The sequence below is a fragment of the Gigantopelta aegis genome, chromosome 15, assembly GCF_016097555.1.
Source record: "Gigantopelta aegis isolate Gae_Host chromosome 15, Gae_host_genome, whole genome shotgun sequence".
In the NCBI taxonomy this organism is placed as follows: Eukaryota; Metazoa; Mollusca; class Gastropoda; order Neomphalida; family Peltospiridae; genus Gigantopelta; species Gigantopelta aegis.
In genome coordinates, this window is record NC_054713.1 from 24247400 (window position 1) to 24363895 (window position 116496).

Sequence of the window (116496 nt, forward strand, 5' to 3'; positions counted from 1 at the left end):
AAGATTTCCCATTTCACGCCTATTTCCTGCAATTGTCGCACAACGTGCATTCAGTTTGTTTTAGGGTGCATTTGGGCATGCTGTCCCATTCCAAGAACATTAACAAACATGGTCATTCAGCAACAATGTACAAAAAAACTATATTTTTAAAAATCGAACACTTTTCTTCTTTCCCTATCACCTATGCATTTCTTTTTTGACAGAGTATATGTGATAAGCAGAAATACAAGTTTCCTCTGCTTTTTAATTCATGCATAATAATGATCCATTTTATTTATAACAAGTAAGATTTTACCCCAAAAAAGTACCAAGTATTTTCGATGAAAAAGGTAAAACAAAGTGTCTCATAGCTGTAACATTGCAAGTAATACATTCGGGAATATTGATATATTTAACTGTTTTTCTTCTTTATGCTGTAGATGTGTTTATGTGCTGCATAAAATAGGTTGACAGAGATCCCAGTCTATGTTAATCACGTCATCGACTTTCCTTCTTTTTTTTAAATTGTTAACACGATTGTAATTTTTTGTTACAAACTTTCACTTTCCTTTTAAATAAAGTGTTTCATAAGGTGTACCAAGAAACCTTTTATATAACTATTTAGATATCTTTAATCTGATAATAATATATACATGTTGAAATTTGACTTCAATTATTTGGTGAAAAACTGTGGCAATTGGCAATGCCGTGGAGAAAATTACAGGGGTTGCACTGTGTGGTGTGTGTGTGTGTGTGTGTGTGTGTGTGTGTGTGTGTGCATGCTTGTGTGCATGCTTGTGTGCATTTAAGTGTAAAAACATTGTATATACGAGGTGTGATCAAAAAGTTCAGAGACTGTTCCTGTTGTGAACGAATGGAGCGCGACACGGCCATGCACGTGCAACAGGAGCGAGCAGTGACTTTTGTTATTCAGTATGCCACGTGACATTGCATGTTCAACATCGGGATCTGTGTTACACACATTTTTGTGAACACGTGTATTTGCTTATTTACAATTTCACTATGGACCTGAAACTTGAGCAGAGAGCAAACATCAAAGTCTGTGTCAAACTTGGGAAATCAGCAACGGAGACCCTCGAAATGCTTAAGCAACCCTACAGCAACGAAGCAATGAGCCTGGTGAGGTGTTTTAAGCGGTGAAGAAAGTCACTGGAGGATGCCGAGATGTCAGGGCGACCCTCCATGAGCACAACCCCTGAAAATGTTGGACGAAATTGAACGAATTGTGCATCAGGATCATTGGATCACCATCAAGGAAGTTGCTGAGGCGTCTGAGGGAGGACATTCACAGAGCATTGAAAACACGCAAGTTTTTCACCCGGACCAATATTATCGTCGCATCTTACCCCCACCCCCCTACCCCCCCACCACGCTGGATTTGTCTCCCTGCGACTTCTTTCTCTTCCCCAAGATGAAGTTCAATCTGAAGGGTTGCCGTTTTGACACTGTGGAGGCGATCCAGTGTGAATCGCAGATGGTTCTTGACTCGCAAACGCAGGGAGTGGTATATCGCTACACAAAATGGCTACTCCAAAGGAGATGGCGGCCAAAATTAGATCCGGCATGGTTTTTGCTGTTTTAGTTTTGGAACTTTTTGATCGCAACATGTAGGCCTATGTATAGTCAGTCCCATCATTCTATAAAAATGTTTTTTTGTAAATAATTTCAGTTTAGTTTCACGTAAAAAGAAAAGTAAAAGGGTCGATTTCATATGTCTGGGTTTCGAAACACTGGGTTATATCAAAACCTAGGTTTAACACTGGTTTATGTAAAATGCTGAAAAACCTGACCAAGACATACACCCGTGGTGTATTTCACATGTGTGTGTTTTACCCGTGTTTAGAAAACCACGCTTTTTACATGGGTCACCCGCAGATTTGGAAAGGGACATAAGCAAGGAATAGCTTACACTTCATCACTTTGTAGTTGAAACTCGTTACCAGTATATTATTAGCATTCGTGTTCAAAATGGAGGATTAGCTACCTCCTCCACTCACCCCCCCCCCAAAAAAAAAAATGATGGACATATTTGGGAAAATGAGCTGGCCTTTTATACGTTTCACCATGTATTTCCATCATTTTACTCACAATATTAGTTATAATCCATGTCAAATGCTTACAGAACCCTACATAGCTGTTGGTAATAATGCAAAAATGCTTACAGAACCCTACATAGCTGTTGGTAATAATGCAAATATGAATAAATGTTTTATTAGCATTTCCCTTTAACATAATATTAAAAAACAAAAGATGGGACGCGTACTCCTGAGGGCACCAAGATAACGTAAGGTCAAATTTTTTATTAAGACGAGACAAACACGAAAGTATGTCATTATAAGACTGCAGTCTATGATAGACGTTTATTGCTTTGATACCGGTGGTAACCGATCAACTTTCATTACTAGTACTTACTGTTTTCGTGCAGTTCATACACCATGAAGAAAATGCTTATTTTTACTAATTTAATAAATAACTATATTTATTACCCCCAGTGAACACTCATAACAGGGAAAATATTTTCCGTATTTTCTCAATGAGAAATATTATGCAGTGTTGTGACATACAATATTACTGGATGATTTGACGCTTACAAACCAATGACTTTGTCGGTACTAAATATAACATCATCGCAATTTGGCAAACACACAAAATTACGTTATGTACTTCTAATGAGTTTGCGTTCGCGACTGTTTTAATATTAAATTTATAACAAAATGTCATTTTAACGCAAATCATTATTTATATTTTTAGCAGAATAACGATAACGTTTGTTTTTGAAAAGTATCTGTGAATGTGATTAAAATGCAAAGTTATAGCAATACCCAGAACAGTGTGTAAAGTGGTTTACATTGTTTCTATAGCCTACATGTACGTGCATGTGTGCCTAAAATAAAGGTGTTTAGAGAAAACATAGCTGGGGTAATAAATAGAATAGCAAACTCAGTACCAGTTATTATCAATGTATGTCCCGAGTGAAATACTTTTCATTTGTCACTCGCTAAAGCTCGCGACAACTAAAAATGATTTGATTCGAGACATAATTTTGATAATAACTGGTATCTTGTTTATTATACTCTATATATCTCAGGCGCTTTGTTGTTCATTCGCCACGGACATGGTGAAGGGGTGGATCTAATAATACAGTTGTGCTAAAAAAAACCCAGGCAAAATGGAATCTTGTCTAAAGGGGGGGGGGGGGGGGCAGGGGGCACCTGGCAGCCAAGTAAACAATGATATTGAATACGCCACTGATCACCCCTAATTTTGCCGGGATGGGGGGGGGGGGGGGGGCATTAACATTTATTTAATAATACTGAGCACTGTGCAAACATAACTGACAAAGCAATCCTAAAGAAAAAAACCCACAAAAACAAAACGAATCAAACATTGTTAAATTTTAACTTACACTTTTAACATGACAGGAAATTGCGTCATCCTTATTTAGCTTCGTATTGAATTCATTTTAGATATTTTATCATAATTGCACTTCATATCCCTTTTTTATAGGAACAGTTGTTTAAATTACTTCTGTTTTTTTCAAATATGCATGTGTAATCATCAAACTTAAATACAAAGAAACGATACAAAGGGAGATAATTTAATCATGAACTTTTACAAAAAAGTAAATACGATTTCTATATTTTCACTGTAGCTAAAATACAGTGAAAATATCACTTTTCACCGGATATCACTTTTATAGTTCCTGTAGATGTATATATTTTATTGCTATGTATATAATAAATAGTGGTTATTTCATGGTGTTTTTTTCAAAAACTATTTTTATGTAAACTCGTGATGTGTGAAAACCATATTTTCACGAATTGCTCTATTTATTACATCAATCTTTCCTAATTTTTGACAATATCTTTCGCTTTTTGTTAATATCTTTCGCTTATACTATCGAAAACACACAACGCTATGACATATTTCTTCCAATGAAACTTTTCCAGAAAATTTCCTTGACAATAGACTTTTTAAAAGAAATTTGAATAAAAATTATCTTTATTTAATTATTAAATTAACATTTATTTAATAATACTGCTGTGCAAACATACCTGACAAAGCGATCCTCCAAAACCCACAAAACCAAAACCAATAGAATAGTGTTAAATTTTAACTTAATTACACTCACTAACAGAATATTGTGTCATCATTATTTAGCTTCGTATTCAATGCGTTTTAGATATTTTATTGTAATTGCACTTCAAATCCCTTTTTTATAGGTACAGTTGTTTAAATTAAAAAAATTATTTTTAAAATACAATCAGATGCATTGGTAATCATTAAACTTAACTACAAACAAACGACACAAAGGGAGATAATTTAAATATCAGCTTTTACAAAAAAAGTAAATACAATTTCTATATTTTCAATGTAGCTAAAATACAGTGAAAATATGACTTTCACCAGATATTACTTTTATGGTTTCATTGCTATGTATATAATAAATAGAGGCTATTTCATGTGTTTTTTCAAAGACAATTTTTATGTAAATGTGTGATGTGTAAAAAACATATTTTCACGAATCGTTGACATAAAAATCGTATTCAGAAAACCCCCACCATAAAATGGTCAATTATATAAATCTTTCCTAATTTTTGACAATATATTTCTCTTTTTGTTAATACCTTTCACTTTTCCCATCAAAAACACGTAACGCCATAATATATTTCTTCCGATGGAACTTTTTCAGAAAATTTACTTGACCATAGACTTTTTAAAATAAATTTGAATAAAAATTATCTTTATTTAATTAAATTTTAAATTAACTTTATTTAATAATTCTGCTGTGCAAACACACCTGACAAAACGATCCTCAAAAGAAATCCCCACAAAAACAAAATGAATCAAACACCATCATTGTGTCATAATTATTTAGCTTCGCATTCAATTCGTTTTAGATATTTTATCGTAATTGCACTTCATATCCCTGTTTTATAGGTACAGTTGTTTAAATTACTTCTTCTTTTTTCCAAATATGATCAGATGCATTGGTAATCATCAAACTTAAATACGAAGAAACGAGACAAAGGGAGATAATTTAATCATGAACTTTTACAAAAAAGTAAATAAGATTTCTATATTTTCACTGAAGCTAACATACAGTGAAAATATGACTTTTCACTGGATATCACTTTTATGGTTTCCGTAGATCTATATATTTCATTGCTATGGATATAATAAATCTATATATTTCATTGCCATGTACACTGCTGGAACTAAAGTCTGCACACCTAAGCATTTGTGTGAATATTTTAGGAAAAATTTATCGATAAATATATATTTTTTTTTATCAGCAAATTTCAGCGGAACAATAAACATGCTAGTATTGATAAGTTAAAGTTGAATTAGTTATATCAAACTGTGGCAGTGAGGTCGATATTAGTGGCACCCCATTGTATTTACTGACTGGCATCATGTCACATAATTAGGAGATAACCATATGGAGTTTTTAGATTTGCGCGTGTTATTATCTATGTGATCTACATCTGTACAGCAGATAACAGCCATTTTGATCAGCTTTAGTGTCACTCGGAGGGAAATTAAAATTCTACTTGGATGTCTACTCTAATCAGTAACTTTTATTTCATTTATAAATCCATAAATTGCTGTAACAATGGAATGTATATAAAAGATTTTTTTAACTAAGCTTGTGTGAGTAGAAATTAGTAAGTGCTTACAGCTTGAATGATAGGTGGCCAGAAACGCTGTTTGATCGTGTTGACAAAACTATGTCCTTAAACAAATTAATTCAGTGATTATTCAATGAAATTGTTATTTTTCAAGTATAAATGTACGTTCACTGTCAGGATTTGATGATTTCACTAGTTGTTTTAAAAATAAAATAAAACGCTGTTTGTTTGTTTGTTTACAAACACCCAAACGCTTGTTTACGGAAATAACATGACGTAAAGATGCACAGACTTATATGCCGCACAGACTATATATATGCCGCGCAGACTAATGTAACATGACTGTATATAATAAAGTTTTATTTTAATATTTGCTATTGTCCGAACCAAATTGTTAACTACGAACAATTACTCTCCTACCTTGTACCACTGCTGAGGAAAGAAGCAAAGGCCGAGTGTTCGCATGAGGCAGGTTTTAGAAGGTATAATAAAAGTTGTCCTGGATACGCCAACTACTTAATCATACATTATGTAGCAATTACAAACAATACTACTTTAAATATTATACATAGGATCGAAACGGTTTGAGGCTGAAACGCCTGGGGTCGAACATGGGCCGAAACGACTCTACCATGACATTGGCATTGACATTGGCATTGATGTGATTGAAGTTAGCGCTAGCAGACGAAAAATTGGCATCTTCAAAATTGCCAAAAAAATATATGAATAAACTGTTATAAAAATAAATAAACAAAAATATTGTTAATAACTGAATATGAGGAAAATACATTACCTAGTGTAACATAAGTTTCAGAAAATAATGTTAACTTTACTAAAGTTGATACAGCGGTGGCGACTACGCTTAGCAGACTACCGACGGAAGAACACTCGAACACTCACCTTTGATTTAATGCTGTGATGCGCATGCTCGTAAACTTAATCGGAAATATTCAGGTGTTGGTGACTGTTCTTTCTTTTGTACTTCAATATTATTTTTTTATTGTGCATTATTGTTTATGATTTTTCAAAATCTTTTAAATTTTCGGTTACATATATTGGTATCTGAATATAAGGTTTTTTTTATATATAAGATTTATCACAGGTCCTAGTATTTAAATGTGTACTAATGCAGAACAGTTTCCGATGTAGACCCAACATCGTTTAGTGCACGGGGCACGTTATGTCATAGCCCGAGTACTCTGCAAGAGAGCTGGACGGACATTTGGACATAAATACGCTCTCATTACAGTCAGAGACCAAGCTATGTAATTTTTTGGAAATCGCCGACCACCAAAAAGTAGTAATTTTCGCTGTAGTAATACCACAACAATCCTATGTTTGAGTGACATCAAATACATTTAGGCCTACATCGAACATTTTTGAGTTCCTTGATTTAAAAAAAAATCAGATATTAATTACTAATACACACCGAAGCTTAGCTGAATGTGGGTGCTGTCGGGTTTCTTTCTGTAGTGTGTGTATTAGTGATTAATATCTGATTTTTTTAAATCAAGGAACTTTAAATGATCAATGTAAAATTATATGTATTTGACGTCAAACAGGATTGTTGTGGTATTAGAATGGAAATCTTTGGAAAGTGTACCGCCCGTTCCCCCCATTAGTTATCGATCTAAAGAGGGATTTTTTGATGGGGTATATATAGAAAAGTGGGGCATGGGGCCCTAACCCTAACTCTATCCCTAACCCTAACCCTAACCCTAACCCTAACCCTAACCCTAAACTATTATAAATGATGGGGGGAATGGGTGGAGCTCTTGCCAAATCGTTGACTACTTTTTAGTGGTCGGCTATTGCCAAAAAATTACCTAGCTTGGTCTCTGACTGTAATGAGAGCGTATTTATGTCAAAAGTTCCATCTAGCTCTTTTACAGTCGGAGTACTCGGGCTAGTTACGTCAATACTTTTCTTAAGAAAAGAACCACACATTCTACGTCCCTTCAGACTAAACATCATTATGATACTGGGCCCAATTTCACAAAACATTGTAAACCTAGTTCAACAAATATAGTGGCAATATAGTTAGAAGTACATATATTTAATTTTCTTTTCAACTTGTCTTTAAAATACTCCAGCTTCTGTAATCATGGTAATCAGGCATCAAAATAAGCATTTTGTCTGGTAACCCATTTACAGGTTACCACAAAATATAGCCTGGTAACCTATAGGTTACCACAACTATATGAAAGTTAGAATTTAATTCCTGTTACTACTACCGTACTTTTAGCGTGGACGTTCTGAAATTGTATCGGTGCGCGTGAACATCAGTACGAGAAATGAAATCCGGAAGTAAATGAAAACACGGATTGCCGAAATTGCTTTGCAATTGCACAAGTGCACACAAACATCAGTGCAATTTCGTATGAGAAAATGAAACGCGGAAGTAAATTCATCTAGTGGACGCTGCTTAAACTAGGAATGACTATAATTGCTTGCAACAACACAAGTGCGTGCGAACGTCAATGCAATTCCTTACGAGAAAATGAAACGCTGAAGTCCGGAATGCATTGGTTTATGTTAGGAAATGAAACTACAGTCAACTTTTTTTTTACATGTGGTAACCTCTCGGTAACCTGAACGACCGTTATCAATTTATTTCGATGCCTGGGTAATGGTGTAATTTTTTACGTGAAATTGATGCCAAACACGTGTAAACACATAACCAGAATAACTGCTAGTACTTAGCAGACGTAAAGTTACAATGTTTAGTGAAATGGGCCCTTCATTAGTCTGATATATCTCGGATATTATCAGCCGAGCAGATGTATCAGACTGAGGTATACACTGAGGTTGACTGTCCAGAGTACACGTCCATTCGAATACTAGACAGACATTTGGACTATTATAACCACTATGTACCGCAAGAGATAATGCCACATTTTTGCTAGCCAGAGTACTCTTGACTGTAAGAGAGCTAGACAGACATTTGGACAGTTATTAGCCCTTACAGTCGGAGACAAAGCTATATAATTTCTTTTTAACCAAACGGTAGTCAAAGATTCCCACCGATCATGTGACTCTACATAACAATATAGGTCAGCAAGCTTGTGAATACCTGCGTCAGAGTTGGCCGAAGCTTAGCAGAATGCGGGTGCTATCTTTCTGTAGTGTAGGTATTAGTGATTAAAATGTGGATTTTTTTAAATCGAGCAACTCTAAAATTATCGATGTAACGGTATTTGACGTCAGACAGGAGTATAGTGCCAGTCCAAATGAATAAAGTATTCGACAGTTTTTTCTATTCAAAATACTGGCACACGCCAACCTCCACAATTGTACTAGCCTACAATACGTTCTTATATTATTTTAGCAATCAATATATTTTATTTTTATCATTTCAGCTATCTCTGACTGAAAAAATGACTTATTTGGCATTCTGTCTTTTGTGTCCACTAACTCATGTCTGATATTTTAACCTCAATTGCAGATTTAATTGGTCGTAATTGGTCGCAATGTTGTCTCAGAAAAAACAGGTTCAGTTAAATGTTAACTTATGCTAGTAGTCCATGATTCCATTTATCATAAATTCTTGTTTATTGAAGTTTATTGACATAAACTGAAGAAGTTTATTTGCTGCAAAAGTCAGTTTAAAAAAAATGCCATCAGCATACCGTACTCAAAATTGCCGTCGGCAATTTGTTTTTTTAATTGTCTTGGGTGATAAATTCATACGTTCGAGCCCTGAGGGTACACATCTCAGCAATCTAGGCTGTCTGTCCAGGACAGTGGGTTAAGTTGTTAGCTGTTGGTGGTTAGTGACAGAGAAGAAGGTGTAGTGGTCTGTCACCTACCCATTGAGTCTTTAAAACTTACTCTCGGTGGGAGCCAGTAACAGGCTACAAACCCAGAGCCTACCAGCCTTATTATGGGCAGATGACCTAGTACTTGTATCAGAGTCAACAAGATCTACAAAAAGCGTTAGACGAACTCCACGCATATAGCCAACAATGGCACTTATCAGTCAACTTGATAAAGACAAATTCCATGGTTATCCAGAAAGGGAAACCAAAACATGTAGCATTTCAGTACGGGCATGGAGCAAATCGAACAGACACACACATATATCTATTTGGGCTGTACCATTAACACTAATGGAAACTTAATAAACTACAATAAACTACTAGACATTTTAGAATCGGAACTCGAAAAAGTACATATAAAATTTAGCAAATTCATCTTACAGGTAAGGAAGAAACACAACCAATATTGCATGTAAAAGTGAACTAGGCAGATATCCACTAATAAATGAAATAAAAAATAATAATTATAAACTACTGGGCACACCTACAAAATATACCTCAAGAAGCACACTTCTACTTGATGCAGCTCAATACAGCAAGCTACTCGATAACAATAAAAAAAACCCAGCTTTCACAACTAGACCGCAAACATGCTTAAGAAAAACTGCATCGACATAACAGCTATTAGCACTACACCAAAGAACAAGAAAACACTCAACACACTAGTAACTGAAAAACTACAACACAGCTACAGGCAATACTTTAACAAAAAATTAAAAGACTTAGAATATGTGCACACCGCCTCGAAATCGAAAGAGGCAGGTATCGCAATATTTTCAGAAAAGACCGACTCTGCAAGCTTTGCAAAGAGACCGTGGAAGACGAAACACATTTTCTCGTGGACCGCAAACAACTAGAAACGAACAGAAGAAAATATTTTATTACACTCTCACAAGAATTCCCAATATTCCAAACACTAAATAAATACAAAAAATGTTATTATATCATCAACTACCCTAAAACACAACTCATTACAGTCACACAACTCTGCTCAGATTTGGACACAGCACAAACTACTCTGCTAACTAGACCCCCTGCCACTTAATAATATTTATTTTAATTTACCGAAGATCAGACAAAAGACAATAGAATCTGTTACACTACATGTACTTTATTAGATAGAGTTGTAGTTTAGTTTTTTGATGTTCGCAATTAATATTTTATGTACTTTATTTTTGCTGGTCAACCAGACTATGTTTTTATTATTCATATATGAACATGGAAATAAAGTTATTGTATTGTATTGTCAATTGGTGTTGAGACTTTAGATCTGATCTGTTCTAATTTAATCCAAATCGCTTAAACTTAAAACAATACTAACAACAACAGTCAATTAACTGACCTTTCGAATAATCCCTGTAGTAATGGAACATTCCATTGTTATATTTATATGCGTGCATGCTCTAGTGTTAGTGTGAGTTAAAACTACAAGATAGATTTTGATTTGGTCCCAGAATAATATAAGCTAATTAAATATGATTCATTTTTACCATAACATTGAATAACAATTGTCCAAAAGTGGATTATCAAGTCCACTTCAATAAGCCGATGGCTTCAAGATATTAATGCCATATTTTGACATCCAATATCCGATGTATTTTTCATGTCGTTAAACATCTTTTCTATTCTATTCAAGATTTTAAAAAATTAATGCAGTGTCTGCAATGTGTTTTGAGCTTTATAATTTTTTTAGAAAGAACCGGCCCAATATCACAGAAGCTGAGTCTGGCGCTGTCAAAACATAAAACATGTTCTATGTCTTCTGCTGCCAGATCTGTAGTTTGTGTGTTTTGTCACATTCGAGTCAGTTTCAGTGAGTTTCTTTTTCAACTGGTACCACCATACTCGCCAGACCTTAGTATCGATGGTCGCCCAATGGACTATTTTTGTAAAATTCTTAGTAGCCCCTAGCCAATAACAGGCGACCGGGTGACTGCTAATTTTCGACCCTGGCATTGAATCGAATGTGACAAAACACACCCGTCTGTACTGACAAAACAACAGATCTGATATCAACTACAGATCTGGCAACAGACATAGAACATGCACTAGATTTTCACACTGCCCGACTGGCAGCTGCACACTGTCCGAACATTACTCATTCATTTTACTTAATAAACAACAGGAAAAGTACATGTGGATTTCTTATACTTTATGCTGATGTTTATAAAAGTAAATTTATGTAAAGTTTGAACACATTAATATATTGATAACACGTTACAGTTACAGACCTAGACGTCTGTGCCACACTCGCCAAACCCAGACCCAGTGTATTTGGGTCCTAAGGGTGCACTATATTCTGGTAGTTACCGCTTCTGACTGCTTGAATAGACCCCTTTCACATTCCACTGCGCATTGTGCCCGTTGCGGGGTAACTCGAGGACGCAAACCGCGAACTCGCAAAAATAGACCTGTGGACAAGTTGGGGGCATAGATAATGGGAGGCCACACAACAGGAATGTGAATATCTCCATGATTAATTATTCTATCAGTAGGTAACCAGAAAAGTCTGTTGACATCCAACAAGACTTACTGGAGACATTTATGAATTATTGCTTATCACAAAATAAAAAAATATTTTGTTGTTAACGCCCAACAAACCATCTGTTCGGATTCGTACGCAATAAATATCGGATATGGGCTGAAATAATATTAATGTGTGTGCACGTGTATGTATGCAGATATTTATGGTATTTAACATAATTTAAATATAAATACATTCAGGATTTTTGTCGGGATTAAAATTTTGTTCGGTATTTGGAATAAAATTAAATGATACATATGAAAGTTGAGCTATAGTATATAAAACATTAGAATCAGGCCCGTAGGAACGATATCTGGAGTTGGCACAATCTGTAGTGGAGGGACACAGTCTAGTTTGGGGGGGGGGGGGGGGGGGGGCAAAAGCCATATTTTAAACCGGGTTTATAAAAGGGGGGCTGACTTCTTGGTTGCTACCGACCTGAGAATGGTCAGAAATGTAACTATTGCATATACCTAAGAAAGGTGTAAGTTTTATTTATAACGGATTAGACTAGCCGACAGCTTGATAATATAGCTACAAATTCAGGATGGTCTCTTTATTATAAACTTATGAGGGTTTATTATGCGCAGTCATAAGGTACTTAATTTGAATGTTTGAAGCAAACATTAAGTACCATGTCAGGCCCGTAGCCAGTGGGGATCGGGATTGAGAGTTCCGCTCAAATGAAAACAAAATTTGGATTTTACATATAAAAGTCCTTGTCCCCAAATTATCTGGATAACGTAACGAGTGCGTCTGTCTGAGGTTCCATTTGCTGAAAGTTCGATCCTCCTCAGTGGGCCCGTTTGATTATTTTCTGTCCCAACCAGTGATCCATCAAAGGACGTCGTGTATGCTATCTGTTTGTGGGATGTGAGAAGTATGCCATGTATCATTTATTATAAATACATTGGTACGACTGAAAACAAACTGTTTCTTGTCGTGGCTCTGTGACCAGGGCATTTTACATGCATTCCACAACTTAATGCAACTTGTTACGTATATTTCACAACAAAAGTTTGTGTATTATTCTCAAGTGTAACCGGCATCATCTCATTGTTTGGCAAGGGGTTATATATATATATATATATATCTGGGGACACACACACACACACACCCTGTCTATGGCTCCGCTCCTTTGGCGCTCGCGTTTGATGAGTTCCATTTACATGAAATTTCGATTAAACCCCCCCCCTGCGAATCATGTACGGGCCAGAAATTATATACACTATCATAAGTTAGACCAAACATCAAATTAGGTTTGTATCGGGTTGCATGGATCTACCACTCTGGAAAGGTTGCTGCACTTTGTTATGTATAATCGTGTACGTTATAAAAACATGTGATACTTGCATACCATACCGATATATAGGACTTCTCCCTATACTTGTAAATGTGTATCAAAGTGCTGATGGTATCGCTAACGATCTTGACCAATGTTCTGATACAAAATACAAAATAGTAACCAAACACTATTGTACATACAAATATATCTTTACTTCAAACTGATCTTCATGTAAAGAAGAAGTTGTCATCTTCTAAATTCTTCAAAACAAACAACGCAAACAGCATGTCAGCTTTTACTTCCGTGTTTACATGTGATGTCAAACTTTGAGCCGCGTTTACTCGGTTTCTGACGACGTAGGTTTTCGCGTGTGACAGCTCATATATGTTTTAAAACTTCGTAAATATCATATTATTTCAAGTGAAGTTGTATTATCTGATATAAATGATAGTGAAAATAAAATAAAATAAAATAATAAATAAAATAAGATAAATAAATAAGTAAATAAATAAATACATAAATAAATAATTTGTGGTTAGACATGTAACATTGATTAGTAGTTGTACGACTGTCTTTTTAATGAAACGATAAGGGGAAAATAGAGCTGTGATAAAGGTCTATGTGAGTTAGGGGTTTTGTTGGGGGGTTTTTTAAGGGGAAGGGAAGGCATATTTTTTCTTAAATTTTAAATACTGATACATGTGGAGTATTAAACTTCACTGGAAATCCGTGTGAGTATTTAACTGTAATTCTAATTGTTAAAAGTAAAAAACACATTCCACTAAAGTTAATTTTATGTATGAATCTTTTAATTTTGCGTTGTTAAAATACCCTTGACAGGCGGCTCCAGAGACTTCATCTAAATTAATGTTTCACTGCTTTTGGTCTTAAACTATTCCAATGTAAACTTTAGTAGATCGTTTTTCGCAGCCATTTTAACATCTTATATAAAATATGTATGTTAGTCGCTAGAGATTCACAGCTCCTACGAAGCTACTCGCGACGCTCATGACAACTGTTGGTCAAGCCCCCCAATTTGTATATAGCCTCGATACCATCCAATTCGGCAAGAGACGGTACTCTTCGCGCACATGCGCAATGGGAATGTGAAAGAGGTCTATTGTCTGCCAACTTAATTGGCTACTATATTCAGCTCATTAATAACTCAATTTGTAGACCTGCAGGACCAAATTTTTGAAAGATATTTATCTCTTGGACTTTATGATAAAATAAATCATAGATTTTCATCCCCAAATACCTACCCCAAAAATAAATGGCCCCCCCCCCCCCCCCCCCCCCCTCTTCTTAAAAAATTGTCCTAGTAATTGATCCTGAATGTATTGTGTTAGGTTCATTTGGGCTTAGGTTCTGAGTCCTTGCAACATATATGAACACAATAAAAGAGGAAACATTTGTTGATAGTAACTTTTATAAAGTGCATCCACCATTACAGGCCTGGGGTGAGAACCCCCGAATGTACTCCGTATGACGTAAGCAAATAATGTTAGATACTCTCTAACCTTACAAAATTAATAGTATTTTCAACGTCATGAACATAAAATATAAAATTTCATAGCTGCCCACATTTTGAAAAACATAATTGCCTAAAAGTATAGGATTATAGCATTTGTTTTATTATGGCCTTAGTCCTATATAACTTTTAAACAGCTGTATTTGTAGTATATAGTGATTTACTGTAGGCAGATATGTCCAGCCACATGCACAGATCTTATTTTGTTAACTCTTTAATAAGAATAATTAAAAGAATTGTGCAGTGATCTATTTTCGTAAATTCAACTTGAAATATTTACCTTTTGATATTTGCCAAGTGTTTTTAATTTGTGTTCTATTTTTCAGATTTTGCCAGATGAAAGATGTGTGATGTGTTGTGGTGATGAGTTGAGTAGACTCCATAAACCAAACACAGGCCTCCAAAACGGTCACAATGGTGTCTTTGACATTTCCAAGCTATTTCGTAGCAAGATGGTAAATCTGAGCAAATGACATCCAGCAAAACTGTTAAGTCATAATATACATGTATCTGAGCACACATTTGTGGTGTTTCCTTTTTAACATTCACACTGTCCATGAAGGGACATTCTGTGATCGACCAAATGAAGACTAAAAACTTTTACATCATTCTGTTGTTCATCGCAGCAACCAGTGTTTCACTGTGGCTCTTTAGCTACCCATCGTCAAGTTTCCGTGTCATGGTAAGCAAGACACACAAACAGATCAACAACATCAAGTATCTGCCGTCGAACATTGAAGATGTACGGGAACTCACGGTTGATCCACTGTACCTACATGCTTTAGGTTTCACCAAGCAATTGACTGAGGAAAACACTGACAGCAGTGCTAACATGCCAGTAATTGCTACCGCTGTGGAGCCAGGAAAATTTGAGGAATCAGTACACTTGATGAGATCTGTCCAAAAACATCTTCCATCCAGTCACATGGTTATTTTTGATTTGGGCTTATCAAAGAGCCAAAAGATAATGGTGAGCTTAGTTTTGTAAAATATAGTTTTGTAATTAATGTGGGTATTAATGTGTTACAAATCGCTGAGGTGTACTGGTATTAATTTGATTCATGTACATGTGTATCTGTATTTACTTACATTGTACACAGAAGTGGGTTGAATTTTTTTCGAAAAGTATTAACCCCTTATTAGTCAAGAATAACTTTCTTAAAGGAATACTAAAGTAAGGCTTTTGGACTGGTTTGCATATTCAATGATATATAATGCACATTATTGCTTAATATCAACAAGTATAATCTTATAGTTAATTAATAAAACAGTTAAATATGATGGCTATTATATATTACGGGTGCAGCCATTTTGTACCATCCCAGTGAATATGCCCTCTGGCGAGCTGGTGGTTATGTAATACTTATAATGTGTCACGTCAGGAATTAGTCTCGGAACTGAAGAAACAAAACATACCTGATTTTTGCGGATGCGTCACAATGTTCTGTAATAATATCCATGCCAGTAAGCCAGCAATAAGTATATATTATTTTTCAATACAAAATAAACCACCACTGTCAAAGTGTCGAAATACCGGTGTTATGTTATATTTGTAAGACTGAGGTGACATCTCAAAAGTTAGCTTGATTTTAAATAGACCATAAATTTCATTATCTTTTTTTTTCTTTCAAAAACACCTGATGTCAATGGAATAGTTGTTAAAGTTTGGTTTGTTTAATGACACCACTGGAGTACATTACTTTATTAATCATCGGGGAATAGTTGTACTAACATGTCAGCATTCTTAGTCTAGGTATTTCCCGGTGCTGAAATCAACAGCAAATTACGAAATTGGTGGGGTGAGAAATTGATGGGTTACTTTATAATAATGATGATGATAATAATAATAAAGCAATTCAAACCAACAAAGAATGCTATTTTAAAGAAATAATGAGCTCTCTTTGGAAAAAGTATTAGCTCACAAATTTTTATTTGGAAAAACAAGGAAGAAGAAAGAAAAGTAAAAACAACACCATCCATTAACATCCACCCACCCCCATATGTTTGTTAGATTTAATGCCATAGGCCTTAGAAATAGAGATAGGTGTTTACAGGGGGCAGTGGCCTCCAATTTTGAAGATAGTGCATCCCCCCCCCCCCCCCCCCCCACACACACACCACTGAAAAATCAAAGTAATATATTAACTGCCCCTACCCCATTGCTGTCTTTGATTTTGATCAGGAAATATGGTTTTGTCCTTCAGATTTATTCCAGTTTGTACATAATTAGCTAAAAAAGATGCATTTTCATATTCAAATATAAATAATTTACTGTACTACGCAAAACAATTTTGGCTAAAACATTTTCATCATGGCTAATAAAAATCCCATTTGCCAATATTTTTTAGCTTCAGGTATTTTTGTTCCAGGGTGAGCCATGAATATAATATTCATAATTCGTTCTTATTTGTATAAATGTTTCCAATAATTTTTCACATGTCTGTTTGTAAACACAATTTTAAATTCACATAAATTACCAGTAACAGTTTGTTACATGGTAAACCCATACATAAAAAAGTTTGTAACCATTTCAAAAACAAATTCTAGACTGATCTTGGACACTTGAAAATACTCTATCATTTGTGAAATAAATAAATTTGTTTAAAATATCTTTGGATGTCAGTGTAGTATAGAACTGTAGTATGCAGTATAGAACTGTAGTATGTAGTATGGTTAGATTATTCACTAGTTACAACTTAGATATACAATGTACATATATATATACTGTAAATCCTTGAATATAGAGGCCAGGTTTCAGAGCATCTAAAAAAAACACCATGCAGAGGCCTGCATTGAATATTTGCCTGCCTTACATAAAGTCCTGTTTACGCTATTGTTAAGGACCACATTATACTCGTCACTTCCATTGCATTGTGAAATAAACAGGAAAGGAGAAGGATTTTTAATTTTTCGGTGTGAGGTAAGAGATTTCCATGTGTACAAAAATGTTGGATAGCCTAAATGGATTTGTGATATGTGTAATTCACACAACTGAACAGTTTTATGTGTAGGTAAAAATTATGCAATAAGACTTCTGGTCACCTTCAAGTATGATTTTGATTTATTGTCCAGGCATTGAATTTGTGGATTGTTTGTTTTAGGATCCCGACATTGCTAATTTGTTTTGTTTAACAACACTACTAGAGCACATTGTTTTATTCATCATCGGCTATTGGATGTCAAGCATTTGGTAATTCTGATTTGTAGTCATCAGAGGAAACCCGCTACACTTTTCCTAATGCAGCAAGGGATCTTTTATATGCACTTTCCCACACAGACAGGAAAACACATACCATGGCCTTTGACCAGTTGTAGTGCACTGGTTGGAAGGAGAAAAAACCCAATCAGGTGAATGGATCCATCCATAGAAGAGGTTTAATCCTGTGACACAAGCACTGCAAGCGAGCAATCAGCTGACTGAGCTAAATCCCGCCCTGTACAGATAATAGTGAAGTAGCTTAATTAATGGTCACTCACTTTGCATCACTTATGTATTTTCTTTCTCATTTGACAGCTAGGAAAACAGTGCAATAGCACATGGCACTGCTCAGTACGATTACTAAGGTTTGACAAGTTGCCATCTCATGTGCAATACCTGGAGAGTAAAAGCTATAGACCAATCTGCATTCAGGTAATTCCAGAATTTATCTATAGATTGGTGTCATCTTTTATTTTACATGTCGGTCTGTTCATGGCTACATGTACATGTATTTATGAATAATTGAAAATTGTAAAGTGCATGTAATGAAAAATACTCAAATTACATACATTTACATGTACAGCAAATATTTTGTAAATTTTCAAATTATGTGTCACAGCTTCAAGCCCCGGATTTTAAGTTTTAAATGGGAACACATTTTCATTTCCATTACCTGTGAACATCAGACCAATTTGGAAATCATGTTATTGGTGGATTATATTATATTATAACGGGTAATGGACATTTGATTCCTTGATTAAATGCTGACAACCTACTATGTTTTGAGGATTTAGTTTTATGGAGGGGGTGTGTAGGCATAGAGCATGCTATGACTGTCCACTTTTACTGATTTGCTGTTTATATTTATTTTCAAATGAAAAGACACCTGTTTTTCTTTTGTTGCAACTCTATAACATCTGGAATAATTCAGTATACTCATATAGTCAAAAATAGTGTGCCTTAAAAGTGTATTAACAAAGATATTGGACTTTGTGAAAAGGAAAAAAAAAGTTGCAGAGATTAAAAACAAATTTACATTTAAGAACATTTTATTTTAAAATATCCCATCTGCAACACGATGTTGAGGACGCTTTTAAAATAACATTTTCTTACCGTAAATGTAAATTAATTTTTAATCTCTTTTTGCTTCAGAAGCACCAGGATATCAAGGAAGAGAAGACAATATTTTTTTTCATATTTCATAACTTACGGATCAAAGTTATTAAAACCTTTTGGTGTTAACATGTAGATGGGGCAAGTCACTGATGAAACATTGAAAAAAAAAAGTAAATTTACTTTAAATCTTATAATGGTATTCTTATTTCTGTTATGATATGACTGAAATGTGTCTGCTAAGCAACTTCATTTTTATTTTTTTTCTTATAATGCAAATGTTGCCAGAAAGTGATTTTCCAAACCACAGCAATTGTTTCTTTTCTTTAATAATTTTTTAGTATAATAATAATTTTAGAAAATCTTGCACTGGACGACAAGAGCCACCATCTGTCAGGGCATTAGATAGCATCAAAGTCTGGGCAATAAACATTGTACCCAAAATACATAATCACACCCCCAAATTAAGTACAAACATGCTGACCTCAAAATATATTGCCTCAAAACCACTGAAATGTGTTAAACTTTGATTAGGTTAAAATAACTGGAAGTGCATTTTTGAAAATTGACAAGTTACTGTACAGCAGATGTTAATGTTATGACAGTACTGAACTAAACCGGCCTTCCTGCACTCAGAAAAGACAAAAGTCTCTGTTGTGCCCAAATTAGTTAAATCTAAAGCCTTGACTTTGTTTCTTTTGTCAATCATATCGTTTGTTGAATGTGTATGCAAAAAAACGTGATATCACTAGTTAATGCATGTGACACACTAAAGATCCCCCCTACAATAATTTTATTTCTACTAATAAATGGAATTATTTGGTTATAATTTTTATAGACATATAGCTGAAGGTATAACCTTTTATGTTTCAAACCAAAAATTAAAAAATATTTTTGACGTGAAGTACCTTTATTGCAACTTTGACATAGCACCTTTAACTTCCTATAAGTATTATAACATTGCTTATTAATGGTCTTCTTTTTCTGTTGTTTTTTTTCCTATAGAAAATTCTCAATGACTTTGGTGCAGTAATCTGGACAGATACTTCCCAATATTTTGCTAGTTCAGGTCTAAACCAGAGCCTCATTGACCAGGCTAAAAAAGTGGGACTTGTTGCTTGGACCATAGTAGACTCCACATCATCTCTCACTCATCCCAAGATGTTTCAGTATTTTAAAACAAAACAAGAGGAGTTTTATTTTCACAGAGCAATTGAAGCTAGTCATCTGATCATATACAACACCAAAAGCATCCATGAGAAACTGATGTTGCCGTGGGTGAAATGTGCATTGTTAGAAGATTGTATCAGTCCCACTGGGGCACAAAATGTTGGTTGCAATCATTTCCGAAAACCATTGTTTCGCTACTCGGGGTGTCATCATTATGACATGTCGGCGCTGAACATCATTCTGGGCATTGTATTTGACTTCCGAGTGGAAACGTACACCACTAAGCTTAAAGTGTTTGACACACTGAACAAGTACAAGAACAATTCAACCACACCTGGCTTGATGGCTGCACGGTTAGCTCACTAGCGGTTCGATGTTCTAAAATCATGGATCAAACACACCTCAATTTTGTAGGAATTGTTGTTTTAACAACACTAGAAAAATGATCCTGTCATTGTTTTTTAACAGACGCTCAAAATCCAGATGTTTTATTACTATATGTAGTAATTTTCTTATCCTGTTATGTGTTAAGCGTAGCTTAAGCACACTCAGTTTAATCTGATGATCTGTTATGGGGCTGTTAACAATCATGAGCATTTTCATAAAAGTACAAACTGTAAGCTGGTTTTAGTGAGGCATTAATGCCAGTGTATGCCTTTGAATGGAATAAAAAAAGATCCCTTGCAAAATCAATACTGTTGGGGAGAGGGATAATGAAAAGTAGTACTCTTCATACACTTGTAAAAATGATGACATTTGTAAATGGCCCCTTAGTAATAATGCTTAGTCTTTTTATAGAGCCGGCTCCGCAGGGCCTGTAACACAAATAACAGCAGACCTCCTTCCCAGGATATATATTTTGCAACCTCCTCGGGGACAGGAAAAATTACCTGGGGAAAATAAATGTACACATCACTGCGGGGCCTGTAGTATGTGCTACTAGGATAAACTGGTTTGTCTTTTTGTCTTAGTTTGTTAGGAGCCACAAAAACATGTAAACTAGAGTACCTTGATTAATTAAGTACGAATCATGCAGTGGTTTGTCCAGGACAAACACTAACAAAACTTTGATTTGTACTATTGCCTTCTGGGTCATTCCATTTCACATCAGCAAATGCCCCACACACTTTGATTTCAGACTTGCTTCAAATTTGTACCAAATATTCCCCAATTATCTACACGATTAAATCTGAAATATGGGCCCTGTATTCCAAGTAGTTAATGAGAAAATTATGCATAATTTCCCAAGAAGGACTTCTATATGGATAATGGAATTTGGTACACATAATAAACTACATACCATAAATTGAGACCATTTTCAGGATTTTTAAAGAATACCTACAGTACGGGTTTTTTCCCATTGAAATTGGCACCAAAACTACTTTTTTCCCCCTGATTTCAAAAGGATGTTCCATAATTAATCATCATATAGGTGTAATATTTAAGATTTATATAGCAACTAGGGTGGACTTGACCGGGAAAAAAAGTTTAATGTGTGTATGGTAATGAATGTAAAACCGTGTTTTAATATCTCGAAAATGGCGACTTGTAAAATAAAATGGCATTTTAAAATCATCTTCGTGCTCATAGAAAATTTCACGTCTGTGTACATTATTTCCTCATTTAATGGGACTTCAAATATAGCATAAAAATGATAATGGCCATTTTCGATCTCAATTTAACGCATACCACGGTTAGCAAAACAACCTTTTCTTAAAAACTACTTGGAATATAGAGCCCAAATTTCTAATTTATTCCTATGGATGACCGAGAATTATTTTATATAAATTTCAAGTGTGGACAACCTTAAGAAGTGGTTCATTTGAGATTGATTGACTCCTCTATCTCATTACATTTATTGAATGTTTGGCACAACATGTCACTGCAAACACTCATCCTTCTAAACATGCCTTTGATGTTTATACGTGAAATTGTGTCTACTGTTAGCATATTTTCATTTCAAAACAATGCACAGAAATTCTGTTGCAGGTAATTTTGTGTAATGACATTGGAAAAATAGATTTTCTAATACTGGGCATCTAGAATTTTTATAAAATCCACTAGCCATGGGATCAGTAATTTTAAAAATTTACTAGCCATGATTAAAAAATTCACTAGCCCTACTTTACTTTTAAGTTAATACAATTTTACTAAATAATAGTAATAATCAGATTAACATGGTGTAGAGTGACAAAATCGACTTAACTGCAACATTTGACTTTGTTTTCACTAGCCGTCGGGCATGACAATAGTAGTTATTTACTAGCCCAACATTGAATATAACAGCCATGGGAGTGGGGCTACCATAATCTAGAAGCCCTGCGGAGACTAATAATTTACCAGAACAGAAGATATGCTTATTGTAAATTTGTGTTTCCAAATAAGGTACACTTGCTTAAATTTGTATTTTATGTATTTTACAGATAAATGTTATAATTCAGTGCATATGTTTAAATTAAAATGTTGGTGTTTTGGTATCTAATCTTATTGTTTGTATTGGTTAAAAACAGTTTGATACGAAATGCTTTGTAAGAATAACATCAGGTTTTCTTACCACATGTAACAAAGACATGCTGGACTGAAGGCATTCACAGTACATGTAAATATAAAATTCAATAAATTTACAATCTGTATTATTGTTCAGCTTAGAAAAGTAACCAGGGTTATTAAATTCAACCTGTGATCTCTTATTTTACATAACCAGCACCTTGGAAGATAAATGATTAGTCTATAATACAACACATGATCACTCTTTAAATTTAATTTCTGCTGTAAAAATGTGAAACTTTTAACTATTGTTCCAATTGGAAGGAATAATTGTAAAGCGATGGTGAGTATGTTGTGTAATGTGATTGGTTAATTACATGGTTTAGCAGGCATAAAGGAGACAGAAACACCTGCAAATCTAGAGGTGTCATTAGAAAGTGGGACAGGCCAAGTTAACTGTTCACAGGTCTATGGTTAGATTTTAGCCAAATCTTTATTTATAAAATACCAGGTATTCAGTTGATAATAACTACGGTACATGTAGTTTTGTGGGAAAACACTACAATTTACAATGGACATAACCATATGGAATTATTAGATTTGTGGGTTATTGTCTGTTTGATGGCCGGAATTATGTCATGTTTTACCAAAAGCTAATGCTAATGCCTTCAGTCAGAAATGATATTTGTAGGCATCAAATAGGGAATAACATTAAATTTTGCAAATCTAAAAACGTATATAGTTATCTCCTAAATGTAGTTTTTATGGCGTATGATTTATTAAGCTATTTAAAAAAGGTTTATCGAGATCACTACATGAATAGTGGATTTGTCAAAAGTTACAAATATCATGTTTAGCTTGTAATATGCACTAGTTGACATTTTTTTGTTGTCCAAGAGAGGTGCATGTGTTGTGTGTATGCACACATACGTATTTGTACATGTATAACCTGATAATTTAAAAAATCGTAAAACCATTGTAGGCCATGACGTTACTACAATGATTTTAAGATATGGTAGCTCAGCATTTTATTTACAAGGTAAGCATGCCCATCTGTTGTAACTACCTATAGTACTAGAATAAACCCAAGTTGTATCTTTTCATTTTGAAGTATGTTAAATTTGAGCTGTACAATCTTTTTGAAATAAATTAACTTCATGTACAGATAAGTATTAACTATGTGTTATAATTGGATTGTCTTGTGTACGAAGTGACTGGTGGGTTGTATGTCATCCAGACCATAAGATTTTGAAGTGCAGCTGGCATTTTGCAAGCCTATAAAAAAATGAATGTAATGGTTTTAAGGGATATTAGGTTTAGAAAGGTTTGGTTCCTTACCATATTTAAAAAAGGAACCATGAAAAATGTCCAGTTTACCGAGGGTGTAGTTTAGGTGTTTCACTGTATTTTAATTTTAAAAAAACAGAGGTGAATATATTATACAAGGAGACCGTCACATTGATAAAAGGTTTTGAGAGGAAATTGCAATTTTCTGCAATGTCCTTATTTCTTGAAGAGCGACTGTCCTGGCAATGGATCTAAACTTGGGTGTGGCCTTTTACAGGGGTTATTAGTGGATTTTTTTCTTGCATTTTGGGGGGATTAAAAAAAGAGAAAAGTGGCATATTAATTTTTTTATTTGTTGGCATACTTGGTCTTAAAACTATATAGTATGCAGATTGGGAATAATTTCACATCCATAAAACATGTGGGTTTAAAAACCAATTGTTTCACACACTGTCTTCTATCTGACCTTAAAATACAGTAACAACAAAACTTCATTATTAGAAATGTTTATATTTATTTTTCAACAAAAACAAAACTATTTATTATGCTTAACAAACAGCACTTTGAAGTCTATATAATATTGATTATATGGCATGATTTTTCATTAGCAGTTCCGATACAAGTGGCTTAAACCCTAAACTATGCTAAAATACCGGTACATGAAGATCATATTTAACCATTCATCACGTTGTTAACAAGTTTATGTACAAAATTCAAATAGAAATAGATTTAGAGATTAAGATTGAATCATTAACATGACATGCAAAGTTTCTGTTGATCTCTCTCAAACTGATTTGGAAGTGTGGTTGAACCATTAATGAGAAATCAGGTCTGAAGTTACTGATTATCATGCTGATTATGGCAGTTTAAAAAAAACCTGCAAAGTTTCTGTTGATCTCTCTCAAACTGATTTGGAAGTGTGGTTGAACCATTAATGAGAAATCAGGTCTGAAGTTACTGATTATCATGCTGATTATGGCAGTTTAAAAAAAACCTGGATACTGTGTTATAATGGAACCGTGTGCAAATTTCACTGCATTCATTAAATATAACCAACTACTGAATCCGATGTATATGTCATCATATAGCTTCCCTATTAAATAGTAGCAATAAATATTTTCTATTCTTAAACACTAACTAAACATGTAGAATTACAGAAATGGTTAGTTAAATTTAGAGAAAATCATTGCTATTCAATAACCAATACAGCTGAACCATCTAACAACTATAAAAATAGCAAAGTCAATCAAACCCTAAAATGAGCTCCAGTCAAGTGATACAAATAAAACCATTTTGCCAACTTAAGTTGAAAAAGTTAAAGCATTCCTCATGCCAGCGGGTGAACCGACACAAAACTTCACCTTGATAAATTTGACTTGGCCCTTTCATTAACGTTAAGGCTATAGTGGTGTCGCCTTGTTAAAACAGTGACCACTTGCATTTTACAGTGTCACGGATGTTTGTCTAGTCCAGACCGCACCCGTGTCGACACTAAATGTAAATGTGCTGCTAACTGTTGAAACTTATATTAACTATTGTTTTTATTGTATACTAGTATACTGTTTTTAATTAAAATTAATTTGCTCAATCAAGTTATTTATAAGCCGGGGTTTTTTTTTTTACACTCAGTTATAATACTGTCTCTTGATTGTGATGAATACCGTTTTCATGACCCATAACTAACATGCTCGTGTACCATTTGAAATATCAAGTCGCAGCCAAAAGTTTATATTTTGATGAACCAGTCAGTGTACAAATAACTTGTTCAAAGCCTATGAAGTCTATTTTAATAACTATTTCAATTCTTGTTATGATACTATATTACATTTACACTATCTACAACTTTGTGCCTTCCTATTTCTCTCCATCTTTGGTGATACTACTGTTATGATATCGGCTTTGAACCAGAGATAATGTGGCCTCTCCTTAAAATTAGTTTTTCCTCCTCGAGTGAAGCAGAATTGGCAGGTAATAATTTCCATGTTGTTGCAGATAATTTTGTATTGTAACAAGAATTTTGAAATCGCTATTAAAATAGATTTTATAGTCTTTGAGCAAGTTATTTGTCCACCAACCAGTTCATCAAAAAACCCTACCCCCAAAATACACATATAGTAATTAAATGAACACTCTTTTGATCTGGATTTATACCTTTGTGTTTATTATTGGTAATAAATTATCTCAAACATTGCCTACATTCGAAATGAAATTGACCCACTGCAGTAAGAGTACTTTACTGTAGATTACAATAATATTTATATATGTACAAGTAACAAAGTACATTTCTAAATTATGGTAGAATGAAGTAATTCTAGGAAAGTATAAACGGCTTCCAGTGATTCATGAAAGTCTGTCCATTCTCTTTATATAAATAATTACTTGGGGTGTGAAACCATTTGATGTTTCCACATAATATTGTATTAATAGGTATTATTTTGAAATAATATATTGTTATTTCAATTTTAAAACAAATGCATGTAGCTTACAGTTTTGGGGTCCAACTCATTTTATATTGTGTACTTTTGAAAAAAGCAAGACAAAAAGCTAGTTTCTTATTACATGTGTACTACATTGTACTTTATGGAGGACTCCAGAGATTAAAACAAACACCCAAAGAGAGGAGATGCTTCACCCATTACCAACAGTGTACATTTGCCAGTGTGTTACAAAATAAAGCCAGTTTTGTATCTAAGGTCGATGACAGTCACGTTTCGTACACAATATAACATATCTCACCGTAATTTCACTTGAAATCCAAATACCCCCAAACAGAATCCCTAATACAAATACTGTAGTTACATATGATATAACGTTACTATAACATATCTGACGTTATTGTTTGGGGATACCTGTGATGCAGACAACGCTGTTTACAGGTCTGTATTTTTTATTTTCATAACAGAGTTTAAGTTTTAAAAGAAAGGAATAAAAAGTACCTTTTGTCAAATACATCATATCCAAAAATGTTGGATATATAGAGAATAATACATGAGTGGCCGTTAGATACCATTTATCTCACGAGCGAAAGCGAGTTTTGATACGTTTTTAAACAAGTTGTGAGATAAATGGTATCTAAACGAACACAAATGTATTATTCTATTTTTTACATATCGTCAAAAACCAGGTTTTAAACAAATGTTAACATCTTTATCGACAAAAAGATATTTACAGCCGTTGCACTTGTAGCTGACTTACATGTCACAGACACATGATTACCAGGTTAACTATATGTCACAGTGTAATTGATTTCCACTGTGCTGTTTTTTTATTGGATGTATGGCACTGGTTAACTGGACATCACCTAGAAGCAGCCAGTCATATGTCTTGAAATTGTTAACTGTGTTATCAGAAATAACACATGGTGTTCTCACCAACGGGTGTGTAAGACATTTTATTTATTGTGTACAAAGCCAAAACAAGCGTCCGAAACATGACTGTCGTCGACCTTAGGAAATAAACTTACTTGTAAATCCCGATGAAACGACAAGTTTGTTTAAAACAATTTGTTTTATTTCTTGAAAGTCTCAAAATTATTGATTTAAAATACAATGTACATGTATAAGCATTCCAATCTTTTAATTGTATCCAGTGGACTTTTCAGCATGGAACATTTCTTGCCTACTAGACTGAATTAGCCAGCTTTTGCACAGTGCAGGATAAATCTGTCTAGTACCCCGGTACTGGACAATTTCTACATACACCTGATGTCATAATTTATGACGTCATATGCCATGACGTCATAACTCATGGTAAACCTCGGCCCTCACAAAAAACATTTTGTCCCTCTGATTGGAATTGCCATATCTATATCTATACGGTGATAGATTCTATTAGTATGTCTGGACGGGTGACATGATCAAATGTAAAACAAATCCCAGAAAGTTTTGTGTTCATGTATATGGACTTTATGAGTCCACAATTACGTTTTTAATTAAATATAACCACACAACTAGTTTGCTTCCTTATTGAATGCTGGAAAATAATTTCAGTACATCCAGTAATTAACAACTTTATACTTCCTTCTAAACTACCGTTTGGGACTATGGACTAGTCTGAAGGAAAGAAGGAATGTTTGATTTTATGATACACTCGATGCATTTTCATTACGGCTATATTGCATCACACTATGATTAAGTGTTTATTTTATGCAGAATTTTGTTGTTGCTATAATTCTATTTTGCAGGTATTCATCTGTACTCTTATATAAATTTTATGCATCTGTAATGACAGAGGAAACCCAATGTCGTCACACAACAGGCTACTGACTAAAGAAAAATATTAAGCAATTTATAAAACATTCAATTATACTGCTTGTCTAATCTCACGTAACAAGCAAAATATTCAGAAGAAGATGGTACATTTTGATGAATAAAAAATATAACAGTACAGATGAATACCTGCAAAATAGAATTATAGCAACAACACAAATTCTGCATAAAATAAATACTTAAAATGTTCTCTCACCATAATAGAACTGAGTAACTAGGACTTGTTCTAATATATTCTGTTACATCTCACCCTCAAATCATTACACACACATTGTCTTTCTTTTTTTTAATGGAAAATACCTGGGAATTTTTAGTACAAAAAATGGTTTTCGGCAAGTATTTTCAGTGGTGAAACGTCGCAGTCATTTGAGGAATTGATAGCTGATTGTGACAGCTAAATTTATAATAAATTTGATAATTTTACCAACAAAAATCATCAAATATTGGGATATGAATCGGTTTGTTTCCCAAAATAATTTTGTTCAGAAAAACAGTTATTGGGAACAAATGCTCATAAGTAAACACAACTTTTTCAATATTTTGCCTAATTTTAATCAACATTAACTGATCTAAAATGTCATAAAAATGAGAAAACCCCACAAGATAATACTTACCAATTCAGATATTTATAAAAACATTTAATTTAATATATGTGAGTAATAAACTTAATAAAGTTATAAACTTGTACCTGCACAACATGGTTTTTGTCACAAATTAATCCAGTGGTCCGAAGTTAATGAGAATATATCATTCTGTAAATAGTGACACGCTGCCCTCAGTAAGTTCCTCCACTGCAAATTTAACTAATGAAATCATACAAGAGATAAAATTCCATCCAATTATTAAGTGGACAAAGTCACCATCTTTTAGTAAATGTTGCCATTTGTAAAATACTGAAAGATCTTAAAAGGCTTTGCCTGTTGATCAATTCCAAATGTACAAAAGAGTTTAAAAAACACAATACTAATTATTATCTGACAAGTAAATATTGAAAGACTATGGGTATAACTTGTTACTTAAAAAAAGAAGAAACATAGTTCACATAAAAATGGTGAACAGTCTAATACACAGCATATTACATCTGTTCCAAGTCCAGTTGAGTTATTTCAAACACATCTTTTACCTGAAAGTAAAGACAAAACACTTTTAATATCTATAACCCACTTCCTTAGAATACCTCAAAGAATTTAATTTTAACATATTTGCATGACAATCCTCTCAGGCAAATAACTTTGTTTTCTAAAACTAGATCAACTCGAAAACATTTTTCTTTACACTTCATCTTAACAATTAGTCTATTGATTATCACATCACAAGAGCCCCAACAAGGTACATGTTTTTTTCAGTATTGCATCTCAGTTTGCTACACAAACTTAAGAGATCACTACACAATTATTATTTTTCATTAAACTATAGTTGCTAATCAATTTTCAATTGACCAAAAACGTCGCTAATAAATTTTTTGAAAACAAAATGTTCTCTGCCAACTGATCCATTTTCAATTATAATTCATCATCAGAACACCACTACCATCCAGGCCCTAATCTAGCTGGTGAAATATCCCAAAGTTATTAGCAGAAGTCAAATAATCTATTTCAAAAACAAAACCACACAATTTCATAATAATTTGGAGAAAACTTGGGAGTGTTTTCCCTTTTATAGATACATTACCTGTCCTCACAAGTGCACCCCCCCCCCCCCCCCACACACACACACGCACGCGAATGGTCTGGTCCGAACATCCCAACAGCCAATGGGACGGTCATGTGACTTCAACTTCCTTCTTTTCCATGAGCGGAGAACAGAAAGCGGGGAGGCTCAGGCAGGAATAAATCCGTGAGGGCAGGTAATGTATTTATAAAAGAGAAAACACAGAAAACACTCCAAGTTTTCTCCATTTCTTTTCACATTACCTGTCCTCAAAGTGCAGCATTCAATAGATGGTGGTGCAGATGCACAAGTGCTCTCCCCAAGACCGGATGGAGTCTGACAAGTGGAAGAATTAGGCCAACCATGGTAAGCTCCCCTCCTAGGGATGCCCGTCACAAACCCATGTAGGTGATGTTAGCAATCACCACCAGAAAAGGCGGCATCCGTCAGTGGCATGTACGGCTCCCCCGAAACACGTGGAACAGGAACCGTGAAGCCACATCTCAAGTTGGTTCCGACAGGGTGGGAAGATGTACCACCAGAGATGCAGGTGTTAGGTAATCTCCCAACGTATTGGAGTGTTTTTAGTAAACAAACAAGCAACAACATAGTATGGGTGCGGGTGCATCTGTAAGAACACTGAACTAAACAAATCCCCGAAAGTTTTCTGGCTAGTACACCAAAAAAGTGTTAGTTCAGTTAGGAAACGTATGGCCAAGTACAGTGCAAGGGAAATGTTTTCCAGCACCAGTGCATGTTAAAGGTGCAAAGAACAGAAGTCTTAGCAAGTCCTCACTTGTTGAGTTGATAGACATGTTGGTGTGCAGTCTATAAGTCAACAGCAGCTCAGCGACGACAAGGACAGCTAGTATTCACCAAAGTCGGCGCAGCCACCACAGGTCCCAGATGATGGAAGCCCTCAACATCCTCGGTAGAGACATCTCGCAAGTAGTAGCTATCGAAGATGGAGTCCGTCGCCAAGAACAACCAGAAAGTAGGTGTTGAATGGGTGTGTTACAGTGCAGGGACATGGTGGCGGCCAGAGAAACTTTCCTTCTGGTCTGCAGACAGGATCGTAGACCGGATCCAAGAAGAGACCATATTCTTGGTAATGTCTTCCAGGTGACTTTGGTGACAGAAGAGGAACAACCTTGAACGGCGTTGATGGAACGAGCGAGTCCTCTCTATGGAATGATGCAAAGCTCTCACCAGACATAAAGATAAATCTTCCACATCGTCCGGACCCACAATGGATGACAAGGCTTGTACCACGTAGGACCGAGAAGCTTGATCAGGCAGCTGATTCTTGGCCATGAAGTTCATAAGGAGCCCCAAGGTAACAAAACTTTGGTCATGGTGAAACCGGATCAGGTCCACATCTAAGGCATGAATCTTGGAAACATGTGCAGCTGTATCTAAACCCAACAAGAAGACAGTCTTCCATGTTAATGCTTCCAGGGATGACTCTTCTATAGGGTTCATATCGTGCCAACGTCAAGGACCATAAGACCAGATTCAAGTCCCACTTCGGTGGACAAAAGCGATGGACTTGATCTTCCAGCTTAAATCCCTTGATCATCTTGTGTATCTCAGAGATGGTAGACAGCTTCATAGTAGTAGCTGGATCATGAACCGTAGCAATCACAGACACGTACCCTGCAATGGTCGACCCCTTGAGCTTCAAGACGTACGAAGATACATCATGAAGTCTGCAAGTCGAGGCACCGGAATAGATTGAGTTCGTAGTTTCTGCCAGATGTACCATCGGTGGAAGCACAGTCATCGAACATTATATGCAGCAGTAGTAGATGAGCAATGAGCCTTCAAAATTGCCGCAGAAGACTTAGAAGAAAACCCCTTCTTCAAGCCTTTGGTGATAATGTCCACGAGTGTAGTCAGAACAAGCGAGGCTGCGGATGGTGTAACCGTGATGTGGGATGCCACAGCAGCTGATCCCAATCTGGCAGAGGTAGAGGATGTGGGTTGGCGAGCCTGAAGAGGTCTGGAAACCACATTCTCGTTGGCCACATTGACGCGATCAAGAGAAGACGGCAATGGAACACTGGGCAATGGGTAGCGGAAAGGCGTACGCATCCATCTGATTCCAGCTGATGGCCAAGGCATCTAGATCTATGGCGTCTGTATCCGGGACTGGTGACACACAGACTCGAAGCTGATGGTTGAATCTTGTGGCAAACAAATCGATGTTTGGAATCCAATGTCAGTTGCAAACCCATCGAAAAGCCTCCGGATGTAGCATCCATCCGGTTGACTTCGGAGCTGACGGACGGGATAGGCCGTCTGCCAGGACATTGGATACCCCCGGAATGTGTCGAGCACGGATCTGCAGTGCAATGCTGTCCACCAGGTCGTACAGGCGAAACGTCATCTGCAGAAGACTGATGGAGTGTGTACCGCCTTGTCGACTGATGGAAGCCGCCACAGAAACACTGTCAGTGGCTACCATCAGGGAAGCCCCAAACAACCTCGGATGCCAGTGGATGATTGCGTTGTAAACAGAGAACATCTCCAGAAGATTGATGTGTAGATCGGCTTCTTCTGGAGAACACAGCACAGACAGTGTCTGGTCGCTGAGATGAGCTCCCCAACCTTCTAAAAACACATCTGCGAAGAGATGGTGAGTCGCTTGGAGGGGACGCAAAGAGAGACTGTCCAAGACGTTCGATTAGTGTTGCCACCAACGGAGAATATGGAGTGTTGTACCGAATGGAAGGAACACCTGGATTCGACGCAACTGGTCGACCTCTGAGCGTCAAGTCGTGTGCTGACATCAAGAGACCCAAAAGACTCTGCCACTCTTGGAAAGACATCTGAGATGCCAATGCTCTGATGATCAATAACTATCTTCGTCCAACGACTGACTGGAACCTGAACATGGCCGACATCTGGTTGCAGATGGGCTCCGAAGAACTGCAAGTCCTACGGTGGAGACATTTGGTAATTTTGACAGTCTTAGAGAGAAAACCCACATTTTTCCATTAGCACCAAGGGATCTTTTATATGCACTTTCCCACAGACAGGAAAGCACATACCGCAGCCTTTAATATACCAGTCGTGGTACTCTGGCTGGAACGAGAAATAGCCCAATGGGCCCACCAACAGGGATCAATCCCAAACCGACCATACATCTTTACCACTGGGCTATGTCCCCGTCCCGCCCCTGCATTTCTACCAAGGCTTAGGAATCTAACAAAATTTGAATGCACGTTTTCTACTAAAGTATAAACAAATAGACCAATATCTGCAAATAAAAATAACATTTATGATAATATTTTTCTACTTTTCAAGTGTACTTTTGACAAATCATATACAGAACTTGACATACGTTGTTTTTGCTTCCTATATATTGCACAAGTTTATATACCACAAGACAGGGTATCAGTTAAGTGGTATTTTCTTGTGCAAAATAAACGAGTGCGATAAATAGGAAGTGAAAACAACGTATGTGAAGGTCTGTACTTTATTACATACCTTCTTGTAATGTTTTACGAAAACCCATGATCAATACTCCTTTCATGGATTTACTTAACGTTAAGAATCGTACTCTGCGGCAGCCTTGTGTAATGTTTCAAATACGATGTGACATAATTTGTAAATCACATATGATGTCAGTAACAAAAATGTGCCAACTACAGTAAAAATAAAAAGGGTATTCCCCATTTAAAAGTTCCGGCCTAGAAGATAAATTCATCACATGGTTTGAAAATGTCTTTATCACTATAGTAGGATTGAATAGGTATGTAATAAATATTAAAAAACAATAAATAATATCAAGACTAATTTTACCTCCTTGATGTATGCTCAGTGAGTGACAACATCTTGTCAACAATTTCCCAAAGGCAGGACTCCTTGGGGAATTCGTTATCTACAAGATTGATAAGGTAATAATTCTTGTAGATGTCGTCTATTATCAGTCTTGATTTCGAGTCTGCTGGGTACAAATGTCCCCATGTCTCCACCCAAAGAGCAAAGGCCTCATCCTACAAACAAACAAAAATAATGCCTTATATAATAACCATTAACGGGGCAGTTTCATAGATCAATAATCACCAAAATATTGATTCTTTCTCCTGTGAAATGTTACATACACAGGGGTGCAGAAATTATAAATATTTCACTAGCCCGCCAGATCAGAACCAACTAAGATTTACTAGCCCGCCAGCCTATAGAAAAAATATTATTGTTTAGCAATAGTTAAATATCACTGGCATTGGAAGCGGGCGGCCTTTCTTGAGCCAGTAGCAGCATGTATGTGTGTGCATGTGCGCCCACCCCCCCCCCCCCCCCCCCCCCCCGGCCCATTACTACACCACTGTATGTATATGTATATATATATATATATATTTAATGACAAAAACATTAAAGGGACCTCCCCTCAGGCATTGTTTTGACTATTAGAGCCGTTTTTGATAACTGAAATCATACTTTATTTAGATTTTATTGTTTAGATTATCCACTTCTGTACATTCAGAGTGTTTTTGGTCATGCTGGTGATTTTAATATCACAAAAGGCATTTCTCATATTTTAAAAAATGCATGTGAATCTGAGAATTAAGAGTTATGGAGTCGAGTTTTAGTCTATTTTTAGAGGGTATTTCACCATTTCAAAGTCACAGACTCACGTTTCACTCAATTGTAACTTTATCCAAATGTGTTATATGTTTGTAGATTAACTAAATTAGTGTAATTTTCACGGGTTGACACTAGGGTTTGTCCCTTTAGGACACTTGGTAAGTTATCAACATCATGTGGCAAACGAACGAAATCCGACCCCAAACCTCGATTAACAAATCAATACACATTGAAATATTCTGATCAAGACTACGTTATTCACATTTCTTTCATATAGATTTACAAACTTCGCAAGTATTTAATAGAAGAATCTATTCAAAATGTACCGGCCTCGGTGGCGTCGTGGCATGGGATTTTTAATCCAGATACCGACTCCAAACCCTGAGTTAGTGCAAGGCAAGGCTCAATTGGTAGGTGTAAACCACTTGCACTGACCAGTGATCCATAACTGGTTCAACAAAGGCCATGGTTTGTGCTATCCTGCCTGTGGGAAGCGCAAATAAAAGATCCCTTGCTGCTAATCGGAAGAGCAGCCCATGTAGTGGCGACAGCGGGTTTCCTCTCAAAATCTGTGTGGTCCTTAACCATATGTGCGTCGTTAAATAAAACATTTTTTTCTTTCTATTCAAAACACACTGGCAACATACTTTCAACGTATGTTTTAGGAACTACTGACCTTTGACAGGCCCCGTTTCCTGGGAATTAGGCTAAATTGGAACCACTATCAAAACGGAACCATTTTTGTTGGCAAAAACGGAACTAATTTGGCTGTAATGGCACCTCAATGTAATGGTAAAAAACCATAATATTTTGTAGATATATAGATTGTGGGCTGCCGTTTCAATCAACACTAGGTACCAGACAAAGTTGCAAACAGTTCTTTATGAATTGTATATTAAAAGCAGTCTTGTATGCTGCTCCATCTATAGATGTATTGCTGTTTGGTTAAAAGTGGCCTGTCAAAATAACCATGTTAGATACAAATATTCCTGTCCTTTCCAACTTACCTTCCATGTGACAAATGCTATGGGGTCCACCACAGTTGGCTGCACAATCTCTTTGCCAGGGAACACCCCCCATGTGACAGCCACTGGCTCATACAGATGGCAGTTGGTATAATCCTCCTCACCCTCAAATAGTCATTAGTATACAATTAACATACATTAGTCATGACACAATTAACATATATCAGTCCAAATAAGCCACACCTTTTTTAGTATTAAAATGATAGAAAAGAACTATTATCAGCGTTAAAAGTAAAATTTTACTAGGTTGGGTGATGCAAAGATTAAGAACAATTAAGTTAACTTTCATATTGAAATTGGGAGATTCTGTAAACCTAAAAAATTTATTGAACAGAGGACTTGTTTTGTTTGTTTGTTTTCCAAGCTGTGGAAGATGAAAACATTTTATTTTAAACTGTCCTATTTATTATGTTGAAAGGCAACAATTATTGGACAATTTAAACTCCTATAATTTACCATTTTTATGCATAAATGACCTAACTTTACTATGGTTTCAATATAGAATCTAACATCAAATAATATCAACAAACCCTTTCTTTATAAAATAAAATATACTAATGGAAAAGGTTCCTGGGCACCAAATGAATGTATACAGAATTGCATTTACTTTATGTCTAGTGATGAAACTTTCAGAAAATGATTGTGTAACCATTCCCTTTAATTTTTTAAAGGTATTTTGTCAATTGCATGTGCACGACTGATCCACCATATTATTAACAGATAAATAATACATGCATTGCAAACAAAAGGTTTTTATTTATTTAAAAATATAATTATCACTGAGATTTTAGCGATGCACAGGAGCCTTTTTCCTTGAGTATATATAGAATCAAATATCTGAGTTTTGCCAAACACAGTCAGAAACATTGGAACATTTGTCTTAGTTATATGAAAAGAAATTTAACTGTGGTAACAGGACCACGGTGAACATAATTATATACAATTTGATAAACATACAATATTGTTTGGAATTTTAAACGGCAACAAAAGTATAATATTTGCTAATTGGCTCATTATTAATGTTAAATATTATATGCTGAAACAGAAACCTAACATAATTATATGCACTTCTAAACATTATAGAAGATAGAATACACATTGAAAAAATACACTTTACAAAAAATATGAAGAATATTGGACACCTTGGTTAATATTCCTGGAAACAAGACATAGCAATATATTGTTCAAAAGTAGTTATTACAAGACAAAATTTACTACTTTCTATTTGAAAGTCTTAACTTAACATTCATTCTTTCTTTCCTTCCTTTTTTCCCCCTTATACCTTTTTCTTTCTTTACTTCTAACTTCACTGTTAACCCCATATATTACTTTTTTTTTCTTTTTTTTTATGTATCCATGTTTAATTAATCCCCCCCCCCCCCCCCCCCCCCAAAAAAAAAACCCCCACAAAATCCCCAAGCATTTTCACCCAGTACAAATCATTTGTGGGGGCTGGAAAAAGATGTGAATGTCAATATCAAGATTTGCAAATTAGAATAAAATATTTAAAAATGAACTTACATTGTGATTTGTTATATGATAATTGACTAACGGATAGTCTGGCAAGATTTTCTTCAGTGCGTCCACATTCTCCTTGGATGTGAAAAACTCAAGGTATGCCTGAAAAAAAGTCAGACAAACATTTCATTTAAACATAAAGTCAACAGTTCAAAACCGATGGTTACTATATATGACTACAGGTAAATTAAATATAAGGCATCCTATTTGTTTCTTATATCTTGATGAAAGTTAAAGTTTGTTTTGTTTAACAACACCACTTGATTAATTATTCATCGGTTATTGCATGTCAAACATTGGCAATTCAAACTAGTAATCAGAGGAAACCCGCTACGTTTTTCAATTAGCAGCAAGGGATCTTTTATATGCACTTTCCCACAGACAGGAAACCACATACAACGGCCTTTGACAAGTTGGAACAAGAACAAACCAAATCAGTTGAATGGATACACCTAGGTGATTCGATCCTGCAACACATGAACCTCAGGCAAGCGCTCAACCAACTAAGCTAAATCCCGCCCCTTCTATGTTGATGAATGACATGTTTTTCATATCAGAATTTAGCATGCATCTATGAGATCCATATTTTATACACAGTTGGCAACTAAAAATCAAACGATTACAAACCTTCTGGAATATGTAACCATTTGGTGATCCCCAGCCAACTTTTGGGTCAGATGAGGACGCAGCATTGATGTTGGGCTGTGAGTTGATTGTCAGAACGCCTCGTTTGTTAATCTTTGCCAACTCAGAAGCAATCAATGTCGTTTCTGGACACAATTCCGAGTCATCCCAAGGTACTTTCGTTACCTAGTTTAAATTGGATTAAATAGGCATGGTAAATAACAAAATATATATTCTTTTCCAAATTTATTGACGGTTGCTGATCAATTTGAAGTTATTAGTGACTGATGTTTTAAGTAGGTGTACCAATCTCCAAAACTTGCATAAACCAGGCCTGCGCAAACATTTTTTTTTGCATAACCTGAAAAGGGGTAATGCCAAAAAAATTTGCATAACCTATTTTGGTTTGCATAACCTGATTTTTTTCTTTATAATTTACAAAATAATAATTTTGAAGTAAAAAGTATATGTATACAAATGTTTAAGAGATTTAAAAAAAAAAATAATGATTAGGACTATTGTAATAAATTACCAAAATATATTGAATGTCAAGGCTTGATCTATTATGTAAAACACATCATCATGTGTGCATAACTATGTGTGAATAAATAAGAATTCACTGCAAGGCAATCTCTTACCATTAATTTTATAATATTAGTCTTTTATGTGTATATAATGTCATGACATTCAGTCGTGAGTGGGAGACACTGTGCTATCCTCCTCATCTGAGGAACAGTGGATACTGATACTGTCTCTGTCATTATCATCGACACTGTCGTCGTCATCACTGTCCGATTCAGAATTACAGTTAATAATAGGGTCACTGTGACTCTGGTTTACCCTGGTTGCTGTTCCAGTTCAAGATTGTAATGACCATCACAATATCACCATTTTTGATTGGATAAATTCGGCTATAATGCCTTCTAACAACCAATGGGAATGTACCTATTTCACAAGATATTTTTACAAACTTGACTGGTTACTTTATGCGCTACGAAAAAGCACTGCATTGGGAATGTTTTGTACTCGCGATAAAAATATGTTGGTACGTTGCCGGGAGTAATCATTCAATAAATTTTACATGAACAGTAAATCGGTTACGCCAAATAAAATGGCATAACCGATGCACGAATGAAACGGACATTCGTGCACCTGATAAACTAAATATATCATTACAAATTTGTAATCTGCAGATGCTGTAACAATGAAAGCAGACCATTATTCACTCAAAAGTATAATGAATTGTATTCCTAATGAACAGAGGGTTAAAGTTTACAAGCATTGAAAAGGAGGAAGGAAATGTTTTATTTAACAATGCACTCAACACATTTTATTACGGTTATATGGCGTCAGACATATGGTTAAGGACTACACATATTGAGAGGAAACCTGCTGTCGCCACTTCATGGGCTACTCTTTTCGATTAGCAGCAAGGGATCTTTTATATGCACCATCCCACAGACAAGGTAGTACATAATACGGCCTTTGTTATGCCAAGAAAAAGCAGGAGGTGGTGTGTTGAAAAAGCAGATTTTGTCAAAAAACAGGAGATTTTTTAACTGCACACGATTTAACACAACTTTTTAAAAAGTACTACAATAAGTTATATGAACACTACATAATGTCATGTATACTTGTCAACCTTAGTTATTGGCATTAAAAAAAATAATAATAAAAATAAAAATTATATATATTAAATTTTGTTTTAATTATTCTTAAATATTATTATAATTTAATACATATTTTTAAAAATAACTCTTTTATCCAAAAATCTTAACACTAAAAAATTTCAACATTAATTAGTACATTTACGGTATTACACTTACAGGTTGCATCGTTATTTGTGTTTCGTGAAAAGTAGACCCAAGACAAATTTATATAGGCCTAAATCTTATAAATTAATATTAAGTTTTTACTACAATAAGGTACAGTGGTGTGGTACTTATTTAAAATCACCATAACCATGCAATAAACATTGTATTTCCACTAATCATTTCTACTAATCATACGTAAAAGCTCATTACTGACATCGTGTAAAATATACCGGAATTTTACCTATTTCCGTGAGTAACGTTATGTCAAACACAAGATTTATTAATTGTAAGAAAATAATCCCTTGAAGTGTACTCTTGTTAATAACATTTTACTGCACAAACCTACAAATCTAATTGATACAAGTATTGTTTATACAGCTAATTGGTCTTTCTGTCGTCTTCCTTTGATATGTGATTTTGACATTGTGTGTATTGATGCATGCGTTCGCCATCTACTCTAGCACTTCCATCCATAGAAGTTTGCATTATGTAATCCAGTGGGAAGACATTTTACGAGTAAGAGGTGTTATTAGGACTAAACTGGATAGTTTTATATATGGCAACACTGAATGTCAATACACAGCCACGGTAGCTTGAATTTTTTTTTATACTTAGAAAATAACGATTTCCTGGGAGAAATGTTTTTCCTGCGGGAGACTTGATCAAATACCGGGAGGGTTGACAGGTCTGATGCTGCACTGGCTGGAACGAGAAATAGCCCAATAGGCCCATCAACAGGGATCGATTCCAGACTGACCGCACATCGAGCGAGAGCTTTACTGGGCTACATCCCGCCTCAGCATGAAAAAGATTCATTCTTTTTTTGAAAATGTAAATGAATTGCTTTTGTCTTTTTGTTGGGCTTTTCTTTTCGATATTGTTTCATTTTATCATATACAAGATGTACATAAGCATCCATCTAATAATTTTCAAGACCTCTATATACCCATGCCTACAATTTATTTTTGCAAATTTATTTCAGTTAAAGTTTGTTTTATTTAACACCACTAGAGCACATTGATTAATTAACCATGGGCTATTGGATGTCAAACATTTGGTAATTCTGACTGGTAGTCATCAGAGAAAATCGGCTACATTTTTTCATTAGCAGCAAGGGATCTTTTATATGCACTTTTCCACAGACAAGAAAGCCCATACCATTGCCTTCGACCATTTGTGGTGCACTGGCTGAATAGTTAAATAGATCCACTGAAAATTTATTTCAGATGTGGAAAAATATATAGAGGATTCGTCACGAGTATTTTTTAATATGGGAAATATCAACCGAGGCTTCATTAATCTGTATTTGTCGAGCCTTTGGCGAGACAAATACAGATTAACAGGCCGAGGTTGATATTTACCATATTAAAAAATACTCGTGACGAATTCTATTTATCATATCACTGGCAATTTTGTTTATTTTTCACTTAAATGATTAATAAACAAAACCCCAACGCTCGGACGTAACAATTTGTTATGACGTATGAATACATGTACCGGTACATGTCAATCACTCAGCTGGTAATCGGTTTGTCAATACACCTTGAAGGTTATCTATGCTTTCTGAAACTAGGTTAAAAACGGACAGAACGATTGTAGCTATTTAAACAATTTAATACTAATTTAACAGTTTTATATATAAACAATGAAATTATAATAAAATAACTGACAATAGACAAATTTTTCAAAATAACTTTTCGCGGCCTTTTGCTGAATACTATGTCATTGTCAGACATAGGCGTATCTACGTCACTGACCTATTTAAGGGCTTCATCAAGTTCAGTCGCCGTCGGAATCTACCAAAATGATTCTTCGTTGTTTTATGGGGACAACAGGACTTTTAGGCTGAGCCAGATTTATTACAATGTTGCCCCCACTGACATTGCCTCCAAACAGTGTGTTCACACCGCCGGAAATATTGATGATCTGTGATTGTTTCGAATTTAAAAGTGTTGTCGGATTTCCAAACTTGAGGATTCACCAGATGTAGATATCGCGGACAGAATGTGCGACAGTTCTTTGTGTTGGTTGTGATTCATATGGCTGTATGCATTAACTAAATGAATATTTTTGTGTCCTGTTATCTGCATGTTTTAATGAGCAGGAACGTGATTGTCGTTCAGTTTTTGGACCAGATATTTGTGTGCAGAGTGGTTCGTCAATCGTTTAGTGGTACAAATATTACCACTCGAACACGTTTTTCATCAGTCCAGCAAGTTTATTTCTACCAATGCATTGCCTGAGGAACCACTGTTCTCCTGCTTTCGGCATACCGAGTGTGTGTGTGTATGTGCGTGTGTAGCAATGTAGAATGGGTCGTCAGCACAAAAGTTTCGCGGTCGTTTTGAAGAATAAAACTTGAAAACTTCAACGGGACATCGAAGGGGATTTTGTGTGTTTGCCCACATTTTTGGAATAACGTCTCTGCAATCGCGGGGATTTTCTCATACTTTGCATACTTGCAAAAGACAACTTCAAAAGACGCCATGTTTGTTCGTCAACAATTTTGACAGGTGAAAATAGTTCCACGTTTTGGTATATAATTTGAGTAATAATGTAATTTGCATACTTATGTTCTAAATATTTGCATACTTATGTCTCAAAATATGTGATTTATGTAACGGGCGTGCCCAATGCTATTCCTTAGTAGTGATATGATAAATATATATATGTCATGCAAATAAAGGATTTTACTATAATATACCTTGTATTCCTGAGAATTCCTTTCTCCGGTGATGTAGAAGAAGACAAAAATAAAGGATTTGACTATAACAGTTATTAACTGTATACCTTGTATCCCCGAGTTCTTTTCTGCAGTGATGTAGCAGAAAACTAAAATAAAGGATTTGACTATAACTGTATACCTTGTATCCCTGAGAGTTCTTTTCTCCAGTGATGTAGCAGAAGAAGACATCCCAGACGTCCTGCTCGCATGTCAGTTCCTCCCCCCACATGTGTAGCAGTTCCTCAAGGGTAGCACGGCTTTTCAAGTAAAACAGATGGTGACTCTTTAAATCTCCAAATGATGCTGCAGAGGAATTGCCCCATCGGCCATTTGGAAACTCATCCCAGTTTGAGGTGCGATGCACATAACTATTGGGTCTACACCGCCAGAATATTGGACGGATTTCCTCTTTGCATCTGGCATGGTTGGCAGTCAGTTTCCATGGTAATGGTTTTTGAACCTCCTCATTCCAAAAACCAAGTTGTCTTAAAATTTCAATTGTTGCAACTTCCCGATTCAGAGTATAGAAATGGAAGCCATCCACCTGGCCACTGTTCAAAAGTGCTTTTGACAGTTCAACAGCATGATGGATTCCAAATTTACGAATAGCCTCATCATTTTCTTTAATGGCAGTAATAGTGTCAATGATTTCCTGTGGAACTTCCAGTTTAGAGAGATTGACAATGTGTCTCAGTGACTGATAAGCCTATAATAATATTTAAAAAAAACATTCTGAGAGTTTTTCAACAAGTTATAGTTCTTCAACAATTTTGTATCTTTTAAATTCAAGGGCCATAACTCTAAAAAAAAGAAGGGTAATTCACCATGAAAGTAAACTTGGTCTGTAACAGTACATGATAAAACTATACACAAAGTTCCATCTCAATATCTTGACGTATTGCAATAAATAAATTCGGAAAACAATTTTTCATATGTACTAAGTTCAAGGGCCATAACTCTGATTAAAATGGGTAAATCGCCATGAAAGTCAAACTTGATCCATAATAGAACTTTATAAAGCTATACACAAAATTTCAACATAATATCTCAAGGCATTGTGAAAAAACCCATACAGAAGACTGTGGGACAGATGGACGGATAGACAGACAGACAGAAGAATAGAGATGAAACTTATAGGTTGGACCAGTAGGGGACTAAAAATATACACACTGAAATTACAGATTTGTTTTAAATAACAGGCATCAGAAAACAGTTTTTCAAAAACAAGTCATATAATTTATGACATGAATTTTCAACAAAACACATCCAAGGGAGGAAATAAAATGTTAATTTCTCTCTAACATAAATGGATGGAGATGAAACTTAATAGTTCCTTTAAGTTGGACCGGTAGGGACTGAAAAACAAAACTCCTCCAAAACAATCTTTTGTGCTTGTCGTAAAGCCCACCTGTATGGGTAACATGCCCGGAATGATGGGGCAGTTGATGCCCATAGCCCGACAGTCTCCGATGAACGTCAGGAAGGTCTCTGGTTTAAAGAAAAGCTGGGTGATGATGAAGTCTGCACCCGCCTCCACCTTCTCTTTGAGGTGTTGAAGATCATCTTGGTAACTGCTGCACTCGGGGTGACCGGAGGGGTATCCTGCAACACAAATACAACATTAAAAGTAACATTTATTATGACATCGCAACACATCCAAATCCTAAACTATGACAGTAATAATGGGGGGGGGGGGGGGGGGGGTAAGTATTTAAATTAGTTTGTATTGTTTAATGACATCACTAGAACACAGTGATTTATTAATCATCGGCTCTTGGATGTCAAGCATCTGGTCATTTTGACACATATATATGTAGTCTTAGAGAGGAAACCCACTACATTTTTCCATTAGTAACAAGGGATATTTTATACGCACCATCCCACAGACAGGATAGCATATACCACGGCCTTTGATATATCAGTCATGGTGCACTGGCTGAAGCGAGAAATAGCACAATGGGCCCACCGACTGGGATCGATCCCAGACCAACCACACATCAAGAAAGCACTTTAACACTGGGCTACGCATTTAAATGGATTGCCATGACACACAGTAACATGCATTTGGGTTGACAAACCTGATGATGATGGATGCCATAGTAACAGTAAAAGGATGAGATACTGATAGCCTATATATGGTAATATACCACTAACCTGCGACACAGATGACAAAATGATCTCTATACTCTTGTCTGATGAGTTGTACAAGATCAGATGCATAGTTCAGTCCTCCCTCAATGACCTTCCATTTCTCCTGGTCAGTGGGCAAATCTGAAATCATCACAAAGAAACCAGATGTAGAAGTTAACTGCACTTTCCAATAGTTTCATCAGAATGGTCCTTTTGAATGCAGTCCTTAAAACTTGTTCACTTCCCAGGACAAGTAAACTGAAAATCAAAATATATTGCGATAAAATTAAGATAATTTGTAAGTATTCAGACAGATGGTGAAAATAATTGATGTGTTCCGACAGATGAAGATAATTTGTAAGTGCTCCGACAGATGGTAAAGATAATTTATAAGAGTTCCAACAGATGGTAAAGATAATTTATAAGAGTTCCAACAGATGGTAAAGATAATTTATAAGTGTTCTGACAGACTGTAAAGAATTTACAAGTGTTCCGACAGATGGTGAAGATAATTTATAAGAGTTCCAACAGATGGTGAAGATAATTTATATGGTGAATCCCAGTTTTTGGAGTTTGCACAAACAAATAAAATATGTAAAACACACATTCTGAAAGAACTGCAAAAGGAATACATGTCCCCTACCAGGCCCAACAAATTTCTCCTAAATCAAGGACCATAACTCTGTAAAACATTGGTGAACATTGGTGAATTGCAGTTAAAGTGGAACTTGATCTGTAACAGAGCATGATAAAGCTGCACACAAATTTCAGCTCAATATCTCAATATCAGGCATTGCAAAAAAACCAGTCTCAAAAACAAATGTTTTTATCTCCTAAGTTCAAGGGCCATAACTGTCAAAAATGGGTACGGTAAATTGCAATGAAATTCAAACTTGATCTGTAACAATACATGATAAAGTTCTACAGAAAAGTTTAGCTCAATATCTTAAGGCTTTGGGGAAAAAAAAAAACACCTGAAAAATATACCGGATATGTGGGACAGACAGAAAGAACAAACAGAAAAACAGGATGGAGATGAAACTTATAGTTCACTCTGGTTCGACCGGTAAGGGACAGAAAATATTTATCGCCTACCTGTGAGAGATCACAGTGTAATAACATTTCCGTACGTCACATTGAGAACAATGGTTTCCAGTAACAAAGCTTTGTAGATAAGGGTTAACATGACTGGTCAACAAACTAGTTTAACGTAAATCGATGGGACTACTTTTCCATTCAAAACATCCCTGCACCAATCTGTATTTCTTGAAAACTAATTACTAAAAATATAAATTGTAATAACTGAATCCATATATAGTAAGATATTATCAAAACAGTTTTACCATCATTAATAAAACAATTATACAGAGTATTAACTGATTTTTAAAACGAGGTATTTTGAAATGAGCACCTGATCACATACATGCATAGGAACAAGCCCATTCCACGGCAATGTCGCCGACTTCAGCCGGCCTAAGCATGCAGAACACAGACTCAACAGTCTTATCAAACATCCAGTCTTCTGCAGTGGAAACCCCACCCCAGAACTGATCAATTCACCATTTTGCACCAATATATTATAGAGGCACTATAAACAGATTTTTATAATGCCGATAATAGTTTGGCCAACAAACATTCCAGTGTACATAACATTTCTATGCTTGAAAACACAACCTACTCATGATTGTTGTAGCAGTCAATTAACAAAAAAAACTTTACCGTGTTCCTTTTTGACATTGCTTATATTATAACTTTGTTTACATCAATTAATACATTTTTGATGTTTTCAAAATACTTTTAAATGCACTTTCATGGAAAAAAATATTTAGTTTTCAAGGGTTTTCTTACATTTAGAGCTATGATGGAATATTTGTAAGTTCACGGAAATAGACTTTCGATATGTTAAACAAATACAGAAGCCAATATATTCATATGTTGGTAAAATTTGGTCATGGTGCCGTAAGTGTTTAATATATATACATATTCACTAGATTTAAAAAATGTCATAGTAATTGTAGGTTGGTGATAAATAAGGATACTATATTCGTTACCATTTGATACCATTTCTTAAAACTTGTTGTTTAAAAATGTATGCAACTTGCTTTCGCTCATTAGATACGTTCTTAAACAACTCGTATGATAAATAGTATCAAGTCGTCACTCATTCAGTATCCCCTATAAACATAGTAGTTTGGTAACATGCATGCATCCATTCATACATAACCGCAAGGAATCATTTGTATGCAATTTTTCAAACATGACAATACATACCATGGCCTTTGATGTAACAGTAACACCTTAGAGAAGCTCTCTACTGTCGAGTTACTTGAAATCAGCCCCTGTATAGCCAATGGGCAATTACAATCAATTCAGTATACGCTCTCTCCTACATGTATTTTTAGTAGCAGTAAACACTAAAAGCATTAATAACCTCCTCGGAGGGCGAGAATGTTTCTGATGCCCATGTCCTTTGCTTTCTGAAGAATGCATTTGATGGATTCTTTAGTCTGGTTGCAACAGGTCAGGTGCAGCATGGTTTCTATGCCGACGAAGTTCAGCAGAGTGCCAGCAATACACATGGAGCTGGTTGGTTTTTCAGTGCTTTCTGGGTCACCTGCAGGATGCCAGGTGATGTCACAGAAGAGTGGCTTCCCTTGAGACATCCTCTCCATTCTGTAAACAATACACACAACTTTCCAAACCAAAACTTAATTAATAGTCAAACTGCATAAAACAGACCGAGATCAAAATCACATTGGACAGAAAATGCTGAAAACTTTACAGGGCAGGGACATACTTGGTGTTGGGGGTGTCGGGTTTTGATAAGCGATAGCCGACAACCCAGAAAATTATGAAAAAAGAGCCCTTTTTAGTTCAAGAAAACATCAGAAAACAAGACAGGTAGAGCTGATGCGCGATTATTAAATTTGGCTCAGTTTCAGTCTGGGACAAAATAATTGTTTTGGTTTTATTGTTGAGATTTTGATTAGGTCTGGAAATATACAAAAAGCTTACTTTTAAGAGGGTTTGTCTTATATATTGTACAGAGTTTCTGCCAAACAGTAAAATGGGTATGGTGCCATACCCAGATTTTTCTTTTTTTAAATTTAACCTTTTGTCAAAATTAACTATTACTCTTTACTCTTAATATTAAAATATTTTTTCTTAACCCTAAACTTAACCTATTTTCTTTCTGGGGAAGCCCCCCATACCCCCTGGTGACTGGTTGCATTCAATTCCATAGCACCAAACCCAAAAAATTATTTCTGGAAGAAACACTGATATTGGTGAATATTAACCTGGGTTAACTGCTAAATAATAATAATAATAATAATATTATAATAATGATAATATTATAATAATAATAATAATAATAATAATAAATTCTTTATTTAGTGAGGGTAACAGGTACAAACAATACAGAATTACAATGCATACATTTATGAACTAATAGAAAATATATACATGGCAATAAACACATGTACATATGATATTATTTTAGAAAATATTTCTTGAGTCTATATTTAAAAACAGCAGTATCTGGCGATGATCGGATAGCTTTAGGTAATTGATTCCAAAGTACTGGTCCAGAGTAACTGAAAGCATGTTTAAATAAAGACATTTTAGGTTTTGGAATTAATAGATTTCTATCCTGTAGATTTAGAAGGTTGTAGGGATTGTTTTCTCCAACATATATTAATAAGTTTTGAAAGATGGTTTGGGGCTTCATTGCATATACATTTATAAATTTGTAAACATTTGTGATAGTGGATTCGTGTTTCCATTGTCATCCATCTTAACTGTTTAAATAGTGGGGCAGATGGAGTAATAAGATTTACATCTAATATCATCATTGCAGCTCTCTTTTGCAGTTTTAGTAAACGTTCTAATCCATCCTGATTACAGTTTCCCTAAATTACACAGCAGTAATCATCATCCCAACAATGTTTCAGTTACATACCAAACATTGAAGAACTGCAGTAGGCCTATATATACTTAACTCCAAAAGAAACGCGAAAATTTTAAAATATTAAAAAACCCACATTTGAATAAACTATGTACAAATCGATTAAGTTGACCAATAGCCATCTTGTCAGCGTATCCAATTCCACATAACGCATGAAAAAAACGAGTACAGTGTGACGTCACGCACGTGCTGAAATTGACGACCAAAATCGATCTGGAATGCAAAACGGGTGGATCATGAAAGATGCGAATTGCACGTGAAACACTACCAGGCCTGGGTATAAAAGAAACGCCAGACAGCAATGTTCAACTCATTTTACGAGTAGCGATACAACGATGCCACGACTTAACGCTGATTCCAGACATAGAGCTTTGGGGAATTTGGAGGCCGGAATGGATGCCAGGCAGGTTGCACGTGCTTTCGGTGTCCATGTCTCGACAATCTACCGTCTCATAGACCGATTTCTACAGAACAACAACGTCGTCGACCGTCCACGTAGCGGCCGTCCCAGAGTGACGTCACAGCGCCAGGACCGTTACATCGTCCGAACTCACATGTGTGATCGGTTCGTACCAGCCACCACAACAGCCCGGCAGACAGTGGGAACCCACAACCGCCCCGTTTCCTACACCACGGTACGACGTCGTCTGATCGCCATCCATCTGAACTGTCGTCGACCGTACATTGGACAACGTCTCACACAGCGACACCGCCTTGCACGACACAACTGGGCTGTTCTGCATCGACAGTGGCGGAACCGACAGTGGCAGAACATCGTCTTCTCCGACGAAAGCCGCTACTGCTTAGATAGGGCCGACGGTCGTATGAGGGTGTGGAGGCGTCGAGGTGAGCGCTTCACAGATGCGTGTGTTATGGAGAGGGACCGTTGGGGAGGGCCTTCCGTCATGCTGTGGGGTGCCATATCCTGGGGACGTCGTGTACAACCTGTCATCTTCGACAACAACGGCCGAGGACGCGGCAGGGGCGTCACAGCACAGCGCTACATCGACGAAGTGCTCACGCCTGTGGTGGTGCCTTTTTTCGCAGGTCACCGTCAGATGGTTTACCAGCATGACAACGCCAGGCCACACACGGCACGGGCCACCCAGGCATTCCTGGCACAGCACAACATCATCACAATGGACTGGCCAGCTTTAAGCCCGGATCTGAACCCCATCGAGCACTTGTGGGACGAGGTTCAGCGCATGATGAACCAACGCCCTGCTCCTGTGGTGACACAGCAGCAGCTCCGCCAGGCCGTCGTGGACACCTACAACGTGCCCAGGGCCTTCATCAGGAACATCTTCCTCTCCATGGGTAGGAGGTGTGCGGCGGTCATGGCCAGCAATGGCGGACACACCCGCTATTAGTGGACATGTTTGAGTGGCATGTGACGCCATTGAAGAAGCGCCATGGCCTTGACATTTCAAATGACAATGCGACCTCGATTTTTAACATGTCAATAACATGAAATCTCATCTTTACGAATTGTTTAAGTTTTTCATAGAAACGATTATTTTAAGAACTTTGGGACGTATTTCAATGAGTGCACTCAAAACCTCCAATCTACGTATTCGCGTTTCTTTTGGAGTTAAGTATATAATAACTGTAAACTGGTGACATTTAGTAAATGACCAAACCACTGTGGTCCTCTGGCATTCAAATTTAATTTCATTCCTATAATGCTGCAGCGTTTCCATGTTGCTATAAATATCCCAGTGACTATCTTGAATGGCAACTTAACAAGATGTTATTATTTTTAAAGTATCAAATGTCATCAAGATAAATTTATCTGGGTGAGCATAAACACGTCTGTGACATGTCACTAACTGTGACGTCTCTTTCTGGAAACAGAATTTTTTCAAACTGAACCTGTCACACTCACTACATAAATAGGTTATTACCAGAGTGTGTTTCGGTATTGTCAATATCATATATTAGGACAAAAAAAGAGGCTCACATAATACATTAGTTTTATTCTTAATATATGATGATAATGATACCAAGACACATGAGGGTAATAACCTCTTTATCATATAATCTCTAGCTAAATAAAATGTGTTTTTGTAAACTGTATATGCAACTTTAATTCCATCCAGCCATTTCTCAATATTCAAATGACGTAAGAATATACATCTTTTTGAATGGAAATGACTCGAATGACATCATTTTGGATATTCTTACACAAAAATAAACTACTGCTTAACATTTTTTGTTTTCTGAATACTTGACAGCTTTCAGTGTAAAGTTGTTATTTAAAATATTTTTGTTTGATGACTGAATCCATATGTCAAATATGGAGTGTTACCCTAGTATATTTGCTCAATGATCTCAATTAATTAACATCTCATTTGCAAAGTTATCAAAGTCTGAAAATATATGATCTGAACAATATCACATATTTTGAATACACTGGATAAGCTAGCTATTATATGATAATTATTATTATCATAATAATTATTATAATACTCAGCTGATCTTCAAATGTAACAAATACATCAATCACCATCCCATAAGGAATGCCTTTTTATACTATGGAATTTACTACAAGTTATTTATTTCTGAGCCAACTGTTTTCTAAATTACACACAAAAATAGGTTTTTTTTGTTATTTCCAAAACACTTTTACTTTTCTTTTTACATCAAACCAAACTGAAATTATATTTACAAGAACCATTTTTGTAGGAGAATGGGACGGACTATAGGAACACACTGGGTGAGGATTCTGTGATCTACTGACATACCACTAACATTTTAACATTAAAAACAATAATCAATATACAAATGGTTTCTAAACAAATAATGTTATTAGGACAAAAAATATATATCACCTTGCTATTAAATTGACAGCACCATTTCCTGTCCTTGGTGGGAAGAACTCAAATGAGAAAAATTTGTCTCCAGATGCAGACCTGCGCTTGATACGGTCGATGAGGCGTTGGTAACGGGGGGTCCAATGGGAAGGTGTTACCTTGCGTTGTGGTGACGACGTCCCGTTTGACACTTCATTATCAAGCGTGTCAGTAGCCAGCTTTATTTCGGGCATATTCAATGTTATTATAAGTGAACTGAAAAAAAAAGAAAGGAATACTTAATGACACTACCATATTTTAAACTATGTTGTAGGGGAGGGCTAGAGAGGACTGTTCATAATATTTCGGCGATCATCAACAACCAAATGGTAGCCAACTGCTGAGTATAAAATACACATTTTTTCCTAAATCCGATGCCACAGAGCTTTAGTTTGATTATTCTAGATCACTGAGCTATATCCCACACCCGACCATTAAACTATATCCCACCCCTGACCACTGAGCTATATCCCACCCCTGACCACTGAGCTATATCCCACCCCTGACCACTGAGCTATATCCCACCCCTGACCACTGAGCTATATCCCACTCCTGACCACTGAGCTATATCCCACTCCTGACCACTGAGCTATATCCAACTCTTGACCACTGAGCTATATCCCACCCGACCACTGAGCTATATCCAACTCTTGACCACTGAGCTATATCCCACCCGACCACTGAGCTGTATCCCACCCCTAACCACTGAGCTGTATCCCACCCCTAACCACTGAGCTGTATCCCACCCCTAACCACTGAGTTGTATCCCACCCCTAACCACCGAGCTGTATCCCACCCCTAACCACCGAGCTGTATCCCACCTGACCACCGAGCTGTATCCCACCCCTGACCACTGAGCTGTATCCCACCCCGACCACTGAGCTATATCCAACTCTTGACCACTGAGCTATATCCCACCCGACCACTGAGCTGTATCCCACCCCTAACCACTGAGCTGTATCCCACCCCTAACCACTGAGCTGTATCCCACCCCTAACCACTGAGCTGTATCCCACCCCTAACCACTGAGTTGTATCCCACCCCTAACCACCGAGCTGTATCCCACCCCTAACCACCGAGCTGTATCCCACCTGACCACCGAGCTGTATCCCACCCCTGACCACTGAGCTGTATCCCACCCCGACCACTGAGCTATATCCAACTCTTGACCACTGAGCTATATCCCACCCGACCACTGAGCTGTATCCCACCCCTAACCACTGAGCTGTATCCCACCCCTAACCACTGAGCTGTATCCCACCCCTAACCACCGAGTTGTATCCCACCCCTAACCACCGAGTTGTATCCCACCCCTAACCACCGAGCTGTATCCCACCCCTAACCACCGAGCTGTATCCCACCTGACCACTGAGCTGTATCCCACCCCTGACCACTGAGCTGTATCCCACCCCGACCACTGAGCTGTATCCCACCCCTGACCACTGAGCTGTATCCCAACCCTAACCACTGAGCTATATCCCATCTGACCACTGAGCTATATCCCACCCCTTACCTATATCCTACTCCTGACCACTGAGCTATATCCAGTGTTCGAGATTAAAAGTTTTGGGCAGTATCCCAGATGGATACTAACAATTCAAAATCTGGTATCCCACCTGAGAATTTAGTATCCCACTTAAATGAAATTCATAAATAACATCATAACAAATTTGGACGACACCGTTCTCGTTCCCAATCTATTGCTACACCGCAATCAAAATCGCAGAATTCGTGAAATTCGCAATCAAACGGAATTGGCAAAAAGATTTGCTGCATCTATTTTTGCGTAATATTGACATAAATTAATATTTAGCAGTAATCAATAAGTGTTTCTGACATTACTAACGATAAACCTACCTGTATCAATTTTCTGCAGATCAATATCTCAAATAAAATTTGAAGGGAGGAAACATCCAACAAGAACAATAGTGATTTAGCGGTTCCCAGCATTAGACTTAGTACGAGTTGGGGGAGATATTGTTACAGCATATCATTAGACTGAGTAAGAGCTAAAAAATACTGTTACTTAACTTCACCAGTAAATGACGACTTTCACTGTTTCAGCAAAAAAAAAAAATGCAGGATTAAAAAACCCAAAAACCGTATATGGTATCCCGGTGGGATACTGGGTTCTTGAAGTCTGGTATCCAAAATTAAATTCTGGTATCCCCGGGATACTGGGATACTGTTAATCTCGAACACTGATATCACACCCCTAACCACAGATATATCCCACCCGACACCTAAGCTATATCCAACTCATGACCACCGAGCTATATCACACCCCTTACCTATATCCCACTCCTGACCCATGAGCTATATCCCACCCGACCACTAAGCTATATCCCACCCCTGACCACTAAGCTATATCTCACCCCTGACCACTAAGCTATATCCAACTCATGACCACCAAGCTATATCCCACTCCTGACCACTAAGCTATATCCCACTCCTGACCACTGAGCTATATCCCACTCCTGACCACTGAGCTATATCCCACTCCTGACCACTGAGCTATATCCCACCCCTTACCTATATCCCACTCCTGACCACTGAGCTATATCACACCCCTAACCACTGATATATCCCACTCCTGACCACTAAGCTATATCCCGCTCCTGACCACTGAGCTATATCACACCCCTAACCACTGAGATATATCCCACCCCTGACCACTAAGCTATATCCCACCTGACCACTGAGCTATATCCAACTCATGACCACCGAGCTATATCCCACCCCTTACCTATATCCCACTCCTGACCACTGAGCTACATCACACCCCTAACCACTGAGATATATCCCACCCCTGACCACTAAGCTATATCCCACCTGACCACTAAGCTATATCCAACTCATGACCACCGAGCTATATCCCACCCCTTACCTATATCCCACTCCTGACTACTGAGCTATATCACATCCCTAACCACTGATATATCCCACCCGACCACTAAGCTATATCCAACTGATGACCACCGAGCTATATCACACCCCTTACCTATATCCCACTCATGACCACCGAGCTATATCCAACTCCTGACCACCGAGCTATATCCCGACCCTGACCACTGAGTAACTCCCCCTACACAACCCCGACAACTTGGCTATATCCTGATTCAGATTCGGAAAAGGGGTCTAAACCGACAGCTCCAAAAATTATGTTTTATTTAAAGACACCTCTAGAGCACATTGATTAGTTTACTTGTTTGTTTTGTTTGACGACACAACTAGAGCACACTAATTAATTAATTACTGGATGTCAAACATTTAGTAATTCTGACTCGTTATCAGAGGAAACCTGTTACAATTTTCATAATGCAACAATGGATATTTTATATGCACTTTCCCACAGACAGGAAAGCACATACCACTGCCTTTGTTATACCAATCATGGTGTGCTGGCTGGAATGAGAAATAGCTCAATAGGTCCGACGTGGATTGATGCCAAACCGACCGTGCATAAGGCAAGCTCTTTACCACTGGGCTACGTCCCGCCTCCAACATTGATTAATTAATCATCGGCTATTGGATGTCAAACATGTGGCAATTCTGACTCGTTATCAGAGGAAACCTGTTACAATTTTCCTAATGCAACAATGGATATTTTATATGCACTTTCCCACAGACAGGAAAGCACATACCACAGCCTTTGACCAGTTGTGGTGCGCTGGCTGGAACGAGAATACCGGTAAACCCAATCAGTTCAATGGATCCACCGACGTGGTTCGACCGGGAGCTTGCAGGTCAATAAGATTCAGCTCCAATATGCCAAGTTATTGGTAGGCGACACCAGGGACACCTCACGACGCTGGTTACACCCAACTCCCGGACAAAGCAGGCAAATTTGCAATCCATCACATAACTTCAGCAAGTGGGAAGTCCGAAATTGTAGTGACTCATCGCCAAGCTTGGAGTCCTGTTGCCAGAAATGGATAGCCATACAATCTTCAGCAAGTCTTACAACACAAGTCTACAAGATACACTGCCAAGACTAGAGCTGGGTGGTATACTGTATATACCGTTCAGTATCGGAAACAAATCAATACCGATTTACCGTACCGAGCAAATTTCAAAATACAGAAATATTGGTATTGAAAAATATTTTATGCCAATTTAGTAAAGCACTAACAATATATCGACAGACACAAAATAGCTGAAAAGAAGAGAGAGTTGTGTGTATGGAATTTAATTTTATTTAGATGAAATTAGCGGGCAAGCCACAATTCAGGCATAAATTCAGAGTAAACCGAAAATACCGCTCAATATCGATATCGGTATCGGCAATGTATCAATACCGAATACCATACCGATACTGTGGTAAATCACCCCCAAAATACTGATACCGAACCTGAAATTTCAATACCACCCAACTCTAGCCAAGACTGTTATAAGAAGATCATTCCAAACTCAGACATCAGATGAACTGTTCATTTACAATGTCAATCAGGTAAAGATCTTAATACTAATTTGTGAAATGTCATTGACACAGACATGTACAAATAAAGTTTGTTTTATTTAATGACAACACTAGAGCACATCGATTTATTAAATCACGGCTACTGGATGTCAAATATTTGGTAATTTTGACATATAGTCTTCAGTGAGGAAACCCAAAACATTTTTCCATTAATTAGTAGCAAGGGATATTTTATATGCACCATCCTACAGACAGAATAGTGCATACCATGGCCTTTGATAGACCAGTTGTGGTGCACTGGTTGGAACTAGAAATAACCCAATGGGCCGCCAATGGGGATCGATCCCAGACAGACCATGCATTAGGCAAGCATTTTACCACTGGGTTATGTCCCACCCCACATGTACAAATAACCACAGCAATACTATAAACAGCTAATACTAATGAAATGTTTAAATTGTTTCTACTGTAATTATAATAAAGCAAACAAAAACAAAATTAACATTTCATTAGTAAAATTAAAAAAGAAAAAAAAGAAAGAAAAGAAAAAAAAAGCCCCACCCCACCTGTTTCTTTGGGTGACCTAATTGTAAATGTAAAATCCAACGATATACACATCATTAATAATTTTGATACTGGATTGTACACATAAAATGATAAAGAATAAAGGGTCACACTTTCAAGTTAATCAAACTGTATTAATTATTATTTTTGTAAAGTTGACAAGCTTAGCTCATGAAAGATATACACTAGGATTGGTTAATTTTTGTAAACAAAATAGTTCTTAAAATTGGTACAGTAACATGGATATAATTTGCTCCTCTTTTTTTTTAATACTTTATATTAATTTTCTTTTAAAATGAAGTGTGTGGCTTTCAAAGTTGTACAATGAATGCAATTCGGCTAACCCCATATAAGTAGTGCTGTTATTTGTAGGGGATATCTTTCACATGTGTGTTAGTTATATTAAAATATTTATTAATTTAAATGTGCTTATTAAATAAATTGTATTTATTTATTATTTATAATACGACCTGCATTGCTGCATTTATCTTTGCAACAGCCGATCCATAATTTTCTTTAGTATTAAAAATGATTTATTTATGCATAAATAGTCTAATTTATTGTACTTGTACAATTGTTTTCTGCTGAATGGTTCTTGGAATCAAGACACCAGTTGATTTCTGTCAGAAAGTCACCCCGATGGCAAGACAAACAACCAACCGACCTTGTTCAACGACTAACTAGAGAGACTGAATCCTGCTGGTTTTCCAGAATAAATACCGTGATCCAACCAATCAAAATACACATGCTAATTACTCCTAGTGGTCGGGAAGGAAACTAAGGGGTGGTAATTTAGATTATACCACAAATTAAAAAAAAAAAAAAAAAAAAAAAGAAGAAGAAAAAAACAGTCTGTTTTGTATGTATCCTGTATGATCCGTAAATGATCGAAGCATTCCAAAAATGAATACATTTTCACGATCGCTTTACCTCGCCGCCCTCGGTAATTTCCGTATTTTGCGGTATCGTCGAGGTCATTATAGGATACCCAATGGAAATTTCCCTTCACGAGGCTAATAATTTGCTACATACTTTAACCACGACATTAATGCATGCACATAAACACATAATGCGATACAGTCTTTTGTCTTATTTTTAATACCTGCGTGTTACTTTTAGGATACAGTTTAAAGTGACATTATTTAAAAAATGAAGACTTGTTTTGCTAAGTTTTGACATTTCCAAGAGCATGCACAATCACGAAAAACAACAAGCCAATATAATGCTTAAATAACACAACATAATCGTGAGCTTATATAATTAAACGTAACCGGCTAACGTAAAACCGGCTTCTGAAGTGTACTGTACAGCGGTTAACTTAATGGAAAGGAAAGGAAATGTTTTATTTAACGACGCACTCAACACATTTTATGTTAACTTAATGGATTTAATTATTAAGGCAAGTACGTAGGTACTTAGACCGAATATTTCTGTCTATGTAAAGCTTTATTTAATGTATTATAATTTTTTTTTAAACGATTTGTCTATTTTATATTTATATCATATGTCCAATGGCTTTTAGAACATTGATATAAATATAAAATAGACAAACCATTAAAAAATAAATTTTAAAAAATGAAATAAAGGTTTACAGAGAAAGAAATTTTCGGTCTAGTAGGTACTGGGTACACATCTCTTCTTTTTTTTCAGTATATATATATATATATATATATATATATATATATATATATATATATATTCCGGTGGACGGTGACCCCCCCCCCCCCCCCCCATAAACTTCGCTCGTGTGCACTTTTAGATGCACTTCCCACAGACAGGACATATATCACGACATTTGATATATTAATGGTTGTACATGTGCACTGGCTGGGGCGGGAGATTGGGTCCACTGATGTGGTTCGAATATGTTAGTTTTAACTGCTCAGTGGGACGGTGTAGGACTATGACACTGACTTGTCATTCACTAACCACTAGCAAGGAATATAGTTATATAACTAACCGACTGACCTGGACACACAGCTCATACAGCTGAGTTGTGTTATCTGAAGAGCGTGTTTGATGAAATAAAAGTTAAAAGTTTATTTTATTTAACGACACCACTAGGGCACATTGATTTATTAATCATCGGCTATCGAATGTCGTTGTGACACATTTATAGAAGAAATCCGCTATATTTTTTCCATTAGCAGGAAAGGATCGATCTTTTATATGCACTTTCATTCTCAGACAGGACAGCACATACCAAGGACTTTGATATACCAGTCGTGGGGCATTCATTTGATTCTTCTCAGGCGATAGGGATAGAGTATATGAAAATGTGATAGGGATAGATTATATGAAAATATGTGATAGGGACAGATTATATGAAAATAAGTTACAGGGACGGATTATATGAAAATATGTGATAGGGACAGATTATATGAAAATATGTGATAGGGACGGATTATGTGAAATTATGTGATAGGGACAGGTTATATGAAAATATGTGATAGGGATAGATTATATGACAATATGTAATATGGACAAATTATATGAAAATATGGATAGGGACGGATTATATGAAAATATATGATAGGGATAGATTATATGAAAATATGTCATAGAGACAGATAATATGAAAATATGTGATAGGGGCAGATTAGATGAAAATATGTGATATAAGGATAGATTATATGAAAATATGTGATAGGGATATATAGATTATATGAACGTTATTATGTGACAAGAATATATAGGTTATATGAAAATGCAAACTTCGATAACTCCACCTTCGATCTCTCAACAATTTCAATCTCTCGCTGAATAGAACGGTAGGTTTGACCTTGTTTACATGACGTCAAGTATGGCAACTCGACAGTGACGTTATAATTGTTGTTGTATTTGCGTATTTCTATATGTTTACGGATATTCAAATATCTTCGTTATCGTTAGTAGTACGAACTTATACTTTTAGTATGTTATTAATATACACATGTACTATATATTTCAGTTGAAAATGTTTGTGTTGCAATTTGTTTAAGGTAAAAGTCTACTTTGACTGGACTGATAAACTTGATCTCTCGACCTAATTCTTTGGTCCCGCTATAAAGATTTAATAGATTATACACATCTACACATCTAATACACATCTACACATCTAAAACTCGATGCGTGTGGATTGATGAAAGTGTCGTTGCCGATAGTATTTTAAAGACGAATTAATTGTCAGTCAGGTCAATCAGACGAAGCGCGTCTGTCTCGGGTTGTCCGGGATGTTGAGGATTTAGGTGATAATTACAGAATAATTTATCGCCCACTGTGTCTGGTTGTCGGTGTGCGTACTTGGCGGAGAGTCTCGCTACGTAATACATAATTACAGACACGGTTTTCACCCTGGCCAAGACGTTGAAAAGATTCATTTACAATTTTGTAAAAAGTTACTGGGTGTACGGAAAGGGACATGTAATGATTTTGTATATAGTGAATTAGGAAGATTTCCATTGTATATTATTAGAAAACTAAGACTTTTTAAATACTGGATCAAACTACGTAATACTAATAACTGCATATTAATGGCTATATATGAGGAAATGGATCAGCTTGATAACAATTGGTTAATGGATGTTAAACAGGAACTAAATGCACTTGGTTTAAATTATATATGGAGTCTAACGGAAGTTGATAATAATACTTACAGTGTAATTAAGCAAAGATTGTGTGATGTGTTCAAGCAACAATCTTACAATAGAATAACAGCAACGTCAAAAGGTAATTTGTATAAATATTTATTAACTGAATTTAAATTGCAAAGTTATCTTACAAAACCGTTGGACGTTACACAATTGAAAGAAATGACAAAATTTAGACTCTGCGCCCATAAATTAAATATAGAATTTGGTAGATACAGAAACATTGAAAGATCAGAAAGATTATGTACAGTATGTAATACAAATGAAGTAGAAGATGAGTACCATTTCATTCTACAATGTACAAGATACAATGATATAAGAACACAATTTATAAAACAATATTATTATAAACGTCCAAGTGTTTTCAAGCTTATACAACTTTTAAGAACTGACAATAATAAAGATCTTAATAACCTTGGGAAATATTTACAACGGGCAAATAAGGTAAGAAATGAACTAGTGGAATAAAGACGTAATGCTAATAGTGATGTACAATGTAGTGCATCATACATGTGTATCCCGGTAGCACCTCAAGTGTTTAACAGTTTCTCTTATGTAATAACGACCTATATCTTTATGTGATATAAGTCAGCAGTACTGTGATACTTTGTATTATATATGTCTATAATGTTAAATCACTCTCCACCATTATCCTGTACATTATTGTGTACATATCTGTATAATATATGCTATATTGTTTGTATGATGCTGATGAGTTGTAAAACTTAAGGCAATAAAAGGAACTTGAACTTGGTTAACTTAAAAGAGCACTTGTAAGACTTGTTAGCGCTGGGTTTTTTTTTTTTTAAATAAACATTAGTTCCTGATTTTTATTTGCATAAATAATTTAAAATAATTTTGTGAAAAACAAATGTTCCGAGTTATTCGGCGTTCAGTGTTTTATTTGTTAGTTACGTTCCGTCATGTTTTCACATCTGCAGAATACATCAATGTTCATTATAGGCTATTATTTACTTCCTGTTTCAAATTTGAACTCTTATATATACTACTCAAAAGAATTTAAGGGTCAGACGATATTTTCGACATTATTTTCTGAATGTCAATTATATTAGCTAGACCATAATGTCACGCATGGTATTGTTCCATTTTGACGAAAGTGGGTCTAAGCAACCCATAAATGAATTAAAATCCACTGTCATTGACACTGTCGACTAGTTCTAATGGCGAAAACATGCTTACATTTGCACGTAAATTAGGGCGAAAGCGAAAGGTCTGCTAAGTGCCCATAACTTGCTTTTTCACAAAGTGCTTCATTTGCATGCTTTGCTCGTGTATTCCATGTTCCCAATGCTGAATTTCCGTATAATTGGAGCTTGCGTCCGTGTATGGTGCACACTCCAAATTCGACAATGGTACGACTTCAACTGACTATCGAAGATCGAGGAAGGGCTATTGCTTGGCTTCAGGATGGCAATACGAAAAGAAATGTTGCTCTGAGACTTGGTGTCAGTCAGAGTGTCGTTGGCCGACTGTGGTAACGATACCAAGCAACGAATTCTGTTCGAAATCGTCCACATTCGGGAAGACCCCGAAGCACTATAAATAGAGAGGACCGCTACATCACCAATATGGCTCTACGTCAACGCACACCACTGCACGCCGATTACGTGACAATCTGCGGACTGCGACTGGAACTCGAGTGTCTGATCAAACCATACGCAATCGTCTAAGAGCCAATAATCTACGCTGCCATCGCCAGGCTGTTCGACCACTACTCCTACCACGTCACAGAACGGCCAGATGTCACTGGTGCACGCTTCATCTGCGGTGGCAACGTGTTCAGTGGGGTCCAGTGATGTTCACTGATGAGTCCAGGTTTAGTCTCCAGTTCAACGACGGTCGGGTTCGTGTCTACAGACGTCCTGGGGAGCGCTTCGCTGACGTTAACGTTAGACAACGTCACCGGTTCGGTGGTGGCAGCGTCATGGTGTGGGGCGGCATCTCTATCCACCACAGGACCCCCCTCTATGTGGTGGATGGCAATCTGAATGGAATCCGCTATCTGAATGAGATTATCCGGCCGTTGATTCTCCCAGGCCTTCAGCAGATTGGCGGCGGGGCAGTTCTGCAGGATGGCAATGCCAGACCCCACCGCGCCAGGGTGGTAACGGACTTTCTCAGACAACAAGGTATCGCCAGGATGGATTGGCCAGCATATTCGCCTGACTTGGCCCCAGTAGAGCACGCCTGGGGACGAATTAGGCAGGAGAGTTCGGGATAACCATGCCCCTCCGGCCAACCTTCATGATCTGGGTCAACTTCTTATGGCAGAGTGGCAGGCCATTCCCCAAGAGTTCTTCAGACGTCTGATCAACAGCATGAGGCAACGATGTGTCGAGTGTATTCGCGCCAGGGGTGGATTCACACACTATTAAACGAATGTTCTAATGTGTAAAATCCATGTTTGACAACCTTCAACTTTGACAGCATGTCATGTGACTTTCTTGTATACAGTGACGTTTATTTGTGTTTTTTTGTAAATATGGAACAATAAATAAAAAATTTGGTGTAGTTTACATCATCAATCTAATACTCTCTGAAACTTGTTCGGTTATAAATTTTTGACCCTTAAATTCTTTTGAGTAGTAATATATATTAATTTCGAAAACACGGAACTTCCTGAAAATCGAACTATTTCCTCGTCCCCTTCAAGATCGAGTTATTGCAGTTTGACTGTATGTGGTAGGGAATGATTATATGAAAACTAATAATAATATTACCTATATTTGACTTCTAATGTTCTAAAGAATAAATTAGTAACAACTTTAAACTTGTTCAAAAGAAAATTATTCCAAATGTCACTACCGGTAAAACAAATAATAATAATAATAATAATAATAATAATAATAATAATAATAATAATAATAATAAATAAATAATAAATAAATAAATAAATAAATGAATAAATAAAAAGTAAACAAATGATCTTGGCATATATGGGTCTTCTCAAATTAGGCAAGAAGCCGAACTTCTAAACTAAAATCGAACTACAAAATATTTTCCTAAATGGCATAGGCCCTACGTAAAAACACTTAATTTGATTTATTAATTTAAATAAATATATCGTTTTTACAGTCTTGTATACGGTCTTTAAAAAGAGAGAAACACGTAAATTGACTATCACAACAATCCAATACTGTAGCAAGGACATGATGGAAGTAGAAGGGAAAAGTCGATCGTGTATTTAACGGGCGTGGCGTGATCTGGACCTGGGGGGTTCGAATATGAACCAAGTGGACCTTTTTCTATTTTGTTTTTACACCACCAAAAACTCCATATGTATAAACCTGTATGTTTTAGTTCTAAAAGCGGACCACTTGCTTCAGCTGGGGGTGGGGGTGGAGGTGGGGGTGGGGGGGGGGGTCGTCCGAACCCCCCGAACCCCCCTAGCCTACGCCCCTGTTTAACTTAAAGGAGAGGACAATTAAGGCATTTGGCCTAGTACGCATATTCAACGATTATCAACACGTATACTCGTATAGTTAATTAATAAAACGGTTAAATGTGACGGCTATTATATATAACGGGCGCAGCCATTTTGTACCATCTCGGTGAGTACGCCCTCTGGCGAGCTGGTGGTTACGTAATACTTAACGCGTAACGTCAGGAATGAGCCTTAGAACTAGAGAAACACAATCTACCTGGTTTTTGCGGGATAATAAATAGTCATACATTGCAATGTTCTGTAATAATACACATCCCAGTAAGCCAGCAATAAGTATATCCAGCACTATATATATTATTTTTCAATACAAAATAAAATACCATTGTCAAAGTGGCTACACAACAAGTCGAAACAATTAACAATGTTTTTCCCACCATGCATTAACCTACGTACTGAAATGATACACGGAGTGTTTTCTTAGTTAATTGGTCTATGCTGTTAGTTGCTTCTACCTGTGATTCCTGATTGGCAGGTATGTATTTGATTGGTAACCAGACGAGCCAATTAATTGACGCTGTCTAGACACAAAAATACATACCGATATTGTGCAATATTACCTGTCGCCCCTAAAATTGTAATGGACATGGTTTATTACTGTAAATAGTTCTGTAAAACTATTAAGTAGACTTTTCCCATCTAAAACCACAGAACTGACCAATTACGTAGTCCCAAAGAAAAGAAAATTGTCACTTGGGTATCGTGGGTTGTCGTTTTTGCTCCAACGTAGGCTATCAATAGGCCTAATTTTGTATATTTTTCCTTTGGATTATTAAACGGAGAAAAATACTATAACCCCATTTTGTTCCGTTAATGCAACTTGAAATATATTTAGTTAAATAGTTTATTATATTATTACGTCATTTATGCTGTTTTACAAGTCAAGTTGATCAAAGAGAAGCGCCTTGTCGAAAATTACTGCTTTTGTTTACACTGTACATACAGGAGATGGTCAGGAGCTGACGTCACTTCGCCCCAAGCTATCCCACCGGACGTCACAAAAATGAAACAAAATGGCTGCCCCCAGTTAGCAGGAATAATCATGGTTTTTTTATTAACTCTAAAATTACGCGTTTTTCATTTGCTAAAGTGTCAGTATGTGTTGGTGGTCCGGGTATGCATCTTTCCAACACATAAGGCTCTTGTTTGAGTTGACCCTACCTTTAAGTTGTACTCGATCAAATTTTCGGTTGCATTGTATCATTGCAGCAGATAGTTCCGTATCAGTGTCAACTCCAGCTCGTGGGAGGGAGGCAGCCCCGTCTCGCACGCTTATCTCTGCGGTTCTATATGGTAGTAAATGTGCCATTGAATATTAGTGCAAATACTATTTTTCATTGTCAATAACATAAGCGAACGAGACAGGGGGGGCAGGAGGGGGAACTGCCCCCCCCCCCCCCCCACCCCGGTTTATAGCAAATATTTAATTCGGGCAAAAAACAAACACAAATTGTGCTTGCCTGAAGCCTTTTCACGTATTGTAATTCATGTAAAAATGCGTTGTGATATGTTTTCAACCCTATAACCATTTGGCAGTCATACTAATTTGAATAAATGTTGTTATCCAGATTCGGGCATTTTCGTTTCGGGTAAACTATAGGCTGGCCCCTACGAAAATGGGAGCCCATACGCCTATGGCCAATAAATACTCTGTTATTTAATATACATACAGGCTCGGAGGAAGCAAGTAGACACTGGGGGTGAGGGGTGGGCGTAAGGGCTGACTGAGATCGACGGCATAAAGCAGTTTCTATGGGGATCGGGGCATGCTCCCACGTAACATTTTGAAAACTAGATGCATGCTACAAGTAAAATTCATTTACTACCAGTAATAGTTCTGATTCAAAATTCAGCCCCCTTCCCCCTCCCCCGTACTCCGCCGTGCCTGTGCCTAAGCATTTTACACTACAAGTTGAAATCCGTGTAGGGTATCCGAAAAATGGAACTTCGATTTTTAGCAAAAATCAAGGTTGCTAAGGGGCCGTTCAAATGTTACGTAATGTTATTTTTGTCAAAATTACACACCCTCCCTCCCCTCTCTGCGACGCTATATCATACGTACCCCAAATTATTACGTAACGCTTTGAGACCCCAGTCCCATTCACTAACAAGTAATGCGATGGATGTTATATAATTTTATAATAAATTGTTTTGCGATTTGGGAAAGCATTCATCTCGATTTACAATCGTTATTTTTGTATACGTCTACCTAGCTGTAACTACCTTCGTTAAACATTATCGCCGTGACAGAACGTTTATCGAGGAAGAAGAAGAAGAAATAAAATAAAACAATACAGAACAAAATATTTTAGTAAGTAAAAAAAATAATAGATGAACAATGCGTTCCGTAATGTTGTTCAGAACACCCACCCTGTAACGTTTGGACCTACAACCACCACCTTTGACCGTTACGCCAGGGGCGTAAGCTAGGGGGGTTGGGGGGTGGGGTTCGGATGAAGCAAATGGTCCGCTTTCAGAACTAAAACATACATTTTTATACATATGGGGTTTCTGGTGGTGCAAAAACAAAATAGAAAAGGGTCCACTTGGTTCATATTCGAACCCCGCCAGGTCCAGACCACGCTACCCCCCTGTACGCAATATCACCTATAGGCGTACGGGTTCCAATTCCTGTGTGTGTGTGGGGGGGGGGGGGGGGGGGGGGGGAGGGGGGAGACTGATTTTTGCCCGAAATAAATAAAAATGCCAGAATGTGGATAACGTTTATTTATATAAGCATTACAGCATACAAATAACTACGTATTATTTTTAAATGAATTACAACTAATTGGTTGCTATGGTTGGAATGATAGCACACGGTAATTGGTCCAACGTTGGCCCAACATAAAGCGTACCGTTGGCCCAAAATAGACTGCAGACGTTGGCACGTGGTCATTTTGACCGTTGGGCCAACATTGGCTCACTGTTGCTAATTCTACGTTGCACCAACGGTGTACCGACGTTGTGGCAACATTTTCGTACTTCGTTATATAGTTGGCCCAACGTTGGGCCAACATTGGGCCAATGTAATTAAGAATAACAAAAGTACAGATGTAACATTTATTATCGAACTACACATCAATCTTGTTCATCATCGTTTGCGAATTCTGACGACGACGACGTATCCATGGCTGTGGCCTCACACGTTGCCTCTCCTTGTCATATGCTGCAACGACGAATGCATCTAAGATAAAGATGTCATACTAGTTAACACATTTTCAACAGTACAGTCTTAAATATACCCCTGAAATTATGTAGGCTACAATTAAAGTAATTAAATAAAAAAAAGTTGTTCGTATGTAATTAGTATAAGCAAACGTCACCTTGTTCAGTCTATTATTGTTATAAAAAAATAGCATATAACATTTCTCTTGGGTCAAATAAAAGTACTTATTCATAATTCTTAAACTAAATAACATGTCTTGCCACACACAAATGTGATTTTCAACTAGGCTAACCCTCACTTTGTACCGTGTAGATCGACATTACCTGTGTCTTAGTTATTGGTTTACAATTAAATATTGTTAGAAAGATATACGGGCTATTTCTTAAATGGGGGGGGGGGGGGGGGGGGGGGGGGGGGGCAAGCCTGAATTTTTTTTCTAAATTTGGTGTGGGCTGTCTTTAAACAGATTCTACCATGTTCACCATTATTTAAAACATACGGAATTATGTCACAATTTAACCCAATTATAGCTTGAAGAAATTAGAAGTTGAACATAACGGTTTTTAATTTAAATTATTAGGTAAATTAATCTTTGCAAATTTAATATACATGCATACTAACACGTTTCTAATAACAATAAATATTTCATGTCTGTGTACAGTTTATTATAGGATATTAAACGAATATCCATTTTCTTAACAAGTTTATGTCCCGAGTCAAATTATTTTTATTTGCTTTAGCGAGTGACAAATAAAACTTATTTCACAAGTGACATAAACTTGATTCGAAATGGTAGCATGTCTAATGTTTAGCTTTTTGGAAACATATTATAAGAAAGGAACACAGTGAGAGAGAAGAGGGAGAGAGAATGATTTTTTTTTCTGTTTATTTCCAAACAAGATAAGATTGTTTTTCCAATTATTTCAACACAAGAATTATTTATTTGAAAAGATTCAACCATATTTCATTAAATTTATTATAATTACAATTTTTTTAAACTATATTTGTTTCTATTTTAAATGTCCTTTGTAAAATATTTATAATGGCATAATCTTTGGTTTTTAATTTGTATACTATAAATATTTAATGTTGATCATTGTTAGCCAGTTTACAAGTTTTCTATTTTCATTATTTATCATACCAAACATAATTATTTGTTTTTCTAACTTGAGTCTTATGCTAACGTCGGTGCAATGTTGTGCCAACGTTGAGGCGACACCTTCAAACCGAAGTAAATTTGACGCAAATGCTTCAATTGCGGTAAATTATGTTTTACAATTTACACAAAACATTCGTAATTTCACATATAAATCCATACATTTTCTGAAGCAAAATTTATATGAGGGGGTGCGTAATCGACGGCCCACAGGGCCGGAGTTGCGGGGTGGGGTGGGGGGGGGGGTCCCGGGGCATGCCCATCCGAAAAAAATTAAAATCTAGAATGCAGGAGATGCAATTTCCTGCATATTGGGAAGTAATATTGAAACATTTCTTTGCCTCAAAATATGTCAAATATAATTTTTTACACATCCCTCGCACCACCACCCACCCCCCCCCCCCACCCCCCGCGTACGGGCCTGACGCGATCGCAAGGTGGGGCGAGATCGGCCCGAATCAACCATTTGACAACGTCGTGGCAACGTTAGGTTGGCGACGGTGATAGTGCCGACCATGACGATATTGAGCCAACGTAGTTGTGATGTCGGGGTCATTTTGCCCAGATATCTCTGTCGTTTTTTACCGGGTTCGGTGGCGTCGTGGTTATGCCATCGATCTACAGGCTGGTAGCTTCTGGGTTCGGATCCCAGTCGAGGCATGGGATTTTTAATCCAGATACTGACTCCAAACCCTGGGTGAGTGCTCCGCAAGGCTCAGTGGGTAGGTGTAAACCACTTGCACCGACCAGTGATCCATAACTGGTTCAACAAAGTCCGTGGTTTGTGCTATCCTGCCTGTGGGAAGCGAAAATAAAAGATCCCTTGCTGCCTGTCGTAAAAGAGTAGCCTATGTGGCGACAGCGGGTTTTCTCTAAAAAACAAAAAAACAACCAGTGTCAGAATGACTATAATATGTTTGAGGGGCAATAGCCGATGATAAGATAAAAAAATTAATGTGCTCTAGTGGCGTCGTTAAATAAAACCATTTTTTTTCTCAATCGTTTTTGCCCGAATTTTTTTTTTGGGGGGGGGGGGGGGGGGGAGACTAACCCTGCCTCGTACGCTTATGCGTAATATTTCATTGGCCCATAAAAACCATTCATCAAATCTCTTAAATAATATATGTGACCCCCACCCCATCTCCCAATGTCCTTGCAGGTAGAGTACACGTGAAGTGTCACACTTTTTATTGGTAGCCTATAGATCTACTGTTAGTGTGTAGGTTGGTCGAGCTGGTGTGCTTACAGCCGATTATGGTTCAAACCGCTCCAGCATTCATTGTAAGTACAAATGCTGCCAGGGTGTAGCTACATATACTCTTCAAAAAAAGAAACGCAAAAGGGTACAAATGGGTTATAACTCCGATTTTATGTTTCCTACCGGTTCATGCTTTGTGAATATAAGGTCATTGCATGTCCCAAACACATTCCCACGGTTACATTCGATAAAACGCAGCTACTGTACAATAAAGTTCCAAAATGTGAATATTCGCAAAAACGCAGCCACGTGCAAACCATGTCACCACTGCACGTGCGTTGTCTGCACGTGCAACATGAACACCGACAGTATAAAAGTGCAGGGTGTTCGCTTGCCTGGCCTCTGTAACTGGCCGACAGTTGACAATCCAGGACATGCCACGTCTCAGTGAACCGCAGAGAAACAATGCCATCGGCCGACTAGACGCAGGCGAATCCAGAACGGCCGTTGCCAGGGCATTCCATGTGTCCCCAAGCACCATCTCCAGACTGTGGGACCGTTACCAGCAACATGGATCAACACGTGACCTCCCTAGATCCGGTCGACCACGGGTCACTACCCCCGGGCAGTACCGCTACATCCGGGTACGCCACCTTCGGGAACGATTGACTACTGCCACCTCCACAGCCGCAGCAATACCAGGTTTGCGCAGGATATCCGACCAGACCGTACGGAACCGCCTACGTGAGGTAGGAATTCGTGCCAGACGTCCAGTTCGAGGTGTCATCTTAACACCACAACACCGTCGACTCGGACTGCAGTGGTGCCAGATTCATCGACAATGGCCTCAACTGCGATGGAGACGGGTGTGGTTCAGTGACGAGTCCCGATTTCTGCTCCGACGTCATGATGGAAGATGTCGCGTGTATAGGCGTCGTGGTGAACGTTATGCGGCAAACTGCGTGCAGGAAGTGGACAGATTCGGCGGGGGTAGTGTCATGGTGTGGGCAGCCATCTCACACACTGGCAGAACTGACCTGGTCCACGTGCAGGGCAACCTGAATGCACAGGGCTACATTGACCAGATCCTCCGGCCACACATCGTTCCAGTTATGGCCAACGCCAACGCAGTGTTCCAACATGACAACGCCAGGCCTCACACAGCACGTCTCACAATGGCTTTCCTACAGAACAACAACATTAATGTCCTTCCTTGGCCATCGATATCACCGGATTTGAACCCAATTGAGTCTATGGGACGAGTTGGACCGACGCCTCCGACAGCGACAACCACAGCCCCAGACCCTGCCCGAGCTGGCCGAGTGGGCCACCATCCCCCGGGACGTCATCCGTACTCTGGTTGCTTCAATGGGCAGGCGGTGCCAGGCATTTGTCAACACACGCGGAGGCCACACCCGGTATTGACTCCAGATGACCTTGACCTTGGTGGTGTGTCCTATCACTTACTCACAATGGACTAGAGTGAATTGTGAACAATCCTGCAACATTTGGTAATTATCGGACTCGCCATTCAATAATTAAATCAATTCTCCAAATGTTACGACAATGTGGTTTTGCGTTTCTTCTTTTGAAGAGTATATGTTGATACGCTGTTTTCTGTTTTATTAATTAATGTTAATATAATGAGCAATAGGAATTGATTTTGTACGATGGAACCTATAACAGAACTCGTTCCCTGGTATTAGAGAAACTAGTCTTAAATTCATCATCATCATCATCATTATTAATTATTATTATTATTATTTATTTAATTAAAATGTTAATAAAATAGCCAGTTCATATCCATGTTATATATGATGTTAAGATTATATAATAATAATAATAATAATAAATAAATATAAAATATAATATTGCAATGCACTGTTGTAGTTTTTAAAAATCATTGACGTATAATTGATGAATAATATGGAGGTGTAACTTAGATTGTAGTATAGTACACTGTACCGGGTTCGCTTGCTTAGAGTGTTATAGCGGCACATCTTTATTGTCACCGGTTAACCCTTTGCATACGACTTAACGAAGATGAAGGCAACACCCCCTTGGGTTTTATTAAAATAAATACGTTTAACTTGAACATAATTGCTATATAGTTGTGCACAGTGAAGGTTGGTATTGTATAAAACATAATACAATTGTTATTTTCGTTTTGAAATACCAATAGTCATGGTGGTCATCTTTTTTGCAGAGCGCATGCTGAATAGAATTTTGTTTTAGCCAGTTTAGTGTTACCGTGTTTAAAGACAAATCAGGCATCGAAATAAGTTGAGATCTGCCGCTCACTACAACTTCAGGTTACCACATGTTAAAAAAGTTAACAATGGTACTTCCTTCTCCACAAATTGATTTAAATGAAAACGCCACCACCTGCAATCTGATTAATCATTAAAATTAGCTCTACTGGGTCTACCAGTCCAGTATCCTGGCGTCTTATGTTTTCGATACGATAAGCAAAAAAAATAAAATATAATAAAAACAATACTTCGTACATACAATACTACTTTACCTTTCTCAAGTCACATTAGTTTATTCTAAAAACTGTGATAATTTCCCATGAACGCCAAGTTTTCCTCTAGCTGCTAAGTCGTACAGGTGTTTCCGCTATATTTTCACAAACGTCATATGTTTTCGATAGTTTCATTGGCTGTCTATTTTTGTCCTAGTTATGTCAGTGAAGGGTCTATACTCCGTGCAATAATTTACATCAAACTCTTCATTTGAAAATAAAATCATAAAATGTTTGTAACTTGTAAAAAATATTGAATAAACTTCAGACCAATAGACATATTTGCATTATGTTTTCATCATAGGCTAATGTCTAATCCTCTGGTTATACGTATCAACGACACCAAAATTCAGATTGTCACCTTAAGTACACTGACAGAGATACAGAACTATATATACTGAACAAAATAAGAAACTTCCACTAACTTTGCTTGAACATAACTTGATGAAAACAAACCGGGGGAATAATTGTTATATATGCGTTTAAAGAGTGTTCCATGATGCATCGTTTGGTGCAAAAATCATGGCCATAGGTTAACAGAAACTGGGAGAAATTTTGACCAAGTGTGGTAGGGGTTAAAGAAAAAAAACCCCACTTAATAACGGGTATGACCACCTCTTGAATTGACCACTGCAGTGCATCGCAGGCGCATAGAATTGACAAGTGTTAATTTCTGCCTGTGGAATATTGTTCCATTCCTGAATGAGCGCTTGACCAAGTTCGTTGACGTTAGCAGGTGGGTTAGGACGACGCCTCAATCGTCTGTCCAGACTATCCCAGACATGCTCGATGGGGTTGGGATCTGGACTTTTAACGGTCAGTCATCGGTGAAATCAATGTTATTTGTCCTAAGAAAATTTACAGTGTCTCTAGCTGTATGAGAGGTGGCATTATCATGCTGAAAAATCAAGATGTTGGCGTTGTTATGGAACAGAGGAATGACGTGATGAGCGAGAATGTCATCGCAGTAATGTTGAGCATTTAAATTGCCATCAATGACGACTAATGGTGAACGATAACCATGGGCAATGGCTGCCCAGACCATGACAGAACCCCCACCCCCGAAATGATCTCGTTCAAGAACACAACAGTCAGCATAGCGTTCATTTCTCCTACGGTAGACGCACACCCTGCCATCACCACGTTGTAAAGAAAATCTGGATTCATCCGAAAAAAGAACGGTATTCCAGCGTCGCCGTATCCAGCGAGTGTGTACACGTGCCCCATTAAGACGATTTAGACGATGACGTTGCGTTAAAACGCATCCGACGTAAGGACGTCGTGCATGTAAATCGTTCTCCCGCAGATGGTTACGAACACTTTGCCCACTGATTCGGTTATTATGAAGCCCAGGTGTGTTAGCAACAGTAGCAGTGGCAGTTTGGAATCGATTGCGCAAATGCGTGTTCATGATATAGCGATCTTGACCATGCGTTGTATCACGCGGACGTCCACGGCGTGGCAAGTCGTTGGTGCTTCCTGTCGTTCGAAATCTTACGCAAAGATTTCGTATCGCTCGACTAGAACTCCCAACATGCCTTGCAACGTCTTCTGTCGACATGCCAGCATAAAGCATGCCAATCGCCCGTTCGCGTAAATTATTGGGTATTCTTGGCATACTAAAAATGCTCAAATGTAAATAACATTAATTTTTTTACAAATTTTGAAGTGTTTTCATTCACTTGACAACAATGTCAGTAAGACAAGTAAAACAAATTGACCGAATACTACACGGGACATGTCGAACCATGCATGCACGTGCAAATTGAATTTCACATTGTCGACGATTAACAGTGCAAAAATAATCGATAAAATTCATGAATCCTGATAATACAGCTCACGGCTAATACTACCTATATAATTTCATTACACAATGAATTCTTTAACACAACAAATACTATATGTACAAATCGGAAGTTTCTTTTTTTGTTTAGTATATTTTCAAAAATCGAATTCCACCAAACCATTTATTTGTAGTAAATGTAAATGCACATGTAAACATGCCCCCACCAGAAATTACCGAAAAGAACGTTGCTGTGAATGACATAAGAGGTAACCCAACCAGCCTTCCATAAAGTTTATTGTTCAGTGTAATGATCACGTGGTATATCGTAAAACATATGTCGATCGAAATTGTATGATGGTACAATAGATCTAACAACATTGTGTGGACTCTCAGGTTCAGGTGCATTTCATCTATAAATAACAATTTAAATATCAACCAATTACACTCTGCCTTTTATAGTGTTATTCGGGAGCATACAAATTCTAAAAATGTCGGGTGAGACTATTTATGCAATAGGTGAACATGTTGGTCTATTTCAACATTGAAAAAACAGGGGGAAAAGTGCAGTAATAAACTCTGGATTGTATATTAGTATAAACAGATTTTATGGCTATACCATCACAGGTTTTTTTCCCGTCTTGAAATGAATTTTATATAAATTTTATATTGCAGTTAGTTTCCGGCATACTTCGTAATTCACCCGAATCATTTCGCATACCCTCGGCATAATCCCGAATGTTTTCAAATTCTTTTCAAATCACTGTCATGATTTTGCAAGTACGGTTTTGATTGGTCGAATGAAAGGTCAACTGAACATGAGCTCCAACGGGTTGCTGTTAGATCCACATGTAATAGTGGAGCTAATTTTAATTAGATTGCACCACCTGAATTTTCATCATAATTTGACATAAAAGTAGCCTGAGTATTCTTGACAGTTATTGGACAATTCATACCCATTTTCTTTCGTCCCTGGATGTTTCGTACACACTACCATTTTACACCCTAGACAATTTGTACACAGTACATTTAGGACGCATTTTATGTTGAATTGCAAAATGATAATGTTTGGTTTGTTACAGTTAGTTGTTTGCTTGAGGGATTTTAACTGCGTTTTCTTTCCAAGGTTCAGACATGCTTACTGTGGGCACAGAAAGACAGTAAGGGCACAATATTTCATGCGAACCGCCATTCGGTTCATGTGTTGGTTACGCAAAACTAAATTTACATGAACCACAAATCGGTTATGTCATGAACTGTAGACGTTCAGAAATTAAAACTTGCAAACTTTAAGATTACAGGAAGTTTATTATACAGTTCAGTATTGTAATTTCGAGACCCTATATTTTGACTAGTATTCCGACAAATGTTTTAGACTGATTTTTAGATGTACTTGATGCACAGCAAACCAGTAGACAACGTTATATTGCAACAGTTGTAACTTGCGACCAGTCTAAACTTACAGCTTTAATTAAAATTTTAAAACTACCTTTGTTTGGTGATTAATTAAATGGGGTGTGAGTGGTAAAGTGCTCACCTGATGCGCAGTTGATCTGGTGGGATCAATCCCCATTAGTGGGCTTATCGGTCTATTTCTCATTCCAGCCAGTTGATCTGGTGGGATCGATCCCCATTAGTGGGCTTATCGGTCTATTTCTCATTCCAGCCACTGCAGTGTGACTGTAAAATCAAAGCTTGTGGTGTGTGCCATCCTAAGGGATGGTGCACATAAAAGATCCCTTGCTACTAATGGAAAAATGTAGCGTGTTTCCTCACTAAGACTATGTAAAAAGTACCAAATGCATTGTATGCTAGTGGTGGTAAACAAAAATAAACTTTTAACTCTAAATGGGGAGTTAAGATATTTCTGCGTGAAGCATAATTTTTGACAGAATATTATTTAATACTGTGAATGTTAGTTAGAATGTGTTCATCTTAAAAGTGTTTTGCTTTGTTTTATTTTAGAAGGACCAATATGATTGGTGGCTTGTTTATCTACAACCACAAGGGAGAAGTACTTATCTCCCGAGTGTTTCGTGATGACATTGGGTGAGTAATACCACTTTAATTCCTGCTTATAGACAGGTTTATTGGCCAGTGACGTCAAAGTACTGTGTGCGGCCATGTTTAGAATCACGTGATCTGTCCGCCATTAAGGGAGTGAAACTCGCACAATAATAACGTGAAGGCATTGTATCTGGGTGCATTTTCAGTATTAATTACCATTTTAGTACATTTTGTGAAAGCAAAACCAGTATGTCGAATAATACAACTTCATTTAAAGATTGTAGATTCATATCAAAGTTGGTGGAAGTGTATTAATCATTAAAAACGTAATTAAATAAAGCATGTATATATATATGTGTGTGTGTACACACATGAATACAAAAGCATAATGAATAATTTAAACTTACGGTATGCAAGCATATATAATTTCTGTGGACACTTGTGTAGCCTAATATATTGAACTTTAAAACAATATTCAGATTACCCTCCCTCCAGCCGAAGCTCCTGTTTTGTTTGTACTTGTCTTGTGCATCACCAGTAAGTGTCAAAGGGGTTTGTTTTGTAATTTACTAGTATATAGAAAATTTTATGACTAAGCAGAGGTGCGTTTTCGGGGTAATATAGTGTTGTATATTGTGGATGATTAATTTAATTTAATTTTTATTCAAGAAACAAAGATAATGATCTTAAAAATATATATTATAATTATAAAATAATAACAAATAAATTATTTGTTATTTTATTTTTTTATTTGTATTAATTAATTAATTCATAATAATAATAATAATAAAAAAAATGTCCGACATAATGGGTAGGGGTGCGATTTTCAATGTGGCATGCATGCGTGTTAGGTCTGTAAACTATTTATTTATCATTTTATTCGCACACATGTAACACCATAATAACTCGTATGTATAAATAATAAATAAAAAAAATAAAATAAAAATAAGAGCTAATAATAATAACAGCTAAACTTTGACATCTATCATCTGAGGTCAGTCTTTCTTTTTTTTTCTTTTTTTTAAATGGTACACCACGTTTTCTGCAAACTTACATAACTGAAATACGTTTCTATATTTTAGGATGCATTCAGTAAAGTTTCACTTAATAACTATCAAAAGTATTTACACTTGCGTGTGTTTAATTTATTCGTATTGGCATGTATATAGGTGCTTTATTATTTATGTTTTTAATCATTCACAGACTTCCACCGACATTGATATGAATATATAATCTTTAAATGAGGTTGAATTATCCGAGAGACTGGTTTTGCTTTTGCAAAACGTTCCAAAAAACTCATAAAGACTGAAATTGCACCCAGCTGCAATGCCGTTGCGTGAATTTCACTCCCTTAATGGTGGCCGAACGGTTACGCCATCTATCGACAATGTCATAAACTGCTGGGCGACAATCGGAAAACCCCATCTATAAATGTATACACATGTGAGACAGCCTTGTGGGATATGTCTATCCTACATGGATATGCATAATAATTAGGAAGCTACATAAATGTAATTTTTCTGTTACGTTTATAAACTCAAAATTTGGCTTGAATGCAATAAAACCAGTAATTTGTTGTTGGGGACCAGGCTTGCTGAGTACCTGACATCATATGATGTACCCGAGGGTGGAATAGCCCTGTCCCACATGGACACATATGAAGGATTCTTTTTCTCCCATCCAGTTGATGAAAAACAAGCATTTTGGGAAAACATGAAAAACCTACATTTTTTATTTTTTATCTTACAATAAAATAATCATAAACATTGATAAGATCGTACCCCAAAATGGTTTATACTAAAAGTATAAACCAAAAATTATAGTATAATTTCATTATGACAGCAGGTTTCCTTGTTTTTATGAAATATAAAAAGCATTTCTTGCGTTATTTTGCCGTCACGTCACCCAATGTTAATATCAGCTCAAACAACAGAAGTGATGTGGTCATGTAAGACCTATTTATTCCGTATGGGCTGATGTCATGGAATACGCCTGTCTTGCATGGCTAGGTATGGGAGAAAAATGTATAGCTATATGTTGTCTATTTTCCTATTTGGTATGCACATCTAGAGAACATATTAATATACAAGTTTGTGATATGAGGTCATCAGAGAATGGTTTCAGATTGATATTTTTTTGGGTTAAAACCTGCATTATAAATGTTATCGTGTTAAGTTGCAGTGTTAAATTCACAGTTTTTAACAGCACTTGTTATGTCTACCCATGCAATGGCATTAATATGTAATATACATGTACAGAAAATTGATGCACCAATGATTTCTTCTGGCAAATGTAAAGATAACGAAATATAACGTTTGCAACTATGATTATAATGCATCTTTAATTCTAGTACATATAACATTTGTCGTTACAAAGTTTCTTCTAGTTTAAATAGTAAATATGATATAATTTTTGCAACCTATGTGAGTCTCTTGTTGAAAAATATTAGCCAAATGTGTGTCCATGGGGCTTAATTTCGATAAAATGGGCTTAAATATGTGAAATGCTGGTAGCTTGAAGGCCTTGTTTTAGGAAAATTATACTTAAATTTACTATTAAAGTACATAAAATTTATTAAAAAAACTATTAGGACTCTCCATGACTGGCGAGCAATGTCTCATACCACTGCATTCTTGCCCAAATATGGAAAGTTGTGAGTGTTTCTGCATTCATCTTTCATCATTTTACTTTGTTATTTCTTGTTATTAATAGAGTTAATCTTTGATGTGTGGGTTTGTTCTCCTGTTTGAAATGTCTTGTATACATAGTGTTTTCCCTAGCTTGTTTTAGCATGGTGCAGCACCATGCCTCAATAGTCTGGTACCATGCTGCCCTGAGATTAAACAAGCCTTTTTCAGTAATTAATTCTAAAATTGCCTTTATAAAACACCCAATAAGGTATTATTAATTAATAAAATATGCCTTTTATATCTTTTGCCATTCATTTATTAAAGCAAGCACATAAATTAAATTAATGTTTATTTTAATTAATTATTTTTTAAATTTTTAATGAAAAACAAGTGCCCCGAAAATGGTGAAAATGCCCCAAAAGTGTTGGGTCTACCATGCCTTGCCTAATTTGATCTCCTGCTACTTCCATATGGAGAGGCCTTAACCTTTTCCCATGGCAACAGTGGGTTTCCTCTAAAAACAAACAGTGTCAGAATGACCATCTGTTTGACATCCAATAGCCGATGATAAGATAAAAAAATCAATGTGCTCTAGTGGCGTGGTTAAATAAAACAAACTTTACTTTACTTTACTTTTTCCCATGTGCATGTATATAACTTGTTATACTGACTTATTTCTTCATTTTTGTAGACGTAATGCAGTTGACGCATTCCGTGTAAATGTCATCCATGCACGCCAGCAAGTACGATCACCAGTGACAAACATTGCCAGAACGAGCTTCTTTCACATCAGACGGTCAAACATCTGGTTGGCAGCCGTAACCAAGCAAAATGTCAATGCTGCAATGGTCTTTGAATTCCTTAACAAAATGGTTGAAGTCATGCAGTCATACTTCGGGAAAATTTCAGAAGATAACATCAAGAACAATTTTGTTCTTATTTATGAGATTTTAGATGGTACAGTATGAAATGTTTTGCATTTTAATCTTGTTTTACAACACTACTTATATAGATATTGAAATTAGGGAATTGGGTCTGTTAAGACAAAAGTTTTTTTTTCTTTTGAGGATATTACAACACTGCAAGAACTTGAAGTCAGTTTTTGATACCCAATAGCCAATTTTGTTTAAATATGCTGGTTCCAAGATGTACAACAAATATTAAACTTAATTTGAAATGTTCAGTTAGTATCACATTCTTTCAAATCTGCATGTACCAGAATGCTAGTAGAACTGTCATTAACTTGTAATTTAAAAAAAAATGATACTTAAAGGTAGGATCAACTCAAACAAGAGCCTTATGTGTTGGAAAGATGCATACCCGGACCACCAACACATACTGACACTTTAACAAATGAAAAACGCGTAATAAAAAACATGATTATTCCTGCTAACTGGGGGCAGCCAATTTGTTTCGTTTTTGTGACGTCTGGTGGTATTGATAATGTCCATTACGATTTGAGGGGTATCCATGCGGTTATCACACAATATCCTGTGATCTTGATAAAAGAGGCACATCTTTTTAGTGTATCTAGACACAGTGTCTAGGGACTGTCTAAATATACACCTGCCAATCAGGAACCACAGGTACAGGCCACGGAACGAAAAGACCAATTATTCAAGAAAACACTCCGATTATTATTTTAGTACATGGGTTAATTTATGTACAAAACATACAGTTATTTCAACACTTTGACAATGGTGGTTTATTTTGTATTGAAAAATAATATATAATTGTTGTCGGCTTACTGAGATGGATATTATTACAGAACATTGCGATGCATCTGCAAAAATCAGGTATGTTTTGTTTCTTCAGTTTGAAGGCTAATTCCTGACGTGACACGTTAAGTATTATGGAACCACCAGCTCGCCAAAGGGTGTATTCACTGGGATGGTACAAAATGGCTGTGCAAGTTATATTTAATAGCGTCACATTTAACTGTTTTATTAATTAACTATACGATTATACTTGTTGATATTAAGCAATAATGTGCATTATATATCGTTGAATATGCATACCAGGTCAAATTCCTTAATTGTCCCCTCCTTTAATGCAGAATGACTTTTATATCAGTGTTGGTGGTACTGCATGTCTCAGACTTGGTACTTAGCTGCCAAGTCCCGGCCCTAATCTTGCCGGTGAAATTAGCGTTTTCTTCACCAAAAGTCTGCTCAAGTTATTAGTAGTAGTGAGAAGTCGAAGTTGCCATAATATTTTGGACGTAATCCGTTTTCAAAACCGTGATCACTCAACATGAAGACCACAACTTAGCACCTTGTCGTCGTATGTCAGTCCTTGTTTTTACTTTGGTACCAGACTGTACATCGACACATGTCATGCCACATTCATTTCAGAAACGCCAGAAAATCGGTCACTTCTCCTTTTTTTTCAATTCTAGAGTAGGAATCTTTATTTGTTAAGTACTGCAAAATACTTTATTTTCATGAGGAATTATTTTTGCATTATCATGTTGTTTGAATAAAATTTGTGAAAATAACTTCCATGCGGAATTAAAGGCTGACGAAAATCGGACATTAAAAAAACTAAGAAAAAACAAGTAGTCTTGTTCAGTCAGACACAAGTCCTCGTTAGTGTTCATTGCACCAGATTATATTATTAGTAACAATGCAATACTTAAAACTTTAAATTATAAAACAAAAAAACAATATATTAGTACAGACAATATATTATAAGATTATAAGCAGTACAATGTTTTGTATGGTTTTCTTTTATAAGTACTGGCGCTGAAAGCAACACACATGTTTCAAAATAAATATCACAGTATGTTAAAATGTAGAAGTAAAAAAAATCCAGGGTGGGCTTGTACAGTGACACTATACTTGTGGTACATATTGGGGCTTCACATTAAAGGGTTTGCCTGTTGGTCAATCACAAACCTTACCGAACAAGTATTTTGACAGTAATAAATATTGTTTAAATCAAACTTGAGCTAGCATTGCGACTTCAAATTTTGTTTTCTTTTCGGGTTCGTTTGAGAATTATGAAAAAGCATTTTACGTAAGCTTGCTGTATTTTGTAACCAATAAACGTCAAAATTATTGACATCAGTAACTGGTACTTCATTTGTTTTATTGGGGGAAAGGACTTGCGAAAATAAATGCTTTACAGTAACACCATTTTAACTGTCATAACCCACTTGTTTCCCCTGAAAACAGTAAATGTGAACTTTCAGAAGGCTTTGAGTTGGAGTGGTTTTTATTGAAGGTCATCTTCTTTCTGGAATTAATTAACTTCAGTGACATTGTTTTAAAAGCAATTAATCAGATTTGACTGTATATTATATAATGTTGTGTTATTCATCTACTGATTCTTTTTGTGGGTAGTAACAAAGAAGTACTTTACCATTACAGAGATCCTGGACTTTGGTTACCCACAGAACACCGATACTGGCATTTTGAAGACTTTCATTACTCAACAAGGCATTAAGTCACAGGTAATTGACACACATAACATGGGGGTGGGGTGAAGGGAGGTGGCGATAAATAAAGCTCAAAATGCATGTGTATAAATAATAATTAAATCATGTGCTAAATAACATATTTATTACTGCTTTTTATTAATTAACTTCCCAATTTCGAGTTTTTAATTTAAATTTGTGAATACACATTTAGTGATCTGATAAATCCTGAATGTGTTAGAATTAATTTTAAAATTAGTAAACTTATGATCTTTAAAATTATAAACCCAAATAAAACAATTAGCCCCAATTAAATTTGTTTATATATACTACTCAAAAGAATTTAAGGGTCAGACGATATTTTCGACATTATTTTCTGAATGTCAATTATATTAGCTAGACCATAATGTCACGCATGGTATTGTTCCATTTTGACGAAAGTGGGTCTAAGCAACCCATAAATGAATTAAAATCCACTGTCATTGACACTGTCGACTAGTTCTAATGGCGAAAACATGCTTACATTTGCACGTAAATTAGGGCGAAAGCGAAAGGTCTGCTAAGTGCCCATAACTTGCTTTTTCACAAAGTGCTTCATTTGCACGCTTTGCTCGTGTATTCCATGTTCCCAATGCTGAATTTCCGTATAATTGGAGCTTGCGTTCGTGTATGGTGCACACTCCAAATTCGACAATGGTACGACTTCAACTGACTATCGAAGATCGAGGAAGGGCTATTGCTTGGCTTCAGGATGGTAATACGCAAAGAAATGTTGCTCTGAGACTTGGTGTCAGTCAGAGTGTCGTTGGCCGACTGTGGCAACGATACCAAGCAACGAATTCTGTTCGAAATCGTCCACATTCGGGAAGACCCCGAAGCACTACAAATAGAGAGGACCGCTACATCACCAATATGGCTCTACGTCAACGCACAACCACTGCACGCCGATTATGTGACAATCTGCGGACTGCGACTGGAACTCGAGTGTCTGATCAAACCATACGCAATCGTCTAAGAGCCAATAATCTACGCTGCCGTCGCCAGGCTGTTCGACCACTACTCCTACCACGTCACAGAACGGCCAGCCGTCACTGGTGCACGCTTCATCTGCGGTGGCATCGTGTTCAGTGGGGTCCAGTGATGTTCACTGATGAGTCCAGGTTTAGTCTCCAGTTCAACGACGGTCGGGTTCGTGTCTACAAACGTCCTGGGGAGCGCTTCGCTGACGTTAACGTTAGACAATGTCACCGGTTCGGTGGTGGCAGCGTCATGGTGTGGGGCGGCATCTCTATCCACCACAGGACCCCCCTCTATGTGGTGGATGGCAATCTGAATGGAATCCGCTATCTGAATGAGATTATCCGGCCGTTGATTCTCCCAGGCCTTCAGCAGATTGGCGGCGGGGCAGTTCTGCAGGATGACAATGCCAGACCCCACCGCGCCAGGGTGGTAACGGACTTTCTCAGACAACAAGGTATCGCCAGGATGGATTGGCCAGCATATTCGCCTGACTTGGCCCCAGTAGAGCACGCCTGGGACGAATTAGGCAGGAGAGTTCGGGATAACCATGCCCCTCCGGCCAACCTTCATGATCTGGGTCAACTTCTTATGGCAGAGTGGCAGGCCATTCCCCAAGAGTTCTTCAGACGTCTGATCAACAGCATGAGGCAACGATGTGTCGAGTGTATTCGCGCCAGGGGTGGATTCACACACTATTAAACAAATGTTCTAATGTGTAAAATCCATGTTTGACAACCTTCAACTTTGACAGCATGTCATGTGACTTTCTTGTATACAGTGACGTTTATTTGTGGTTTTTTGTAAATATGGAACAATAAATAAAAAATTTGGTGTAGTTTACATCATCAATCTAATACACTCTGAAACTTATTTGGTTATAAATTTTTGACCCTTAAATTATTTTGAGTAGTATATTAGAGTAGCATCTTACATGGCATTTTGTGGAGACAATCAAGGGCTGGCAGTAACATACATTTATAAATTCTCTTTAGTATTACCCATATGGGCAGAGAGTGATCGACAAGATATCTCTAATCTTTCTCTTGAAATGTTTACCGTATATCTTCGCCTGTAAGTTGATCTTGGCTATAAGTCCCTAATTTCAAGCCCTGGAATTTTTTTTATTATTATTGACCTGTTTATAGTTGACCCATAATCTCGCCTCATACAATGGCATATTCCCCTATGTTAGTAGACTGGTCTGAACATCCCATCAGCCAATGGGATGGCTTAAAATCTTCCAGTGAGTCCATCATTGGCAAAGTGTGTTGGGACTTCTGATGTCAGCCCAAGATATGACTCAGAGGCTGATTGCAGTTACGTCTTGCTGATACGGCAGTTGATCTTGGACTTTTACTGAACTTTGTCACTAAGAATAAGCTTCCAGACCAGTCTCCAGACTTATTCAGTTCAAGCTCTCTTGTCCATCTTGGGTTAGGTTAAGTAGAAAAAAAATAGAGAAAAATTGGATCGTTTTGTCTTTTAAGAATACTTAACCTGACATCCAGGGTTTATACCCACCCAGCCTCCCCACTTGTAATCCTTCATTCGATGCACTCAGGGGAAAGAAGGAAGCTCAATCACGTGACCGAAACAGGAAGCAGAAGACTCCTTGGAAGATTTTAAGCCATCTGGCTAAGTATTCTTAAAAGAGAAAACGATCAAAGTTTTCTACATTCTTACTTTCAGCAATACGTACTTTATAGTACTGTCCAGTATGATTTTGTGCATAAATAATGACTTTATTTATCAACATATCACTATGATATCCATTTACATTGTAAAGAAAGATAACTCTGTTGTGGAAAATATACTGGTTTTCGCACCAAAATGTCTTTTTTCGGTGTTAGAATCAGTTTAAGCTATTTTTAGTAAAAACTTATTATATTCATGGAGCTGAGTTTGGCATGAAGCTAATGCCAAAAAACCTGAAGTTATAAAAATTAAATTTGCAAATTAACACATTGAGTATAAACACTATACTGTGTTTATACTCAAATGTGTTAATTTGACAATTCAACAATAAAAACTTCCCCAAAATTCTAATATTTTTTTCTGTAAATTTTTTACCTCCTTATAAGTTGAACACCCCCCCCCCCCCCCCAAAGATATAACATAATATTTTGACAAAAAACATTGACTTATAGGTGAAGATATAAGATAGTTTATGCAGAGTATGACAAATATTTTGAAAAGTCACTAGCCACAGGGCTAGTGGGTTTGTGAAAACCACTAGCCCACCAAGATGAAGCACTAGCCCAAATTCCTGATCAATTATAACTGGATTTTTATATAATTTTTGTAACATTACACATTTACGAGTATAACAGTAAAATAAAACAAACACTTAAATCATGTTGTAACTTTCAGTTTTTTGTCGTGTCGTACGTTTTGTCTTTTGTCAAGTGTGATCCATCGTCATTGTCCCGTTTTCGTTTTTGCCCTCCACCCGGGGAAAAATAATTGAGCAAACTCTTGGTTGGTATCTAAACACACTACCAAAATAATTAAATTTAAATGAGGGTACAACAGTGTGACACACGGTAATAGATGGTTCAGTGTATTTGGTAGTTGGTTATATATTTAGGGCCTACTATTTATGTCGCCAGGAACGGTGATGCCAAATACAGGGCATTATTCTGTGTCAGACCGATATCAAAAGAATATAACGGCGACATCTAATCCGTTGTTAATTGATGAACAAAAAAGGTATTATCTTGTATCGGCAGCTGTGACGTATTATCCAAACCACTACACGTAATAGGCCAAGCCGAGTCATTGCATATGCGGTTACCATTAAAGTAAATTGTTTTCCTGATTGCCGATAACCACATGTCAGCGAAGTGTTAAATTAGAAAACAATAGGTAAATAAAACAAACACTGAAATTCAAAGCATGGCTGGGGTTTACTTGATTGAGATTAACCTGTCGTCGCGATTGGTGATTTCCAAGTTCTTAGCCTAAAACATATGTGCGAGATTAACTACCACGTGACGTGTCTAACCAATTAAAACACGCATGTCATTAGACTTTATTTCCTGTGCCAGAAACTTGAAAGGGAAAGGTAAACAATGCATGCTGTAACTGTGACGATGTAGAGACAGCATGTTACTGCAGTTTGCAGACCTAGCTCAAGTGGATTATTATTATATACTGATTGCGTTGTTGATATTATTCGATGACAAACGTCACAATCAAATTTATTAAACGAAATTTCAGCCGAGAGAAAAAGAAAGAAAGAAAAAAAAATCCCACGATCGAGCGATGACGAGAGGAGGGGGGAAACCACTAGCCCGCAGGGGCTAGTGGTTTTGCGTTTCTCACTAGCCCGAACTTAAAAACCACTAGCCACGGGCGTCGGGCTAGCGGATTTGTCGAACTCTGGTTTATGTGACGTCATATTCAGTGTTTGAATACTGTAACAGCACAATATGCAAGAATTGTCACAGTGTAGTATGTTAGAAAATGTGATGATGTGAATGTGTTTGTGGCCTTTTGAATTCTGTTTGACATCATGTCAACACATTTACTGATGTGGTTATACTGATCTAAGGCCGAAATCAATTGAATTATAAATTCTTCTAGGCTTACAAAGAACAACATAATTTCATTTGTGTGAGAGAAACAGAATTGCATCATATTCTACAAATATATATATATTTTTCTTGTTTTTGTTTTTTCTTTTAATTAATATTATATGGTTGCTTCATATATCTATTCAAAAAAGGAAGATTTCCAGTTACACCATTAGGTAATTAAAGTTGGCATAATAAACAGAATGTAAAAAATACTTCATTTGACACTGTAGTTAACAGTGTAAGAATTTTGCTTATCTCAAATCAGGAGTTTGTATCTGCACCCAAGGCGAGAGAAGTGACAAGCCAGGTGTTCTTATTGAACATAATACATCTTCAGTGCTACACTACATTGTCACCAGTTCTAGATCATGTTGTCATGTCTCTTAAATAGACTTTTGTAACATACATATGAAGTCCGTAATATAGAAGATATGTTGATATGTTGTCATCTAATAAAATCAGTTTGAGATAATAAGGATGTTTTAAATATGCACATTAGGATACATTGCAAGGAAACAAAACAATAATAATGTGTATGAAAATTCTTAATTACAGTAACATACATGTATGTAACAGGACAAAATTCCTGTGTTGTAAGTTTGTATATATTTAAATATTTTTGTTAGTATAATTGTATTAATAAAGCTTTAAGATTTCTTTCATTTGAGAAAAAAATGCTAATTATGAGTGAAATATTTTCTACAATGTATTATTATGCTATGTAAACCATTTTTTCAAAGGCTTGTAATACAGGTATACATGATACACTACTAAAACATACAAATGTAATAATCTAAGTTATGTACAACTAGAACTGGTGATAATGTAAATATATGCAGATCTTCATCTATTTAGTAATGTAAGTGATAAACTTTATTTTCTACCACCCAGCATAAAATATGGTGTTTACACAAACAGCATTCTCCCCCCCCCCCCCCCCCCCCCCCCCCCCCCCCAATGCTTCTGAAGACTCCGTAAATACTCCATCACTGCCCAACAAGAACAAATACATATATGTCACATTCCTGTTACCATGCACTGTATATTATTAGTGACCTTATATCCTGGTATAAATAATTCCTTTTGAATATTTAAAGTTTGCTCATTTATTGTATTTATTATGTTTCTTAGTTTTTTAGTAGGGTTGTCATGATTACAAAATTTAGTATTATGTTTGCACTAACCTGCTGCACGAAACTAATCTGTTTTAACTACCCAACCTAAGTAATTACTATGTGATGAGAATAGTGGACTAATAGTCCATATATCTGATAATTATGAATGTTTTTAGCTGCATCTGAATTTTAATTTCTGCTAAAAAATAATTGATGCACATTGTTGTTATAATATGACTGCAAGATACCCCGGATGATACCCGATGTTCAAACAATTTGTAAAATCCTGAAAATACAATACAGGCTACCCTCAAAACTCTTAAGTTAGACCAAAGGAAAACTGTGAGCCTTGGTGGTGTAAGTGTTGAGATATTGGAATACCCTAACTTTGTTTTCCAAAGCCTACATGCAATTGGTTAAGTGTGGTTACAAGAGTCTCAGTCGATGGGGCACTAGATGGGCATGCAAATAGATCCCTTTGAAGTAAATTGTTTAATATAAATATCTTGCATGAACAGAATGATACCAAGTAAAAAGATGGAAAGATTCACAAGTGACGTTGCACTTTTCCCCTGAGTAATTTGACTATATATTTTGTTATTTGTATAAAAATCTAAATCCATCTACCGGTAGTGATATTTTGATTGCTATAACTGCATTAATTACCTCAAAATTCAGTTAGACCCCAAAAATGAGAGTCGGTGGCAAGGATTCTGAGATATTGGTACCAATAGCTATTGTATGGCGGTGATCTTGGAAATCCACGATTGCCATCATAAGATATCTTAAACAAGTGGTCCTTAATAAAAATTGAAACCTAAGGAAAATGGACAAATATTTTCCACTGACTGTTTAATGAGAACAGAATATACAAAAGTAAAAAGATGGTAAGACTCAGAATAGTCATTGCAGCATTGTTCCTCAATTCAATAGGTTGTCTAAATATTTCATTTATTTTATATAAAAAAGTCCATCTTGTAATATTGTGAATGATATAACTACATTCATTACCCTCAAAACTCTTAAGTTAGATTAAAAGAAAAGCTACGAATCTAGGTACTCTGGGTTCAGAGGTATTGGTATCAATAGATTTTTGCATGGTGGCCATCTTGGATATCCATGATGATGACCATAATGTATCTTTGGTGACCTCATTATTACACCAATTTGTATACATTGTATATCAGTGTGTGGAGAGGTTTAATATAAACAATTTGAGTACTAATTTGTGTGGCTATGTGCAATACTATATAAAACAAAACTTTTAATGTAACATATCATGTTGAAATATGTGATTCTTTTGTTTAAATAGTAGACCAGTTTTGCTGACATTTACTGGGTCAACATGAAATTGTGTACACATATAACATGACAACATTGCTGTTTAGAATAGAGTGTTTTACATTTTAAGTATTTTTGTAAATTGTTATTCATAATTTAATTTCATGTTTCAGGTAACCTTTTCAGTAATAACAACTTGGAAGAGTTTATTCTGTTTTTGAACATGGGCCGAATTTATGAATCCTGTTTTTCTTAAATGCAAATGTTTAAGCATTTTAAATGCATGTAGTTACACATGTTTTAGTCAAAAACAGGCTTCGTAAATTTGGCTTATTTCCCCTTCAGGCTTCTACATGTATTTTCTCTAGTTAGTGATTACTTCAGATCTATAAATTACAAATTTTTGTCTCACTGTCATTAAGTAGTCTTATTTTCTAATGGCATCATTACTTCAAAGGCATAGTATCACAGACACAAAGTTCATTTTTATCTAATACTGGATGATTAAATGAAAATTATGTTCACTTTAGACACTAAACATTGCTGTTTTACCAGCCAACCTGTTTTCCTCCATCTGTGACAGAGCAAATTTGATATCAGTATCCTTGGAGATTTTATATTTTAGGAAAATAGATGTACATGCCCCCTCCTCTGCATTATATTGATATAAAGAGGGAACTGTACCCCGACCCTAAATCAACTCATGAGTCTACTCTTAAGTTTAAATTGGTGCTTTACAAAAGATATTTACTGCTGTTACATTTTCTGGTTTATGACTATGTACATATACAGCAATAATTAAATTACACACCACAACATTAATAAGAAGTATTTTACATGTATATAGCTGGTTGAATAAAGTACTTTTTATAATAAATTAAATAATATTATATAATTATATATCTAGTCAATGTGTAATATTCCCATGAATTATTTGCTATTACCTGTATGTGTGTGATGATTCAAGTTGAAGTTCTTAGGGACTGCAATAATTCAAAGAGCAAGGTGGGATGTAGCCCAGTGTTAAAGCGCTTACTTGATGCACAGTTGGTTGATCCTTGTTGGTAGGCCCATTGGGCTATTTCTTGTTCCAGCCAGTGCACCACGATTGGTATATCAAAGGCATTGGTATGTTAGTCGCAAAATGTCAAGGCAAACGTAGCACACAAAATAATCATTGTTAGTGGGGAAAAGCAATTTATTCCAACAAAGGGCATGTCATTTAGCATTCTAGAAAACAAATTTAAAGTGACTGAAGTAATGGTATTACAGTTATGTTGTGCAAGAACAGATGGTGAATTTTAATGTTTTCAAACATTAGAGACTTAAATTTGTTGTTATCGTTGCAATATTAATTGCATTTGTTGTTTGGCAAACAGACAATGCAGCTGATCTCGGGGCCTGGCAGAAAGGTAAACTAGGTCCTTTGTTATGTTTTGTTCACTTCTGTTTGTTTTGTAGGCTCAGTAGATTATCCTTTCTGTATTTGTGACAAATATTGAGTATTGTTACTTTGTACACAGGAAAGTTTTAGTGCGTGCAGCAGTTGTCTTGGCTACAGATTTTTGAAGCTATCTTAGTGCTACGATATAATAAAACTGTCGTAAGCTACGATGTCGCAATGATGTATGCCATAGCCTACAACCGTTTTACCACCCATAGCACTAAGATAGGTTATTATCTTTTTTGTTATTAAATTTTTTCACATTTAGGGAAAAATCAATTTTTTTAGATTTACTGGTAAATATATGTATACAAGTTTGCAATTTAGAATTTATTTTATCTTGAATATGTCATGTCAGTGTTATTTGTATTAGCTCCATTTAAATACCTGCATTAAACATTATAACTATAGAAATAATACAAACCTGTGAATTTCTACTTGATAGCATTATAATAGTAACTTGTAACTTCATTATATGAGTACCAGTTACATGTATATATTGCAGAGACTAATGACTAAAATAATTAATATTTTCATTAAAGGAATAAATTAAAACATCACATTTTAATCTCTAGTTAACTAAGCTGCATGGTATCAGTTTGTGCAGCTAGTTGATTGTTAGTTATTTGTTTTGTATTAACCATTGAAAGGATGTCAATGCAATCTGAGTAAAATATATTTTCACATATTAGACTGTTTTTGCACTTTGTATTTTAAGTCTAGTATGTATATTTTTGTAACACCATATATTGTATCTAGCCAGCCTGACTGTGTACTTAATTTTGTTGTTACTATTTTTTAAATGCTAGTGTTAAGTTTATTCAGCACTTATAAATTAGAGTGTGTATTATTTATATTTTCTTTTGACATATTTATGCATGTTTTCGTGTATCTACAGTAGTCATTAGATGGTCATCACGAAAAATGCACTCAACTCTATCAGAGCATACAAAACTAAAACAGAAGTGATGTAGTTTTTAAAACATTTTGGTTTGCACAAACTGTATACATGATATGTGTACTTGTAGTTAAGCAGAACTGTTTCCTTCTGTTAATACTTTGTACAAATATCTTATGGATCTGTTTAATGCAGTTTGAATGCAGTTTAAAAAAAACCCAGCACAATTTTACTTAAATAGTTTATTTTAATTATAACTGTTTCATTGTTTTTGTTTTTTTAATGTTAATTAGCCATCATGGTTCAATGTGAAGCGAAAGATGGCATGTTGTATATTATTACTGGTAGAATACAATCATAACACTTTTTTTTATACTATTTACTCACAAATAAGTTAATATTTTAATATATAAAAACAAGTGGTATCACAGTTTCTGTGGAAATAAATGCAGAAAAAAGTTCTTATACTTAATACTTGCACACCAACTACATAATATGTATTAAATGCTGAGAATTGATATTCTCACAATGTATCATTTGATTTTGTTTGTACTGATGCATCATTACACATTTTAATTTATTTTCTACTATACGGGCAAATATGTTTGTGGGAAATTTCACACCAATCGTGGAATTATAATTTGATGTCAACTGAATACCCTGTAAGAATAAATCCCACTCTAATAGAGAAAGTCTTTGTTCATGCACAGTGAAGTTATTGCAGTTTTCCCACCAAATGAAAGACTGAGTCACATAATATCTATGGTTGAATGTTGATTTCTGGAAATAATAAATGATTTGTTGTCCAGTATTGAAATGATTGTAAATTGTGGATGATATTAAAGGAGTGAGAGTAAACACAGTATACCATACTTACATAGTTGGATGATCCTCATTGATCTATGATCATTAATGTATGTGTATATTAAGGAATTTGGTTATTTTCTTTTTTCTGCAGGTGTCGTAGAGAATTTATTTCCTGCTAAATCCCTCCTTTGAGGTGTCAGTTACAAAATATTTCCACAAAAAATGTTTCCCTTTGTGGTATATAAAAATGTATGCTGCTTTTATGTATTGACTCTGTATCACTGAACTGGATAGTTAGCATTGTCTCATTATTGGAGCTTGGCTTGGGTTAATGTATATTGGTAGAGACATGACACACAAAATGCTAGCTGGTGATTCTTCTTATTTCAAAGTCCTAGATGAGCTTAAATTGTCTTTAATATTTCCAGGTGCTGACTTTGTAAAACTATTACTCATTTAAGTGTTCCTCTTTGGGTACATTTAAAATCTTTGGATTCATTAAATTCAATATAACACTTCATGGATTTGTATCTACACTTGTACATGTATCTAATTCTTTTTCAGACTAAAGAAGAAACTTCTCAAATTACCTCTCAGGTGACAGGTCAGATTGGTTGGCGACGCGAGGGAATTAAATATCGCCGTAATGAGCTGTTCCTCGACGTGTTGGAGTCTGTCAATCTCCTCATGTCACCACAAGGTTTGTATCTGGCTTTTTCAGCATTTCACAAAAACTATTGCATGTATACGATTAATAAATGGGATGGTGAAATGTCATTTGTTAAACATGTATTTGGTCTGAAACTTCCTATAACAATATTGAGTAACTTGAGTAATGAACATCAAAATGTTGCAATTTAAAAAAAAAAATCATTATCAAAAGAAGGCAAGTACAATGTATATTTTACTGAATTCCTGTCCTTGTTCTTTGAGAAAAGTTCACAATAACTTTTTAAAACCCTGAAAAGTCTTTTTCTTGATTTTTACCTCTTGCAGTCATGATCCTACATGTATTTCAGTGTGATGTCTATATATATGGTATTAAACGTTTGTTTTTGAGGGTTGTGAGCATGTCCTTTTATTCAATCTGCACTCCCCATCTAACAACAGTTAGTTTGAGTAGTGTGATTTTTCACTTGTACACATTTTGAAGAATACAGTTTTGCGGTCTTCTGAGTTTTCAAGAGTGAAAGTCTGCGATGTTAGTGTTGTAAGAGTGTTCTTTATTTACAGGTCAGGTACTGAGTGAAAGTCTGCAGTGTTTGTGTTGTAAAGGTGTTCTTTATTTACAGGTCAGGTACTGAGTGAAAGTCTGCAGTGTTTGTGTATAAGGGTGTTCTTTATTTACAGGTCAGGTACTGAGTGAAAGTCTGCAGTGTTTGTGTTGTAAAGGTGTTCTTTATTTACAGGTCAGGTACTGAGTGAAAGTCTGCAGTATTTGTGTTGTAAAGGTGTTCTTTATTTACAGGTCAGGTACTGAGTGAAACTCTGCGGTGTTGATGTTGTAAAGTTGTCCTTTATTTACAGGTCAGGTACTGAGTAAAAGTCTGTGGTGTTCGTGTTGTAAAGGTGTTCTTTATTTACATGTCAGGTACTGAGTGAAAGTCTGCAGTGTTTGTGTTGTAAGGGTGTTCTTTATTTACAGGTCAGGTACTGAGTGAAAGTCTGCAGTGTTTGTGTTGTAAAGGTGTTCTTTATTTACAGGTCAGGTACTGAGTGAAAGTCTGCTGTGTGCGTGTTGTAAGAGTGTTCTTTATTTACAGGTCAGGTACTGAGTGAAAGTCTGCAGTGTTTGTGTTGTAAAGGTGTTCTTTATTTACAGGTCAGGTACTGAGTGAAAGTCTGCAGTGTTTGTGTTGTAAGGGTGTTCTTTATTTACAGGTCAGGTACTGAGTGAAAGTCTGCAGTGTTTGTGTTGTAAAGGTGTTCTTTATTTACAGGTCAGGTACTGAGTGAAAGTCTGCAGTGTTTGTGTTGTAAGGGTGTTCTTTATTTACAGGTCAGGTACTGAGTGAAAGTCTGCAGTGTTTGTGTTGTAAAGGTGTTCTTTATTTACAGGTCAGGTACTGAGTGAAAGTCTGCAGTTTTTGTGTTGTAAAGGTGTTCTTTATTTACAGGTCAGGTACTGAGTGAAAGTCTGCAGTGTTTTTGTTGTAAAAGTGTCCTTTATTTTCAGGTCAGGTACTGAGTGAAACTCTGCGGTGTTGATGTTGTAAAGTTGTCCTTTATTTACAGGTCAGGTACTGAGTAAAAGTCTGTGGTGTTCGTGTTGTAAAGGTGTTCTTTATTTACATGTCAGGTACTTAGTGAAAGTCTGCTGTGTGCGTGTTGTAAAGGTGTTCTTTATTTACAGGTCAGGTACTGAGTGAAAGTCTGCGGTGCACGTGTTGTAAAGGTGTGCTTTATTTACAAGTCAGGTACTGAGTGAAAGTCTGCGATGTTAGTGTTGTAAAGGTGTTCTTTATTTACAGGTCAGGTACTGAGTAAAAGTCTGCGATGTTAGTGTTGTAAAGGTGTGCTTTATTTACAGGTCAGGTACTGAGTAAAAGTCTGCGATGTTAGTGTTGTAAAGGTGTGCTTTATTTATACAGGTCTGGTACTGAGTGAACATCTACAGTGTTAGTGTTTGAAAGGTGTCCTTTATTTATAGGTCAGGTACTGAGTGCCCACGTTGCAGGCCGTATTGTGATGAAGAGCTATCTCAGTGGTATGCCCGAATGTAAGTTTGGCATCAACGACAAGCTTCTGATGGAGAGCAAGGGAAAGTCTAGTCTGGATGAAGCTGGGCGTGGCAGGTATGAGGCATAGTAGAACACACAGCTCACACTGAAAATTATTTACTTTTAACCATTTTTCATGTCTGTAAAATATTTCTTTGAAACATGTTTAAAAAGCAGGCATGATGGAGTAGATGGGGGCTGGGGGGCTCTAATTCTGAATCAAAAATATTATTGGTAGTAAATTTAAAGGCAGAGATTAATTTTACTTGTAGAATGCAGGAAATTACATTTCAGAACATCTAGTTTTCAAATTTTATGGGGGAACATACCCCCGAACACTCTAGAGCCTTTGCTTTGTGCCCTCAATCTCAATCAGCCCCCCAGTGTCTACTTGCTTCTGCTGTGCCTGAAAAGTGGCTAATTTAAACAAAGTATGTACCGGGTATACGTCAAATACTAAATGTTGTAGTCACTTAGTATAAAAATGAGCAATTGGCTAATGTGGCTATTGGCAGGAGAAGTAATGGTCAATAAGAATTTAAGCATGACAAAAATGATTGTTTCCTGTATAACAAATATTGTCTGCAAATACCTAAGTAAATTAACTTTTCAGTAGACATACAGAATAGTGAAATAAAGCTAATTGAACGTAAGTGATAAATTTGTAATTTCCAGTATATTCCCCAAGTTAAATTTCTGTATATATAGTATAAACCCAGCCTACATTAGTTTGTATTGTCCGGTCATTGTTTAAATGACAAAAGATTTGCTTGCACACTCATTAAAATAACAGGGCTAGCTCTAGGTGAGCAGAACATTTTGCCAAATTATCTATTAAACTTCAAAAATTGCACAAACCCAATCATTTTCAAAACAAAATATCAGTTATTACATGAAATTATTTTTCCATATTAAAATAAAATGTGCCAATTGTTTTTAAGATTTGCAACTGGTGAATTTGGTGAGTGGCAGAGCTAGCCCTGCTTTTTACATAATATATGTTTGCAATGCTTGCTCAGAAATATTAAGCATTTAAACAAAATTAAAATCTGTCTAAAACAAATTTGTGCACTGACATGTACATGTGCCTTTCTTCAATTTTGTATATATAAATGTGCATTCTTACAGGACTTGAAAATTCCAAGCCTGGTGTAAACAGGATTCCAGTAATGTGGCATTAGCTCATACAGTTTGTTAGTTTTTGTTTTTGAGTGGAAAGCTTTGAGAAAGACAGTAATGTAACAGTAAATACATGTTGAGCTACAGGGGTATATGTACCGGTACGTATTGTTGGCCAGTCATACAAATTTACCATTGTTTTGTTACAGCGATGGTTTTGGCTCAAAATCAAGCAAAGGGTAAGAGTAATTCATAACAGATTGAACCTCACAGTATTTACTTGGAGGTGGAAATGTGTGTCCAGATATAATTAATAATACAGTAACTTTTGTTAATGTGCACTTTATGTAAAAATAATCTTTATACTAATATCCCCCACCCCCTTCAAGTTTTTCACAGACAGATATTCTTTAGTTAGTCTTGTGATAAAACATTATCTTATTTTCAGACCATTGTACAGTCTGGAACAGGGTCACATCAGTGTGGTTGATTTTCAACCCCCTCCCCAATTTAATACCTTCTTGTTGGTGAAACTCTGTCATAGCTGCTATAACATTCATCTCTCATGAATGTGTATGTTTTAACAACTGAATGTTAGACATTTCAATCGGTTCTGTCCATTCATCCACCCATATTCCAGACAGCCATCCCATTAATAATAATATTTAAGATTATTACAGGGAACATTTTGTTTTCAAACTTTTGATTAGCGACATATCTTGTCAATTGAAAATTGATTGGAAACTATTTTTTAATGGTCTCTTAAACTTGCAAAGTAAATCGTGACGAGATACTGAACAAAATATTCCATGCTGTCTAAAATATTTATCCGAGTTAGACAGGATCGGGTGTATAGAAGGTCATGTTTTAAAACTCAGAAAATCGGGACAGGATTTCAATTTGTTCACGGTCTAGTTTAGACAAGTTTCAACTGTAATAATAATAATAACAGGGTAAGTAATAACACTGGATAAAATTTAGTTCTAGCCACTTTTTAGATATATATTTTTCTTGAACGTTATTCAAAAGTGGTTAATTTAAAGAATATTTTATTATTAAAAAACTAAATAATGTAGCATTTTGTATAAACATTACCAATAGCTAATTTGGCAATGGACAAGGTGAACCCTAAATAATAATAAGAAGAAAGTAACACATTCAATACAAATAGAGACTGCTCTTCCGTATCACATTCTCTAAGTTACATCATACATTTAACACAAATATACTAACATCCAAAAGAAACTTTACAAGACTTGAAATTGTATTATAGAAAGCCAACAAATTGTATGGTGGGACGATATGTCAGTATCATGAAGTTCAGTATCTAAATATCACAATACACTTTGTGATACTTGCAAGTTGTTTGTAAGGTAGTTTCTAAATTGGTTCTTCTTGATTAGCAAAAAAATTTATCAAATTATTCAAATTTATATATGTACAGTTTGTCAGTATAGTTAAGATATAAAGCAAATGAGGCATCATTTGAAAATTTACTCAACAACGAAAGTTTAGCAAATATCTTTTATGATGTCTAAATTTGCCATGGTTGAATAAACTTAAAAGAAAACCAGGTCCTCCCTGTTGTGTTAAGGCAAAGGTTGATGAGTTTATGTTGTTTATAAATGGTAAACATTTCAGATGTGAATACTAATTAATAAAAATAGGTTAATTTATAAATTTTATGCCATTAGCTAAACTTTCGTTGTTGAGTATAAATACCGGTAATATAAAATACAAACTAGGGGTTGTCTGTCATATAGTGTTTTTTTAAGTATATTCATCCATCCATCCATTCATCCCTTTCATAAAATGTTTGTCTCTTTTGTCCCTCTAAACATTGGAGTGCTCAGTGCATTATTTGGAAATTGACAATGATAATTTTTGTAAATTTTTGTCTGTGTGACACATATTTCCCCTCAAAATTATCATTTTAATAGAAAATATTTTGCTTCATTTAACTATCTGTGTGGTGTGTTGTACAGTGCACTGTTTAACCATAAACATCATGCATGTAACATAGGAAAGAATATTTTATATACACTTCATTTTGCTCATGTTAGAGCTACTAGATGGCTTGGTTTCTAACAGATGTTGTTGGCACTAATTTGTATTGTCTGAAATTAAGCACCACTTTTTCTCCCACTGTTTATTATTTCTGGTGTAATGTTTCACTATTATAACCATTTTATCTGAAAATGAATTCACTTAGTGTTAGTTATGATGAAAATAATTTTGTAGCAGCACATCTTACATGTATTTTATTTGATTAAATTTTTGTTTACTTTTCTGTATATTTAGTTGCATTTATTTTAGCAATTATATACTGTAGAAACCATTAAAATAGTCATTAAAGGAGGGTGGCCGCTCGGCACCACACCCTTCAAAATAAAACAAAGAATAAAAATAACTAAATAAATAATCAAAAAGCAAAACAAAAAACAAAAAAAGGGGGGGGGGGGGGGGGTAGTTTGATTACCATATTGTTGTGTGTTGGTAGACTTTGTGAAAAGACATACTCCGTATTTTGCCTACAAAAAAGTGCAAAAAGGTTTATAAAAAGACTCGTCTTTTAATTGAACCGAAAATGATAATTGATATCGGTCTGACATTCACGGGCAGTTCCGGTTTTGCTGGACCGATCAAAGTTTTAATATTATTATTTTTAATAAAGATTACAAGATGTACGAAAAACAATAAAGATGTTTGTAAAGTGATCTCCTAATGTCAGATACATTTTTGTTATTTCCATCTTCATCAAATGAATCGTTCGCTGTGATAAAATATCGCCAGCTGATAAAAAGTAGTTTTGTTTTTGTAAAGGCGGTGTATATATTATTTGGCACTCAAGAAAAATGATTTTAATGATAAACACTACCACTTCCGTTATTTTTATAAGCGTTCATATCCCCCCAAAATGAAAAGTTTACAATATTTTATAAAGAACTGCTGAATAAACAGAATAACAGAAAGTAAAAATCATCAGTTACAACCAATTATATTTGCAACTGAGGACAAAATATCAAACGATAGTTAGTGGAAACAAAAGACAGAATGACCGTTCTGATCACGTGACAAATTTGGCGCCAAATAAGAGGCTTTTTTTTATCAATCGGAGATTGCCGAATCCGTAAAAAATAAAATGTTTTCATTGCTTACATAAAATATAACTTTTATTGTGTCTATCAAACATACAAATGGATACAGATATTGGACAAAATAGAGGCTGTTAAAAATACTGTTAAATTACGTTACGGTAACTGTCGTAAATGTTTCGTCAATTTCTTTTTCGTACACAATGCAGCTTTTTTCCTTTGATGTCCAGTGTGCAGACTGATCATTGTTTTTTGTGTGGGAAAAAGTGTGCATTTGAAAATAGCGGAGATAGGTGCTGGAAAATAAAGAGGGGCGCTCAAAAATAAAGGAGGGCGGGGAACGTGAAAGGAGGGCGGCAAAATGGAATAGTGGGGCGGGGTGCCCCGCTTAAATGGAGCAGCGAGAACGCTGATAGTGTTGTCTGGTTGAGGAAAGCATTTATATTGCTTCAGTGTTATTATGTGTTGTTTTTAAGTTGGTACATTTTAGATTTCTGATGAAAGACACTTTATAATGCTACTTTTGATTTAAACAATATTTACTAGTATTTGACAAAAACATATTGGGATTGGTAGTCACTAATGCTGAATAATGCATGTACATGTAGCATTGTCTTGTAAAGCATACATGGCTAATACTTACACAGTACATGTAGCGTGTATGTCATATATATATGGAAAATTATATGACTAACAGTTTCCTGGCACGAGTCCTTTTGTAGCTGGTTTTTCTGAATTGATTTTCTTGAGACGAGCTTCGGAAAAACCATCTACAAAAGGACGAGAGCCAGACATATTTTCTAGTTCAATCAGTTCTATAATTTTAGTATAATTACATTGTATGATAAAATTCATTGCATTTTATTTTTGTACTGAGATGTCAATTCTTCTCTCGGCTGATATATATTATGTCACTAGAAAAAAAAGTTTGTTTTGTTTAACGACACCACTAGAACTAGGCTATTGGATGTCAAACATTTGGTAATTTTGACATATAGTCTTATTAGAGAGGAAACCCAGTACATTTTTCCATTAGTAGCAAGGAATCTTTTATATGCACCATCCCACAGACAGGATAGCACATACCACAACCTTTGATATACCAATCGTGGTGCACTGGCTGGAATGAGAAATAGCTCAGTGGGCCCACCGACAGGAATCGATCCCAGACCGACTGCACATCATGCAAGCGCCTTACGACTGGGCTACATTCTATCCCTTGTCACTAGAAGGAATACATGCAGTGTTACCATTGCTACCAGAATGACGTAATCGTCAGGTAGCAACAACGGCTGTCTACCTAAATGATGAGAGCAATTAACCATTGAAAATGACACAATACCATCTAGTGTCGTGTGCTGGATTGTTTTTCTAGCACAGCTGTCTGGCACCTCTACCACTTGATTGAACTAGAATTTAGTTTCTTGCCCACTGGATAGAATTAGCCAGCTTTTGCATGGTTCTAGATAAGCCTGACATCATAACTCATGTTTTACAACTACTGACGTCATAACTCATTTTTTTTCTTCAAAATTCTGTTGAATGACATATTCCTGAAGTTGCCATTTCACATTGGATCATTCTTTTAAAAATATTTAAGCAAATTAATATTTTTAATTTTATATTTATGGTTAAGTTGTTACATTTTATGTTGTTGCATAATGTGGACTATATGTTTTGGCATATGATTTTAATGAATTTGTAGGTGAAATGGTTATGAATTGTTCAAGAATAAACAAACAGTAGCTTACAAAATTAATATTTTGTTACCGTAATTAAATGGGCAGAAAAAGAATCAATTACCGTTGTACGGTAAAAACGAGGCCCTCACAATAAACATTTTGTCCCTCAGGTTGGAATGGCCGTATCTACACCTTAAAACAGTGATAGATTATATTAATACCCAATGTCATGTAATAGTCCATATTTAATGTACTCCTGTTGTATGGTTCAAGTGCTTCAGTTGACAGCTGTTTAAAGGGACATTCCTGAGTTTGCTGCATTGTAAGATGTATCCAACTTATAAAATATTTCTACGATTAAACTTACATATTAAATATATTTTTTTGTTTAGAATGTCAGTGTCTGTATATTCAGTGTGTTTCTGGTCATCTTAATATTTGTAAGAAGCACAAACTCGATTTTGTCTTCAAATAATTTCGTACGTACGAATTTTTTTTTTTTTTAAAGTCCGAACCAAAATGTTAACAACTACCAAAAATTGCTCTCCTACCTTTATTTTTCGTTAGATTTTACTCACATTTTGTCCAGACAGAAATCTAGGAAAAACCATTGCAATGACATAGATTCCACATACTAGATGATAACCATGTCACCAATATCGACTTTGCTGAGATCGCATTGGGCAAAAAGCATGTAATTTTGTGCCGGCTGCCATTTTGACTTTTTATGGAATATTCTCCAAGAGGGGTGAAAGGATATGACTTAATCTAGCAACGTCATAACATGTTATGATATAAAAGCAAATGTGATGACGTCATATTAATTTTTAGAATTATTTTTTGTTTGTTTAAATATACCACTAAAGATCATTGATTTTATATTAATTATGTCACGTACTTTGGAGGCTTTCACCCCTCTTGAAGAATATTCCATAAAAAAGCAAAATGGCAGACGGCTGAAAACTGCATGTATTTTGCCCTATGCTATCTCAGCAAAGTTGATACTGGCGACATCGTTAGTCTCATATGCTGTGTCACTTTAATGGTTTTTTCACAACTTGTGTGTGGACAAAATTTGGGTGAAATGTAACAGTAATTAAAGGTAGGAGAGTAATTTTTTGTAGTTGTTAACAATTTGGTTCAGACAGTAGTAAATAAAATGAAATTTAACCTAGTACAAATATTAGAACGATCAGAAACACGTTTTAATATACAGCCACTAATATTTTATGCTGAAAAATATATTTGATATGTAACTACAATCGTTAAAAAGTCTCTGTTAGTCGATAACATCTTAAAAATTGCAGCAAACTCGGGAATGTCCCTTTAAGAGTCTCGGGGTGTCTGTAAAACTTATGTCACGGGAGTTCGCTAGCATAATCAGATTATAGCACTGCATGAAAACACCTGTCTGTTCTTTAATGAAAATCACAAATGAATCCACTACTTTTATAAACCCTTCAAAGTCATTTGTTTTTTTTGTCCAGTGTCCGGCTGTTTTTTGTGTACAGATACCTGTGACTTGAAAATAAATTAAAACATTTGATATCATCTAGTTTTTATAGCCATGTACATAAAATAAAGTCCTGTATTTATTCATTACTGTTTGACGTGTATGTGCACAGACACATGTACATTGCTGCCTGTAGTATACAGAATAATGTAGCTAAATGTCTGTGATTTGAATAACCATTTGTTGTTGGATGAAATTTGCATGTTTCGTTTTTTAACTGAACTACTTATTAATATAAATACATGCATATGCATACATAAGGAACAGATTCATTTTATGAATCGTGCTGATGAATATATTTTTGTTGTGCTCTTATTCCAATGTACAAATTATATGGTTATGTAATACATGTATGTACAGGAGCAATATTATTTATTTAAACAATCACGCAAGAAAATTCATTTTTGTTTTCCACTGACTGTAATGATTCAACATACAACACTGTCATTAACACTATTTTTATGTAGCACAATCTTATATGCAAACCATATTCTGTCCGCTACAGGGGTATGTTTTAGCCAAAAAGATATCTCTAGTCTAACAGCACATGGGACAGATATTGAATGGATAACATTTTCACATGCAGAAAAACACTGGTTTCTATGCATTTGTTTTATGCCTTCACCACCCCCACCACCATCCCCTAACTCCCCCCCCAAAAACCCAACTGGTTACAGTATTCTTTTGACAAAGATGATTTATTTTTATCAATGCTTATGCAAAATGACTTGCAAAAATTAAGCTTGTTTGCACCATTCCAATGATAGCCAAGTGAACAAGATAGTGTATTATTACCCATATGGGCTAAAATATCCAGGGATGATTGCACAATGTGCATATTGCTTCTACAGCCACTTCTGATTACACAAATGTACAATCTACAAACATTTCTGTTTGACTCAATTGTTTCATAAATATGAAATGATGTATTTTCGGTTCCGTCCTATGTGATCATGGGAACCCATTGGAAACTGTTTTTAAAAAATAATTATTTATATGTTATTTTTGTTGAGTAGTCGTATTCATATCATAATCATGGGAAACAAAATTTTGGTTCTGTGATTTTAGCAACACATTACCAGAAATGATTGTTACCGTAAAATCCGAAGCAGTAGCTTTAATGGCATAGAAAAATAAATATGTTCTAATGCATTATTATGTTGTGTAAACATTTGGATGTAAAAAGAATGCTGTTATGCCATGACCTCACTTACATTACAAAATGTTATGAGCGTATGTTTAAGTGCCGTATTAGCTGATTGGTTTTCCATAGACAGCAGAGGGGTTTTTAGATTAAAAACCTGCATCTATTTTTGTTTCTTCTTGATCACTTACCATGAATACGATTTGTTTTAAAGTTGAGTTACAGTGTGTTACTTAGAGGTAACCAGGTGGGAATACCAGGGTTCTACGTTAATACTCCTATAGGACAAGTGGCTGACAAGTTTTACTTGTTCAGTCTGAAATATGCTTATCCATCCCAAATGTTCTTGTTGAAAGACTCTAGCAATATTTAGGAAGCATCCACCAGATTATGAAAAACCAGTGAAACATATCTCAGCATCAAATTTAGTCGGGCTAATGGAGTGAAGTTCTTGTTTTTCAGTACTCACTTTGGTGGTGGCAAGACATCAATTGCTATTGATGACTGTCAGTTTCACCAGTGTGTAAAACTGAGCAAGTTTGAGACGGAGCACAGTATCAGCTTTATACCACCAGACGGCGAATACGAACTCATGAGGTTTGTCACTCTACTCTTCAGGTTTAAACTAACATAGATAGAGTTTATGGTGTTTGTTTTTCTTTTAAAATTTCATTGTAACATACATTCTAATGCAATCTGTCAGATTCATAAACATTTTTATAGTTATTACATGTATATAGAACAAATTGTTTAAAAAAAAGTTAAATATTTTCAGCTGAAACACATTATAGTTTAATAACTCTTATTACCTGTATATTTATACTGTGTTTTAACCTGAGTTAAATATAACCAAGGTTAAATCTGTGTTGATCTACAAAACGCATTAAAATAAATACCGGTTAAAACATCTGGCCTTTGACATCATTGCATTTTAAAATTGCTTGATGATGTATTAGTGGTGCTCCATTTTCTTAAGTGAAGAAAACATTGTTCTTCTTTATCATCAGTATATTTCTCTTTAGTTTATCGTTTAGATTTTTAGTTTTCGCAGTTTTAATGATCTATTACAAGAGGAAGTTAAGAAGTAACCACCACAACTGCTATATATAGACACTTCAATTTAACCTGGGTTATTCATCTACACAGGAACATAAAAGTAGAGCTAAAGTTGACCCAGATAAAAGCGGAGTCTGACCCTGGTACGATTGCAGAGTTAAAATAACCTGGGGTTTTTCTCTCACAATGTAGGTACTTAACTCCGGTTAAAAACAAATTGTATAGGTCACACAGTCTCTTGAATTTCCCATGTACAAATTTTAAAATTCAACCTATACTTCATTGATGTTCAAGGTGCTTGACTGTGATCGATTAGTTGTCTCATGGTCTTGACTGTGATCGATTAGTTGTCTCATGGTCTTGACTGTGATCGATTAGTTGTCTCATGGTCTTGACTGTGATCGTTTAGTTGTCTCATGGTCTTGACTGTGATCGATTAGTTGTCTCATGGTCTTGCAGGTGATAAAAACCCCACCCAGAGGATTGATTTTTTGATCACACCAAGCTTTTTATTTCTATTAAAACATTTAAAAAATGTTTTCATCTTGTAACATTTTATTAAATTGATAGGGAGTAATATTTTGACAGATACTGGTAGTGCCTAATGTAAAAATAATTACAATGCTGACAAGAATAATTTTCATTGCCAAGCAATACATGTTTTTTTCAGTATTATTTTTGGTGTGCAAATACTTTACACACTCTGAATATTAATTATTTTGAATGAAGATAGGATGTGTATGTTATATGATAACTAATTATATTCTGTTCTTTTTAAACAGATATCGAACAACCAAGGATATTAGTTTGCCATTCCGAGTTATTCCTCTTGTTCGTGAGGTTGGCCGCCATAAGATGGAGGTGAAAGTTGTAGTGAAGTCAAACTTCAAGCCATCACTCCTAGCACAGAAAGTGGAGGTTTGTAAACCATATCATTCTGATCATCTTCACATATAACTGTATATTTGATAGATTTAGTAATAAAACTTAACTATTTCACTTATAGTAAGAAGTTACTAGTTTATAGTAGTGTTATTAAAAGGGAACAGCATCTAAGGTCGATGACAGTCACTCTTGTGATTGGTTAATTATATTCTTTTTCCGGGATTAAATGAAAATAACACCTGGAAAGCTAATGACGTCATTAGATAAACACATTCTTTATTGGGTTTTTCATGTCCCAGCCAGTATCCCACGACTGGTATACAACGATCATAGTATGTGCTGTCTTGTATGTGGGAAAGATCCCTTGCTGCTAATGGGGAAAATGTAGCAAAAACTTTTCGTTAAAAAGTAATTTAACCACAGATATGTATAAAATAATACTGTTGAAGTGTTGTTTTTATGTATACATTATGCATGCCATCTTCACTTAGCACCAAGATATTTGTAACAAAAGATGTTATTAAACAGTATTGGTAATGAACAATATTATTATCACAGTGGTATATGCTTTGTATCTACACAGGTACGCATTCCAACCCCACTGAACACCAGTGGTGTACAGGTGATCTGTATGAAGGGCAAGGCCAAGTATAAAGCCAGCGAGAACGCCATTGTATGGAAGTAAGTGCTGTGTCACTAAGTCAAGATGTTGGTCTACTCCAGTCGGAAGGAATTGGCATATGTGGATCGACAGATATAAACACACATGATAGATGCTACTAATAACAAGTCAATGGAAATGATACAGTGCATTGTTGTCCTTATGTATTTCAAAACAAGTCAAGAATCAGTGATACGATAAAACAACTGTTTGTCCAGAAATATAGTAATGGGCATCATTGATTCTACCGAATTTATTTGTTCTACAATACGTAAAGACAACAATGCACTGTTATCATTTCCACTGGCTTGTCATTAGTGACATCTGCCATGTGCACTAGCTCTTAAAAGGTTTCACTGAACAAGTGGTAAATATTCTGGGTTGTGCAAAATGTCTGGTAGGTGCCACTGTGGTCCAAATACTGAATTCAGGGCAGTAAAGACCTCCTTCAAGTATGATGAACAGGCATTTATGCCCTAGGTGTCGGCGCAGCTTGAGAATACCACACGTATTGACATTGTTTGGGATGTCAGTTAAAAACACAAATGAAAAGCAAAGGTTTGTGTAGATGAGTTCTTCCAACTGCAGGTATGCCAATGAACTGGAAACATTTGTTATTCATGGACAAAACTAATACAGAATTGTTAAGCTACTTGTCAAACCATACTACCCTTTTACAAATAGAGACCAAGGAAGAGAATGCAACTGGTGGGCACAATGTGTTTTGCTCTTTGACATCAACTAACTTGGCAGCCCTAATGCAATGGTCATACGAGGAAGTCAACACCTGTCTGTTTTTGTTTATAGCATATGCTGTCAAGAGTAACTACAAGAAACATTTGGTGCATACAGTTGATACTAATGTAGTGGTGGCGATAACAACAATAAACAGCATATAGCTTTATGAACTGTGGATGGTGTTTGGTACTGCTGGAAATTTCATGTTCATAGCAATGCATGAAATACATGTAGCTGCTGCCTTTGGCCCAAGGAAATCTGTCACTTCTCCAATGTTCCACATTTTACACCCTGTGACAGTGTGTCTTTATTTGCAGATATAGGAAAGAAGACTGCTTGGTTAACCCTGAAATCACTGAATTATTTGAAGAGCTAGTGCACATGACAGTGCTATTAGTGACAAGTCGATGGAAATGAAAATTCTAATTCACTTTGCATATAACGTTAAATTTGATTGGCTAATCAAATCCATTTTCAGCAGTAAAACCAGCATTAACGTATCGGAAATGTGGAGGATTCCCCAAGAGCCCATTTACATATTCATATGCTGCTTATCGCTCATTAGTTGGACTACATACTTTAGAAACATTTCTGTTGAATCTTTTCTGAAGCAAAATGCATGTTGCTCTAAATTTTATGACGTAAATAGAGGATAATAAACGAGTTACCAGTTATAATCAATTTATGTCCCGAGTGAAATAATTTCACTCGGACATAAATTTGATAATAACTGGTACCGAGTTTGTTATTCTATTTATTACTTCAGCTATTTTTTCTTTGAAAGCCTTTATTTTCGACACACATGCAGAAGGCCAACCTGTATAGAAACGATGAAAACCACTTTACGTACTGTTGTGAGAATTGCTATAATTGTAATTTAATCACGTTTATAGATAATTTTCAAAAACAAAAGTTCTCTTTATTCTGCTACAAAATCTATAATGAAGTGCATTAAAATGACATTTTGTTATGAATTTAACACCAAAAACAGAGCCGTAAACACAAACTCTTTAAACTACATGACGTCATTGTATGTCTTTGCCAATTCCTGATGACGTTATATTTAGTACCGACAAGGTCATTGGTTTGTAAGTGTCAAATTGTCCAATTCTAATGTCCGTTAGACCAGTGCAGAATATTTCTCACTGATAAAATATGGAAAATATTTTCAGTTATGAGTGACCGCTGGGGTAATAAATGCTGTTTGAAAACGTTTGTGTGACGTCACGTGTGTGACAGACAGGAATTCCAAAGTAAGTAAAGGCAACTGTGCCAAATTATGAATCTGTCGAGCACCAGTACATATTGTCCTGATAAATATTCGGAATAAGTGTGGTTAGCATTGTTTGTTAATAAAATAATAAAATACAATGATGAGGACAAAAGTGTACATTGTTTTGGGGTTGTTTTGTTTTGTCCTACTCTTTTTAAAATCTAGCTTGTGCTCCCCCCACCCACCAACACTGTGGCCCTCTCACTAGAGATTGTGCCTCCACACTCCAGATATTGTTCCTATGGCCCTGGTTCAGCAAGTCTGTAGTACTAGTATCTACTTGTATACAATAGATGAACATTTATTTAACACACAAATCATTGACGTTAGCTAAACTAAACTTAAGTGATAAGAGTCTTAGACATGAGATTATACAAATACCTGTATCATGTATTTACTATTACCATATTATAATAATGTTAGGTACTTTTATTATCACTTCATGACTTTTTTTTAAATTCAAAAATATAGTTACATTGCACTTTTTTTTATAAATACAGTAGAATCTCATTGGCTTGAACGCTCAAAGGGTCGAACCTACCGGTATTCTCGAACCAAGAACAAAGTCCCGATTTTTCTCTCTATTAAACCCCTTTATTTTGGTGCTGATTGGTCGAATACCCCTAGGGTCGAACAGAAGCTTTCTCTCGAACCAGTTTATTGGTCCGAACTGTAAAATTAAACATATTTAGCTCGAACGGCTACGTCTATCCGAAGAAATATAAAAAATAATTTACGTATAATTTTTTCGTCGACCCTTTCACGCTTATCGTGTTGTTTATTTAGCACCTGTCGATAATTATCTTTCAGGTACAGACAATTGTAATGCGATAATCGTTAGATGAATAACCTTGCAAGTAAAATCCAATCAACTCATGAGTCAATCAGACCATCTCGCCCAGCCAGTTTTAGGGAAACATGCGAGGTTGTCCGAATGATTTGTGTGTTACAGAAGCACCCGACAACGGCCGAATGCATGGTTCGAACTACCCGATGGGTCGAACAGACTTTGATGCACCGACAGTGTTCGAGCCAATGAGATTCTACTGTATACAGATTTAATTAATTATAATATATAATCCTTCTTTGTCAGAACTTGATAGAAAGTATGTTGCCTTCATATCCGTCTTTTGAAGGAAAAGTTTGCCTGGTGCTCCATCAACTTGTCTTTGTGCCCTAATTTTTGTTATTAAATTGAAGGCAACACTTGCCATGCCCCCCAAAAATTAAAATTCGACCCCTGGAAAAGGTCCTTCGTAAATAAACTGTATCGATAAACTTGCATGCATTAATGAAATGTGGGCCATACTAGTGTGGCTGCTGGAATATGTATCTGTCTCCTGATCCACAGTTGCCAATTCCTTTTGACTGGGTATAGACCAACATCTTGCCAATTCCTTTTCACTGAATGGCAGGCTCTCTGAACCACCATCAAAATTGTGTTATGAACTGATATACTGTGATAAGAATGGATGTTGTGGGCTCTGCAAATGTTCAGAAGCAGTGTTAAAAGATGCCCTACTCTGTGTCAGTTCAGGAGATTTCTAGGTGTAGGCACGTGCTTAAGCAGATCTTCAAACTGATTGTATAGTGTTAGGTGCCGAATTACAATATGTTTGTGTTGGTAGTTTTCATTTATACCTGTATGTACATCATCAGTTATTCTTGCATCATAGTAATGTCAGTTTAATAAATGTAACTCAAATAATTTGTCAGTCAGAAGGCCATAGAAATTATGTTTATGCTTGGTTAAATCGGGGACCGCTCTATAGTCCAAAAGTTCAATGGTCCGAAGATTCAATAGTCTGAAGGTTCGGTAGTCTGAAGGTTCGGTAGTCTGAAGGTTCGGTAGTCTGAAGGTTCATTGATTTGAAACACTGTACTCCGTTTATTGAAATCCAACAGTTAAAAATGCTGTATACGGTTACCATGTTGTAACATCGATTACTAAATCAAAATGCAGGCATAACTGCACTTTTACGTCTTGCGAATTGAATAGTAGTTTTTTGACGATATCCGTTGTTAGTGAAGACGAACAAGTGTAATAAAGGTGCAATGTAGGGTCCGCATTGGTATTCAACATTATAACATGGAAACCGGATATAGGAGCTTTAACTGTTGGATTTTAATAAAGTTATTTTAATTAAATACCGACATTTCCTTTTTGTTAATTCATGTATTATACTACTGACCTATCCAGGTGTGGCATGTATTATACTACTGGCCTATCCAGGTGTGGCTTATGTTTTCAAATATCCACTCTTAAAAGAGGCATTCTTTTTGTTATATTATTTATATAATTATAGATTAATAGCATTATCACCAAGCGTTTAAATTGTGACCACTGTAGAATGTTCTTGGATAAACAGAAAATACTACATGAATGATCATTACAAAACGTTTTTGCTTCAGAGTTGCTTCAAACCGTACCTAAGGAGCCAACATTGGCGTTGTCTGGGGAGGGGGACTATGCTATCTCCAAGCACACCTCTTCTTTGTTTTTCAAACCACGTTATTTATGTTTGTCTGTCGCCCTATTAATAAGGGGCCCGGTTGTAGCTCAGTGGTACAGCACTCTCTTGATGCACGACCGATCCCTGTCAGTGGGTTATTTTTCATTCCAGCCAGTGCTCCAGTACTGGTGTAACAAAGGCCATGGTATGTAATATCCTGTCTTTGGGGTGGTACATATAAAAACTGCTTTGCTGCTAATCGAAAAGAGTAACCCATGAAGTGGCGACATCAGGATTCCTTTCTCAATAGCTGTGTATCCGACGCCATATAACCATAAATAAAATGTTTTGAGTGTGTCATTATATAAAACATTACCTTCCTTCCTTCCCTATTAAGAGTCAAAAACAATGTCCCTGTAGGCCTATTTTGGATTTTGTATACCAGTCACGAGATTGATATTACGCTAATTGAATATTTCGTATTATTATGTTTGAGGCTATTGAATGTCAAACATTTGATAATCAGAGGAAACTCGCTACATTGTTCTTAATGCAGCAAGGGATCTTCTGTATGCACTTTCCCACAGAGAGGAAAGCGGAAAGCACATACCACTGCCTTTGACCAGTTGTGGTGCACTGGTTCGAATCCAGTCAGTTGATATGATCCATCGAGGTGCTTCGATCATGCGACGCAGACCTCAGGCGAGCACTCAACAATAGAACTTAAAGTGACAGACCCTAGTTTTTAAACACTACGACGCAATGTTCACTATTAAAGCCATTTTTGGTAATTTAAATTACATTTTATTATTTAGATTATTCACTTTTATATACCTAAAGTGGTTGTTGTCATCCGGGATATGGTTATCCAGGTTTTAGTAAAATCCCAAAATAAATTTTTCATAATTCTAAAAACGCATGTCTATAATGTTTATCGAGACAATCTCTAGTTATTTTTTGACGGTATTTTCATGTTTAAGCCCCAATCACACTGTCGGGTATTGAGGGCTAGGTATTACTACGTTGTTAAAATGTAGTAAAATGGCAATATACATAGTAAAACGTATTACATACGTCTATATACGTAACGATAATTGCTCCAGCCATGTTTGTTTTGAACATGTTCAAAATAAGCATGGGTTTTCGATATATGTAGAATATACCAAACGCGGCAAAAATTTGGCAATCTGTAGGGGTGGGAAAGTAGTAATACCTAGCCCTCAATACCTGACAGTGTGACTGGGGCTTTAAACACTACAAACTTTAGCTTCTCTGTGTTATAAATGTGTTGCATGTTTGTAGATTAACTAAACTTAGTGTCCATTTATACGTGCTGAAACTAGGGCCTGCACCTTTATTTTGAACCAAATTATATATGGCGCTTGCGTTTACGTAATATACACTGTTGACTTACAAGTACGTCATCTGATGAACAGGAATCGACGTGTGTAGCCTTAATCTCAGACAGTGGTTGGTTTGGATTGATATTTAAGAAGCCAATCAGATGTCTTTAAATTGATATCCAACATGTATCATATCTTTGTGTGATAACATCTTACGCTGTTGCCTAAAACATTTTACACATAGTTATGCTTGGTGATCACTATAAAGAATTCACATTTGTTTAGTGCATTTGGCACTGTTCTTTTGCCATTCTTCGTGATTATAGTTAGGTTTCAAGGGCAGATTATGGGGGTTTACCAGTTGCATGGAACTCGACCCTGGCTAAAAAAACCCCAACCCCACCATGTAGATCTAAATTGATGTCGATGTGTGTAGCATCTCGTCCCCTCATTCATGCTCAACAATTGAAAAAAAAAGTCTGCCTACCTACCCCTAACCCCCAATGTTACTGAAAACATGATAGTTTCCTTTCCTTAAATTATAAAAATTTACATATTGTTTCAGAAACCCCCCTTACCTAAAGCATAATCCGCCACTGGGTCTATAAACCTTCGGACTACTGAACCTTCGGAACATTGACCCTTCGGACTATAGAGCTGTAACCTCAACCAGTTAAATCTGGATATTGGCAGCCATTTTGAATTAGATTTTTTTACTGCCTTTGAAGTTATTTATGATATTTACATTCTATAAAAATTTGTATCAAATTAACATAGGTTTCCAACCTTAAACTGAACTAATCCATCTGCTAGCAAAACAAAAAATGGATACAATAGGTAGTAAAAGGTTCTTTTTATGACAGAATATGAAATTTGGTGGCCATTTTGAATTTTGGAGGCCATCTTAAAATTGTTAACAGTTCATTTATACGTTTGTTAAACATATTGAAATAAGTTTGCTAACTTAAACTGCATTTATTAATCTGATAGAAGGCTACATGGCATCTACAATAGACAAAAATAGTCTTCACATATAGTAACATTCAAAATGGCCACCAAGGTCAATATATGTGACCTTTAAGATGGGTCCTGATCTTAAAATTATCACTATGGTACTCATTGTGCCACATTTCATGCTTGTACCATAAAATGCACAAAACCCTCTATATTAAAGTTTCTCTGCTACACTATTATGCTATGCATAATTTAATATTAAAATATCAACAACAACATTTGGTACAGTACCGGGTAACCCACTTTCAATTCTGATTTGATTGATGTATGTTTGGGGGTTTTTGTATTTTGTGGTGTAAGATTTATGGCTATAACTCTGAGACAGATTGTAAATGTTGTACTTGATGTTATTACAGGATTAAGAGGATGGGAGGAATGAAAGAGTGTCAGCTTAGTGCAGAGATAGAACTCCTCAACACCAGTGACAAGAAGAAGTGGACTCGACCACCCATATCCATGAACTTTGAGGTAAAGTTATTGGTCAAACAGGAGTCAAGGTTACCCATATCTATGAACTTTGAGGTAAAGTTATTGGTCAAACAGGAGTCAAGGTTACCCATATCTATGAACTTTGAAGAAAAGTTATTGGTCAAACAGGAGTCTAGGTTACCCGTATCTATGAACTTTGAGGTAAAGTTATCATCAGGAGTCAAGGTTACCCATATCAATGAACTTTGAGGTAAAGTTATTGGTCAAACAGGAGTCAAGGTTACCCATATCTATGAACTTTGAGGTAAAGTTATCGGTCAAACAGGAGTCTAGGTTACCCATATCTATGAACTTTGAAGAAAAGTTATCAGGAGTCAAGGTTACCCATATCCATGAACTTTGAGGTAAAGTTATCAGTCCAACCGGAGTCAAGGTTACCCATATCTATGAACTGTCAAACTGGAGATATGGTTAGCAGAATCTGATAAAACTTTGAAGTAAAATTATTTGTCAAACAGGAGCCATGGTTACTAATATCCCTGAGCTTTTCGGTAGTTTCTTATATGCCTGTGTAAGACATCAGTTTTGTTTTGAACATGTGTTGGAAGATCACTTCTGAAGCTTGTTCGGAGCACATCATTTCTTTCTATGATACTATGATGTCATTAACTTACATGCTTCAACCTACAAAAAATCATTCAGGTTGATTTGTTTTGTTCATTTTGTTTTTGTTTATTTTTGGCAGGTTCCCTTTGCACCATCTGGTTTCAAAGTTCGTTACTTGAAGGTATTTGAATCAAAGATGAACTACAGTGACCACGATGTTATCAAGTGGGTGCGATACATTGGACGCAGTGGGCTGTATGAAACGAGATGCTGAGGAGATTAAATCACATTAGCTGTAGACAAGCATAAATGGACCTTGTGTTATTTCACAAAAAGTGCTCCTGTTGTAACTGTTCGAGTTTAGCGTACAAATTGTTGTCAAGATTTATTTATAATATTACAGTTGTAAACGTGTTTAAATTTGGGTCCATGTTATGATGAAGATTGTTAGGAACACTGTTTGACAGTAACTTTGTTCGACAAAGTTGGTTTGTATTTAGATTGGTCAAACTCACTGTGGTGTATTTTGATTTGTTAAAAAAGGAAGACAGTTTATTATTAATTGCATGGGATAGAAACAATATTACTGTTAGTCTATTATGTGTACTAGTAATTGTACAAGTTAATATGTTGGTGCATGTCAAGAACACTAGGTACTTAGATTAGGTACAGCAAGTTATGTAGAACATTGACAGTGTAAAATGAGTAGGTTGTTGTGAGAACACGAGTATTATGATTCTCAACTAGTGTACATTTCATTTATTCTTATTTTCGTGCTTATATCCAATTAAGGTTCAAGTTCGCTGTTCTGGGCACACCTAGGCAATCTGGGCTGTCTGTCCAGAACAGTGAGTGAGAGAGAGAGAAGCCAGTGTAGCCTTACACCTTCCCAGTGAGTTGTTAAGCTCACTCTACGTGGGTGCCAGTACTGGGAGGCGAACCCAGGATCTGCTAGCCTTGAGTCTGATGGTTTAACCACTACACCACTGAGACCAGTACTAGTGGATAACACTCTCATCCTTACTTACTGCTTTGGCCCCAGACAGGACTTATGTGACAAACATTACATGTTCCCATTGTAAAATGTCACCTCAAATTATTTATGTATTCAATTATAATTACATTCCAAATGTTAATGGGTTAGATTTTGAAAACCTTAGGCTAATGTTACAGATTAGCAGCAAAGGATTTTTTAAGTGCACCTTTTACATAAGTGTATCTCTAACAAGTAAAAATAAAAGCACCCTAAATATTTAACTTCATGTTATTAGCTTTCCTGTTTTAAATATAACTTGTTAGTGAATTTTTACAGAAATATAAACACGTCGCATAACATTGAGGATTTTATGAAGAAACTTTACTATAAACTTTATAATTAGATTGCATATTTCTCATTTGGATTATACTGACGGTTGACTTTGAATTTCTGGGGCGTTCTCGTTTCTACTAGTAAATATATTGGTAACTGGCAGCTGAGCACATTCAGCTTTGATAATTTGCTCGATAATTGAAACAAATTGTCCGTCCTGACAACAAAATCTAATTATTTGTTTAAATAACATGTATGAAGCATTAATAAATTCATTTATCCCACAATCACTGTATTCATGGTCAAGATATAACTAGATAAATCTCTATATTTTTGGGTCACATGACATAAGCCCGACTCGACTAGAGTATTTCAGACTAAATTTTCAATAAACATACTCTTTAAATCATTTGTTTTAATACAGTAAATGCAAATAAATTTTAGTTTTTCGATAACAATGCAAAACTTGTATGTTTGTTTATGAATTGGAGTTTAGAAACGCTTTTTGAATGTGACAGAATGTAGCTAGCGTCTTATAAAGAATGACGTCATGTATCTTGTATGGCGTCATATAGCAAAAGCCTTGCTAGGTTGACGATACTTGATTTGCATACACAAAAATGGAATAAATAATGATTTTCCGACTGTTCCTGTAGGATTGCAGGATAAAAGAAATAACTGGTTACTGTCTTAAGATATCGGCTTTTTCCTGCTCAGGACGAATGGCGAATGCAGCGAGGCTTAGCCAGTTATTCCCTATATCCAGTCAATATAACAACTATATTTAGTGTTTTTCTAATGTAAACAATCACCTGCATGCATACCAATCACACATACCTACACAAAAACCCAGTTCTGGTGAAATAATGGTGAAAGATGGTCAGTTATTTTCTTTAATCATTGCCAGTTTTAATATAATCTTATTTAATAGTTGTGCAATATAATGGGTGGATCCACATATTTGTAATAACATTTGGTGCAATGTTTATCGTAGACTTGCGTCGTTTGAAAAATACACCAGGTTGAGTCGAGTTAGCATTGTTGATTGTACTCTGTAATTGTATAAGTTCTCAACTCTTAGCAATAAATTGCTTCTGTGTATTATGTACATGTAGCTCACACTGCAGTTCTGTTGTCTGTAACATAGCAGATATTTCGACATTTGATGGAGAAAGAGAAAACCTGTATATTATATATGTACTTTCCCATAAACAGGATAGGTCATACTGTGGCCTTTTATTTGCCAGTGGTAGGGCACTGGTTGGGAGGGGGATAATCTCAAGTCATTTAGGTGAATCAAAGAATGCTTATACCACTAAGCTACATCCCACCCTGCCGAGACGTGGTTACATACCACCGTTTTAACTAGTCAGCATTAACAGTCCTGTTTAATCGATTATATTTTGTTCAGATCAACACCAATTTAACTGTTAATTAAGTCAGTTAATGTGGAAAGGGGCTAAGTCCCATGATTATCAATCAATAACAGTTGATTTATTCTAGAAGTGAATTCAGGTGATTCAGAAAGATCCTGTGTCATCAGAATATCAAGTAATGGATGACTGAAATTATAATTGAGTAAACGTTTATTTAAAAAAAAGATGTTGCATGAAGCTTGAGAATACATGATAAAGAGATTACCCTCATATTTCAGTAACATCAATGTCAGTATTATCTACACTATATCATATATTAAGAATACAGGCCGTTTTCTTAATATACGATACTAATGATGTAGAAACATCTAGTAATACTCTAAATATCCACTTTTTGCTTTATCTTTTGATCAGTAAAAAGAGAGAAAACATATTACCACCACATTGGTTACTCCTACCAATAAAACAGCATGGAATCTTTTATATGCATTTTCCCCATAGACAAGACGGTGAATATCACAGCCTTTGATGTATCAGTCATGGCGCACTGGTTGAAATGGGCAAAGAAACCAAAAGTCCACTGAGGGTTATTGATCCTATGATCTACAGCACCTCGGGCACTCTACCTCTGAACTACATTAACCATTTTTCGCTACAGATGTGGATAGCTTCATCTGATGGAAAAATAAGACCACAAGATTCCCTTATTCCTTGGTCCTTCAAAGCTTGGAAACCCATGTAAAAGAGTTCTAAAGATCCCAGGTTA

The 116496-nt window shown here is 36.1% G+C and overlaps 3 protein-coding genes and 1 long non-coding RNA gene across 7 annotated transcripts; 2 read left to right on the plus strand and 2 right to left on the minus strand.

The window, feature by feature from the left end:
• Nucleotides 1-6555: 6555 nt before the first annotated feature.
• LOC121390232 lies at nt 6556-23936 on the plus strand. 3 transcript variants are annotated; one of them, XM_041522006.1, is made up of 4 exons: nt 6556-6589; nt 15118-15761; nt 18306-18422; nt 20109-23936. In XM_041522006.1, the coding sequence occupies exons 2-4, from the start codon at nt 15348-15350 to the stop codon at nt 20637-20639; spliced, it is 1062 nt and encodes a 353-aa protein (XP_041377940.1). In that variant the 5' UTR covers nt 6556-6589; nt 15118-15347; the 3' UTR covers nt 20640-23936. The 3 variants fall into 3 exon arrangements, with proteins under 3 accessions (XP_041377940.1, XP_041377941.1, XP_041377939.1); XM_041522007.1 differs by having other exon boundaries at nt 6583-6611; XM_041522005.1 differs by lacking the exon at nt 6556-6589 and adding an exon at nt 7910-8760.
• A 608-nt stretch (nt 23937-24544) lies between these two features.
• LOC121390233 lies at nt 24545-27005 on the minus strand. The gene is made up of 2 exons (XR_005960182.1): nt 25042-27005; nt 24545-24924 (listed from the first exon to the last, which is right to left on the minus strand). It is a non-coding gene; the product is annotated as an uncharacterized LOC121390233 (long non-coding RNA).
• Nucleotides 27006-27371: 366 nt separating this feature from the next.
• On the minus strand, nt 27372-57132 carry LOC121390023 (methylenetetrahydrofolate reductase-like). Of its 2 annotated transcripts, none has more exons than XM_041521720.1 (11): nt 56764-57132; nt 51193-51429; nt 46826-47067; nt 44419-44535; nt 43673-43866; nt 42404-42970; nt 37729-37911; nt 37105-37203; nt 35566-35688; nt 33773-33966; nt 27372-29438 (listed from the first exon to the last, which is right to left on the minus strand). In XM_041521720.1, the coding sequence occupies exons 2-11, from the start codon at nt 51405-51407 to the stop codon at nt 29435-29437; spliced, it is 1938 nt and encodes a 645-aa protein (XP_041377654.1). In that variant the 5' UTR covers nt 51408-51429; nt 56764-57132; the 3' UTR covers nt 27372-29434. The 2 variants fall into 2 exon arrangements, with proteins under 2 accessions (XP_041377654.1, XP_041377655.1); XM_041521721.1 differs by having other exon boundaries at nt 56770-56858.
• A 13668-nt stretch (nt 57133-70800) lies between these two features.
• LOC121389971 (AP-2 complex subunit mu) lies at nt 70801-114792 on the plus strand. The gene is made up of 12 exons (XM_041521654.1): nt 70801-70935; nt 75082-75165; nt 78445-78710; nt 81125-81207; nt 91879-92014; nt 93965-94109; nt 95363-95392; nt 103050-103184; nt 104426-104561; nt 105112-105209; nt 112367-112478; nt 113185-114792. The coding sequence occupies exons 2-12, from the start codon at nt 75092-75094 to the stop codon at nt 113317-113319; spliced, it is 1350 nt and encodes a 449-aa protein (XP_041377588.1). The 5' UTR covers nt 70801-70935; nt 75082-75091; the 3' UTR covers nt 113320-114792.
• Nucleotides 114793-116496: the final 1704 nt, after the last annotated feature.

What these genes read in the sequence shown, in the direction of transcription:
- LOC121390232 (XM_041522006.1), top strand. Translation starts at nt 15,348, where the DNA reads ATGAAGGGACATTCTGTGATCGACCAAATGAAGACTAAAAACTTTTAC. An exon ending in CAAAGAGCCAAAAGATAATG is followed by an intron (nt 15,762 to 18,305) that starts GTGAGCTTAGTT and finishes CTCATTTGACAG; the next exon opens with CTAGGAAAACAGTGCAATAG. An exon ending in ATAGACCAATCTGCATTCAG is followed by an intron (nt 18,423 to 20,108) that starts GTAATTCCAGAA and finishes TTTTTCCTATAG; the next exon opens with AAAATTCTCAATGACTTTGG.
- LOC121390023 (XM_041521720.1), bottom strand. Translation starts at nt 51,407, where the DNA reads ATGCCCGAAATAAAGCTGGCTACTGACACGCTTGATAATGAAGTGTCA. An exon ending in GCTGTCAATTTAATAGCAAG is followed by an intron (nt 47,068 to 51,192) that starts GTGATATATATT and finishes TATTGTTTACAG; the next exon opens with AATGGAGAGGATGTCTCAAG. An exon ending in TAGCATTTGTCACATGGAAG is followed by an intron (nt 33,967 to 35,565) that starts GTAAGTTGGAAA and finishes GTTTGTTTGTAG; the next exon opens with GATGAGGCCTTTGCTCTTTG.
- LOC121389971 (XM_041521654.1), top strand. Translation starts at nt 75,092, where the DNA reads ATGATTGGTGGCTTGTTTATCTACAACCACAAGGGAGAAGTACTTATC. An exon ending in GTGTTTCGTGATGACATTGG is followed by an intron (nt 75,166 to 78,444) that starts GTGAGTAATACC and finishes TCATTTTTGTAG; the next exon opens with ACGTAATGCAGTTGACGCAT. An exon ending in GATGAAGCTGGGCGTGGCAG is followed by an intron (nt 94,110 to 95,362) that starts GTATGAGGCATA and finishes GTTTTGTTACAG; the next exon opens with CGATGGTTTTGGCTCAAAAT.